The following is a 124,578-nucleotide window of genomic DNA, read 5'->3' as shown; positions in this document are numbered from 1 at the left end:
AGAACTAATTGGGTTCATGAAAAAAAATGGGCTCCTGTCTTAAACTCTATTTTATCTTTAGGTTTCCATCCAGAAATCCCTGGTTTTCCAAAGGCCTACCCAAGAAAAGCTTTTTAAAATGTTGAAAACAATTATTTAAATAAAATAAATCAGTCAGCAGGAACTAAAATGGAGAGTCACACTCTCACCCTGGAGCAGCTTTTGGCAGGTCTCCACTGACCCCAGCGGTGAGGAAGGTCTCCTTTGTAATGCCTCCAGCAGCCTCTCACACCAACGTTTTGGGACACCTTGTTTCAGTCTGGGTGTGGTAGGAGCTTGGGGTGTCAAATCCTTCTGAGCCCCTGAAATGCATCAAATAAGTTTATTTTTCCATACATCTTCCCATTTAATCAATTTGATTCTATAAAGTTTTATTGTTTAATCGTTTTTCTCTATTTACCGGGCTTGGGACAGGCACAAGCCGGACACTAGTTTGTGCCTTGTTATTAAAGCATTCAGCTTTTTTAATGTCTGTCTATTCATCCATCTATCTGTCCATCCATCCTTACTTTTTTCTTTTATTTGTACACTGACCAAAAATATAAACGCAACACTTTTGTTATTGCTCCCATTTGTTATGGTATGAACTCAAAGATGTGAAACATTTTCCACATACACAAAATAACCAGCCATATCAAGATGCCGATTAGACGGCATGATTATTGCACAGGTGTGCCTTAGACTGGCCACTTACATAGGTATATATATATATCTATATATATATATATAGATATATATAGATATATATATATATATATATATATATATATATATATATATATATATACAAACTCCTTCAAATGACTATGGTTTGCTGTTGATCAGTAAATGTTTAACCATTGACTGTGTAGAAAACTGGACTGAGCAAGTGTGATGTCACCCATAAAAAATGGTTTACTTCAGACTCCAACAAAATAAAGTCAATTCAGTCCCAATTTTTTCGCGATATTAATGCCCCCACGTTGGAGCCAGTTGATGTCAGTGAGCAGTAGTTGATCCAAGTTGATCTGAGTCATCATTTCTATGGCAACCACTTTCGCCAATCAGGGGTATGCTTCTTGGAAGGCCACGCCCCTACCACAAAGTGGGCTTAGGAGAATCTGTCAATTAAGGCTTCGAGGCATCTGTTTGGTCAGTTTATAACTTGAATAACTTGCGCAAAAGAAAAAATATCATGAAAAAATGTGGATTAACAATAACATGTAAAAAAAAAGAATCAGAGCAGAATGTCTGAATGGTAACTCTGACAAATACTGTAGAATGACTGAGAAATCGCTGCTTATTTCTCTATGGAAGTCTATGGGATTTTGGCTTCTTGGAGCCAGTGGGTACTCCCTATTTGGAACACCAGGGGGGGAGGGGTCACTCAGTCCATTCCTCGTACAGAGTCAATGTGTTGGACACAAGCAAGTGCTAAACAAAGAATGTGCAGAGAGAAGTGAGACTTATGACAGTCTGAGCGCAGTGCAGAACAAATTAATGAAATCCATTCGGACTATTTCCTGTGGCAGCGAGAAAAAACTCTGACAGGATGTCAAAGCACAACAAGGATAGTGAAAATAAAAAGCCTTGTCTGGTGTTGAAACTTTATTCATTTATATTCAAAATTACGCCTCCTATACTCATTCTTGTCAAAAATCTTAACACCCGGGCCAATTGTGAGAGCTAGTGAACAAAGCTTGACACCACATAATGTGTCCAATGTTGTTTCCTGAGGGGGCTTTCCTGCATGAGGCCTCGGCTGGTAACACAACAACACACAAAAGACGATCATTGTGTGCTGTACAATGAAAGCCTTTAGAAATGATGGAGGTGGACTGACGGATGAGTCAGATCTTGACATTAACATTTTGCTGCACAAAAAAATCCAAAACACCCACAGATTTCTGCATTTTAGGAGCAAACAGTCTGAAAGTCTTAAAAAGGATTTATGATTGAGAAAAGATTTTTCTAGCTTTACATCCTGTTCAAGCGGTTTGGAAAGCTGACCAGTCCGCATTTGGACAACACAAAATAAAGATTTTGGACAAACATCTAAAAATGAGTATTCAAAATATAAGTAGGTCTGCATCTGTATGTGAAAAGAGCCTTGGAGCTTTGCTCACATCAGATAAAAGATTTTCAGCATCTGCTTTCCACAGTGACAGGAAATACATCTGTCAACAAGAGGGAGGAATAAAGCTGTGCACCACCTGGAGCTCATCAAAAACAATTAAAAAAAGAAATACATAAATGGAAAACCAATCAAAGCCAATTTCAATCCATTGTTTTCAACTGACTTAGAGCAAACCAGCCAAAGTCTCTGTCAGCGTTCCTCCTGCGTCTGATCGCAGTCATGCCGGTGGACATCAGGCCATGTGTCTTCTCTGACACTTTTTACTTTGTTGAGTCTGCACTTCATTTTTATTTATTTGGCTAACAGTTTATTGTAATAAGAGCTGATATTAGACCAGTGTAAATGCTGGTTTTGAAGAAATAATTATGGCCTGCAGCAGTCCTGGACGGCGAGGACCACATTGTTTTTGCGATTCTTCTTTCTTAGGGCACCTTGGAGTAAAAACTCAACATGCAAGTCTACAACCAAGTCTACAACAAAGTTTTTGAACTTTACTATGGTCCACACATTTAAACTTCTCTCAATCTTTCGCTTCTAACTCCTCGAGCATCAACAGGAAGCTCTTTCAGAAAAAAATGTTTGGAGAAATTTTGTAGATTTTGATCCACGTAAGCATGATAAGCTCGCAGAAGTGGCGTTTCCCTGCTGCTCTGTGAAATGTTGGCTCAAACTAATCAAAACAACATGACATACGATATAACATATGAGGAATGTAGGCGTGGTAAACAGAAATCCTCTGTTGCCTTAGAACTCCAAAAGTTTACTTTTGCTGATTCTTATAAAATTTACTCTGACCTGTTCAAGGAAAAAGTTTTTTTTTTCTTTCATACATTTTTCATGTGCAGCTTTGACCAGGGTGGGTAGGTCAAATGAGGGTGGCAAGGGAGCACCTGCGGGGCAATAGAATCCCGCTTTTATTATTAGTTTTCTTGAATCAAACCAAATCTTGTTGGTCTCTAACCAAATGATATCTGTCAAATTTAGTAAAATAATGCCTGTTTTTTGCATGGCCTGGCTCATTTAACAATTTAATTCAATTTGTAAAATTAAAATAAAGTATTAAATGTCTTGAAGTACTCAGGACTCTCTCTCAACTTTAGCCTGAATTAACGTCTTTATCCACTGGGTCTTATTCAGTCTCTATGCCTTTTTCATCCTCTCTTTCTTTCCTTCTCGCTCCTTCTTCAACCAAAATCAGTCAGAACAACATTTGCAGTATGTAATTCTTTAATAAAAATATATTTCACCTTCAAACACATTATTAATAAGACGATATCTTTATGGTATTCTTTCACTTGAGTCTATTCTTTTGAGAAAATTTCCAGTTCATGGTTGTTTTCAAATAGACCAACAATGATTTCGATTTCTAATACTATCTACTTTTACAGCTTCTAAGGCACATCTACGTTGTTTTTTTTGTTTGTTTTTTATTTTTGCTGCAGCTTTTTTTTCCCCGATGCAGTCAGCAATGGAAACATGACTATGTCAAAAACTAACAGGACACCCCTGGAAGTGCAGTTTGACACCCCTGATCTACAGGTCCTCAGTGCCAGTGGCCCCATTGCGCAGCAGCAGGAGAGGTGCATGCTGGGGGGCGAGGAGTGCACAGTGTGTGAACTCTGCAAGAGAAACATGCAAGTTTAGAAAGAGGGAAACATTGAGGTCAGCTTTAAATGGTTCCATATCAAGCCTTGTGTCCCAATGATCTTTGCTTCTAGAATCCTAAATTTATTTACAGCAGGAAAAATATGTTCTGGTCGTTGCTTTTTATGGTGTCCATGCCTCCGTCATGCAACAATACCTGAGTGTAGAAGTTCCATCCATCCATTATCTGAACCTGGAGGTCATGAGGCAGGGGGAGCCAACCCAGTTACTCTTGGGCAAAGGTGGGGAACACCTTGAACAGATCACCAGTCTGTTGCAGGACCACACACTCACATTCATATCTAGGGACAATTTAGAATCGTCAGTTAACCTATAAAGCATGTTTTTGGACCGTGGCAGGAAGCCGGAGTGTCCGGAGGAAACCCATGCACGCAAAGTCCGCACAAAAAAGTCCCAGCAGGGTTTCAAACCAGTTGTTCCAGATAAAACTTTCCTTTTCGATGTGCTAAACATAGATGAAAAACAGATGCATAGTCCTGTTTCACATTTGATGGATCATTTGCATTTTCTCCTTCAAATTTTGAAGCAGTGGCTCACATGCCTTTCCTGAAACAAACACAAAACGAAAGGAAATGCGAAGAAGACTGTGGCGAGAGCAGCTATGTTGTTGGTTTAGAGATGGTGGAATGTAAAGAAAAAATGTTTTGCTCAGATTTCACTTTAGTTAATTAGATTTATTAGTTTATGGATGAAATGCTCCTGTTACAAAAAGACAACTGCAGTTTTTTAAATTGACACTGCCATGACATTAAACTAAATCAAGATACTTTGTGTGATCTATTGTTCCTCCAGAATGCGAAGATGCAAAGGTTTCAAATACTAAACAAAATTTTGGTTAAAAAAACTCACCCTGAAATTATAAAGGTAAAAAAAACGCTTACAGCACATTTTCTTAAGCTGTGCCACAATTTAAAGTTGCCCAAAGGGCAAGTGGTATATGTGTACAACCTTTACGTAGCCCAGTTTCTTTCATTGGATCATGGAGTTATGTATACATTCAGGGTAACAGCAACACTAAGTAGGAAAAGGATGAAGACAAGTCACAGTTGAATACCAACTTTGACTTAAAGATCCACTCCAATGAAAACTTTTTAAAACATGTTCTTGTAGCATTTTTCTGATGATGGAGGACATAAATTAGGAAAATCAACTTGGAATTGCATTTCTGTGTTATTATTTATTTAAATTATGGTGAATCAGAGTAGTTGTAGCATACAAACTACAATTGGCAAGCCACAGACACCCTGCCCAACTCCTACAGATATAATAGTTTTAAACAGAAATATCGCGCCTGCTGATTGGTGTTGGAGATACCATCAAAAATAAACATTTATTTTGCAATCTAAATTATTTATGTTTAGTCTTTAAGGATTCAGATGACGTTATAAAATCTCCGGTTCTTTTAGAGGGAAGGAATTAGATGAAGCTGCTTTTAGGCCAAGAAAAATTTACCGCAGATCTCAGTCAACAGAAAACCATAGATCCACAAATCCACCCCAACGGCTGTTTTGTGTGGTACTTCAGCGTCAGTCAGCGTTTCAATCCGTCGCACTGCCCCACCCAACTCCAAACACCACTTGGCAGCTGTTGAATAACTTGAGGAGTGCTGGGATGAGGCCTCACTTGCAACTGGAACGATTAGGTTAGTTGTCATAAAATTCTGTCTTAGTTGAGATTTTTAAAGATTTGGGTATACCAAGGCAAATCACAAACATCTAATTAAAGTTCTTGTCTTCAAAAACTGACACCACCTAAAGCTCTTACAGTTTTAGGATCCATTGTGTCCATTTCCACTTATACACTACCATTGCAGATAAAATGTGTCTGTAAACGAAGCAGTTCTGTTTTTTCTTTTTTCCAACTCACACTAATTACCTCAAGAATCTACAAAGCAAATTGGCTTCTTCAAAGAAATCAGAGCTTTGCTTTGCTCAACACTTCAGATTGGTATTTATAGAATGTCTGTGTTCCAGTCTGCATCGTCTGTTTTGATGCTGACATAATTTGGCGTGCACGCACATCAGCAGTTTTGGTCTGTGCGGTTTGTTTCCTTGGATAGTCAGCTTTATTTGGATGTCAAAGCTTATCTAAACTGTTGTGTAGACTAAACCAACAAACCCGTGTCCTCCTGAAATGGAAAGTTGCTGTTTTGGTGCAGTTTAAACCAAAAAGAGTGTGTAACGCAAGACATATGTAAAAAAATACACATATATATATATATATATATATATATATATATATATATATATATATATATATATATATATATATATATATATATATATATATATATATATATATATATATATATATATTCAAAGCCCTTATTTTGAAAAATAAAGCCACTCACCAACATACCATAATTGCTGGACAAACAAGAAAAGGCCACGTGCCTCCAGTGGCATATGAAGGAACTGCAACAGTGATGTTTCCTGGTTTTATTTGAATTGGACAGTGAAGGGTGGGCACTTACTAGTAAACCCCTTAACACCCGCGGCTCTCTGTCTGCCTGCTAGCTCACCTCCTGGTGGCCGGCACAGCAGGCGCGCTCGCTCCAGCTCCAGTGCCCCTGTGACAGACTGTTGATCTCTCCAAGGCTTACCACACCTATGCCCAATGGTAACCAGGACAGCTGCAGTAACAACGTTGCCTCGATGGGGATGCAGCAGGTTAGGAAAATGGATGGATGGATGGATGGATGGATGGATGGATGGATGGATGGATGGATGGATGGATGGATGGATGGATGGATGGATGGATGGATGGATGGATGGATGGATGGATGGATAAATGGAAGTTCAGGACGAGAACAGTTGGATCGATCCACCATATTGGATATGTATTTGACCCCCTTGATCGAGTCACTGAAATCGTCACGGGAGTTGAGTCCCTTATTGGTTAACGTGACACGGCCACCTCAGCTGAGTTCAAATATTTAAACTCTGGACATGGCGCTTAAATATCACGCCACAGCGCTTAAATCACGCTGGAGCATGACTGCCAGACCCCCGCGTCCATCGCTCAAATCGCGCCGCAGGACCTCAGATTGCGTCTGTACCATTGACCTAACATACTGTCTTTTTGTCCTTTTATTTTTCTTTTCTGACATATAATATCACCATAAAAGCACATTGCATGACATCACAATAGTAAAAGTTTAAAAATGTATGCTTACAGGGCTGGACTTAAGGGATAAGTGAAAAGAAAAGAGCAGGCAGGCATCTGTAGCCTGTAGAAGCCCCCAACGGACAACTGTGCCCAAGAACATCCATCGTCATGACCACAGGTGCTAGTGCAGGCAGCCAGAGGCAGACCTTATTAAATAAACACAAGTAGAAACTGTAGAGCTAATTTGAAACTTGACAAATTAAACAAGACAGAACCAAATCATGTCTGAGGGGAGACAAAGAGAATGGATTTCTATACACAGATTATGTAATCAGACCAGAACAGAAACAGCTGTGGGAGATTAGTAACATAACTCCACTTTTATCTCCCCTTTTCTAAAAGGGAGAGCAGAAACAGAACCTAAATCAGCTGAACAAGATAACATGGACACAAGCAAAACTTAACATGAGAAAATGGAAAATCAGGGCTAAGAAAAACAAAATCCAGGAAGGAAATAAAATAACATTAAAAACAGAAGCCTCTGAAAAGGATTTACTTTATATATTTAATATTACCATTTAACCAAACCCAATAGAGTCCCACATTAAAAAAAATGTTCTTGTATTTTCTTATTAAGTTTAATTAGTCCATCTTAATGTAAAAAGTTTCATTAAAAGACACATTAAAAAAAAAAATCACTGATAATCAGGGTTTTTATTGAAATCTCCTGAACTAGTTTTACTTTTTTTCCCCTTTTGCAATGGAACTGCTCTCACCATTGTGATACAAGCACAAATACAAGTAAGAATGCTTAACAGTCAGTGTTTAACCAAACGTTTCCCATCTTTCTAATGTCAGAATTCTACATTTTATCCTGGGAACCCCTGGGAATTCCATGGGAACCCTTTCATCCAGAGCTCAGTTTCTCCTCTTGATCTCTTTACATTTAAATGCTCTTGAAGTCTGTAGCCCCACGGGTGTTTCTTGACACAGGATGCTCCCTTTTATTTGCAGTGACCAGCACACTTGCTGCATTTAAAGACCTAATGCAATGGAAATTGTGTATTTGGTGTTTTATTTTGTTCTTTTGGCATTTTTCTGATAGTGGAGGACATATATAAAGACCATTAATATTTAAAATGCATGTCTGAGTATTTCTTTATTCAAATTACCAGGAATCATTGTTTTGGTTATGTGGAAAAGTATGGGCTCCCTGCTCCGCTCCATTCTGATGCATCCACTTGCAGACAAATAGATAAGTGTACATCTTTTCTTTCCTTGTCTGAGCTGGAATCTGGATAAAAACTGTACATCTGGAAAAGCTCCAATATTGCTCGCCATTTTTGTTGCTCTACTAATGTTAGGTTGGTGTCATGGTGCCTCTGTCAGTCTCCTCCCCCCTCCCTCCTCTGCTCCTTCCGGACATGACCAGCCGACTCCACTCATCTCATCAGCCACTGCTTCTTATTAAGGAGATCCATCGCCAATTTTCAACGCCAGTTCGTTGTTCCTCAACGATGCATAGTCTGGTCTAGTTTATGATCTCGTTTCATGTCTCTTGCTCTCGCAAATTTTGCTACGCCTCGCCCACAGGGTTACTCGTCCTCGGGTACTCACCTGGTTTCCATGGTCAACTCTGGTTCCACGTCTAGCTGCCTGCCTACTGCCTCATCGCTCTGGAAGTCTTTCCGCCAAATCCCTCCAGCCGCGCCAAACCTTCAAGCATAGGACTCAAACTCATTCCCTCAGACTCATCCTGTCAAGTCTACAAACAATATTACCTACATACAATTAAATCTCTCATACTTACCTCTCGCCTCCTCAGTTTCTTCCGGGTTCCAGCATCTGGGTCTGTCAAGTAAGACCATATCATGACAGTTGTAGGTGTGAGGGACTCTAAGCTAGTGGAAGAGTGTAAACAGAAAGCTCTCAGTAACTGGGAGGTTAAGGGGGGGGCATGCCAACTCCATACCAACAGTCCCAGCTATAACTCAGAGGGGAATTTCTAATGAACTACGGCCGCTGTGCAGAAACTATGTTCTAGAAAACGACACCGTTTTTTCTTTTTGGCTAAAAACAGAATAGTCATAACTAAAGCACCACTGGGAATGCATTGAAAATAGATTAAAAGATAATCGGAGTGGGACTTTAAGGCAGGAAATGTAAACTTAGTGATGATCCTTACCTTTTTCGGAGAGAAATCCTCTGTTATTTTTCATTAGCAGGTATCTCTGCCCTTTCTGATTATCTAGACTATCATGGTGGTACAAGGTTGGGTGATGTCAGTATTTTAGGAATCTAGCTGTTTTTAGTTTCTCAGATTTTATGTTTAAGTTGTTTTCTAATCTCTTGCCTTTCAACCAAGTTTAAGACGACAAGGAGGCACAATCTATTGCTTTCGTGTGCCGGTTCCAAGTACAGATAAATGCAGAAGGAAAGGTGTACAAAGCTGATGTGAGACCAGCCATGTTGTTTGACCCAGAGACAGTGGCACTGAGAAAAAGACAGGAAGCAGAGGTGGCGGTAGCAGAGAGGAAGATGCTGAGGTTCTCTCTGGGAGTGACCAGGATGCATACGATCAGGGATGAGTACATCAGAGGAACAGATCATGGTAGAGGTTTTGGAGAGAAAGTCAGACTGAGATGGTTCTGACAAGTTCAGAGGAAAGACAGGGAATATCATGGTAGAAGGATGCTGAGTCTAAAGCTGCCAGACAAGATGTCTAGAGGAAGACCAAAGAGGAGGTTTATGGATGCAGTGAATGAAGACATGAAGGTAACTTGTGCTAGAGGAGAGGATGCAGAAGACAGGGTGAGATGAAGGAAGCTAAAACACCATGGCAAACTCTGAAGTGAAAAGGCAAAAGGAAAAGATGAAGAAAGATCAGGAAGGTCATTCAATGTAGAGCCAGTCAAAGTTAAATCATTCAGACAAATCAGGAACAGAACTTCTGCGGATGGCAGCAGATGATTTGGTGTGGAGCCCCTAAAAGGAGGAGGACGAAAGACAAAGAAGATTCAGTTTCTTTTAGCAAGTTCTCTTTGTTTTTTAGTTCTTGGGTTCGTATGTCATACCATGTTTAAGTTTTCTTTTCAGTTTTAGTTTAGTCAGACTTCAATTTTTAAGTGTTCTTTTTTTAAATGAAGGCCTAGAGCGTCTGCACAGTGACAGGGCTTCAGTTCAAATCCTGGCTGGCACCTTTCTGTGTGAGGTTTTCTGTTCTCCTCCTGCATGCGTGAGTTTCCTCCCACAGTCCGAAAATATGCTTTACAGGTCAGTTGGTGACTCTAAATTGCCCCGTAAGTGTGAATTTCAGTGTGTGAGATGGTCTCCCTTTGTGTAGCCCTACGATGGACTGACAAACCATCCAGGGTGGACCCCAAATTTGCCTGACATTGGCTGGAAAAACAGCAGCCCTGTGACCCTAAAAGGGATTAACTAGGTTCTTGAGAATGGATGGATGGATGGATGGACTGCTAAAAGTATTATATGTTTGGTAAAGTGAAAGCTCAGGACTAACACTTGATGGACCAAGACTTAGCTACAGTCCTTATTGTGCATTAGAATATACACTGTGCATGCTGTAAGAAAAAAAATGAAAAGAGAGAACAATTAAAGAACCAGAGATCTATGCGACTTGGAAAGACTAAAAAAAAAAAAGAAGCTCCTTAGGTAAAGAAAATTCCACCTAAACAGCCCACAATGGCTCGACAGACAGAGAACAGCTTTGTGAAGGAACAGGACTGAATACATAGTTTAGGAACACAAAAAATAAAGTGACTGAGTTTATAAAGCCTACCAGGAAATTTGCCAAGAAACTAAAGTTCGAAAGAATTCTCACGTAACAGATGACAAGAAATGTTTGTGGTATTTTTCTTAATTTTCTAATGTTACTTGGTGTTGTTAGTTTAAATTATTACAATTTGTAAATCACATATTACTTAACATAGAATGAGTAAAACATCTCTCAGATTCAACAGTTGAGTATTACCCAAACTGTCCACTGGTCTGAGTGCGGTGCATCTCCATTGCGTTGCGTGGGGAGTCTGTCCCACGACTGTCAGTCAGTTAACATTACATTGGCTCCCGGAGGAGTAGTTTGAGTAGTTTGTCCTGTTCTCCTTGCTCATCCTAAACCTAAGCAATCGGGCCGCATGCCCTCTTCTTCCTCACTGAATCCTTGTAAAATACATGTTTTATATCATAAACCATGTAATGATTTTGTACTTCCAGAAGTAAACTGTCGTCATCTTTGGGGAAAACGCGGTATTAAAAAATGTGTCATTGCATGGAACGCGGCCACTTTCGGTAGTGGAGCCACCATCATTGTGTGGATGGGTGAACGGTACTGTGACTGTTAGGAAGGTAGTAAAGCAAAATATAAGTACACGCCATTTAGCTGTCTTGCTGCAAAAGCACTGAATTCTGGGAAACTGACCACAAAGATGTTTCCCTCATAGTGTGAAAAAGACAATCTCATCTGCATTTGGGAGTCTCTAAGTCTTCTCCATTGCTGTCACCTTGTATGAAATCTACTCCATTGCATGAAGAATTGGTAATTTAATCGCCAAAGACAAGGAGACAGCAGGTACTTGACGCCTGGTGCAAAAGCCCTTTCACTCTTTTGGCAAACACACCAGAGAGAGGGAGCCACATGCGTTTTACCATGACAGGGATCATGTGGCAGAACATGTTATGCTGAATGGAAATCAGGCAAAGATGAAAGGCAATTTACTGCCACATGTCTTCAGAACAAGCCGGATTTTACTTGCAAAGTAGAAAAGGAAAATAAAAGTGTTTTAACGTTTGACAAATTCCAGAACACGCTGTCTCAGGAATGTCTGAGCTGTGATGAGTCACACAACTGGGGTCCCTGCACAGAGGACTCATAAAATGGACTTCTATGTCTGTCATTGACAAGTGTTTCACAAAAGAGGATCATTTTGGCTCCTCCGTCTATAGTAAACTGGGCTGACAAGTGTGATGTGCTTTTCTTCATGTTCCTCAGTCTAACATTCTCATTGAGTTGAAAAAAAATCACTAAAAGTTGAGACTGTTCTGCATTTTTTATGCAGATATTTTCAAATCTTTTGCTGTGTGTCTTGTGTTGAATTTTCTTTGTGTACGTCTACAAGAACGTGTCAAAAACACCACTTTCATTGGAGTTGATCTGGGGCGAAAGCCTTTTTACTTTTGTTTTTCATTTAATGTCTGCTCTGGCAATTTTACAGACCACCAGGTCAAAACTATGAGTAATCTTTTCCTGCATTGTGGAATATTTCTGCTCCATTTCTCTACTTTGTTGTTACAGACACACTCCACTGCTTTTGTGTTGTGCACTACATGGATTTGTATTTGGGGTTTGATTTATTAGAGTGAAGTGTTCCATATCTCATCCTCCTAATTCTGTGCTAATGACCCAACATGTGAGTCAAGAGGAAGACCAGGTTTGACTTAAATTGCCTGTTTTACTGAAATTGTCCAGCGCACAGCTGCACAAACAGCTTCATCAGAGGACTCCTACATTCATGTGGATTTTCTGTCACGGTGCAAAAAGTTATCTATCATTCATGCAATTAGCCCTACTATTCAGTCGGTGTTTGGCTGGAGCAGTCAGATTATTGTGTCATCTCGATGACAGTCAGGTCGGACCACTTCAGCTGGACACGATCTACAAAGTGAGTGTTTCTGAAGCTGAACAAAGCTGCCTGCTGCAGGCCTCATGAGAGTTAGACTCAGCTAATGAGAAGTGGCTGAGAGCCCGAAATCCAAAACCATGAGTTAAAACAAGCTGTTAAGGGCGGGGTGAACATTTGCTCAGCTGGTATTTACCTTTCATTGCAAATACTGAGTTTTCAGTATTTGTTCCCCCTTGAAATATTGATAGCAGCAATCTGTGATGGTGTAGTTTCACATAAATATACATTCTGCTGCGGTGAAGATGACTTGCTGTGTTTTGGCTTCTTGTCAGATATCATGACCCTAACTCTCCCTGCAGAACTGGCCTCACAGTGAGAGAAAAGGCTGAAAATATTTTTAGACGATGTGAAAAGTTTTCTTCTCAGAGACTGAAAAACTTGTGCGTGTGTTGCTTCCTGTTGAACAGCACCTCATTAAAGCATGTTTTAGATTAATCTGGCAACATATACCTCACATCAGCATTGATTTACTTTAGCAAACGCCTTTGCACAGAAACACTTTTATTCACGTGGACTTTTCAACCATTGGTAACAAAGAGTGGTCATCTCATCACTATGAAAGAAACGTATAAACATGTCCAAAATAACAGAGCAGAGTTGTAGGGAGCACTTCAAATGAAAGGTGCACACTCCCTGCCCAATACCTTTGTGCAGCCTGACTGTTGGAAAATGAGAAAATGAGACAATCACAGTGGCGTGGTAATCCTACTGCCACTTACATATCACCTGCACACACATGAATGCAGCATTTGCATGCGGTTAGTAAGGGGCCAGTGCGCCGCCCTCACTAACAACGAGAGTGATGCATAAAGGCGACCATATGGCAGAATCTGTTTGTAAAAGAGCTTCTTTAGAGACGACTTTGATACGTACACATTTTCCTGAACACACCTGTCTGCTCAGCTCTGCACAATCACAAATGTCTGCATGCACGCAGACATGTCTGATACGTAAAATACAAATGTGTGAGGTTGTGCACAAAAATACAGCACTTCTGTAAATAGTGACTTAAAACTTTTTTTTTAATCTTATATCCTTTCTATCCACTTTTTTCTCCCATTCTTCCAACAAATGCTTCTTAACTTCTCTCCACATTTGATCTTCTGTACATCCGGCCCATAATCTAAAACCCAGAAAAAATAATAGAAAATTTGATAACATTTGAATTAAAAATAAGTAAAAACATACTGTATGGTTTGTCCCTGTGCTCTTTGTACAAAAAATCTTTTCAAGAATCCTCAGGCAAGAGTCTTATTTTTTATGTTCAAAACATGTTTTAGTTAAAAATCAAATATGAAAATCTCAACTTTATAACTGTACATTTTTACTACCTTGGTGACTTTTATGTGCAAATGACTGTATCTGTGAGCATGTTTTCTTTGTCACTCCTTCTTTGACGTGTTCATAAATGCCACATTCACTTTGACAGCCTCCTTACGTTTTTTCTGAAAAAGAGCCTTTCAGTTCATTTGTTTTGGTTTCGTCCAATCTGACAACAGTGTGTTCCCAAACCTGCAGGGGTTAAAAGGGCGTAACAACAAATTTCTTCCAGCTGAAATCACCCAAGTTCACAGGAGGGGTAATGAAACACCTCACCAGTGTTGTGGGGATAGTGGAGGGATGGGTGGATGTGCTGACCCATTTAATCTTTTCTGACTCCACCCATTGAGAAAATGCAGATTCTTAGAAAAGAGAGGGAATCCCCCAAACCTACCGCTCTGCACAATGTGTGCGTGCGCTTTTGGGGTCGGGGGAGTCCTATGAAAAGAGGGGAAGTTTGGGTAAAAAAACAAAACAAGATCATTATTGTGATCCAAAGTATCAAGTGGTCGGCTGTGGCTCAGTGGAGAACAAATGGAATAGTTATGTAAGAATGTGGTTCACTCATAGTGACAACCAATGGTTCCCTCAATGTAAACTTAATGTAATGTGTAAAACACGACACGATTCATGTGATGTTTTACAGATGTGAACAAAGAAAAAATTCCACTGTTCAGGACTTCTCATTTTGGAGTCTTTGTTTAGACGAGGAACTTGTACTGGAAGTTTACTGACAACCTGACAAAAACTTTCATAAAGAAGTATCAAAGCTCCACTTCAGTCAATTTTTGATCTATTGTAAAGTGTTCCCAGTAGTCCGTCAATTATGGTTAAGCCGATTTTAGCAATTTAAAGTAAAAAATTGTGTCCTTTTCCAGGGCGTAGTTTCTGTAGAGAGGCAGGAGATTATTAGAAGTGTATCTCTAAGTTGTTTGACTCTTGGCGCGAAGTACGCCTGCCCTCATTTCCCATCACCCCTTTGTTTACACTCTCTCCCACTAGCTTACAGCCCCTCGTACCCCCAACCTAACATTGCCAGTCCAACAAAAAATGCTTAGCAATATTGAAGCTATTCAGACGTACAGCTTTGAGCCAGATTCCCCCTCAGACGAGGAAAACAAAGACGTGCATGGATATATCTGTCTGCGGGTGAATGCATCAGAATGGAGCAGAGCAGGGAGCTGGCATATTTTCCATGCAACAAAGACCATTTTTCTTTAAGCTGTATTTTTCCCAGCTGCTCCTGATTTACAACAATCTTAACACAGAAATATAATTTTACGCTTAATTTTCTGTATCTTTTTCTAATCCAAAGGAAAAATAAAAAAAAAGATGCCAGGTCACCAAATCTCACAAACATTGATAAGAAAAGCAACAGAGATAATCCTAAAAGAAGCATCTTGATGATAGCAATCATCCAAACGCAGAGCACAACTGTGAGCATTTTTTAATGGCATAAAATAGGCCATTAGTCTACAATGAAACTCATGCCAAATCTAAAAAAAATAAAAGTCTCCAAAGACCTTAACTTCAACATGCACACTGATGTAATGCTGGTCAGCTTCCCAACAAAACACTGTTGAAGGATTCACTACACTGGTACTTAATTGCATTTGAAGGTTTGCGGGCTCGACAGGACAAATCCCAGCAAACAATGTAAAACACAGTTATTGCACGAATTACCTTTAAGCTGAACAACCAGATTTAATGAGCTGACTGTCTCCTGGAAGGTGGCACAGTGAGCAGATGTTTTCTTTTCGTTTAGAGGGGGAAAGTCATTAATCAAAATGAAAACATACGACTGTCGCCGCTCATCTCACCAAATGCTTTGTTGACCTCTGTTATACAGAAACATTGAAGGAATTCCGCAGTGCACTGCCTGAAAGAGAAAAAAATACAAAATGAGGTAAGACAAAAGCTATTTCTGAGTTTAAAAAAAAAGCTTCTTCAAATAGAAGCAGTGGTAGATATTTTCTGCTAACATCTGTGAGAAGTATGCACATGCTCTCTTATAATAGCTTAATCATATTTTCCTGCATATCATGCATCGACTGTGTAAGTACTATTTGTACCTTCGTGATCCAAACAGGAAGTAACCAGTGGTCCAAACAGACTGGGGTCTTGTCATCGAGATGCCACACTAACCTGACTGGTCCAGCCAAACACAGACTGATTCATTGTCTACCTATACCCTGTCAGTCAGCCTGTGTGCTAAGTCAGGGAGTAAAGATTGATCGACTTTATTGATGAATCGATTTATATTTCAACAATCCAACCAGATCAATCTGTCTGAGGCAAGTTGTTCATCAAATCGACCTATATCCTTTAAAATGGAATAAATCAATAGGAAAATACCATTTAGATTGAGGCTCAGTAGGTTTATTTTACTATAACATAAAAATGACCAACTGCAGGTTGGTAGGTCAGTGAATCAGATCATTCAAAATAAACCAAGAAGGGCTTCAAATCGCATCACCAACCACAGATCATATGAATAGAATCGTTGAAATGAGTCATTACACCCCCAGTGATATTTTTCACTGTACCCCCTCCCGGTGCCTGCTCAGTACACACCAAGTTTTTATCTTATGTTCCATTTTTAATGCAAACCAAGAAGTTTCAAGAGAGTTTGCCCAAAGAGCTGTTCCTTTTTTTGTTGTTATTTTTTGTTAAAGACCCATCACGCGTCTAATGAGCTGTTATGACATCACCACGCATAAATCAATAGGCTAAAAAAACAAACTAATTTTGATCAAACCTGAGAAAACTTCAGTTAAACATTGTAGAGTAGAGATTACAGCTTGAAAACAGAAACACACTGTTTTTTAGTTAAAAATATATATTTGTCTTGAAATACATTAAACTGACCATTGGGCATTCAATTCAAGTTAGACTCTGACAGAACAGACTCAACAGAAGCGAAAGCATCAAACATTAAAGATCTTCATTAATCTGTGGAACAGTATGTAACATCAATAATAAAGACTAAAGTCTATAAATGCAAATATTCTAGTAGTATGTTTATCCCAACCCAGGTGACAGACTGGCGACCTGTTAAGGATGTCCCCTGCCTTTGAGGCTCCGGCCCCGTGACCCCGAAAGGGAACAAACGGAAGAAGATGAATGTTTATAGCATGATGAACAACACTATCAGCAGCTCAACAAAGTAATGGGATGTGAAGAAAAAAAAGACAAATAATTTGTTTGATTGCATTTAGCAATCAAACTGTTATTCTTTTTCTCTTTATCGTTAATATTACAATTTCCTTTTTATGTTTTCAAACCTTTTTTCTTCCATTTATGTTCTTCAGGATTCTCCGGTCAAATTCAGCCATTGAAATTTTTGCTATCCTAGGCACCTTACCATTGGGAGTGGGGTCGTCTAGACCCACTAGACAGTGCGCTGAACCTTTTTTCTTCAATGATTCTTGATCTTCACTGGTGTCCATGGATTACATGAAATCTTTCCACCTTTATCCACCTTTGTCATGGTAGGGAGAACACGTCAAAGTGAGGGTGGGGTCATCTAAGATAGCTCAAGGGTTAAACCATAAGAACCCAGACCCGTTTTTTTTTTAAGAATAAAATTATGTGTATTTTACCACAAACCAAGTGGAACCACATAATCAATTTCTGATGCTTGACTGTCACACTGATGTCACCATGGGTTCTAATGGGTTGAGAACATTCCTTCTTGTTCCGTGAATTCTACTTTTTCAGTAATTCAAGAAAAATGAATGAAAATGAAAACACATTTAAATTATGTGGAAGGATCTTTAACAACTATAATGCAAACATGCTTATGTTTGGCTATGTGTGTGTGAAATTTTCCATTATCTTTAAAAAATTCTGCAACTCTATAATTTTGAAAAGAAACTCAGTGAAAGCCAAGATTATAATGCAAGTCAATCGAGAAACTTTCTTGACTAATACTAGGCCTATTCTCTCCCACACTATCCTTGCAATAGGCACAATTTACATTTTTAAAAGTTGTCTAGACATAGGACTATTTTGTACCACTTTTTATTATTATTCACTGCAGTTTTTTAAACAGCAGCCGTTGGGAAAAAAGGCAACTTCCCCTCTGCATTTACACGAGAAGTCAAAGGCAAACTTTTACTTTTTCTCAGACACACTTTTTTCAGCAAAATGAAGGTGTTTTTTTGTAATCAGCTTTCATAATCCAAGTCTCAAAACTGTGGCACAAATAGTTTGTTCTGTAAAGCTCCAAATCTCAGACAAACTTTGTCTGTATTCCCTGTACTGTGACACTAATCAATGACTTTTCTTTTTTTCAATTGTTAGTTTTAAACCAACTCATGGTTATAGAAACATAACTAAGACATAAAACCAGCAACCATTGATGACACAAAGCATTGTTTATTCTTACAGGTGTTAAATTAATGACTCAAGCTAAAATAGTTTTAATTAAATGTTTTTTTTAAAAAGGTATAAAAAACACTGTTAAGCCATTGCTTTGAATAATAACAATTTCACAGAACATTGGCTTGATCATCTCCCTTCTGATGTATTTAAATAATGTATTTTTTATCTTGGGACCAATAAAAACTGGATTCCTTGTGTGCCAGCATTACAAAAGTGAAAGAAACAACATGATCGGACCAGTGGTTTAGAAACAACGCCCAGTGTGTGACGTAATTCTAAAAGTTCAGTTGAACTTAAGTTTATATTTTTGTATTCTTAGTCATTTAGTGTGTTAAGCTTCACCTAGTTTGACTTTTATTGAGCTTCATAGGCTTTTTTTAATAGTTATTTAAAGCAAATTTAAGGCTTTACCTTTAAATGTAAAACAAATATATCTAAAGTATTGCATATAGGTACAAGAAAATTGTCAATCTCCCTTTTTCTTCCTTGCAATTTTTTCAGCATTTTCAGTTTTTTCAGCTTTCGGTTTAATACTTAGGCAATGGCAGCAACACCTTTAAGTAATGACTCTAGTTTTTCTTAAGGAAATGCATTATTTTACTTGCTTAATCATAACATTTAGAAAGGTTATATCTGATACTGGATGGATGAAATGTCACATGGACCAACCAGCCATGAGATGAAGCTGTTTAATGTGAATAAAAAAGTAGCACATTATATTAGCAAAAAAAGGATCTCATACAGTTTATACATTTCCAATAGATTCCTCCTAAGAATCAGTTTGAAGACAAACCCACTCTCATTGACCCCGACAGCAGCTTAGCTGCTTCATTCTTTAGAGGCTTTCACGTGGACCTCATCAAAGATGAGTTACATCCAGGAGGTATAATGGGTAAAGAAATGAAAACAGCAGCAGTCTCTTAAGGCAACAAATCTTCCTCTGCAGCGTTCAGTCCCTAGTGTGGGGAAACTGGAGACACCCACCACAGATGGTAATAATTCCCTCTGCACCTGCCCTGCTTTACAGTTAAATAAAACTGATGCACTGATAAAAAAGAAAAAGAAAAAAAAGAAATCTGCTCAGCAATGCTCCTCACACAAACCTTCAGGTTTAGTTTCCCATCTGTCAAGATGCTACTTTGCTGGATGATGGTGGCACAGCCTCAGTGTGTGCATATACTGTGAATCAATCAATTCATAAATCCACTGCAGAAACAGAAGATCCAATCTGGGAAATTTAAACACTGAGAATTGCAACCCCCAGTTATCAGTTACTATAAAGTACTCATAAGATGTTGTTTTTGTTGTGGCTGAGTTTTTTTAGATCTAATGAACCTCCATCCATTCATTTTCTGAATCTGCTTAATCCCTTTTCGTGTCACAGGGTTGCTGGAGCCCATCCTAGCCTTTGGTGGATGCCAGTCTGTTGCCTTTCAATAAACTGGGAGAATTGTTGTTTGTTCAGCTAGTAACATTGATCTATTTTGTGTCTGATGATAGGAAGCTATGACAAAGTCAGCGTGCAGAGTTGGATCAGAGCACAGTTTTGTAATGGATCTGGTTTGATCTTCAAATGTCTTAATATTAAAGGTTGTTAGACAGGAGTGGACCATGGGGGTTGTGATTCTACCAAACTGTAGCATTAATCATTTACACAACATTCTGTGTTACATACAGTACAGACCTAAAGTTTAGACACACCTTCTCATTCAAATGAATGGAAAGGTGTGTCCAAACGTTTGGTCTGTACTGTATTAATGGCTCCAAACCATTGGTATAAAACAACAATGTTCAGAACCTGCTCAATCTCTTTCAGGGTCACAGGGTCACAGGAGCCAACCCAGCTACTGTTGGGAGAAGGCGATGTACACCCTGAACAGGTCACCAGTTTTTTTTGCAGGACTTCACACTCACATCTAAGGGCGATGTAGCGACACCAATCAACCTATGAAGCATGTTTTTGGACTGGTGCAAAATCCACAGAGAAAGGTCCCAGCTAAGACTAGAATCAAGACCATCTCATTGTGAAGGTGCTAACCACTGCACCATTAGACAGCCCTAGCAGGATAGTCCATAGTGAAAAATGTTAAAGAGATGTTTAGTTCTAAAAGACTTCTGTTTTTTCTACGTCCACATGCCTTCTCCTTTTTATCTTCGTATGGATGGTAAACCAACAAAAAGAAGTGTATGAGCACCTACTGGAGTAACTGCAGTGTGAGCCACTGTCGTCCTCAGATTGTTATGGACAATGTGAGCACAGTTCAGTAAGAAGTCAAACCAAGCAGACAGTTATGGCCCAGCGTCCTTTATTATCAGGTAAGAGTCTGTAAACACACAAACTGATCCCATCAGCTGTTGATGTCAAGCTATGAAATATGCATATCACGAAGATAAAATAAACAGTTCTATTGTGACCCACACACCACTGGGACAGGCCAACACCAGCCCGCTCCTACCAGCTATAACAAACTTAAAGTCAGCTTAGCGACAGAAAACATTGGCAAGTACAAGCCTGCTGTTGAAATGGGCCTTTTGGGTGGATCTATACTTTAACCAAACAAAAAGGAGCAATGTATTCATCCTTCATTCTTTGGGATTCCTGTGAGACTCAGATTTGATATCATAGACTTTCTAATATTTTTCAGGCAGTTGAGGAAAGCAGGTCTAAGAAAACTGTAATCCTAACCACTGACATATGTTCTGTGTTAAAATGCCAATGATAACCCTGCTCGACCAAAACATTGGAGCAGAGCAGTCACATTCTTTTCAGTTTTCCTTTAAATGTGTTCTGTCATTGTCTTACTTTGTTTAGGACAGATTAGCAACATCTCACATTAGTTTACCTTGGTATGCTTCCTCTCAGGTTCAAGAACCTCACAGAATGCCATTTCTGCTGTGCAAAAAAAAGCATCAATTAAAAACTTTCACCATCTAAATAGCACCAGCACTGATAGTGCTTTCAATGTTAACGTGTTTCATAGACACCCTCACAAAATCAACATTTTAAATATTAAAAAGAAAACTGTATTGTATGTTTGTATAACACCAGCTGTGCTGTGTGATCAGACGTCAAGATGAAGTTTTCCCACAGTGATGCACACAGACAGGAAGTCAGCCTGATCAAGATAGGAGTTTAAGTGTCCTGTTATATATTTGTGTTTTAGCCCAAATCCTACCCTTGAAATTATCCAGACTTATAGCAGGCATCAGAATTGTTCAGTCATTGTGGAGCAGAAAAATAAACATCTGTGTGTCTGCAGAAATGAGCGACTATAGCCTCATTGTCTGTTACTTTGTGTCAGGTCCCCTCCCTCAAACAGGTGGAACCAACTTCTGGATGACCTTCATCTTCCTTTCTTTAAACTTTCTTCTATCCAACTTCTGGGTGACCTTTTGGACAGCCATTGAGGAGACGCAGAGGAGTCAACCTCTAATTGAAAGATGGCAGGTTCGGTTCTCACTTTGCCCCCCCCCCCAATTTGTTGGTACCCTTGGGCAACACACTGAACCCCACATTGCTCCTTTATAGGTTATAGGTTAGCATCAGTGTGTGAATACGTGTGCATGGGTAAATGGGACTGTTACTGTAAAGCACCTTGGGCGCTAAACATTAAATGATATTAAACTACACATTGAATGATAAATGTGTACTAAACAAGTAATGTGCAGTAACATCTTAATACCAACTGAAAACTGTGGTTGCCTTTTCAAGGTTCCTTTGTTGCTTATTCGTCATCTCACCTTTTTTAGCGAGATAATATAAAAGTCCATCAAAATGGTAGGTAAAATAAGCAGTCAACTGGACTTGGTTTACTTTGTAATCATTAAAAACATTACACGTTTCAAACGTTGGAGAAGAGGTGTAAGTTCAGGTGTAAATGCTCCAAAGTACAAGACATGATTCCTCATTCTATTTATTAAAAGGTCAACAGATCAACAATAAGCCTAAGGGGTTTCAGGTCCCTGAAAGTTCTCGTGACGTAGCAGATGTGAGGGTGGACAGTAGTTGGCACTCTGCAATCTTCTCTGCTCCTCTTGGTTAAACCAGTTTGTTGGGTTTCAGTAGACAGTTGTAAATTGTTGGGAGATTGTTCAATTTTTATTGAGGGAGGGTTTGTCTTTTCTAACAAAAAAAGTGTTTTCTACACCTCGCTTAAACTATCTTTTCTTTCTGGCTAAGATACAAACTTCACTGTCCTCACACTAGGGGTTTGTGTCTTTCAGGTGGAGGTGAACTGCAGAAACCAGTCCACTAGAGTTGGTATTGCGATGTTGATAAAGCCTCCTTTGCAACTGCTGTTTAGGTTCCCCAGTGTTCTGTTTGTTCCAGTCCTGAGTGTAGTGGATGGAACACACCACAGTACTGGTTGTAGCTCAGGATTTTGTCCTTGGGGTGAACCAATTTCTGTCTGAAAGGGTTGAAAGGCTTTAAACGGACCAGGTCCTATTCCTAGATCAGCAAAATATGCTGGTCAACGTCGTTCACCATTAAGTATTCTTCTGCGCATGCGGGTCACTTCTGGGTCATTTCATGTTCACACAGGAGATCACAATATTCACATTTAATTGGAAATGCAAACGGGCTTGCAAAAAAAATAGATTTTTTTCAAAAAATCTGAATTGAGCGTTAATCCCTGCAGTAAGTTACTGTGCAGATCATCAACCCTTTTGATTTATTGGAAAGTTGAGATGTACAGGATAACAATGTCTCCCCTTTTTTGGCTTATAGACTTTTTGTTGGTCTATTTATCTCATAAGCAATGGAAAGAAGGGTCACGTCTTCAGAGCCGCCTCCTCAGAATCATATAAACCAGCTCTTTGACCAGCATAGATTTGAGAAAGCCTCTTGTAGAAGAGGTGAAACCTCCTCCATAAGAAAAGATAAACCAAGTCTGGTTAACATTTTGCTTACCTTAAAATCTCTTTTTAAAGATTTTTTAATGATGAAAAAAGTGTATTTAACCCAACCTTGTGTTCTCACGGCAAGTACTTGTGACAATTTCCAGGCCAGACCATGTGGTTAACACATTGTAGTTTAACACACTCAATCAAATACAAACCCTGTTTTCACTTTGTGGATCTGGATTGGATTGTTAAGGAATGAGTCGACTTCTTTTATGTATTACAGTTTGTGCTCCACAATCTAAAAAGCACAGGAAACACCCATTAATAAGATACTTGAAGAGATTTTATAGCTAAGACCTTTGGAGGCCCTCGGAGATCATCTCCAAAAAATATGCTTCAAAGTGACCACATGATGCCCTTTCACCCCTTTTTGACTTCAACACCTGTTGTCCCATCGTTCTAGCCGCCATTTGTTTTTCTTTCATTTTACATCTTTTCAGTGTAAATTTGATTTAAAGCTCTTGTTTCACCAAGTCTTTCTTTTAGATGAAGCTTTTTTAATTAACTTTTGTAAACATTGTTTGGTAAATTAAAGACTGTACATCAAGGAGAATCAGTAATGTGGTCATTTTTTGTCAAAGTACAGTGTAGCTGTTAAAGGAAAAAAAATTTGATTCCTGAAAACAAAATGAAACGATTGAAAATTACATGTATGAAGAGCCTACAAAGGAAGTGGAGAGTGGACAGTAGGTTACTTTGTTCCCCCGGGTCTAGGAGCAGACTTTACACAACCACACAAGGTGGAGGCTCCAGCTGTAAGCCAGTGAGACAGCAAGTGAATTAATCACAGGATACACCTGGTCTTGCACGAGATACCTGCTCGAATGCAAAATCCATACCTGTTTTCTTCACTGTTCTGACTTACGGAGATTAGCTGTCCACTCCACATAATCATCCAGTGCCTGGACAAGGCAGGACACATAAGATGAAACCTAATATAAAGACATAGGGTTAGTCTTTAGTAGAACACTGGGACATTGCATACAGTGCAAGACAGGGATACCTGAAGCTGTGTGAATATTGGTCACTTGTTTGCAGTAACAAGTGCAATTATTAAAACTATGCCATTAGCTCCACCTGCTGTAGAAGCTCAAAAGGCGAGCGTGTCAACACAACAAACACCTGGATACGGGCTGAAGATGACCTGCACCCTCATGAATCGAACAATTCGCACTTCCTGAAAGACATTTTCCCACAGACTCTAATTCCCACCAGAGCTGCAAACAAACACAAACACATCAAAGCTGAAGCTGACACTGGACCAACAGTGTCTGTTATGTGTTTGGCACCATTAGGATCTCTTTCTGTCTCATGAGGGCCACAGTTTACACCCCTTTGACACGTTGTTATGAACACACACATGTACAGAGATACTACATGGTCCAATTCCTCCACATGTGTATCAACATGTTTTAGAACATTGTGGTTTTCAGCACGAAGAGTTTGTCTTTTATTGATGACCCAATGAAAGAGATTAAACTTCCTAGGCTTTACATTTTAAGGGTCATTGTGTCATGCGGTCTGCATGTATCTTCTATTGTAGCTACTGTATGTCTATTATTCTTTGGACACGTGGCCATTGTAGTTGGTGATTTGAATAAAAGTTTTTTTTAGCTATCATTTCAACATAAGCATGTAATTTAGCAGCAGGGGTGTCCAGTTTCACTCCTTATGTCTAGCAACAGCGTGTTTTTGGTGGCGTGACCATGCGGCAAAATTTGGAATATTTAGCTTGCCGCAGGAGTTAAAAAATTTGAACATCAACCAGTCAGGGACTCAGCTTCAGACCGTGATATGTTGATGACGTAATCAGAGGGGGAGTCCAGTACCAACACGGGGAGAATCTGATCATTCTACTCCAGAACTTTATGATATTTTTGATGCTTTGCATCGTGATGAGGATAAAAGGTTCCCCTGATTTTATTCCATTTTTTTCCCCTCTGACTAATGCAGGACAACAAGTTGTCAAACTGAGTCACAGAAAGACGGAAGGCTGAAAGCAGCCATCATTCAGACGGAGCTCCTGCAGTGGATGGTGAAGTTCACTGTACTGGAGCGTCTCTGAATGATCCCAGGCATGGAGACGTGATTACCAGTGCTTATGTAGAGCTCTCCAAAATAAATAAACCTGATCTCCTAACATCACCCAAGTCTTCCATGCAAGATGTACAGTCAATGTTACCAGATAGTGATGAGGTTACAAGTTTTGGACAGTGGCTCCTCCCACACACAGCAGGGGAATCAGGTTTATAAACACATTCTTGGACAAATGTCTGTTAGCAAATTTGGTGTGCAACCACACAGGGGTTGAGGACACGAATTTGCCGCACAAATGGCATTTGGTGTGAACACAGCATTAGAGGTGGAGTTCTTGCTATGGTTAGAGACAGCTGCAAAGCACCGTCATCCGTGCAGCTTGAAATATTCCCCTGGTTGTTCCCAGAAGGTAGCTTTCACAGTGATCTCAGATGGCTGGTGGAGAATCAAACACAATTTTCCCAAGAAATTAGAACAACTGCAGAGCGTAAGAAGGCATCCCCACTGGGCCACGATGGGATGTGTTTTTGAATATCCATGGAATCAGTCAGTGCAACAAAAAGGTCATGGAGGATGAAGTTTAATGATGCTCAGTCTTGAGAAACATCAGTGTTGAAACAGGGATGGAATTTAGAGAGGCGGTTCTTTATAATTCTGATGAAACAGCACAACATCCTGAACAACTATACAAAAACGTTGTCCTGTGTTTCTGGACATGCTGCCAATCTAAGCTGTTCAAATAGCTGTATTATTTTTTCAGGCTATGTGCCTGAATAAATCTGCTTTGTAGCCCTTTCAAATGTGTATTGAAAGGGCTAATGAAAAACTGCACAACACTAGCTGAATATACTATAATATATATATATATATATATTATATATTTGTCTAGAATCTAGAATGGTCAGTCACAACATAAAAAAAAGAGGTTAAACTCAATTTCTCAACCACCAAAATATAATAATAATAGCGCAGTTAAGACATTTTTTTTAAGCATAAAGGAAGAGTTTATCATTCTGGATAAAACATTAAAACCGAATAAAGCATTAAGTCTAACGGTGAACCGAGGCCCAAATCTAAACACAACTGAACTACATGCATCTCCATCCATCCATCTTCAGAACCCTCTGAATCCAGTTCTGGGTCACGGGTCTGCTGGAGCCAACCCAGCTACTGTTAAAGGAAGGCCAACAAATTTCACTTGAACTTCCACACACACACAAAAATAAAAGACACAGTCTGACTTGCCTTTCTGAGCCTGATAAAAAAAAAAGAGAAATGAGTCACACAAAGAAAACGGCGGTTCACTCTTAACGCCTTCTCAACTTCAGTTTTATAATACAGACTGAGTAAAAAAATCACAGCCAACTACACCTCATAGAAATACTTAACGATGCCAATGAGAAACGAGGGTGGTGGCTCTGGGGCGTTGAGACAAAAAAATGGAACGTTCATAAATCAGTCGGAATGTTTACATCACCTCCGTACCGCAGCACAAGATTTACCCAGGAGTTCTATTTCCAGGCTGTTGACGCATCAAAAAGCCGGGGAACCGGACACAGATATGGGTTTTAAAATAAAAACTTCTGTTGTTCTTTCAAAATAAAACTTTATAAGACTTAATTTCATATTTACGTTGACGTTCTCACGCAATAACGCACGTGGATGAACACCACCATGAATGACGAAAGTTTAACTGTGGAGGTTCGAAAACATAGCATCATATATGACACGTATTCTACAACGACTCCGTTAGGAGGAAGAGGGCATTTGGTTGGCGTTTGATTGTTTATGTATTGGATAAGCGGCAGGAGGGGGACAGTGTCAATGTAACATAACTGACGGTCGAGAGACGGACTCTTCACACAACACAACAGACACACCACAGACAGACCAGCGGATATCTGGGGTAAGGACACAAGGTAATTGAGTTTTTCAACTTCCCATCAGCTATCAATTAATCCCAATCACCTGGGTAAACACAAAGATCTACACAACAGACAGAACTCTTACTCTGTGACAACAACCACACTGAAAATTCAGGCAGTTCTGTGTGTGAAGTTAATCCTTTGTGAGTTTTTCTCTGGGATTTCCAGTTTCCTCCCACAATCCAAAAACATGGTACTCAAGGTATTTCTAAATCGCAACAGACAGGCGTGCTGTCCAGGGTGCACCCCGCCTTCGGGCAACAGCAGCTGGGACAGGACCCTTCAACCCCGAAAAGGGAATCGGCGGATTTAGAAGCTGAATAGATAAATGAATATGGTTGCTTTCAAATGAGATATTCAGTTGTTTTATACACAAATAGTCTTTAGTTCATTACAAAGTTTAAGAAGAAACCACAACAGCGCCAAACTGTCAGGTTGAGCCAGGCGGTATAAACAACTCGAACAAACAGCTTTGTTTTCCAGAGTACAAGGTAAGTAATCATGCTTATGAGGACAACAAGAACCCAGAACCCCTTTTTATGTCAGACGTTTTTGGGATGGTAGATCCAAATGCATCAGACTGAAACACTTAACATTTGTGACTTAATTATGGAGAAATAAACGTGTGACCAAGCATCAAGTAAATCCTGTGACTTAAATATACTGAAGGGCATTTAAGTGAAACAGAAACAGCTGTGGATGATTTACATTCAAACCTGCTGTGAACATGAGAAAACAGAACCACATGAACGACCCAAAGAACAAAAACCAAGAAGACTAAACGAAAAAGGCCTCAATCCTCACAGATCTCAGGGAAAAATGCACACAACATGTCATTGTTGACTCCTATTTCTTCAGATAAGCCCACATTCAAAGCCACTGATTGTCACTGAACGGAGAATTTGCCTTAGCTGTAAATAAATATGTACAAAACAGAGATTGTGGTTTTTAGAGTTTCTCTATGCACGTTTTCCAATGTTGGAAAGATGTGTGTCAGAAAACAAGGTAAAGCCACATCAGGCCAGAGGGACACATTCAAAACATAATTCTACTGGCAGCGGGATTTTTTTTGTGTGTTTGCACAGACATGGAGATAGATTTGAATCTAATTGTACACATGGACAGTGAAAATAAAGTCATTGGTTTGTAATCATATCACTCCACTTTGTTTCCCAATATGTGATTCAAATTAATGATTCCTGATGATTATAAAATATGTCATTTGTAAAAATCATTTGAGTCATCCTCTTTTTAATAGCTATTTTTTCTAATGAAAAATAATTTGCACACATTTTTGACACTTGATCGGCATACGTTATGATGATTTTTGAAATAATGTTATGTCTGTTTTGTCGTGAGACCTATTGAGAAATTTTCTAATGAGCTGAATCTATGTTGGCAAAGCATATAACTGATCAGATAATAATTTTGGTATAGAAATTAGAACATAGTAATACTTGAATTATTTACTAGTCTATGCGAATGTATGCATATTTATCAATCAATGTTTATGATTAATAGTTTGATATAGCCTTATATAGACTATAAATTTCTGTTGTTCCTTTTTGTTATTCTGTTATTTCTGCTTTGAATGCTTGAAATAATCAATTTCCAAATCCAAATAAAGACACATCTATACATTTATCTACAAATATTTTCTGCTTCCTGTCTTGCCCCTTCAAACAGCATTTACTAAACCTCAGTTCCCCTTTTTGATTTATCTTTCAAGGCGTTTACAGATGCAGCTTAATGGGAAACCATTGCAGGAGGGATTGTTTCAAGCAGCACAGGGATGTCTCAGCGGGGAGAGGGATGGCTGTATGAAAGGAGCTAGAGGATGAATAAATGATTAGGATTATGCAGCTTTGGTTAGACATGCAGCAAATCCTATCTATAGTCAGCGCAAACATTGACGAAGTATGGGTACGAAACCTCAGAGGGAACACACAACATTATCCCATTGCTACAAAACATATTTACACAACCAACTAACTAACCCACCAAGCAAACATCTCAAACAAAGCATAACTGTCACCGGCAGTCATACAGGAAGCTTGGCTCAGAATCTTCTTCCTCACAAGGCTCCACTGCTACTCGAACCTTGTGAGGCCGTGGAGTCTGCCTCAAAAGCGAGAAAACACCTGCTCCCACACCTGATCACAGTTAAGGTTGTGGTGGCTGAATGATTGTCGCGACATTAATCTACAAGGGACTTGGTGCGAAGTGTGGAAGTGGTGCAAATCTTGCACCCGGCTTTTTCTTCCTTTCTATTCCAATACATGAAATGTATTTCAAATCAGGTTTAAATTTTAACGTGTGTTTCATGGATGTGCATTTTGTACATAGGGCACAAAAAGAGTTTTGAAGGCAGAAGCCTGAAAGGCACATTTACACTCATTTTCTGAGACTTTCCGTTAGAAGTGGTTGCTTGAACATGCGTTGCCAAAGGAATGGAAACAGCTTCAGGCATGTTTAGGTCCAGTAATTTTCAAAACACGCATGATAGAGGGTTACTGGGGCTGGAGATGTTCCCATATCCTGAAACGGACCTTTTAGACCTTTTGAAGTGGTCTTGCTACGTTTCCAATAGGACTGAACTCCAGTTCGCTCTGAGATTCCTCAGTCTGAACACAACCTGTCCTCGGAGCGGAACAACTGGACCAAAATGGCCACCGTAGCCGGTGGTCACATGATGCAAACCGATTAGGAATGAAGAAACCGGTGAGCAGTGGACAAATTTAAAGCAACAATTGTCATTTTATCAAACAGAAAAAAAGGTCCAACTCCTGAACTGTTAGATTGTTTTTTTTAGCACAGCTTAAAATGCTTCCTACATGCTTTTCTGAGTCTCGTTATGCGGCACGCGCCCAACAGGTGCCGCCGTGAGTTCATCCTAAGAGCTACCTAGTAGTTCGTTTAACAGAATTCTCTTAAAAATCAATGCCGTAACACCACAAGGAGGAGACACAGGAAATCATTGAAATGTGGTCGTGTATAACAACTTTTAGCGTGATACACATTGGTTCTCTTGTTGAGCCTGACGTTGATACAGACGTTCAAAATTGGTCATTGAAGTATAAAGTTTGAATGAACTCACCGGACAAGGATTCCAAAGAGCAGGACTTCCATAACTTCCACCTTTAGTTGTTTTGCTCCGCCCTCGTAATTCCTGGCCAATGAGTGAAGAGATCTTTAGTTGCATTGTTTTGTTTACAACAGGAAAGTCCGCCTGACAGCAGTCTGAATACAGGTCAAGCACAGGTTTCAGGAATTAGTCCGGACCAAATGATTTTCCCAGTCCAAAAACACCCTTAGATAGTCCTGTCTGGCAATTTAGGACCGTTATGGTCCTAAATTGTGGACAGCAACATCAAATGGAAACTGAACACAGAAACTAAGTAAGACATTCCATTAAAATTCCCAGCAAGTAGAAATGAGAGTGACGACCAGCCTTTTTTCTGGTCTTCACTAGTTGCTCTCCCCCAAATAACTCCTGAGTGTGGGTAGTGTGTTGCCCGCTGAAATGTTGTTGGATCTGCTTAATTGATGGCTAATGAGGCTCGGATGAGATCAGCTACAGAACGTGAGGTCTTGCTGAGCTACAGGAGAGCAGACATCACAGCCAAACCCCAACTGTCATGAACCAGCAACACAAGGACAGCTGCTGAAACGAGATGGGACCACAAAGAGAGAGGCGAAACACATCACGTCACCCACAGTGACCCACCGAGCAGGTACGTGTCGGATGAGAAAGATGAGCAACGAGAAGAATAAATCAAACATCGTTTGTTTATTCCAGGTAAAATGAAAGCCGTGTCAGTTTTGGCACATGCTGACGGTGTGGTGAGGTGATGGGGAAGCATCCAAAACTTCCATGTTTCATCTCAGCCGTGCAGATGAAATCATGACATTTCAGTACACTTACATGAATTTTCTGGATACATGGAAAATGCATAAATTCATTTTACTGTAATTCCCTTTACATGTTTCTTCAGTTTCACAATAATCATGAGAGTTCAGGGACCACGATCACCAGAAGAAATCATGTGGGGTTCCGTTGTGATGTTTACATTACAGAATGTGTCCATAGATTCCCGGCTTTGTTTAGCACTTGCTTCTGCTGCCTCCTGTGGGTCAGAAACTTTGGATGTGTTATGCTCCGAAGCTCACTGATCGCAGTTTGTGCGTCGTCTTCTTGCAGGTCTTTCGCTGCACAGGTAGCAGATCATGCACCAAACACTGTGCTCCGGGGAGATCTGCATCCCACCGTTGCTCCGAGAAGCCCTGAGAGCGCTGGAGCCTGCCACACAGGGAAAGAAACACATCTGGGAAACTGGATTAACTGAAGACGGTTCAAGCTCGATGGATACATAGACAGATAATGCAATCAAAAACATTTCTAAAAAAAGTCTCAATTTCTTATTCAAATGTGTACTCTGGTGATGATTTTAGAGCAATGAAATCATTGGGAACTATTTGACATTGTTATATTTTTAATATCACAATGACGAATTCTTGTTTTTCTTTTTTTTTCTTTTTCTTTTTTTTTAAACTTGTCCTGTCCAACAGCTAGGCAGGCAGATGAGAGCTGAGGGCCTCTTGTGTTGGACATATTTTACTTTAACAAGAGGGGTTATTAATCTTCTGACAAACCAAAGGTATGTCTGAATAAACCCCTTTTGTAATTGAGGCCAAACTTTATTAATTTCAACCATGTTTGGAAATCTTTGGTGTTGGACCGGACGGAAAAGGAAAGAAGGGAAGAAGAGAGAGGGATGTTAGAGAGGGGGGGTGATAGTGAGAGGGGGGGTAAGACCATGAAGCAGCATAGAGCAGACAGGTTTACTGGTTGTTTATCATTACGGTACGGTTCAAATGTAGTACAAAAAGGGAGGGGCCTGTCCACACACACACTCAGATGTTATCAACACACCTGCTAGCAGCAAAAATGTCCACATGTCAACATGTACACAAAACAGATAGTGTTCACAAATGCATACCTATGCCTTTAAACAAACTAGTGTGAAATCTTTCATTCATTCAATCATGCAAACTATTAGTGCAAAGGTGAGCTAACACCTGTGCTCAGGTGAGTGTTTATGTTCTTCTAAAATGGATGGTGGAATGTGAAAAGAAGGAGGAGGAGCGCCCAGCCACCCCCACACCCAGACCCCCGCCGCAACAGCAGCGGCAGCCGGAATCCCCCCAACGCCACACGGGAACAGGCAGGGAACAACCGCCCCCGGGCGACCAAGACCGCCACCCAGGCCAGGGCCAGCAGGACCGCCGCGAGGCCCCCAGAGCCAGTGAGCAGGGAGGCGCGGAGGGAAAGAGAGCGCCGCCCCAGCCCAACCAGGAAAGCAGCCCCCCCCCGCGCCGGGAGAGCCCAACGCAGGGCCCCACCGGAGAAGGACGCCCACAGCCCCAGACGAGGACCCCACCACCACCCAGGAGTTCCGGGCACCCCCCCGCCCCAACCCCAGGTACGAGCCAGGACCCCCCAAGGGAAACCCGCTCCGCACTCCAGGCAGCCACCCACCCGGCCCACGGTTGGTCCAGGGAGGAGCAAGGCAGGGGCCCGCCGCCCCCCCCAGGAGGGGGGAACCCCGGGGGAAAAAGGGGGCCCACAAGGGGTGTTGTAAATATGGCCCGACCAGGCTCGGCCACTGTTGGAAGTTTGGCGGGGCCCAGCGCTCAGGGGCAAGGACCAGGACCCACCCCCCAGGGACACGAACACCCCCGGCTCAGGTGTAATGTGAACCCCCCCACCGCGCGGAGAGAGCGCCGCCGGGCCCAGGAAGCCGGCACCCAGGGGACACGGCCGCCGTCGCCAAGGGGCCCGCACCCCCCACCAGGGAAGGGGTAGGGGACAGATGGACCCAGGTCCCACCTTCCTTGCAAAATGTGTGTGCGTGTATGTGTGTTTGACAGGGTGTGTGTGTGCATGTGTGTGTGTTTATGTTGGAATGTATATATTGAAGGGGGAGGGGTGTGTGTATTAAGGGGGGTGCAGTTAAAATTGGCGAGTAGGGCACTAAGGGGACATCTCCTGATTACTCACAGTGATGTCCCCTCACCCTCCCCACCAAGGGGCCCTAAATGTCTAAGGTGCGGTTAAAATTGGCGGGTAGGGTGCTAGGAGGACATCTGCTGCTTGCTGGCAGTGATGTCCAAGCACCCCCCCTGCCAAAGACCCTTCATGTCTAAGGTGCAAATAAAACCGAAAGAGGGGGGGCCCACTCCATACGGCAACCATAGGAGGGGGGCCACTGCCAAGTAGCTCCCCCCCAAGGCGCATCGCAGGCTAGACCCCCCACCCCCTCACCCTAATATGAGGTTTTATGAGGAAGGGGGTAAGTTGGGGACAGCTGGTAGACTGTCCCCCGGTGGTCAAACAGCTGTCCCCCGCCCCCCTCCAGCAAGGGGGCCAGGCCCACCCAGCCCAGGGGCCCCACCCCCGGAGGCGCCGACACCCCAGGCCCGGCACCACCCACCCCACACAGAGAGAGAGGAGCCAGAAAGCGTCGCCCCCCCCCCGGAGCAAGCCCAGGCCCCCACCCCCAAACGCCGGCCCTAGAAGAGCTCTGGTCAGGCCTTGATGGGACCGAGGGAGCCAAACGGCAGAGGCAACCACCGATTGCCTCAGCGGAGACCCCGACCCGTCAGCCCCCCCGCCCCGTACCCATAATGGGCCCCCCCTCTCCCCCAGAACGGCCCCCCACAGGACAGGGCCTACAAGCCCCCCACCCCAGACCCCGCAGCCGAAGCGGATGACACCCAGAGCAACCGGGGGTCCCGAGAGGGTTGTCCCGTCCCGTCCCAGAGCCAGGGAAGGGCCGATCCCAGCCCCAGGCGCAGATGGGCAGCCCGTCCAGCGCCGCTGCCCCCCCCCCCCCCCCCCGAGCAGGGCCCCCCGCCAACCCCCCCCAGCACAGGCAAAGGGACCACCCCCCCAAGCCAAGCCAGACCACCACCCCACCCCCCCACCACGCACCCCCACACCCTAGCCCAGAGGACCACGCAGAGCCCCAGCCCGCCCCACCCAGGCACCGGACCCGACCCCCCGACAAACGGAGCCCCCACCGCCCCCGCCAGGCACCGGAGGCCCCGACCCCCACCCCAAACCACGGCAGAAGGGCAAGGAGCAACGACGACCAGGCCCCCCCAACCCCTAAGTCATGGAGTTAGCTATGGGAGACCAGAGAGACCGAATTCTTTCAAAGTTACTTGAACTTTGGGCTGACATTTTTTCCAAGCTGATATGATCAAACAGCAGATTTCTGTGTTGACTTATGTTTATATTTTTCTTGTATTTCCAATTTATTAAAATGGTTTTTTTGGCAATACAAAGAGTTATGAAAATGATAGATGCTAATCCTTCTTCTATATCGATGGCACTCATGTCACCAAGCACACAAAGTGACGGTGAGGCAGTGATTGAAACCTTAAGCCAGACTGATAAATCGGCACATACCTGCTGCCAGAGAGCCTGGACAGGTGTGCAGAACCACAGTGCGTGCATGTAGCTGTCGGGTAGATTACTATCACAGTGCTCGCAAATGTCTGAGTTACTGAGACCCATCTTGAACATCCTCTGTCCAGTGTAGAAAATTCTTGTTTTTCTAAACAATCCCAGAATGATTCAAGGACAAAAGAGATAACCAACTAAAGTTTGGTTAGTGTTAACTTCTGGAATGTAAAAATGTAAAGAATTAAGTAAAATAGTCAATTAAGGCATTATAAGAGTGTGATTATATAAACTCACAACCTCCCACTGCTTTACAAGCAAGTAATTTAACTGTTTTTGACAAATTTGAGATTTAATGGATTCAATGTGTTGCATGTATGAGTACATGTTTAAGGGTAGTTTAAGGAAGTTACCCTTTTTTTGTCAATTTCATATTTTCATATTTTTAGACTTTTGACCCTTGTTATAAAAAATAAAAGTGACTTGATCTCAATTTGTAATTTGTGCAGGAAAAAATGAATAAATCTGGTTATGATTAAAAATATCAATTACATGTGTGTGTGGATGTATATGTTTCTCTTTTACTTTTACACTGTTTTATTTTCCAATTAAATGATAACTAATCGTTTTAAGTTAAATATTTCTTTGTATAGATATTTTTTATGTGACTTTTGCAGTGTTTTGTGTTTAGATTGCTTAAAATAAATCCATTCCAATCCAAAAGTTACAAAGTTAAAAGTTTAGTTCCTACCCAAGGGGACACATTCTTGGGGAAGAGAAACTTAATTCCATGTTGCATCTGTTGGAATTGTGACAATGAAGTGCTGTGTGAGTTGGTGGAAATGTGCTGTTTGGTCTAAGCTGTGGATGAGTGAAAGCAGCTTTTGGTCCAAAAACGCTTCAGGCGTTCAGCTAATGGGATGTAACAAAAGCCTGCTGAGCTGTGACAATTAAGTCCTATTTTTAAATGAATAGAATCTGGAAAAAAAGCTAAAGATACAATTTAAAATGAGTCATGTAAATGCTCGACCTTCAATATTCTCTGCAAGAGAGTTTGCCAATGTCTGGATGACGCAGACTCACTATTACCATAGTTTCCATTGAAACTTTTTTTTTTACTTGTCCTATCCAACAGCTGAGCAAACGGATGAGAGCTTAAGGCCTCCTGTGCTGGACAGATTTTACTGTTACAACAGGGGGTTATGGATCTTCTGACACACAAGGTGTCTATTTGAATAAACCCCTTTGTAATTTAGGCTAAACTTTATATATATTTTTATTGATTATATTTGTTACTTGCTACATATATTGTTGGACCAGATGGAAAAGAAGAAGAGGGATGTTAGAGAAGGGTAGGGGCACAAAAGAGAGGGAGAAAAAAGGGGGGTTAAGGAAATAGGAGGATGATTTTAGAAAGGGGGGGGGGTAAATAGTAGTCTTAAAGGGGCGGGGCCTGTCTACACACACAACATACCTGTTGGCTCCAAAAATATTTGCATACAAGCATGTCAACATGTCCACAATACAACTACAGTTTTAGTAGACAGAGGAAATCCGCCCACAGGGCAATCACGTCCACCAGCCAGGCCAGGGCCAGCAGGGCCGCCTCAGGGGCCCCCAATACCAGAGAGTAGGGAAGCACAGTGGCACAGAGAGTGCAAACTCCAGCCAGACCAGAAAAATAGCCCCTCTGCCAAGCCTGGGGGCCCAGGGCGGGGCCCCACCCTGGGAAAGCACCCCCAGCCCCAGACGAGCAGCCCACCACCACACAGGGGTTTTGAATGTTTCAATGGACATTTAGGGCCCCTTGGTGGGAAAGTGCTTGGAAGATTTGAAATAATTTAAGGGAGTTACCCTTTTTTTAAGTCAATTTCATCTTTTCATATTTTTAGACTTTTGACCCTTTTTATAAAACATAAAAGTGAAAAAAATAACAAAATGTATCATCCAGAATTGAGTTTTTTAAACAGTTTCAGGTTCATTGTGGATTTATTGTGTAATGAAATGAAACATTGTGTTAATAAAGAAACTGGGATTGTACCAAATGAATAGATGGCAAGCATTGTCACAGAAAACAGTTTCAAAGATACATTATTAGATACCTGGAAAAGTTGCAGAAAAAAAATGAGTTCAAAGGAGTGCCAGATAATTATCGGTTAAAACTTTTAAAAGTTGAAATTTGGGGAAAAAATGGATTGCTCTAAAATTCACCAACGTAAATTAAGTATAAAAATGCCAGTGTCCAAAGAAAAACAACAATTTTGAAAGCAAAGCAGCTTCCTTTAATGCAAAGATGTAAAAAGAAATGGAGACTTTCTCAAGCCTCATTCTTGCAACTCCTTTCTTTTTATTTTTAACTGTGCACAGCTTGTTTGGACTAACCACGAGGACAGCTATGTAAACTAAATTAAAACCATATCTGCCCTCAGCACAAATCCAGGCCTTACCAAGGACAAAGTATGCAGCTGCGCTGAGGGAGAGGAGGATGAGGAAGATGGTGCCCAAACCCAGATCTCCGCTTCCACAGGCATTGGGACAAGCGCAGGGGCTGTCCACCCAGACGAGCAGGGGCCCCCCTGCAACCAGGCTCTCCTTTTGTACGATGGAGGAGGACCGACTAGGGTCGCAGTGATAATGCACCACCGTCGCTGCCTGCGGCCTGCGGGCTGGAGCAGGAGAGGGGACGGTTCACTTTATGAGGAAATGACCACAACTCCATTTAGATTGTGTTTACTAGCTCACCGAAGTATGTGACGGACAGCGTCTTCTGAGTGTGGTTGTAATGAAATTCATTGCCTTCGTGTGTCCCATAGTTGATGTATCTGCTGAGCCCCTGATGCCTTCCAAACCAGTACAGGGGAAGGAGTCTGATAAAAGATTCACTCTTTCCCAGATTCATTGAAAATTATCACAATAATCAAAACATTATTTAGAAAACCAATTCAGCTCAAAACTAAATTCAGGCCTTAACCCTGGAGAACCCACAGGGTCACATTTGTCTGCAGTGGTTTTTAATTTCAGGGTTGTTGTTTTTTTTATTGTAATCTTTTATATTTTTTCTTTTTTATATTTTAATTTTTGGTCCCTCATTATTTTTTGGGTTACTGTTAAGTGATGCTATCCAAAATAACAAACAATTCCAAAAATCGTCAAATTAACTCTATAAGCCCTGAGGAAAATTGTTTTTGGGTTTTCCAATGTTAATGTGATGTTGTAAAACTGAGGTACAAACCACTAAAAAAAAGGAAAACTTTGTGGCAAACAACATTGAACTGCCGGAGACACAGAGGAAGTCCGTGTGTGGAGATGCCCTCTAGCGGTAGAGTTCAAACACTGCAAGGTTTTTCAAGAAAAAAACCAGGGCAAAAATGTGTCATTATGTACAAATAACTGTTCGCATTTATATTGGTTTAGATTATAGGACAAGCTGATAAAAAAGAAAGCAAATGCAGGTACATAGGGTGATTAGTTATGGAGCAAAACAAGAGCCACTAGTTTTAAACTCAAACACCTTATCTTTAATCCCATTCAAATGTTTCTTTAGTCTTTTATTGTTTATCATATAAATCCAGCTGTTGCAATACAAATAAAACTTAATCCAAGAATAAACTCATATAACCACAATTTTTAAATCTTAACAGATTTTCATCAAACCAAAGCACTCAAAACCCTCTTATATACCGGTATTTATCACCTCATGGTGTTTAAAACAGAACACTAAATGGAGCCTTCTCCACTTGAGGAGGATCGATTTGTTTTTCTAAATTCATTTCTTTTCACCACGCCAATGACAAAAGTGAAAATAAAAGAAATTGATGAATTAAAAATAACAAACATTGTGTAAATAGCTGCCTTTTTATGAAACTACTCTTTTCTGAGCACTTTTGTAGATTAAAATGACCACAGCTGGTTGTAAACATGATGGCACATGAAGATGCTTTTACTGGGAATTAAAATTTACATTATTATGACGTTCTCATAAAGAAAGTTGCATCAGTTGGACGAATACATGTGATCATATAAAGAACAGGAAAAACTAGGCCTGGAATTATCTCATCGAAGTTCTTATTTCGCTTTGTTTGTCAGTTTATCAATACGTTTTGGGATAAGGAATAACTAGAATTCGCATAATTTATAAGTGTGTGTAAATGTGTGCGTTTTTCTTTTAACTTATTTATTTTCTGATTTCCGGTTTAATATATATATCTATGTATAGATGTTTGTCTCTCTTGTTTATGTTTCTTGTTTTGATTGATGGAAAATGTCAAATCAAACCAAATCAAATCTCATTAAGGAATAACTTTTAATTTGCTTTCACTGAGATGAATGTGAACACACAGCAAAGCCCCAAACTAGCAAACCTTCCTTCTTTCTCTGCAGAGTTCAGCAGCAGACCTGCTGATCCTAATCAAACAATAAAGAACATTTGATGGACAGAAGCAGACTCTCTGCCCTTTGACTCCTGTTGAAGCTCTAAAACGGTTTCCTCTGCAGGTTTTTCTACTTTCATCTATGGTTCATGTTTAAAGCCACACAAACATCACTCCATCTCTTTTGATATGGAACGGATAAAAGATGGAGTTTTAGAAAAAACCATGTCAAAAATCCTCAAATGCCTGCAACACAACATATAAGAATTTTATTTATTTATTTATTTTTCATTCTAGGAACGGTTTTAAAGTTTATGGAAATGTTCATCTTTTTGTTTTTTGCCTTAATTTGTCCGATTAAACCTTTTTAATTCAGTGGCTGCAGAAATTCTGCTGTTCACCTTTTTGTTTACAACTCTTCTCAAATTGGCACTTAACCAAATGTGTACACCCCAAAATAAGTCCACTAATGCAGCTCTCCCCTTAGCAAAAAGTCGTACACTTGAAGTTTATTTCATTAAGTTGAGTATAAGTATGGAAAGTCAAATATAGACCCTGTTCATGTGCACTAACTCAACTTCAGACTAAATCGGAAGATTTTAAGTCTACAACATATAGATGATATTTAAAAAGTAAACTTCAAGCAGATATACTTAAATAGACTACTTTTTGCTAAGGGTCAGCATGAGTCCCCGTGGGTTGGCATCTGTACCTGACAATGAGGCATGCCGCTACGGCGGTGCAGTCGCTGAAGGTCGTGACCTCTGGCTCCGAGAAGTGCTGGCAAGGGCTGAAAGAAAAGAAGGTCTCTGTGCCGGCCGACACGTCGTCTGCTGGCACGGGCCTCAAACGCTCCAGGAAACCGTCCGCATCTCCCACGGCTTTCAAGTTGATCACTCCGCTGCCGTCCTTCATGATGCACTTGCAGCTGTTGACTTTGAAGCAGCCCGGCTCGTCTTCGGAACTCGGGACAGGGGAGGGAGACGAGGAGGACATGGCAGAGCAGAGCCATAGCGGGAAAAACAGGGCTGCCCGGGGGCCCATAGTGGCTGCAGAGGATGGGCTGAGATGACCTGAGAGCAGCTGACAGTACAGTGACAATGGAGAAGTAATTAGAGCCAAAGTGACCGTTGTTCCAGGCGTTCCCCTGTTCAAACTCCAGAGCCTCTGAAGCTTCAGGGTATTTGCTGAACATAAGAACACACTGACCCAGTTTGTTGGTGGATCGCTCTTTCAGCTGATGCTTGTATGATGGGCTGGAGGTTAGAAGCTGTTCAGAGTTGAACAAACAATCCAAATTTGGTCAACGACAGAGTGAAAAGAGAGAAATGCTTTTTTTTTTTAAAGAATTTGTGCCTTTGATGGCACTTATGTGTGAATTGTCTTCAGGGTTTATTTTTACCGTGACAGATGTTTTATGATTTGGCGTTTGGCCAGGGTCACTGCACTGGGACAGCAGGAATATGAATTCATACTTTCAGGCCTGAAGTGCAAATCCCTTCAACAAATCACAAAAACGTTTTAAAGATTACAACAACTAAAAAATCACAAAAAAATAAACAGTAATACATTTTAATTCAATTCAATTCAATTTTATTTGTATAGCCCAAAATCACAACAACAGTCGTCTCGATGGGCTCCGAAGTAAAACATGAACTCAAAAGGATCACGAATACAAAGAGTTCAATAGAAAAATACTAAAATGAACTAACAAACTGACTAAGCTATACTGGCATCCCTGCCCTTAGACCCCCCTTCGCGGTAAGGAAAAACTCCTAAAAAACCGGATTCCGGAAAAACGAAGAAACCTCAGGGGTGCCCACATGAAGGAGGGATCCTCCCCCAGGATGGACAGGCGATTTACCAGAACTCTTAGAGAAGAATTATCTTATCTAAATCTACAACTACATATATAAAGTCCAGCAGACGAGCTTCATCCAGCTGTGGTTGGGGGGACACTCAGGGACGCGAGTCGAGCCGGAGACAGGAACCACAGCCAGGTGTAGGAGCAGGAGCAGAGACGAGGTACTCGGTCAGGTACAGAGCAGAGACGAGCCAGAGATGAGCCAGAGGCAGGATCCACAGCCAGGTGTAGGAGCAGGAGCAAAGGCGAGGTAAACGGTCAGGAACTGGAGCACGGATGAGCCAACTGGAGTCTGGAAGCACTCCCACTCCCCAGGAGGGGAGAGGAAAAGAGGGACAATACATGAATCGCACTGCACCAAACAGAGGCATGGAGAACTAAATGATAAATTATGATCAAGAATAGAGAAGAGAGGAAGGGTAGAAGTAGATGAGAAAAGAGGACAGAACCCCGGAGCACCATAGTTACCCCAGCTTCAACTTCTAGCAGCCTTTTAAAACAAATAGTTATTGTTATTAAGTTTAATTTAAACACATTAACATTAAGTTAAATAATCTCTGAATACTAACTAGTCTGACAATAAGCCTGTCCAAAGAGGAATGTTTTCAGTCTAACTTTGAATGTAGAAACTGAGTCGGCCTCTCTTACATGAGCTGGGAGTTTATTCCATAAGACAGGAGCTTGGTGGCTAAACGCTCTACCTCCAACCGTACTTTTACTAATTCTAGGAACCACAAGCAGTCCTGCATTTTGCGAGCGAAGTGTTCTCATTGGTTGGTAAGGGACTATGAGGTCCTTAATATAGGACGGGGCCATTCCATATAAGGCCTTATAGGTTAACAGGAGGATCTTGAACTTGATTCTGGAATCAACTGGGAGCCAATGGAGTGAAACTAACATAGGAGTGATGTGATCTCTTCTGCTGGTTCCAGCTAACAATCTAGCTGCTGCGTTCTGAACAGGCTGGAGACTTCTTAAGGAACTCTTAGGACACGCTGCTAACAAGGAGTTACAGTAATCCAGCCTCGACGTAACAAATGCATGGATGAGTTTTTCAGCATCACTCTTAGAAAGAATATTTCTGATCTTAGCAATATTCCGCAGGTAAAAAAAGGCAGTTCTGCACGCCTGAGATATGTGAGCCTTAAATGATAAATCCTGGTCAAGTAAAACCCCAAGGTTTCTAACTGTGGAATTGGGGGCTATACTTATGCCATCCAGGGAGACTATCTGATCAGACAGAGCATCTCTGAGGTTTTTAGGTCCAAGTATAATGACCTCAGTTTTTTCTGGGTTCAAGGGGAGGTAATTAATTGTCATCCAGGTCTTGATGTCACTGATGCAGGCGTTCAGTTTCTCTATATTGTCATTCTGGTCAGGTTTCATGGATGAATACCACTGCGCATCGTCAGCATAACAATGAAAATTAATGCTGTGTTTCCTGATTATGTTTCCTAGGGGTAGCATATACAGCGTAAACAGGATCGGTCCCAAGACTGAGCCCTGTGGGACTCCATAGTTGACTCGAGTGCACTGAGAGGAATGGCCATTTACATTAACGAACTGATACCTATCAGACAGATAGGATTTAAACCACTGGAGAGCAGATCCTCTGATCCATATGTCCTGCTCTAATCTATGGAGTAAAATACTGTGGTCGATAGTGTCAAAGGCTGCACTGAGGTCCAACAGGACCAGAATAGAAAGTAGTCCCTTTTCTGAAAACAAAACAAAATTCCAGATACCTAAACGTTAAAAAGGCTAAACAAAGCCAACATTTCAGAAAAAAAAATGAAATGTTAAAAAACGAAACACAATAAGAAACCAAAAAAGGAACTTCGCTGATTGGGCGACAAGTTTCGGTTTTTATCATTTCATTTTGTTTTCAGTAAATAGTTTTTGTTTCACACTTTTAAAACGGAAACCAGAATAGGTGGGTACTACGGAACTTCGATATCAATCAGAAAAGTAAATAATCAGTTTCTGTCAAACTTTGTCAGCTTCTGTTGGGTTTTATACCTGTGATGCAAACAAAAAGACATCCAATCACAAGCTCGCTTCTCCCAAATGGGGTCAGTAGAAATTGCTGAAGGTGAACCACAGTGACGGATGTGCGCTGCGTTCACTGAAGATATAACCCTTGTTATTCACAGCACCCCAAACAATTCCTAAACAAAACGGATCCAAATCGGCAGGTTTTAATGTTTGAAACTGACATTTTGTTTTTGACTTAACTAAAAAAAACCCATTAACAGTATTTTAACAGAACAACCTGTTGTGGGCATTAATAGTTGTAAATGACAAATTAAAAATACCTAGATTTTTTCCATGGAGGTAAGAGAATTTGACTGTCGACAGTTCATTATTTTGTTCCGATTGGTGGACAATGACAGGTTTCTAATGACGCATATCACATCAGTTTCGAGGGAAGACGCCAGAAGAAACTTTAGCTCCTGGTTGTGATGCCGCAAGTAGAAAATCCATTGACCTTGAACTGCCCACGAACCAAAAATAATGAGGTGTGCACCTGTTGGAACTGAAAGTCCAACAAGGACCAGAGAAATGGTTGGTGGCAAATGACCTTTGACCTCCCACGACTTCCAAAGACCATAATGCTGAGAAGAAAAGTTTTTGTGTTGTAATGGCTGAATTCGTTTCATGGACTTGAGGCATTTTCTGTTTTTTTCACTGTTCTGTAAAGAAATGCGAGCACGCCACTTTTCAAAACGGCCTTTATTGTCAACAGGAAGAGCCGTTAGGCTTTGACTGCAAATTTGCGCATTGAGTAGAGGAGATCTTTCCTCTGCTGCTTCTTCGTGCGCAGACCCTCCTCATGCTTGTTGAGCCGGCGGCGCAGCGCTCTGGTCTTCCTGGGTCTCAGATCCAGAGGTTTGTACTTCTTGCCCTGTGGGAAACATTCAAAAGGGCAAAATTATTCAACTGAAGCCTCGTTTTTATCAACACAACGCATTTGAATTATTCTGAGCTTTGTGGAGCAGATTAGTCAAACACTGATGATTGTCAGCAGGATGCAAGTGTGGCTTTTACACTCTTCCAGGAGGACAACAATGACCAGTGAGATGACCTGACGGATCAGTGACCTGTTCTAACTCATGAGGATGTCACAGCAGCTTTCATTCAGTTGATGCAGTTCTGGAAGTTTCTACTGAGTGCCTTCCTATCTTGCTGGACTAATCAGCTCTTTAAGGGGATAAGTGACACCTAGTTCCTGTGTTTGGACGACAGAGCAGCTGAACCTGAACCGTTAAGGGCACAGTGGGATTGGGATGTTTGGTCCACCTGAAAACCCGTCTCAGAACCGGTCGGGTCACAACAGTATTTGACCAAAACGTACGGCCCTTATGGTAGATGTGATGACACCGGCCCCTGGACTTCAGATCAACATCAGAGTGCTGTAAGCTCCAGCCATGATGGATCTTTTCAGCCAATAGGAGTTAATGTTTCCCTCCAGCTGTTTTGGTGCACAGCTGCGTTCACATCAGGTATGTGACCCGCATTCTTGGTGTTCACACCGGACAATTCTCTTTTTCTACCATTTACTTATGCATGTCAGCCATTTACAGTCGGAAGAGGCTTTGTGCGAACTATCAAAGCGGTAGAAATCTTGCTCCGGGCTTTTTCCTTCACAGCTCCCTTCCACCACATCAACGACTGGGCGTTCTATTATTCTGGCCCAACACAAACCGCAATCATTTTCTCCTCCATGCAACACTACCCAATACGATTGGTCAAAGTTGTCCCTGGTTTAATCTTTAAAGTGTGTATATGTGTGTTTACATAGACCCTCATTGAAAGCGGCTGCTTGACTGTGCGCCGCAGAGGGCGGTGGACGCGTAGCATAAGATAACCCGTCGGCTCAGCCCAGCGGGTGTGCAGTGAGTAGACCCCTCTGTTCATTTCACAGTAGGACCGCCCTGTGAATTCTGTTAGAGGGGCAGGGAATGCTAATAATTTTCACACTTTCCTTTGGTTAGTTGCACACTGCGCTCTTAGGAGAGTTCAAATGTCTGGAAAATCAGAAAAATCTGTTGGTCCAGATCAAATCCTGAACCTTTCCTTTCCTTTTCCAGACTAAAGCTTGTACACAAAACAATGTGACCAAAGATCCCTTTACTCATTGGTCAGGGAGTGCGAGGACGGGGCAAAGCAGCAAGAGGCAGAAATTAAGGAAGTCCTGTGCTTTTAGGCTCAACAGCGTCAGGCTCAACACATTTTTAGTCAGGTGGAGACGTACCGGCAAGAAGACAGCTAAGAAGGTTCGCTGATGAGTGTTCATGACAAAAAGATTGTCAGGAAACAGTGAGAAGCAATTTGTCCCGCGTTAAAAGTTGTTTCACTATATCACATTTTAATGAGCTGCCGTGTCTCCTCGTTGTGGTGTTGTTGCATTGCTGTAACCCTTGTGCTATCGTAGGCACTTTAACATTGGGAGTTGGGTCATCTAGACCCACTAAACAGTGCTCTGAACCTTTTTTCTTCAACGATTTGTGATCTTCACTGGTGTCCATGAAATCTTTCCACCTTTATCATGGTAGGGAGAACACGTCAATGTAAGGGTGGGGTCATCTTGACCCCATAGGATAGCACAAGGGTTAAGACAATTCTGTTAAGGAACTACTAGGTAGCTTTTAGGATGACGTCACAGTGGTGCCTGTAGTGTGTGTGCTGCGTAACGAGACAAAAGTAAAAAGCATTTTCAGCAGTGTTAAAACATTCTAACAAATAGACAGTTTTTTTTCTCTGTTTGATAACACGACAATCACTGTTTTATATTTGTCCGCGGCTCATCTGTTGCTTCAGCCCTACTCTGCTTTAGTCGGCTACTCTTGGTCCAGTTATTCCGCTCCGGGGGACGGATTGTATTCAGACGGAGGAATCTCAGAGAGAACTAGAGCTCAGTCCGATTGGAAACTAACCGAGGCCATGACGGAAGGTGGGTCAGAGAGCGGTTCCTGGCACCTGCTTGGGTACATCAAGACTGAAAATTTGTTTTGGATTATTGGTGGTTCACTTTAAGCGTACCAAATGTGTTCAGTCTGAAAACGGCCTCAGTCGTGCAGTACTCAAAAAGAAAAAAGAAGAGAGTCCTGCTCGCCCTTTATACAGCTTCGCACTAAGCGTTTAACCACCAAACGTTTACCTGATTTTTTAATCATTTAGATTAGTGGATAGGTTTTTCCCCCCGAACATTTCTATGCATCGCGTTGACTTCGTTGATCGCCCCCCCTCTGCCCGGTTACATTCACCACTGTAAGTTTATCATATTAGGTTTAAGGGCTGTCATCTGGACTGGAAGTTTTCTGACTCCGCCCCCACGAGCGCATATAAACCAGCTTTTTTATCGGCTATTTCAGACTTGACAAGGCCTTTTGGATAAGATGGTGAAACAGCTTCTAATTTTAAAAACCAAGTCCAGATGACAACCTTTAAACCCACTACTATGATAGAGTCAACCTGGATGAATGACTCTTCGTGGACACCGTGAATGACACAGGGCAGCAGTTTAGTTCAGGTGGTAGAGCAGGTCGTCTAACAACCAAAGGTTTGTCGGATCAATCCCCGCTCTCCCCAGCCAGCTGTCGCCCCCCGAGCGCAGATAGTCTGCAGCTCACCGCTCCCCCCAGGGGATGGGTCAAAATGCAGAGAAGAATTTCCACATTGTGACAAAGTATCAATTATAATTATTAGTTAATCAAAAGCCTCCATGCATTCAAACGCTAAAAGTTTAAACTCAAGCCAGACTCTTTTCACTTTTTCTGATCTGCACCAGAGTCCGGGTGAGCTTCCACTCTCTGAAAACAAAGACCATCAAAGACCACAGTTGGCAGCGGTTTTGGGAGGGATCTCACCTTATAGAATTTCCTCAGGTTCTCCTTCTGTGTTTGGTTGATGACAGTCAGGACTCTGGCAATGGATTTACGCACAACGCGACTTTGAAGAAAAGAAAAGGTTGAAAATGAAAAGTTACGCTTTAGAAAACATCTTAGCAAGACAGTTGAATGTGACTTTACGAAGAATTATCACTTTAAATTAGGAAGGAAAATCTTTGGGCTGAAACTATAGTCATTTAGTTTCACAACGTTTAAGATTCAATACAATGATGTTCAAACAAATTATTTGTTTTTAGCTCAATTTAAAACCTTAATAGTTTAAGAAAAAGTAATTGAAAGTAAAATATTGGCATATTTTACTTTCAAACTATAAGTTGATCAATATTAAAAATAAATATTCACAATTTTTAAAGACCCACTCTGATGAAAATGATGTTTTTGGCATTTATTTTTTAATGACGGAGAACATTTATTACAAAAATTCAAGCTTAAAATAGCATTTCTGAGTATTTCTGTATTCAAATTGTTGTGAATTGGGAGCATATGAAAAATCAAGCCATTTTAAATAAAATAAAAATAAGAAAAGATCGCATTCGTGACTGAAATAAAACGCTGTGCATCTTTGTTTCATCGTCTGAGCTGCCATCTGGATCTAAACTGTATGGCTGATAGCTCCAATAATGCTCGCTATTTTGTTGTACCGCTAATGTTAGTTTGCTGAGGGGCTGTAAGCCAAAAAAATGCACTAAACAGCTCAGTTGTTGGGAAAAGGCGGCAGCGTTGCTTCCAAACGGTCCTGCCTACAACTCACGAAAATTTCTCATAAATTACTGCTTCTCTGCAAAAAAGAGAAAAACAAGTCCGTGAAAATAAAGTTTTTTGATTTAGCCTTAAAATGGCATAATCATAATTAAAATATGTTTACAAAAGATCAAAAGACGCTCAGAGTGGGTATTTAAACAATGTGTGAGCCTATGCCACTTACTTTTTCCCCCCATAATTTTCTTTTAACAAGAAAAATCTGGGGAAATTTTTTCTTTTCTTTCATTTTGTTGACCTTATAAGTTACTACTGAGGGTTGCTGGACATTTTTGAACATTTTGAGAAGACTGGAGAAAGGCTAGATGTTAAAGAGCAAATCGTCAGACCTAAAAAAACAGATTCAGGTAAGCTTTAGTTGCCAATTATCAACTCTAATTCGTTCACTAGGAGTCCATGATTCTTGAAGTAAACTATAAAGATTTCCGGAGTGGAACCATCATTAATAAATACAACGATTCAAAACCTCGTGGTACGTGTCAAGCACAGGTGATTACATTTTGGAGAGCTTGGAAGCGGCTCCTCCGGTCACTTTGGCCACACGCAGCTGGGACAGTTCATTCTTCAGATCGTCCAGCTGTTTCAGCAGCTCTTCCTTCTTCTTGCCCCGCAGATCTCTTGCCTTAATTTTGGCCTGGACGAGGACATAGGTGGGAGCAGGTCACTGTGCATGTCCGACTTAGGATCGCTAACACATTAACGCTAGTTCACGCTAAGCTAACACAGCGCGTCAACAAACAGCAGCTTTTGTCAATTATTCAACCAATCAAGTTAGTTTTTTTCTGAAACTTCCATAGGCGTTACATTAATAAAAAGTTAACTGTGTATGTAAACGAAGCTAGACAACAGAATGGGCTACTTTGTTCTGTAAGGACTAGCTAACATCTCAGCACAGGCGTCGTTCCGCCATAGCGCTCCGTTTCTATTAGTATTTTCCAAACTCTTGTAGTGAATAATCCATCGTCGCCTATACGAACTCAAACCCAATAACCTAAAGCACCTATAGAATGCATTTTCTGTCAGTTAAATGCGTGCTGAGAGGGGAAAAATGTCGTTAAGGGCCGAGTGCTCTCTTTACCCACCATGTTCCTCGTCGCCGCTCCGTTGGAAAGGCCGGACACACCGCGTGCTCGAAAAAAGTAGCTTCCGGAGGATGCGCCGCTCTCTCTGAAATACACACAGCGCCCCTTGTGGCGGGTAAGGAGTACAACCACATCAAAACCAAATCAGTCCTTCGCTTTTGACCCCGTCATCTCATGATAAAACATGAATCTAATCACACAATTATGACCCGAGCATACAGAAGGACCATTGTTTAAACGGAACGACGCGAAGAAGCTTAAAACAAAGGAAAAAGACCCATAAGAGACAAACTCAGAGGGCCAAAACACACTCTGCATGATGTACCTGTAGTGGTTTCTGCAAAGATTATTGTTATTATTATTACTATTGCTCTCCATTTTTGATTTTTGTTACACTAGTAATGTTAGATTGGGGTGGAAGGGGCTACAAGCTAGCCGGAGAGCATGTAAACAAAAAGCTCAGTTATGGGTGATGGGAAGGGGGCCCACAACTCAAGAGGGGAATTTCTGATGAACTACTGCCAAGAAACTATGTTCTAAAAAACGACAGTTTAAAAAAAAGGGGCTAAACAAGCATAATCATAATTTAAAAAAAATAGAAAACACTGGGAACGCTTTCACATTAGATCAAAACCTGATCAGAGTGGGGACTAATAAGCACAGCATTTTTTGCTTCATTAAACTCGCTTACAAAATGAACAGAGGTACAAGATGAAAAACAAAGTGAAATTAACATCTCAACCAATTTTTGCCCAAGAATATGTGTGGATAAACTAATTCATAGTGGATAAAGCAGTTATGGGAAATAAGGCAGCCCAAAAAAAACTAGATAATGTCCATGGGAAATAATTGTTGGGAAAAAAATTAATAAATCACACAAAGCCTTGTACATCCAATGATTTATAAAGTTTTCAAAGCTTGCCGTATATACATCTTTACATAAATAAACACATGGAATGTAAATTTATTTACATTAGCAAAAGCAGCTAAAAGTGGGACAATCCCCCACCTCAATCATAACCATAGCCTTCATTATTTCATCACATACCGTATAATTGTCTGAATAGGGTTGATTTAATTAGCTATAATAGCTATAGCATCTAGAATAGTTAGCAGGTAGTTTGGCATGATAAGCATGAAATCATATCCACCCACTGGGTTGACACCTGCTGGTTTTTGGTTTGTGATCTACCCAGATCAGCTGACAGAGGGTGGGCCAATTCGTGACAGAAACAGTCAAAACAGCCTCATAGTGTGCAGACACATTCAGATACCTGCAATTCAAAAAGTAGGCTAAACAGTTTGTAGCTCATCATACAAAGACGGTTCAACAGATGTTGGAATTTTAACTGTTAAAATAATGCTACACAAAAGACTGTTTCCAGTAAAAGGATTCTTCAAACGCCTCCCTAAAAACCAACATCAGAGTTTCTTCTGTGATATTTCAAGTATTCATTAGGAAAAATGTCACGGATTCTTAGCAGAATCCAGAGCATGAGAAGTAAAATATTGCCAGCTTTAAATCTCCACGTCTTCAGACAAAGTCAGGTTCCATCCTTTTTGTAAATGATGTGACTGTTGGACAGGTCCACCCTGCTGTTATTGGGACATATTTGCATAAAAAAGCAGTCTGCTATTTTTTTTTTAAAAACGAGTAAGAGAAACAAGCCCATGGAGCCATCTGTCCAGACATCCCAGTCACGCACAATTTGAACCAAAAGGAAGATTTGATGCAACTTCATGCAGTTACAGTGAGGGAATCCTACTCTCATTTGATGATACTAACACACTTTCCTGTCAATCGGTAAAAGGAAAGAAGTTATTTGTGTCACATCTCACAGCTTAAGTTGGATATCTGCTTCAGCTAGTGAGGAAATATTCGAATGAAACGATCCTGGATAAGCCCCCATTTCCCTTTAAGATATTGTGCAGCGCAGTTTCCGTCTCCCACAGACCGTTTGTCGCGTAAAGTCATTAAAAAAAGGCTCTTCAAAGTTTTGTTGAGTGATTGCAGTCACAACTAAAAGAAGCTTTGTTTCTGCTCTTCATCTTCCCTCCTCATCAGCTCCAGGGGAACGAGCTGCCTGAGATCGACGGCCGGATGATGCCTTTCGGGGTCGGCTTGGATCCAAACCAGGACATCTGAAACACGCAAAACAAACCAGTTTGGCTTTTTTTATTTTCTTTTAAAGAAAATAACCAGATTTTTCAATTTAAAGAAAAAATGCAAACATTTAATGTGACTTGACTACAGCAAAAACAATTGACCTCTTTACATAATAACATTACATAATAACATTCATGTCAATAACTTGACATGAATTAAGATAAGATAAGATATTCCTTAATTAGTCCCACGATGGGGAAATGTCCTTATTGCGGCAGCAGTACAGGAACAGAGAGCAGTATATAAAAGAAAAAGAAAGAATTAAAGACAAATAATTAAATAAAAACCTTGACGTTTTGAAAGTGAAATTAATCCAAAGAAAGAAGCAAAAGAAATGTTTAAGGCTTCGTATGAGCACATTTTTTTTATCACCATTTCCAGATCTTAAATCTAACCCCCTATAGAGGATTTCAAACAAGATCAAAGTGAAATTATTGCTGATTCAACCTTTTTTTTCAAGTATTCATTAGGAAATGTCACAGATTCTTTGCAGAATCCAGAGCATGAGAAGTAAAACTATTCAAACAGTTAAATCTGTTTGTTGGAACAATCTTCCAATGGATCCCTGCCAGGTTTGTATGGCCATTACAACAGCATAACTAAGTTTTTACACAATTTTAAACCAAAAGTCTTTTGATACATTTACACGTAAAATGTTTTTTATGGTAAACATGGATGTGAGCACATCTCAGAGGTCACTCCGGGAGAGTTGCAGAAAAAAGGGAAAGAGTTCAGGCCCCCTCATCAATTATTTAAGGAAAAACCTATGTATTCAAATAAAGTAAAAAACTGACATCTAAAAACCTTTCAAAGACTTTAAATTCAAGACTTATTCTGGAGAAAAATGCCAAACAAAATGGAATTCCCTATCCTTGTAAAGCTACGTTCACTCTGCCCTCAGCAACGCGCGTTCATGCAACCGTATTCTATAAAGAGTCTATTTAAACGTGTGTATATGTGCATTTGGAGCTTCAACGTTCAAAACTCGGACATTCACGCATCGCTAATTTTGAACAATCATTTTTTGGTACAAAACACATGGCCTCTGAAGGTGTGTTGAGAGTCAAACCAGTTGAACTTTGATCCATCAGGCACTCGGATTTGGCAGTAACAGTTTTCATTCACGGAATGAAACCATTTGAAAATTTATCATGGAGGTGAAGTTAATAATAGCGGTTTGTGTCCAGCTGTAATTATTTGACGCCAACGATTTCATTTATCATAGGAGGAACAGTGAAAGAAAAAGCCTGGAGCAAGACTCTTCAGATTTGGACTGCTTCGACATTTTGCACAGAGTCTGTTCCAACCGTAGGTGGCAGAAATGCGCAAGCAAACGGTAGACAAAGAAAAATAAGGAGAAACCTCATCCTGCTTGTCCTGTGTGAACACCATAGGTTAAATGTAGATTCAAGAACAGGTTTTTAGTGGGTTTTACACGCGTGTCACATGGCCGGTGTGAACGTAGCTTAAGGCCTATCAGCCAATCCCATGGTGGTCCTAAGTTGTACCGTTGACCAACAGTGAAAGCAAACCAAAGTCAGTTTCACATGAGGCCATAACACGTATATATTGATTTATTTTAAGATGTTATCTGCCATCAAATGAGTCTGGAAATGAACAGCTGCTTAGTTTGACAGCCTTTCAATAATTCCAAAGAGTAAATAAAGAATTAAAGAAACAACAACCTTGTACTCCAGAGTTTGCTTCAGCATGTCCTCCTCTTCTCGGGTGAAGTGCAGCAGCACAGACACGGCTCGGATCAGCTGGTACGCCTGACGGACCACGCACACACGTTCAGTGTCGGCCGCTGACAGCTGGTCAGAGCAAAGATCCCTGAAGACTCACCTCAGCCTCTCGGGACGACATGAACTTCAGGACAACATGCTTGAGGTACTCAAAGTTGATTTCTTGTGAGTCGTTGAGGTCTGATGTGTTCGTCACTGTAATGTTGGAGGTCGGGGGGCTGGGAGCCGATGGCGGGGGTGGTAGGGGGGGCGGCTCTTGATTCAACCTATCCTGCGGTCTTTCAGCCCGGCTCTCTGGCGGTTTCTCCTTCCCTTCAGCTTCAGCTTCAGGCTTGATTTTCTAGAACACAAACAACATCAAGATAAACATTGTTGTTGTTGATTTACATTTACTAAGTGGATCAATGTCAACACCTGATTAATGACATTCAAATGAAGACAACAGTATTGTATTGTAAAATCTCTGCATGGTTAGTCTCACCAGTTCTTTTTTTTTTTTTTTTCTAACTTGTCCTGTCCAACAGCTGGGCAGACAGATGAGAGCTGAGGGCCTCTTGTGTTGGACATATTTTATTTTAACAAGAGGGGTTATTAATCTTCAGACAAACCAAAGGTATGTCTGAATAAACCCCTTTTGTAAATGAGGCCAAACTTTATTAATTTCAATCATGTCTGAAAATCTTTGGTGTTGGACCGGACGGAAAAGGAAAGAGGGGAAGAAGAGAGAGGGACGTTAGAGAGAGGGGGGGTAGGGGGTGATAATAGGAGGGGAAGGGGGGTAAGACCATGAAGCAGCATAAAGCAACAAGTTTACTGGTTGTTAATCATTATGGTAAGGTTCAAATGTAGTACAAAAAGGGCGGGGCCTGTCCACACACACACTCAAATGTTATAAACACACCTGCTAGCTGCAAAAATGTCCACCTGTCGACATGTACACAAAACAGATAGTGTTCACACGCATACTTATGCCTTAAAACCAACTAGTGTGAAATATTTCCGTCTTTCAGTCACGCAAACCGCCAGTGCAAAGGTGAGCTAACACCTGTGCTCAGGTGAGTGTTTATGTTCTTCTAAAATGGATGGTGGAACGTGAAAAGAAGGAGGGAGAGTGCCCAGCCATCCCCACCCCAAGACCCCCACCGCAGCAGCAGCGGCAGCCGGAATCCCCCCAACGCCACACGGGAACCGGCAGGGAACAACCGCCGCTCGGGCGACCAAGCCCGCCACCCAGGCCAGGGCCAGCAGGGCCGCCGCAAGGCCCCCAGAGCCAGAGGCCAGGGAGGCACGGAGGGAAAGAGAGCGCCGCCCCAGCCCAACCAGGAGAGCAGCCCCCCCGCCGCGCCGGGAGAACCCAACGAAGGGCCCCACCGGAGAAGGACGCCCACAGCCCCAAACGAGCACCCCACCACCACCCAGGAGTTCCGGGCATCCCCCCGCCCCAACCCCAGGTACGAGCCAGGACCCCCCAAGGGAGACCCGCTCCGCACTCCAGGCAGCCACCCGCCCGGCCCACGGTTGGTCCAGGGAGGAGCGAGGCAGGGGGCCCGCCGCCCCCGCCCAGGAGGGGGGAACCCCGGGGAAAAAAAGAGGGCCCACAAGGGGTGTTGTAAATATGGCCCGACCAGGCTCGGCCACAGTTGGAAATTTGGCGGGGCCCAGCGCTCAGGGGCAAGGACCAGGACCCACCCCCCAGGGACCAGACACCCCCGGCTCAGATGTAATGTGAACCCCCCCACCGCGCGGAGAGAGCACCGCCGGGCCCAGGAAGCCGGCACCCCGGGGACACGGCCGCCGTTGCAAAGGGGCCCGTACCCCCCACCAGGGAAGAGGCAGGGGACAGATGATGTTGATGTGACAGATGACAGATGTTGATTTACATTTACTAAGTGGATCAATGTCAACACCTGATTAATGACATTCAAATGAAGACAACAGTATTGTATTGTAAAATCTCTGCATGGTTAGTCTCACCAGTTCTTTCTGCAGCGTCCTCTTCAGCTCTGCCAGTCTTTGCTGCAGCTGCTTGATCGTCTGCAACGGCACCATGGTTGTTATGCGTGCGTAAAGGCACACGCATTTGCGTGCATGTCAGAAACAGCACATAGTGCACATGAAAAAGGGGCCCGACCCTGTTCTTGTCGCTGAGCTGCTGCTCCAGATCTCTGTTCACCCTGCGGATGTGGTCCAGGTCATCCACGGTCACGCTGCCATTCTGCTCGTCCTCACACACCGCAGGGCTGTGGAGCTGCTCCGTCACGGTTTCCACTTCCACTTCCAGGTAAGAAATCTGAAGAGAATACAACAAAAATATGAAAATGAAATATAATTATTTACCCCCTTTTAAATGTAATGGTCTAATCCAATAGAAGTCCATCCAATTAGTGCCAACAGTCTCACAATTAGTGAAATGAAGATCACCCGAGTGGCGTGGGTGTGTCCCAAGTGACTAAGCCAGAAAACACCAGTCTATGAAGAGTCCAGAGACTGGTGGAGTGCTACTCCTGGCTACCATTTTACCATGAAGACAGAGGAACACTTCAAGGAACTCAGAGAAATGGTTGTTGAAATGTAAAAGTCAGGGGCATTGAACACCCCCCGGAGTTAAGTGAAATCCATCATCAAGAAGTGGAAGGAATATGGCACACGTGTGAAAATCAGGCCGCCCTCATAAAACAAGTGACCATGCAAGTAGGAAACTTGAGAGAAGCCACCAAGACCCCTACGACTACTTTGAAGGAGTTACAAGCTTCAGCTGCTGAGACGGGAGAGACTGTGAATGTAGCAACTGCTGCCCGGGTTCTGCACTGGTCAAAGCTTTATGTGATGAAAGCCACTGTGGAAGAAAATACATATTAGAGCTCGACTAGAGTTCTCCAAAGGGCATGTGGAAGACTCCATGATCAAGTAGAAGAAGATTCCTTAGTCCAATGAGACCAAAATTGAGCTTTTTGGCCATCAGACAAGACGATATGTGTAGCGGCAGCCAAACGCAGCACATCATCAAAATACACTATCCCTAATGTAAAGCATGGTGGGGATTTTTTTTTTCCCAGCAAGACAACGATCCAAAGCATACTAAAGCATGCAAAAGCTACACAGGAATGGTTTGAAAAGAATCAGGTAAATGTTCTGGAGTGGCTGAGTCAAAGCCCAGACCTGGACTTAAAAAAGGGCTGTTCATGCCTGGTGGTATCCACGCAACCTGACAGAACTTGAGCAGTTTTGCAAAGACGAATGGAGCAAAACTGAAGTGTGCAGATGTACAAGACTGAGACCTATCCACACAGACTCAGTGCTGTGATTGCAGCCAAACGTGCATCTACTAAATTCTGACTTGAAGGGGGTGAATAATAATAATAATAATAATTTTCCTGACGCTCAAAGTGCTTGGAGAGTGTCCATTATTCATCCACTCCTCATTCATACTTGGTGATGGTAAGCTGCTGTTGTAGCCACAGCTGCCCTGGGGCAGACAGAGAGGCGTGGCTGCCAATTCGCGCCTACAGCCCCTCTGACCATCACCCCTAACCCTTCATACACACGCCAGTGGACCCACACTGGAGGCAGGGAGGGGGAAGTGTCTTGCCCAAAGACACAACAGGGGAAGCGGGTATCGAACCGCCGACCCTTCAATCAACCTGCTCAACCGCCTGAGCCACATTTCACATTTTTGTTTCATTGACATCACTTTGTAGAATTCTGTTTTTCACGTTGAGATCGTTTTCTAGCAATTTTTGTGTGTGAGGAAAGACACATTTTTATTGACCATGAGGGATTTATGAAAGCAACAAAAGGGACAAACATCCAAGGGGGGGAGGGGGGGTACTTTAGCAAGGCACTGTATTGCTGTCATTCTATTTGTCAGAATGACTATTCTTCCTCTGATACCATTTATTAACATGTTCTTGCTAACCCTAATTTTTTTCATGATATTTTTGCTGTAGTGCAAGTTATTCAAGTAACAAACTGACCAGACGCCCTCAATAAAAGTGGGTGGCCTCACATCGAACTTTCAAAGCGTTTGACGGATTCTCCTGAGCACGTTTTCAGTGGAAGGGGTGTGGCCTTCCAACATGCTCACTACTGATAGGAGAGAGTGGTTGCCATAGAAATGTAGACACAAACCAATCACAGCTTTCTGAGGAAGTCTGGTCCCAACATGGCGACGGACATATTGTGGAAAAAAGGCGACTGGATTGACTTCATTTGGTTGGAAGGAAGGCATTTTCTATGGGTGACATCACACGTGATCCGTTCAGGTATATATTGTGGAGTCAATGGTAGTGACACAAACCTTATCTCAGGTGTAGGATACTATTCTGTATCTTCTCAATTATAATGCAACTCAAAAGCAGCCTCCCAGGGTTTCAGGTTGGAGATAAATAAAAACTCTACAGATTGTTTTGTTTTTGGTGACAGTGAATGCAGGCGAAACGTTTGCTGACCCGCGCCTGGCAGCTGTCCAGCTGCTGCGTCTGACTCAGCAGCTCCTCCCTCAGGCTCAGCAGCTGGGAGTCTCTGTCCGCCTCCGTCTGCTGCAGCTGAGCTTGCAGCCGCTGCACCTCCTCCTGCAGCCGCTGCACCTCCTCCTGCAGCTGCAGCAGCAAGTCCTGCCGGCTCTGCAGCTCTGCAACCCAAACGCACACAGAACGCAGAGTCCAAAAAGAGTTCTGCATGTTGACGAAGTGAGCTTGTGCGTTTGTGTGCTTCACCCTTTTCAAGTGCTTTGACGTCCGCCTCTCTCAGAGTTAGCTTCTCGGCGACGTCAGCCAGCTCCTGCTGTGAACTCTGCAGAGTGATGTTCAGCTCTCCCACCTGAGAACATGCACACAGTTTGACAAGACCGGGATGGCAGTTTTTCCTTTAATTAAATAAGAACTCCTATCTGTCTGCATTAGTGCTGATGTTTGGTGCAAACAGAACCACAGGAGGGAGTCTAGCACAGATGGCGTGCTGCTAAAGAACGGCGTGTGTGTGTGCTGAAGCCACAAACCTGCGTTTGCAGATCCTCCTTCTGTCGTCTGCTTTCTTCCAGAGCTTTGGCGATTTCTGTGCTCACCATCTGCCTGCTGTTGAGCTCCGCCTGAGAGTGAAGTCGAAAAATAAACGTCCTAAATGGTAGAAGGTTTTGTGTACGTCCAACAAATCATTTTGTTCCAAGAAAATTTGCAGTTTGATGGTAACTCTGTTAAATTTTAAGGTTTAAAAAAAAAGTCTGGCATAATTAACAACTTCCAACTAAACCTGAGCTCTCAGGCCTCACAAATAGGACTTTAAACATAATATTTTACATTTCTGCTTTACATGTTTCTCCCTCTTACCTTGCACTGCTCCAGCTCTTCTGTCTGAAGTCTCAGCATGGAGTTTGCTGCAGACGCTTCCTGATCCAGATGGGCCTGTCAGACAGTGACCGAGATAAAGAAGGTTAACAGATCAGAAATAAGAGCCTTTTACTCACTAGAGGTTATAAATGTTTAACCACAGAGGCAAAATGGAAGAATAGAGTTTGGGTTTGAGATCAGGACTTGTCGGAAAGTCAATGGGACGAGCAAGAAACATAAAATGCACAACAGAAATTGATTGGAGGACAGCATGTATGCATTTGGACTCGGTTCGTTTGTGGTTGAGGACTGGTTTTCATAGCGTGGTGAAGTGATGTGCTTTCATTCAGATTTTTCAGAGATGTTGTATCCTACTGGCTCATGAATTAAACGTCTTTTGGAATAAATGGATGATTGAACAAATTAATAAAAAATGAAATAAAAACAAAAACAAAAAAAAAACCCCACTCACTCATTCAGTAAGTTATTAAACCTCAAAGATCTTCAAACAAATGGGTCATTTTACAACAAGCGTATGTCACCAGATCAAAAGATGATGAGAACTTGCCACCTATATAAATTTTTTTAACCTACCGGTAACTAAAATACATTTACATCAAAGAGTTGGTGAAAATGGCTTTATTCTGTTTAATAGAGGATGCATCTGTTGCAGCGGCTGCACCATAGAACCACTCAATTTGGTCATGTAGAAAGATTTGGAATTTTGGGCAGGCAGATACCAAATAATGCTAAATGCGACTGCTGTCGCCAACATTAACCCTTTAACTACCCAACCAGGACAATGAATTAAATGAATTAATTTTTCTGCTGCTTATTGGCTTAGAGAAATAATACACAAACAATGTTTTTTATATGTTTTCTAAATGTCCGTCTGGTTGAGCGGGTGGTTACACGGCTTCATTCAAGTCATAACATACCACCCTGTCCAGAAGCGTCTGCCTGTCTGACTGCATGGAGCCGATACTTTCTTCCAGCCTGTTGACCGTCTCCCGACTCTGCTGCTGCAGCAAACACACCTGCTGGTCCAGAAGGGCCTTTTCTGCATTCCACTCCCCTTGCTGTGCAGAAGACAAAGATTTTCAAAAGCATGGAAAACCTAAGAAGAGGAGCATGCATTTAATAGAAACAATGTTTTTACAGTTTTTTGGTCAAAAGGTACAGGGTGTAATATGGACAGTTTAGCAGGGAAATTCATTTCTAATGAAACACAGCAGAGGAACGATTGGACACCTGAGAAATAAGCCCTTTCTGGCAAATATATCTCAGCTGGAACGGCAGTGAAGGTAAAGTTAATCTGGCAAAGATCACAACTTTCACATGTTAAACTAGCATTGAGAGTTTTTCTGCATTTCTGTTTCCAGCAGGGCTTCAGACTGACCTTTTATTTTTAAGAGAACTAGCAAAACACTTGATAAAAAACAGGTGAACAGATTTATGTTTAATCTTCATATATTTTTCTTAAAATTAAAGTTGCAAACTCAACTTTTTGAGATTTTAAGTGTATTATAATGTTTATTCCTCACAAAAACCAACCCCAAAGCAGTCATTTGATCCATTCACACATTTCTGAGTATTCCTCTAAAAAACCTCTGAGCACCAGCTCCTCCCAACCCACTGAAACGTGCCGGTTCTCACATTGTGACGTATATAACTGAGAACAGCCCCTTCCAGGGAGAGTCTGCGCTGCAGCAGCGCCCCCAGGCTAACAAACACACACCTACTTTCTGCGCTGAGCTAGCGGTGATCTGCAAAACGCATTTGTAGGATTCCACAACATGCACATCTATCTTTGCAAAAGTTCAGATATTGTTTGTTTTCGTGGGCAAACCGCAGAAACGCTGCCGAGGTCGTTTCTAGGATGATATCATGAAATGGGCGGCACCCACTAGGAGCGAAAGGCGGAGCCTCAGAGATCAAGTCGACTTATTTCCTGGTAGGAAAATGAACTGCAAAAAATAACTATTACTTCCTTAAATACATATTTTTTTTAGTGTGCCAAAGGCCATATATTATCATATATTTGGATATAGTTTGCTCTGAAAGACAAGAATAACATGATATAGGCCCTTTAAAAATTACTTTTTCATTGGTACAACATTTTGGTCAGTAAAACTTACATAAAAACAACAATTTACCATTATTAAATTGCTGTCAATGATCATTTTGCTTGATGACTTCAGAAAATACAAATTTTTTAACCTAAAAAATATCACCAAGCGTAAACTGAGAGAGGCACTAAGTAAAATAGGACCCAAATCTATGGCTGATTAAAGTAAACAAAAGATAAAATCATTAGGAGTTCTGTCCCAAAGACATTAACTATAATAACACAGCTAAAAAGATAAATCTATCTCCAAAAATGAGCCCCATCAGCCTGACTTCAGTCTAAATGTATGTAATGAAACATTTAATGCAACATATTTAAGAGTTTCCACTCTTCCAGCTTCAGATAAGCGTGGGTGCAAACGTCTCTATGTCACTAAACATATAGCAAATGATTTTTTATTCAAACAGGTCCAACAACTAAAAAAATCTGTGTGTGTCCTCCCAAACAATCCCGATTTTGTACATTTTTGGATTTTATTTTTGAGGTAGTCTTCTTTAATATTTTGAAAGGGAGGAGGGGTGAAACCACATAAATCTTGGTTTGATGCTCTGGAGCTCACCGCTCTCTCGATGTTCTGCTGCTTTTCTGCGATCTGCTGCTCTGCTCTCTGCAGCTTCTCACCACTCCTCACAAGTTGCTGCTCCAAGTTTGTAATCTGGAAGAAGACAATCACGAAATGACAGATCTATTCTATGATTAACGAACGTCTCATGATTGGATGTTCCAACGTTGTGAACCCTGCAAAAAGGCTGAAGGAATGTGGAGTCGAACAGCTCACTTGTGCGTCTGTTCTCTCTTTGTAAGCTCTGGAGGAGTCTTCTTTGTGCCGCAGCAGAGTCTGCAGCTCTTTGATGGTGCTGCTGGACTTTGATACCTGTGAACAAACCGGAGATTATTAACACGCAAACATCTAGCAACCATTTCTGTCAAAATTCCACTTTGGTCGGTATTTCAGAAATGCATGTTTGAGTGAAGGTTTAAAACTGACGGTATAAAACTCGTAAGGTCACGAAAAACCCAGAAAAGTTTTGGAAACTGAAAATGCAATTTTCATTTGCTGAGGAAAACTATAAGATGAGCTGCACTTTAAAGTAAAAATGCCTCAAAGTGTCCCTGTTGTACACATGATCAGTTTTATTTATGTGCTAGTCACCATATCACTCCTTTGTTTTGTTCTTCCTACTAACTTTATCCACAAATATCACAGAGAAAAACGTTGGGTAACTACCGTATTTTCCGGACTATAAGTCGCACCGGAGTATAAATCGCACCAGCCCAAAAATGCATTATAAAGTAGAAAAAAATACAGATAAGTCGCACTGGACTATAAGTCGCATTTTAACTTTCACAACCTTATATGACACAATCATAGCAGACTGTTTATCTAATAATTTCACAGTAATTTTTTCTCAAACTTATTTATTTATTCCTTTCATGAAGCATCATTGGCTAACTAATACTCTGTTTTCATCCTGTATTTGTAGAAACAGTTGTCATTTTTATTGCATTTCTGAATCTATGAAATCATTGGAAAATAGAATATTATGTTGTTAGCCTTCAAGATCTTACTGTAAAAAAAGTTTGCTGATTCTCTGAGTCACTTAACATACTCTTAACACTTAACATCCCTCATACATCAAATTGACCCAGGAACATCATCTCTGTTCCTCACAAATGAACATAACAGGAGGGTTAACAATGTATTTATTTCAATTTATTTCTAATATAAGTCGCTGCGGAGTATAAGTCGCACCCCTTTCCAAACAATGAAAAAAAGTGCGACTTATAGTCCGGAAAATACGGTACTAAATATTGACTATAATGAACGGTTTATTCTGTTTGTGAGTCAATCCCGACAACAAGATCGGGTGGAAAGCAGCAAAGTCTGTGGATGACCCGCTGGTGTGGTCAACTTTGTCAAGTTTGCTATAAATTCTACTTTTAGGAAAGTAGAATTTAAGCAGGTCCTAACCATAGCCGTGTCTCACTAATGCTCTTTGTAAAAAGAAAAGTAATGCCACGAGATATCTAGAAGTGTGTAGTGTGTGTGTTGGACAAGATTAGGCCAGCACAATGAATCGCAAATTTATCATAATTGCGACATCGAGTTGCACAATGCAAATATCGCAAAAGACAGCTAAAATTGCGATAAATGGTTACCTTAAATGTGCTAAAACAATCTTATGGCAGCTTGAAGTATTTAAGGAATCAAAAAAATCCCTTCATGCATTTGACCAATCAGATGGAAACCTTTTTTAATGTTAGATGCTTGCCTCCTATGTAGACGAGGGTGGTTTGGAGTGTAATTTGAATTTACATTAAACTGTTTCAGTGAAATGGAAATTATGTTTTTGGTTGTTTTGCTGTTTGTTCATGTATCGCAAGTTATATCGTCATCATAACATTGATCACTAATATTGCAAATCGCATGTTTTCCTCATATCGTGCAGCCGTTGACAAGATGTATTAAATCAAAGCCACAGTAACCTGACTAGAACTTGAAAAATACCTCTAGTGGTCTGTCACTATGTACAGATACAAAAGTGAGCCATTCCTGAAAACCCGTTGTTGAAATTGAAGGGTAAAGTCGACTTTACCCTTCAATTTCAACAACGGGTTTTCATTCGAGTCTACTATATTTGTTCACCTGAGCCTCCAGAGAGCTAACAGTGTCAGCGTGGTTTGTTTTAGCAGCTAGTAGTTCTGCTCTGGTCTCTTCCAGGCTCGACTCCAAAGAGGACTTCTACAAACAAGAACATATAAAAATGAACATTGAAACATTTATTGAAAGTGTTGTGAAAATATGCAGAAGCAAAAAACAAAACAAAAAAACCACAGCCTTCTCCTCAAAAATCCAGAATACCCATGAAAGTCAAGGAAAAAAAGTGGTCCACCTCCTGGAGAAGCTCCTGCAGATGCTCATTCTGGCTCAGGTTCCCTTGCAACCGTCTCTCCAAAGAAGAAACCTTTTTCTGAAGCTCCGTTACCAGGCGGTCTTTGTCCTCTCCTGTCACGGCAGCCTGATGAGACACATCTTTACTGCTGATTTCATAGGAATAATGTGTTTTGCATATAAGATTTAAATATTTATTTAAAGACGAATTCCAATAAAATTATATTTTGGGTGTTTTTAACATGTGCTGGCAGCATTTATCTGTTAAAGCTGGACATATATTAAGAAAATTAAGCTTAAAATTGTATTTCTAAGTATTTCTTTATTCAAATCCCGGTTAATCAGGAGCAGCCGATAAAAATGCAGTTTGAAAATAGATCAAATTTGTGAGAAAGAAAGCCACAGGGACGGGGCTGCTCTGCAACTTTGCTAAAAACGGTATAATCATAATTAACAAAGCACTAGGAACGCTGTTACAAAAGACGATCAGAATGCGTCTTTGAGCTAAGCTGGTTGTTTTATGTTTAGACCTTCTGTTGCTGGAGCTTCAGGTTTTCATTCTCAGCCTGTAGATCGTTGAGAGACTTCTCTAAAGCCGACACCATCCCCTGTGACTAAAAGAGAGCACAGAAAGCACTCTAAGCACTCAAATTTAGGATTTTGTGGTCAAACGCCACTCGTGGTTAGAACTAACCCTCTGAAAATCCTCAGAAACCTGCTGGATGATTGACTGCAGGTCTTGGCATCGACCCTCCAGCTCACTGATCTTCTTGTCCGCCTCTTCTCTCAGCAGCTGGAGCTCCTCTCTACATTAAAAACATGCTTTAGATGTAAAAACCAAGATACGCGTGGTAAAAAACATAAATGCAAATGATCCCTGTATATTCCTAGCACAGTACAAAAGAAAACATGGTACCGTTCTATTTCCAGCTCTGAGCTGAGTCTGCAGCTCTCCTGGTGTTGCCGCTGCAGAGTCTGAAGTTTGCCCCGAGCTTCAGTTAGCTCTCGTTTCACTGACTGGGTTTCAGCCTCCTTCTGCTGAAGCTCTTGCTCCCGCTGGCTGAGCAACTCCTCCTTCCTCAGTAACTGATGGATGTAACAGACCAGAAAACACAATTAGAATAGAAATGGTAGACACAGAAATAGGGATGGGTAACCAAAACAAGTGGATACCGGTACCGACGTACTAACGGGTATTGAATAAAAACGCAGGTGTCTGTGTTTCATTTCGGTTCTTGGCACATTAGAATGATTTCTACTTATACCCGCCATGTTTAAATGCTTCTTTTTACGGGCATGTGTTCTTTGATTATTATTAACAGTGTCTACATCACGTTGTGATCTCATGTGGGAGGATATCTGTGTGACAGAACCAGTTGCAGCTTATTGCCCCGAATAAATCAGTTAATACGGTTTTGTTGTATTGCTGCTTCCCTTTTCCCTCCCACATCCCGGGGTCTTAACAGGCACATTCAAGCGCACCTTCACCATTACAAACACCGTTTAGGTACCTGAACCACTTTAAAAGTAGCAGTTCGTGACTGGCATCAGATACAATCCTAATGGTACCCATCCCTACACAGAAAAGATCAGAAAAACCCTAAATCGCTTTAAAAAGTTTTTAAACTCCTACACTACACTTATACAAAGGAAGTATGGCGTTTGAGCCGACTGGGTTTTTCTTTCAGCTTAAACTTTTTAACAATAGTGCAGCTGCATGTACACACCATGTGTTTAACTTTAGCCAGCTCTTGCTGCTGAAAGCCCTCCAGCTCGTCCAGGTCATCCCTTTTCTGGAAGAGCGTTAAGCTTTGTTCCATCATCTCCTCAAGCCGAGCTGACAGGGCGGCCTTTTCCTAAACAAGCACAACAGTCGGGTTACAGCACTGTTCATGCACCGCTCCCCCCAACAACTCCACAAGAAACACTTCCTGGAGTTTGGACCAGAAATAAACTTTTTAGTTCCAGATTTATTTGGGAAGCGATTCTGCATAATTTCTTTGGCAACATATTTTCAAAGAAAGTTGGACACATGTGGAAAATAATGCTCAGTTTTGCTGATTAAAAAGACCTTAGGGTGTGCCAATAAATTCTGCATCAAACGCTCAGATTTTTCTTTCTTTTTTTATACTTAAAAAAAAAAAAAAACTAGAAGGCATTCAGAACTGCTACATCAGGCTAAAAGGGTTGTCTGAGTCAGGAAGACACGGTGCAAACGGACGTCTCCAACTCTGGTGCTGGTTTTTGCAAACCAAACAACTTCTGTTGTTACTACAGAAGGAAGATACAAGTGGGGTACAGCAGCTTACTTGCCTTTTCAACAGTGGCCATCTTCTCCATCCATTCCTGCAAAACATTGAGAGTAAAAGGGTTTTAAAAAGACTAAAAACAAATTCCCCCTTGGAAAGCTGCTGGCACTGTTTTGTTTTACCTGATCCTTCTTTTCTAAAGCTAATGTCATCCCCTCTGCCATTTTGGCTCTGGAGGCTTGATGAGATTCATTCTGTTCTTGAAGCTTTTTTATGGATGCTGTGCAGCGAGAGTGAGAGACGGACAAAGAGAGGAAACCACACATCCAGATTTGTATGCAAACAGAGCAAAGAAAAAAAGAAAGAAAACCTGGCAGCACGATTAGTAGCATTGTTGGTAGTGGTGAAAAGTTTAGTTCAATCCAGCAGCAAAAAAAGGCAACGACCAGCAATGCAAGCCAGCTCACTAAACTAAAACACAATTAGGAAAACATCAAAACGCCATGTGAAAAAAAAAAAGGATCTAAAGTCCAGAATGATCATTTTTAAGTCTCAATATGTTCTCAAGTTGGTCTTTGGCGTGTAGAGCTGAATTCTGCGTTCGACAACAGAACCTAGATTTCCAAAATTATTGCTCATAATGAGTCTGGAAAAATGGATAATCCTCAGAGAAGCATGTTGACCAATCATGTCCACTGCAACCAATCACGTTGACCAATCGTGTTAACTGCAACTTCTACTGTGCAGTCAAAGCTGCTGTGGTAAAGACAGTTCATTTTAACGTAAATACATTATCTGGTCTTTCAAATCCCAGTGGAACCAGTGCCATGATCTTTTTGTCCCCTGAGATTATTTAGGATCTTTTAGAATCAATGAGTCGTTACATTCTTCTAAACATTCTGAAATTTTTGCTGCATTTCTGAAGCACATTGAAATAAGAGGAAATCTTCAGAAATAATTTTCATGGCACTAATCTTTGACTGCAAATCTAAAAGTATCAAAGGGAAAATGAAATCCTTTACGTTTGATAAATAAAACTCAGAGAGTAAACATCTTTTCTTTCGCTGATTTCCTTTACTTTATAGTCAAAACCCATAAATCACTGAAAAAAATGCACATTGTAATTCGTAAAAATTTGCATAATTGGGCTTTTCTGACATCTAAAGTACCGTAATTTAATCATGTCTCCGCACAAAAACATTCAAATATTAAAATAAACAAAGCTACAAAATGTAGGAATATTTCAAAACAAATACATTTACAAATGTTTACTTCCCAGATTAACACTCTTAGTGATATGTTAAACCAGCCAGCCTAAAGCCTAGTTGAAGAACGTAAGAGCTACACAACTTAAAGAGGAGAAAATCTACAAACACTGCACATGAAAGCACACAGACAGTCCATAGGCATGGGGACAATTCCCTGTTATTGATAGAAGCAGAAACTTTTATTTAGGCAGAAAACCATCAGATCAGACTAAAACACAGTTACTGGACATACTGAAATGTAATAAGGAGGCGTGCTTGCAAATTGCTGTACTGCAGTTCATTATATCGACTTGAATGTAAAAACTCCAAACAACACAGACTAAATTCAAAGCTTAGTGACAGTGAAAAGCCAGCCTCTGAAGCCCACATTATTAACAATGGCAGCAATCTACAGAAAGAGAGTGGTGAGAAAGGAGGGAAGCAGCTTTGGAGGAGAGGAGAGGAGAGCAGAGGTACCGGTACGTACAATCCTGATGCTTTTCTAATGCAATTTCAAGCTTGTCCTTGGTCTTCTGCAAAACTCTCAGCTGCTCAGCATAGTCTAATGTTGGGAAGTAGGGCGGTGGAATGAGATTAAACAAAACGGTGAAGGAGGGCATCCACAGTCGTACAGCACAGCACATAGAGAAGCAGACGGATGAGTTTGGAGACGGGCAGGAAGAGGGGAGAATGGAGAAAGAAGTGGGAGAAAACAAGAGGGAAAACATGATTGAGAAAAAACGGGAAATTAATTCACTAAGGATTTTCTGCCACGAGAAAATCCTGCTGCTGTAAAGACTTTGTGAAAAGGAGCTGTCTCCAGTGTTTTCGGCCACTGCAAAGTCATTAAAATCAACTGAAGAAACCAAGAGCTGCTAACGCGGGGTTAAAGGGGTTGTTCTCTTGACACAAAACTTTAGAAATGAGTATTTTGAGGTTTGCTTTAAAGAAAATTCTGCATATCTAACAGATGCTTTAATTCAAATTTGATTTGGATTTTTTGTTTTCGTTGAAAAGGCTGTGTTTATTATGCCTTTATATTTTTTCCCAGCATGCCATCTCCCTATTTGAAGGTTTTTATTTAGTGCACAAGTTAACACTAATGTGTGGGTCAAAATGAATTCAAGATTTTAGTGTTATTTTGTGCTCCTCTTTTGTTAATATTACTTAAAAAAATCAGTATTTAAAGTCCCAAAACTATGTTTTTAATGTATTTAATGGGTTTTGTAGTATTTTTCAGATGATATATAATGGAAATATCACTCAAAATTCCATTTCTAAGTATTTCTTTATAGTACTTGTTAATCTGGAGCAAACAAAAAAATGACGTTGGAAAAAGCCTTCATTTGTGACATAAAACCCACAACTGCATCCTACAAGCTCCCTGCTCTGATGCATCAACCTATAGACAACTAGAACCATCTACGTCTTTGTTTTCCTCATCTGAGCTGGCATCTGGCTTAAAACTCTACAGCTAGATGGCTCCAGTATTGCCCGCCATTAATGGGGGTGTGAGGGGCTGTAAGGTAGCAGGAGGCTGTGTAAACAAAGGGATGATGGGAAGTGGAGGACAGGCTTACTCCACGCCAACAATCCCCTTCTAGAAAACAACACAAGTTTATTTATTTGGGCCAAAAACGGCATAATCATGATTAAAAGGGCACTTGGAACACTTTTACAATAGATCACAAGTTGATCGGAGCGGGACTTCAACTGGTAAATCATGCTACATCTCATAAAAATGTTTTTTTACGCATTTTTTTTTAGACAAAATTCTTTATTCTTGCATTGAGATGGATGAACCAGAGGCTGACACTAAAGGAGACACGTTTCTACATTTGAATGAGAAGCTGACAGCTGTGAACAGCAGGCTGATAACTGAAGGTGTAAAGGTCCCTGTGGTTCAGTGAGCTCCTGGATTACTGCCACTGGCTATAAATCAAAGTGAATGTACATCCTGGTACTCTGTGCAGGTCATGTGCATGTACTCGGTGTGGAGGCTGTTTGAGCTACCAAAAATACTGTGCAGGAGCCTTTATCTACATTTCAATGGTTTCAGCAATCACATCCTGTCCAACCAGGACAGGAGACAGGCTTTCACAGGAAGTCCCCACAAAACGGTTCTGCACATCTTCCTTTACACCTGACATGTCCAGGTTAAACAATAAAGATGAAATGCAAAACCATGTTGGAATTGACCCTAAAAACAATGCCAGACTAACACGAACACAGACAAACTTAAAGCAGTAGTTTGGGGGGGGGGGGGGGGGGGGGGGGTCCCTACCTGACAGCTTGGCCTCCAGCTTCCGAATCTGATCGTTTCTTCTGAGGATCTGTGCGGGGAGGTCGTCCCTGGAGCTGCTGCCGTCAGACGCCTTCACATACAAACACAAACATTTAGAACCCCTGAATAAAGAGAATAATGATCAACAACGTTGGTTTAGTTTTGTTTATTCAAACACCTTTCAAACTTTACTTTGGTAGAAAATTCCCAGATTTGATGAGCCGTTTAAAAAAGATTCTGTAAGTGCAAAGAAACATGTGAGGAATAATTTTCTGATTGAAAACCCCTTAAAAGATTTGGTATGGAATGAATAGAAGTGTTGACAATAACTTCATTTCTTCTTATCTAACACCTCAAATGAATAAGAGGATTCATTCCTGTATTGAAAACTGAATCTTTCATAGATGGTACCGTACGGGAATAAGAGTAGTTGTGGATTTAATGATAATAAGGGCTTGGCGATTCATCGATTTAATACATTAATTGGAATTTGTTGTTGTTTTTGGGAGAAAGAGATTTTATTTTCCCAGCTCTCTGCTCTTTTGCGCTTCCGTATTTCTCTCGTAAAGCCCAGATGTGAAAACAGCAGGAAGCAAAGAGGAGCTACTTCCACAAGGCTGAGGAAGAAGAAAAGAAAACACTCTTGCATGCATCCCCCGTAACTCCTCCTCCAGTGTAGCTTCAGTTTAAGCCAGTGCTTCTCAAATAGTGGGGCGCGCCCCCAGGGGGGGGCACGAAGCGATGCCAGGGGGGGCGCGCGGTGGTGGCGGTTTTAGGCACAGGTTTGTCCGGTGCGCAAATTTAACGTGGGGGCAGCGGTGACAGCGGCTCAGTGCTTGGAAAATAATCTGGTCCACTATTCGGTTCCTATTGTCTGTTCTGTCTGTCCGCGGCTGCGCGAGTGAGAACGAAAGGGGAGGGGTGGTGTGGGCCCTGTCTGCCAGGGGAATCGGGGCACGCGGACCACTGCTACCGCTGCCTGTTGCCCAAGATCACCGCTGCCCTTAGATTCCTAAGCTCATGCTAACAATGTCATTCTTTATGAACTATTGTAGACATTTTGATGACGTGTCTTTATTTTCCATCCATGTTTTCTTTGTCTGCCTGTGGTTTAGTTAGTGTCAGACAGACATAAAGACAGCAGGTAATGCAGGAAAACAGCTGCACTTTTATGAGATCAGAAATAAACAATCCGTCATTTAGAAAAAAAAAAATCAGCACGTTTTTACCTATTTCTTCAGACTAAAAACGTTAAATATATTGGTGCTGCTGTGTTAATGTTTCAGATCAATTTAGATTTAATATTATTTATTGATTGAATTATTTTTTTCAGCATCAAATGGTTCAGTTGGTCAAAATGTTTCTAGTTTAAATAAGGAATGACAGATTTTTTTTTATTTCAGGTACTTTCAGCTTCTTTTCTGTTTTAGACTAGAACAGGGTTTCTGTGGCTAAATAAAGTTAATATTTGTTGAAAGTGGATTTATTTTGCTTTTTTCTTTTGTTAGTGTTAAAAGATACAATTTTAGGTATACAAATTTTATAGATACTGACCTGATGTATTGTCACCGCGCGAGTGTGTCTGTGTGTGTGTGTGTGTGGGGGGGGGGGGTTATGGGGGGGGGGGGGTCAGGGGGGGCGCGAAACATTTTCTTTTCCTAGGGGGGGCCTGGCAAAAAATAATTGAGAAGCACTGGTTTAAGCTGATGAAGCAGCGAAACATGTGAAGATTTATAACAGCATCCAGACAGGAATGGAACTTCAGGGGACTGACTGAAACCTCTTTTCTCATGGGGGGGGGGGATTATTAGCAAGAAAACACAAACAACAAATTTGTGATTGAAACTCAAACATGTCATAGACGGCGTCAAAACGCCTAACACAGAGAGCAAAGATTGATTAGAAATCAATACAGGAGTTCCTTAGAAAAAAAACACTGCTGTTTTATCTGATGTTTTCATCATGTTGTGACTTCTTCTCTTACTGCATTTAACGTAAAATCATTATGTATAATAAAACCTATAATTTTTCTTTGTAAAGTAATTGAATATTTTGGCTGGTAGGTTGTTGTTGTTTTTTTATCTACCAGTCAACTTGGCCGGCGAGTCAAAATTGGGTTTTTGGTCATTGTAGTTGTGACTTTAAACTAAGAGCAACTAACCACACGCGGCAAAATCCATTTCAAGGCTGTTGCTACCCAAAAATCTCTGGTGAGTTTGTTCTATTTCCCTTAAGGAGATGCTCAAGCTAGCGGTAGCTCACACAACATCTGCTGCATTGTTCTGCAAACATTTTTACAGTTTATATTTAGTTTAACTTTGTGTTAGAGCCAATTCTTTTGTTAAATATATTCCATCATTTGTAATTTTTGTAAAAACAAAGTAGAAACACGGAGAAAGAAATCAGATTAAAATCAAAAGAGTTCATGTCATCTACACAAGTTCAGAATAAATATTTGCTCCCTCACAAGGATTTTTTTTTGCGAATTTGCAAACCCGTCACTTTATTGATTCTAGCTTTAACTTATCTCAGTATCAGATTTTGTATAAACAACATAGAAGCCCATTTTCCCTGAATGATCAGCTTTATGCCTTAAATGTAAATTATGAAAATTATCAACTTAGTTTACTAGAGAAGCTCATGACCGATTTTAAGATTAAGAAAAACTTTAAACAGTTTCATAATAAGCTAAAGAACTAACAGCCACAATATAGATCAAACTATTCAGAGAATGGAAGAAGATCTGAAAAGACACTATGATACATCCTGTTGGTAAGGGTGTAAATAATCTACTCACTCATTATTTATTAGCAACAGATATAAAGAATCAGTATAAGATTTGAAATAGACCAAATAGAAGCCCATTTTTCTGAAATAGATCACCTTTATGCCCTAAATTTAAATTATAATTACGATCATTATCATTGAAAGTTCACATTTCTGTGTCACTAAAGAAATCAGATCCATACTGAAACACAAACGTACAGATCTGGATCAGTTTCTGCTCAGATCACTACCAAGTAAAAAACTAGACAAGAATAAATCTATGTTACTTAGTAAACTCCTTCTTCTAACACAAAAGTGCATTTTATTCAATTGGATTTTTAAAAAACTCAGAATGTAACTCAGTGGTGTGAATACATTTTTAAAATCCTACCAATGGAAAGAATTAGAGCCTAGTTACAGAACAAAGAGGAGATTTTTTAGGGATTTATGGCGCCGTCTGCTGGAACTTTTACCCAGTGATCCGGCTGACAGAATACAAAGGGGTTCGGGTTCATTAGAATGGCGTTCTTATCCGACTATTTTATCTGCTTGATATGACTTTCTCACATACTCAGTTAACCACACCTTCTACTTTTCACCAAATGTGTATGTATTAGGAGATTGTACACATGTGACTGGGGCTAATACTTACAATCTGTACTTATTCACAAACTACCCTGTTGTGCCCACACCGCTGCATTTTGTCTTTTTGTCATTTTTTAGTTTCATTATGGTGTTTAGTATAAATACTTAAAAATCTACATAAAATATAAATATAAATAATAACCTCAGTTCTGAGGAAGAAGCTTATCCAGTTTGTTCTAAACCTGCTTTGGGGTAGTGACCATCAACTTCAGCAGAGCTTTCATTTATGACATCATAGTCAACCAATGACCTTCTAGATCAGTGGTCCCCCACTTTTTTCAGGGCATGGACCGGTTTAATGCCATTAAAATGGCATTAAATGTGTTAACTCACAATTGTCAAAGTGTAAACTAAAAAAAAATCAGACCAATCAGTGTGACGGAAAACTGCAAATATCTATTTTTCTACACATAATCATAAATGTAAATCCACCGTTTGATCGACTTTATTAGCAGCATCCTCATTAAATTAGACAGCTGGTTGCTGCATATTCTGCATTAATATTTTGCCACAATAAATCCACATCTGGATTAAAGACTCCTGCTTTCTGTGTGTTAAATGCAGATTTTTCAAAAGCTCTTCCTCTGTTTATTCACTGAATCTGTGTTGCAAAAATAAACTTTCCAAATACGTATGTTTTATGCTAACTTTGCTATCTTGGGGGCTTTTAATTTAGCAATTGGCGCAGCCGCTTTAAAATAATAATAATACTTTTCGTGTTCTAAGACAGTCGTGCGACCGAGCAACCTGACACTCGTCAAGAATGACTTGGATGTGGTGGAGAGGATCCTGAAGTTTTCTAAAGCCAAATTTCCCTTTAGAATCAGATTATAAATAAAACGGAAAAAATGTAGGACTTGTTTATTTTTCTCTGCGGCCCGGAAGCAACTGTCCCACGGACCGGTACCAGTCCACAGCCCAGGGATTGGGGACCAATGTTTTAGATGTCATGGCTTGGTAACTCAAACATATCATTGTTATTGTAACTTTGCACATCCTGAAACTGCCAAAGCAATCAGAAAAACCCGTGCACGCTTGAACAGAACACGGTCAAAATTCTATGCATGTCAACACAGATAGTGTTACAAATACTATAGGAACAAACTGAAGCTTCGTAAATTATTTAAGTTGGTGAAAAAGAGACAAAGCCCATCGGAAGTCTTTCCTGGTGAAATATGACACCGTGCTGCTTGTTCAAATGAACAGAACCGCAGCACACAGGGTTTAAACGGCAAAACAGATTTTCTTAGAGCAAATTGATCAAATGAGTCACAGCCATAGCAGAACCACATCCAACAAGAGCTGCAGTCTGACAGAATGAAACACAACTTTTGACTATTTCAATGTATGGGGCATTAAAGAAAGAGACCAGTATTGTGTAAAGGACCTGTTCCAGTCACACCCTCTGTCTATGGTCTGAATCTACCCGACTAGACCGGTTCACATGCATTCAAGTACAGCTGCCCTGACGCTTCAACTGTCTGATTCCAAAGCCAGACACTTCCCTTTCTGGATAACAAATAAACAAAACACACCTTTATTATGATTAATTAACTGTTAGTTTGATTACTACTATTACTATTGATTACTACTACCCACCTCCACAGTGATGGATAATCAGCAAACCTGTCCAATATTTTCTTATTACCACATTCCTTTAAAGACCCACTCCAATGAAAACAGTGTTTTGGGTGTTAACATGTTCTTGTGGCATTTTTCTGATGATGGAGGACAAACAGAGAAACTTGTGCTTAAAATGGCCTGAGTATTTCTATCTTTAAATCTTTGTAAATCACGAGCAGATGAAAAAATGTCATTTGTAGGCTATACGACACTCCCAAAAGCTTTTTTTTTTTGGTCAGCAGGCCACACGCTCCCTGCTCTGCTCCATTCTGATGTAGCCACTTGTTGACAAATGGATCCATGTACGTCTTCATTGTCCTCATCCGTGCTGGCATCTGGTTTAAAGCTGTACGGCTGGAAAGTTCTGATATCGCTCGCCATTTTTGTTGCACTGGCAATGTTAGGTTAGGGGTACGAAGGGCTGTTAGCTAGCTGGAGAGCGTGTAAGCAGATAGTTCTCAGCTATGGGCGACAGGAAAGGGGGGAGGGGTTGCTCTATGAAAACGGTCCACCCAGAAACTCAGAGCAGAAACTGCTGAGATTTTTTTCTTGGCAAGTGAAGCAGTTCGCGAACAGTAGATCTATCTGACAGTTAAGGGACAAAAAACCTTCAGCATTAATCTCGATTTTTTTGTTTTGTAATAGTAGGAAGACACCCAAGAGGCTGTCACAACAAATAATTTACTAAGCAGCTATCTTAAAAGCTACACATCTTCTAGCAACAAGACTAACAAACAGTCATGAAGGACTTACAAAGTCGTCTCCCGAGTCGGCCCCCACTGAAGTGATGGATTCCTTGCTGATGGTGCGAGGTATGCGAACGCCGCTCCGTGGGGACGTGGCCGCCTCCTCTGCAATCTTTTTCTTCAATTTGGCAAACATGTCGCTGCCTTTAGTCCCTCTTACTGACAGAAATGTGCAGTTTCAGGAGAGCGAGAGGCCAACAGAGGCATAGAGTTTACAGTTCCCTGATCTGGGGGTTCTCTCCGTCCTTCATACTCTGCAGACTGCTTACGTCTTCAAAAGAAACATAGAATATCAGGAATAACAAGACGGTCAAAACTGTATGTCAACAACAATCTGGTAACAAGCTTCTTAATATTATTAGTTTTTGAACATCAAAATATGTTTGTGGCTGTCAATCACCAACAGTGATTCGGTTTAAATGACCAAATGAATTGGATAATTGTCATCAGATGACACGCAGGTCACTAACATGGCCACCTTCAATGGTTCGTCACTCCATTTTCTTTGGAAATCTAGACATGGTTAGGTTGAGTTTAAGCTAGCTTTAGCAGACTGCTCAACTACTGCATAGGAGTTTTTCTTTTAAAACGATTTCTTCTGGAGGTTTACAGACCGTTTCCACAGCAAGGCAACACTCTTTCACATTTCGATGACTACTTTGACAAACCGCTAAGAAGTTTGGAAAACGAAACAGTTTTATGACAGTCAGTGTTTTGACAGCCAGCTCGAATCAACAATAAGAATTAATGTTGACCCACTGGGAAATGTTAGCCGCCGTTACTTAGCAGACTCGTTTACTGCTGTCTTTTTTTCTTACCGTGTTGTCTTTATTGAAATATTCGTCAGTAGAGTTTAAGAGTTGACGTTTTTTTGTTTTACCATGTCGTCAGTAAACAACAGAAACCGCGAACGAACAATTTTCTTCACTGTATCGCATAAGCAGCTAGCTGGTGTTGTTAGATGGCGAGCTACACGTAATCAACACAGATGACTGATGACGCAACGGCGCTGCGCTCGCTCATTGGTCAGAAGAGCCATGGGCGTGGAAGTGTACCCAGAATGCACCGGGCGACATTCGCTTCACACAGACTGAACCATTACCCAAAGGGACTATACGATAAAGGGACATTTGAAGACATTGTGTTTGTAGGACTTCTGATTTGCAGTATCTCGCTAGTAGAAAAAACTGGAATTACATTTTTCTGTAATTTTAACTTTTTCAAGTACTTGAACTACCTTGTCATATTATACCTGTGTCTGTTCTCTTGCCTTTTATTTATTTTTTTTTTTTATTATTTTACCTGGAAGTCCCATTGAGATAAAATCTCTCTTTCAAGGCTGACCAGGGCCGAAAGGCATCATCACAAGAGACCTTATCAAATAAAGAAAGTTGGAGATACTACCATTTCTGTATTCAAACAATTCATATAAGTGATGATATATTTAAATTGACATTTTAACACTGATCTCCATTGATTGTTTATAATATAGAAAAATGAATGCATATTTGTGTCAGAATACATGATCAGACTCTGAAATCACTCTTGTCTCTGCAGAACTTCTCAATAAATGTTTAAATTTCTCTTACAAACCGATCTTTTATTTCAACACACAATGGACAAACGACTTAACACATTCCAAGCACACTGTTAGTTTCAGATCTTGTAATTTAGAAAAGTGGATTTTGCACTGATAGTTTACTAATACAAGTTTTTTAATAATGGTTTCTTGAATACTGTAATAATATCTTTTGCTCATAATCAATAAGCATTCAAGTTTGTACATGAGGTGTGATGTCCAATAAAGATTTCTGCTACTGCAGTTATGTAACAATATGTTTTGATGATAATCAATAAAATGTAATACTTATTCTTTGATAAATAATCTCCAAACAGACTGATAAAGTCTTAAAACTTTAATAAATTGTTATGATAACTAGGAAAAAGTGAGGTAAAACATAACAGGGCTGGGATTAAATAACTTTGTTTCTTCCCACTTCTAAGCCTAAACACACTGATGTATGGAAAGGTGTAGCACACCAACAAAAAGCATTCACCCCTCTTTTCATTTGTTAAATGACATTATAAACAAGTCATGTACATAATATTCTGGCTGCTCTGACCAGACAGGATTGTAAAATAAGTTTGTGAACATGCACACCAATGTAATAATAGTGTTCAATGTATAATATTTCATGTGGGATTTGTCAGTTTTCTACTAAATACTGTAACTATTTTCTCAATGGCATATGTGTCAAACTCAATGCCCGGGGGCCTAATGTGGCCCTCCATGTCCTTTTATGTGGCCAGCGAGAGCATAAACGTTTTTAATTTCTTAAAATTAAAAATTAAAATTGGTGTGTATTTATTCACATCTACGGGGAATCATACTTGAAATATTGGATTGGGAGACTATATTAGGACTTAAACACTGTCCATACAACCTAACCTGAAAGAATCAAATGTAAAAGGATTTATGTTAGAGTAACAAGCAAACATGTGTTTTCTATACAACTGGAATTGTCACTTTAAAAAGTTAGAATAAATAAATAAATGAGTTATTTAACATTGAGGAGTAGTTACATTTATTTTTCATTACATTTAGTTACATGTATAAGTTATATCTGGCCCTTTGAGGACAACCACTATGCTGATGTGGCCCTCAGTGAAAAGGAGTTTGACACCCCTGCTCTATGGGAAGGAGTCCCTGAAGAAGCAGGCACTTGCTATATTTTCTGACATGACACATAACATCTATAGAGGATTCAAATGGAAGAAAAATCGCAAATGTACATTACAATACAAACAGACCATGCAGGGAAGAGGCAGAAACAGAGCTGCTAACCCAGACAACAGCCCTGAATTCTTCTGTGAGGTGGGATGGATTGTCTTGGCAAAGGAGAAGTGCTCACTATCACAGATTTAGACAGATTTGTGAACAATATTTCAGAGAACTGGTTATTTTGTGTATGTGGAAAATGTTTCACTTCTTTGAGTTCATACCATAAAAAATGGGAGCAATAACAAAAGTGTTGCATTTATATTTTTGGTCAGTGTATATTGAAGTTGTAACACTCCAACATAAGAGTCATTAACAAGGAAGCCCGGCCCTGCGGCGATGCCAGGTGCAATGCTCCATCGCACAGACGACAATTAACAATGCCTGTTAACTCTTTATAAATAGTTTGTTAATAGATCTTACTAAGCTTATTAACAGCTTCGTAAGCTCATAATTCATGTACCAAGAAGATATCAGTGAGACTGCAGCGGTTCTGGATTTGAAAAGCTGCTACCCCCTGTCCGTACGGCCTGTGCCAGGAATGGCAGCCGCCACCGGCTAGCAGCATCTCTACGCTCTGTGGGAGAGTCCAGTGAGAAGGCTTTGCCAGATCAGACGGTGTGTGTGTTTGTGTGTTAATGTATGTGTGTTTTCAATAGGAGGGCCAGCGCAGCCTGCAAACGGGAGCATACCAGCTGCTCCTGTCTCTGAACTGGTCCACTGGAAGAATGGACGGCGACTGGAAGCTTCAGCTGCTGCTGGGTCCAAATTTTCTGACAGAACCCTCTGAGACAATTTCCAAACTTCACCTGCGTGTGGAGTGTAGTGACTCTGTGGGCTGCATGTTCTCCTTTGCTGAAGGCGCTCTATTGCCCCATTCTCAGTGAAAACCCCATGACTTTGAGTACTGGATCACAGCTTTCTCCCACTGGGACACATAGCTGATTTTATCTGGTAACACCCAACCCCTCCCATCCACCTATCCCCACCCCCCACACACATGAAAATATATGTAAATGTATGTGTGTATGGTGAGAGAACAGAAGTAAGATTTCTCTATCAGGATTTACCTGCTCAGCGTCTATAAGAAGCATTCAGATGGACCACTCCCGGCTTTTGTCAGATTTGGTGAAATCATTGACTGTATAAGAGAACTGGACTGGGCGAGTGTGACGTCACCCATTGAAAATAGCTTACTTTCCAGCTCCAACCAAATGAAGTCGGTTCAGTCACCATTTTTCAGCGATTCGGACACCGCCACTTGGAGCCATGACAACCAGCTTATTGATACTTTTTCATAAATTTCTAAAACATCCACCAATGCTAATAAATGTCTTACAAACAAATTAACATCCATCCATCCATCTTCTTCTGCTGATCAGGGACCGGGGGCGGGGGCAGCAGTCTAAGCCCCTCTTGATGTGGATGAGAGGTGGTTCTACTCCCAGTTCCTTGCGGTTGACCGAGACTTTTCATTCTATCTCTAAATGAGCGTCCAGCCACCCTACGCCGATTTCAGCCACTTGTATTCAGGACCTCGTTCTTTGGGTCATGACCCAGAACTCATGACCATAGCTGAGTATTGGAACAAAGATCGACCGGTAAATTAAGAGCTTTGCTTTCTGGCTCAGCTCTCCACCACAACGGACCATCACAGTGACTGCATAACTACGGACGCTGCTCCGATCCGCCTGTCAATCTCACGCTCCGGTCTTCCCTCACTTGTGAACAAGACCCAGTCCAGTGCTCTTATACAGCCTGCCCACACTTCCTGTCATCCATCATTTCCTGCTAGCTTACAGCCCATCAAACTCCCAAGCTAACATTAGCAAAGTAACAAATATGGTGAACGTGCTGACCACGCCTCCTGCTGGAGCCGATTGAAGCTTTTCACTCCTCCAATCCCCAGGCTGGGGGGGAGGCTTAAAGGCTTCCAGGAACCTCTGTTCCAGTGGCGGCTGAATTCCTGGGAGGAATTTGTTTCTCAGCCTGCCCCTGCTGTCTACCTGGCCTTAGCCTGTGAAAGCCTGGGGTTTCCCTCTGAATACTTCAGTACTTTCTCTGGGTTTTATGATTGCTTTCTATGATTCCTTTTTATTGTATTTATAGAGCACCTTCCACCACCATTCAAGGAGGCCCAAAGTGCTGGACACAATATTACATATATTAATTAGAATGGTCTGTAGTTATATTTTTGAGTCTAATTGGGAACTATTTCTGTTACTTGTTTTTCTGCTATAATGCCTGAGACTTTCTTTTCATTATTCCAAACATTAGGTCAGTCTTTGTTGGTTTAATGTTGTGACTCCATAATAAACGGCTGTGTGGCCAACTTAAAACCCCGTTAAGACCACAACTTAAACAGAGCGTTAAGAGAAAAGCTGCTGAAACGACTCCGTCTTTCAAACACATAGCAAGTATGCCAGCCTTAATTTGGAAATCCCTACACACTAAAAAACACAGTAAGTTGCATGTTTCTGTTGAATGAGAGTTTTGTTTTGAGCAAACATCAGCTGGAGGATCTGTGGAGTTCCTAAAGGCCTCATTGATCAGACCCCGGATCACAGTCATGTTGAGCTATAGAACCGCCATTGAATATCTGCTTAAAGATTGTAAAACATTTAAATAAAGCAGAGAGATGACTTTTCATTTTCTAACTTGTTATCCATGTCCACAGGTCTGATCATCCAGCAGAACAAAGCAGACCAGCTGGAATCTGTTTGCTTTTCCATAGGAGGAGCGTTCCTCAGGATGACGAACATCTGTTTGGAAGTGGATTGTTCCAGTTTCTCTTCACAGCATCATCCTCTACCTCCTCCATCATCATTCACACATGAAGCTGCTCAATTTTGAACTGACCCGAAGGAAATTAGCAGTAAAAACTAATTTCCAGCCATTAAAAAAACACAGATGGTAAAACACTTTTTCTATTTCAGCGTCAGATCAATGATAGAAACTGAGATTATGAGAGTAAAGCAAGTGTTGGCACAAACCATGAGTTTTTCCTCCACAGGATGCTGAGTTTGGTGGCAAATTTCAATCTGAACTTTGACCACAAACATGTCTTAGTTCCAGATGCTTCAATGCAAAGTACAGATCTTTGGTTTTCGACATTTTCTGACCAAGAAACTCTTAAAACTTTGTCTTTCTCACGAAAATTTCCTTCCAGGTCAGAAGACGCTGAGTTTCTCTCAACGGAAAAAAGTAAACCATTGCTGTCATCAGTTTGATGCGTTTCTACTTATTGCAATAATATGAAACAAATTATTTACTCTCTTTAACTCAATCTCTTGTTTGTATTTACTTTACCATAATGTAAACGATAACAGGGTCCCAAAGTGGATTTTTTTTCGTTTTGTGAAAGCACAATTATTAGGTTGAGTTTGATTTGCGCATGCGCACTAAATAAAATTCAAATTTGGCGGGCCGTATTTCTGCCATAGTCTGAACTGCTTCTCAGAGCGACAAGCAAGGTAAAACAACAACAAAAACAACAACATTAATAATCGTCTAGTAATGAGTTTAGTCGTTTTCTCATTGTACATTTAAACGAGGATTTATTTCACTGCCTGGACACAATTTTCAAACAACGTTAGTCCCCCTCTCACCCCCCGCAGCAGTAGTTTGTTCGGAAAAGAGGAACTAACCGCCGGCGGAGACCGACAGCAGCAGCTTATGGTAAGTTCTTTACTCTAATAAGACGAAAACACTCATTTTAATATACAGTCGGCATTTTTTGAAGCTTACATTCATTTGAGTTTTCCCCCAAACTTTTTAAGCAATTATTACGCGGTTATCTGCCGCGAATTCAACTTTAGCTGCTGTGCAATTAAGCTAGCGCAGCTAACCTACTGCGGTGAAGTTAGTTTAGGTTGGATATCTACAGACATTCAGCGTGGATCTATCGTGGGGTCTCTTAGACCGCGGTCAAGTGAGCCGACATCTGCGGAAGCGCGGTCACGCCAGCCGTCACTGACTTTTAGCATGCGCGTTTACATCATAGTTTACGGTACACACACCCAGCGAGCTGGAAAGACGGCATAAAGCGCTGATATCACCCATGTCACTGTTATACCCATTATAGAAATTACATGTACTGTACTCAGAAATAAATGAGAGTTATTGCATGCCCTGTATCGTTATTTGATGTACAAATGTATTCATTTGGATTGCATGTCTGTTCATTCCATAATAAACTACCAGAAATAACGTGTTTTGTCTGAAATATAATAATCAGACAGATTCTAAAAGTGAGATTCAACACTGACAAGAGTGTTTTGTGGGTTGTTGAGCATGACATGGAATGGAATCAAGCAGAAATGAAGAAACTCCAAGTAAAATCACATCTGGTCCTGTCAACTCTTTCTAAAGTTGCTTCATTTAAGGTGACACAAAACTTTCACTGGATTATTGTTGGTAATGATGTTCACTAATATCACAGCAAGTTTGATGAAAAATGACTGGAGAATATTAGAGATATTAAAGTTATAGAACATTTTGGGTCTCCTCATTCACAGACAGTGTGTAATATGTAAACCTTATAAAATGCTACTTCTTTCAAAGGTGACGCAAAACTTTCACTGGATTATTGTTGGGAATAATGTTCACTAACATCTCAGCAAGTTTGAAGAAATTTGACTGGAGAAAATTAAAGATATTAAAGTTATAAAACGTTTTGGGTCTCCTCATTCACAGGCAGTCAGTAATATGTAAACCTTACAAAATGCTACTTCTGTCAAAGGTGACGCAAAACTTTCACTGGATTATTGTTGGGAATAATGTTCACTAACATCACAGCAAGTTTGATGAAAAATGACTGGAGAATATTAGAGATATTAAAGTTATAGAACAATTTGGGTCTCCTCATTTACAGACACTGTGTAATATGTAAACCTTAAAAAATGCTACTTCTTTCAAAGGTGACGCAAAACTTTCACTGGATTATTGTTGGGAATAATGTTCAATAACATCACAGCAAGTTTGAAGAAATTTGACTGGAGAAAATTAAAGATATTGACATTATAGTACACCTAAGCATCCTGCCTTGACTGATAAAGTAAAACATGTGAACCATCCAAAATACCACTTTTTTCAAAGGTGACGCAAAAATTTCACTGGATTATGGTTGATAATGATGTTCGTGATCATCACAGCAAGTTTGAAGAAATTTGACTGTAGAAAAGTAAAGATATTAAAGTTATAAAACAATTTGGGCCTCCTCATTCTCAGGCAGTCAGTAATTTGTAAACTTTACAAAATGCTACTTCTGTCAAAGGTGACACAAAACTTCCACTGGATTATTGTTGGTAAGGATGTTCATGATCATTACAGCAAGTTTGAAGAAGAATGACTGCAGAATATTAGAGAAATTAAAGTTATAGTTCCCCTAAGCATCCTGCCTTTATAGTTAAATTAAAACATTTGAACCATCCAAAATACTCCTTCATCAAAAGGTGACACAAAATTTTCACTGGAATATTGTTGGTATTGATGTTCATGACCATCACAGCAAGTTTGAAGAAATTTGACTGTAGAAAAATACAGATATTGACATTGTATACCAATTCTGGCCTCCTCATTCATAGTCGGAGTATAACATGTTTATAAACCTCCATATTAGGTAAATACAGGGTATTATTTTGCAATAATTTTTCTTCAAACACTCCAGCCAAGGGTGAGAAAATACTTGTAAACAGTCTAATTTGGCTAAAAGACATGAAACAATTAAATATGTGTTAAGATTTCGTACAAATATCAGAGCAAAAGATTAAACAAATCTGTATTTGATAAAATATACGAGTAAAAATTCTCGATTAAACAAATATGTATGTGAAGAGAAGCCATCCTAAAATGTCTGATCTACTGAATCTGTTGAGCACCTCATTAAAGAACACCGGGTGAGGTGATCCACCTCTCTCAACTGTGACACTCTTTTATGATGTAGGAAATTTAACATGGCACTAAGTATGGGTTAAGACAGTGTTTTTCAACCTTTTTTGAGCCACGGCACACTTTAACCTTGACAAAAATCCCGCGGCAGAAATTCATGGTCTCTATTGATCGACAGCCCCCCCCCCCGCAATCTCACGTGCATTTTGTGATAATTGTGGCCAAAAAAGCAGGAAGTTGCGGCTGTTTTTTCTAAGAGATGAAATAAAAGTTAAATTAGAAAATTTAGAAACTGTTTGTCCGTTGAGGTTTCTAGACATTTCACGCGCACTCATTGTGCGCTGGGACACTGGCCCTTTAAGCCAATGCATCATGGGAGATGTAGTGTGAAAACTGCCGAAAAAGGGCAGAAAGACTCGCGTCTGTGAGCTTCATTGTTTTGTTCATGGTCTGACACCGGACTCTGTGGAAAGCTACACCGCTAAAGACGAGCTTTAGCTGGTATTTTTGTTGGAACTGAGAGAATTTATGAGCAGAATTAAGAACAAGGAAGTGAAGACTTTAACCACTTCTGATTGGTCAGACTGCTGACATGTGATTAAGCCTTCAACAATGATTGGCGGAGACAGGTAAAGGGGCGGGACTTTCCCGCAAACCGCTATAGCTGCAGGTAAATACCGTCATTCTTATCAAAATGTCTTTAATAGAATCAAATAAACACAAAGAAAAAGTAATTTTAAGATCTTTTATATTCCTCACTACTCAGTGTTTTATCAGGGCCTGTTTGGATGAACAAAGAGGTGATTTCCTGGAGATGGAAAATGTTTTTAGATCAGTTAATGATTAATGAGGGTAATTTCCCACGGCACACTTGACCATCTCCCACGGCACACTAGTGTGCCGCGGCACACTGGTTGAAAAACACTGGGTTAAGATCACAACTACATTTAGTGTGACATTTGACATTTCGGTTTTGAGCACGATTTTTCTTTGCTTTGAATACAACTCTTGCTTGACGTTAGCAAACTGTCAAAAATACGTCATGGGGTCATAGGCATATATATCGAGTCCCGAAGCACTGATAAAGAAAAGTGAGCATACACATTGAGGCATACTTTTTTAACTAAAACAAAATTAAACTTTTCAGAGTGATACGCCGGTTGTCCTAATTTGTGAATTGTTTTTATTTCTACGTCTGCAGAATGGGCTGGACAGTGATGCTCTGCAGATTGAAACCATGGCAATACTTGTCACTGGGAGAGAGGATCTTCTCCGTCCACCAACAGACATCAAGATGGGGATAGATGGAAAACAGGTTCTGTGTGAAATGCCCTCTGTTGCAACAGCTATGTTCTTTGAACTCATAGATGCACTCAACCTAAAATATCCCAAAAATCTGCAGTACACTCTGGAATTCATTCAAAAAGTCCTCATGGAGCTTGGTGGGGAAAAAAATGTCACCAAAAGTTTTCAGAATGAACAGCCAGCTTTAAGTCAGTGGTTGAATTCCACTTTATCCCTAGATGTTTACATTTGTGTTGATGCTTCTGAAAAAAGGTAAAAATTATTTTGATGTTTGTGTTTAGAGTTTAAACAGGAGCCCATGTTTGGGGGATACTAGCATTACTGTACTAAAAACCTGGAAAGTCATTGTATTTTTTGTTTAGTGTTTGTTTTGGTCAAACTCAAAAAAAGGACCTTGACAGTTACAGACACACTTTTGTGTCTGTTGAAATATTGTTTAAAATGTCAAAAATATTTTAAATGGAAAAGGAAACATGTGCAGATTTTGTTTTAGGTACACGTTCTTAATCTCAGTCCATTTTGGGAAAACTGCCGAGTTCAGCGTTAAAAAATATTACTTAAAACATTAATTTTTCTTAATTTAGTTCTCTAAAGCAGACAGACATTGTATACAGATGTGTTCATGGAACAATAAATATTGTTTACATGAAGAAATGTGTTCTGACTCTGTACATCAAAATATAATTCTATAGCTTAATTCAGTTACCGGTAATTAGATTGTGAACCTGACATTTTTATCTGAGACAACTTTCAAAAGTACATAACTCAAAGGTTAAAAAATGGATGATATCAAGTCTTTTTTTCAGGTTAGATATAGTAGAACATTTCCATTGAGTAAAAAACAGAACTTATTTAGTTTGATTTAGAAAAACTCAAGTTAATGGCTTTTCTTCACCTCACAGAATCAGTTTAACTGAAATAAAAAAAAAAGAGGTTAGGCTAAATTATTTATTTACATTGAGACATGCATATATATTAGCTGTGACAGATTACTTCAATTTTTTGAAGTTAAACCACTGTTATATTTTCTTTCAGTGTGGTTTGCTGTGATCTTAGCAGCTCCAGACCTTCCACAGCCTACTGGGGCCTGTTTCAGAAAGGAGGTTCGACCAACTCTGAGGTTGAACTTGAACTCTGAGTTGGTCAATCGGGAGATTAACAACTCTGAGTTTTCTGTTTCAGAGAAGCTGATCAGAGTTAGATCAATCAACTCTGAGTGGACTGATTCGGAGGTGAGCGTGAGCACCGCGACTATAAGAAGCCATTATCAATGGAGCGCAGATATCACGAGTCACCATGGCAACCGTGAAAAAAAGAGGTCTGCGTATTTTTCGCCAGCTGAACTTGACGTGCTGCTGCAGAGTTACAGTCAATATGAGCACATATTCCGGAAGAAAAGCAACACCGCTGCATCTGCAAAACAGAGACAGTTAGCGTGGAAAAACATAGCTGCTCAAGTTAATGCCTAAGTTTGTATTTAAATCATTGTTATAAAATATTGGCTGTAATAACTTTTTAAATAGCGTAAGGAGTGAAATAAAAAATGGCGATATTAAGGTGTACTTTTGAAGTGTTATTCCTGGTGTAAATGCATGAAATGCTGCATAGTGTACAGAACCAATCTGGCGGAAAATGCATTTAACGTCGGTAATGTTTGGAGGACTTTCTTGTTAACCTTCCCCTCTTGCAAACGTTGGTCAGTTTAATATTAATACATGCAACTGTGTTTTTAAAAGTGAACTTTTGTCTACTGTTGAACCTTTCGCTGCGCGAAGGCTTCTCCTTTCTTTTCTCTCTTCTTTCCGGCAGTGGTCAGAAGCGCAGGGGAGATTTCCTTCAGGGCCGAAGGGAAATCTCCTTCGGGGTTCACTTCCCGTTGGAAACCCTCAACCTCCAGAGCGGATTAAGAATGACTCCAAAACAGTTATTCTGGGAATGACACCTCTTTATTTAACTAAGTGCTCCGTCCTCCGAACACACAATATATTCCACGCACACACCTCTGCTCCGTGCTCACCCCCCCCCCCCCCCCCCATCTGCACCTGCAATCGCCCCTCCCCTTGTCTCTCGTGGATCGCACCCCGCTCAGCACACACACGCTGCAACACTACCCTTGTATTGATCAAGTGGTATAGGTTTATACGGGATTAAGAAAGTAAGCAGTGCTAGAAAATTGTGTTTCCAAGAAGTAATTGTTACATTAATTTAATTCAATGTCCCTGATTTCATTTTCATGTAGATGCAATCCTGCAGGAATTAAAAGAACATGGCAGCAGCTGAAAGTGAAAAAAAAAATCGAGTCTTCTCAAAATCCTCGTAAATATAATTCTCTATGAATTAATGCAGCCTCCTCGTCTATTGGGTCCTCCAAAAAAGAACAAGCCATTCTTGTCACTTAGACCGTCTCTGTGTGACGGACATGTGGGCAATGAAGGTTAAAGCGAAAAATACCGCTTCGTCTTTAAAAAGGGGAGGGGACCGGCAGAAACTTTGAGTTTGGAGAATAAAACCTGCTCCCGACCAGGTTAGGTTCACAGCATAAGTAACCATGGATACTGACTCCGAGTATAAGTTACCTCTCTTTCAGAAACGGTTTTGACTTACAACAAACTTTTGACTTTAACAAACCTCCCATTCTGAAACGGAAAACCCAGGGTTTCCCTGATTTCAGGGTTAATGCACTCAGAGTTTACACTTAACCTCCTTTCTGAAACAGGCCCCTGGTCTGGCCCCACATGCCCAAAAACAACAAACACAACAACAGCAGCACAAACCAAAAAAAAACAGAAATCCTGACATTTAAACGTCATTTTATCTGTTTTATTTGAATTTGGTCATTAGGTGGGTGGGACATTTGTAATCTGTTTGTAGTCTGTTGCCTGTTTTTAAATCAAAAGAAAAGCAATGTTGTAACTGTACACCCTATTAAAATAATTTTATGTACACAGTTGGTGTACACAAAATTATTGATCAGGCCCAGCACAGAACAAGAACACAATCTGAATTTCTGTTTAGGTTTTGTTTGTTTCATCGCATTTCTTTTTTTCCGCTCCTCCACAGTTCCGTTGACGGAATATACTTCCCTACACAACACGTACAAAATTACTGGTTCAGCAGCTGTGGGACAATCACAGAGACTGGGATGATCCAACTTCCACAAGATCTTCTGACAGCTTGGTACAGGTGGGAGGCAGAGGCACGGTTCATGCATGTTATTTCATTGCTCCTTCAAAAGTAGCAACTGTCCATGCCTCGGTCGGAGCTGTGTAGAGCAGTGATAAGTGCACACTTAGCAAGACCTCCGAAAAACGAGATCCCTCTTGACATTCGTTATGTTGTGCTGTGGAGCGATTCAACCACTGGCTTCACCTGGCTCTAGGGCTGCACGATATGAGGAAAACTTGCGATATGCGATATAAGTGATCAATATTGCGATAACAATATAATTTTCGGTAAATAAACAAATAGCAAAACAACCAAAAGCATCATTGCCATTTCACTGCAACAGTTTAAAATGTATACTCCAAATGACCCTCGGCGAGGTAGGATGCAAACATCTAACATAAAAGGGTCCATCCAATTGGTCAAATGCATAAATGGATTTATTTGATTCGTTAAATGCTTCAAGCTGCCATAAGATTGTTTTAGCATATTTAAGGTAACCATTTATTGCGATTTGTGATGACTTTTGCGATATGCATATTGCACAGCTTGATATCGCGATAAAGATAAATTTGCAGTATATTGTGCAGGCCTACCTGGCTCCATTCAGAACCGTGTCGGTTTAAAGATTTTGCAGGGTGGCAGAAATACAGGAACTCACTGACCTGAAAGCTTGGCGCTACATCGACCTTCAACATAATCCAGCTGACGATCTTGTGCATAAATAGTTATGCACACCTGTGTGTCTCAGTTTTGGACCTTATTTGAATGGATGTGGACAGATTCAAATCAATCTGCATTCAACTGTGGAAACTGCATTCAGGCTTCAGTGTGTTCTTACCGAAGACACCCCAGAAAGACACCAACTCGCCTGAACTTGTCCTCTACCTTGTATTTCCTCTTTTTTATATTCATTTGCTAGAATATGATCCATCCATCCATGCTTTTCGGGGTCACTGGGCCGTCTGTGTAAATCACGTACTGTTGGGCGAAGGCGGAGTACACCTGGACAGGTCGCCAGTCTGTCGCAAGGCCGATTGATAAATGAATGAATAAAAAACATCAACTTTTTAAAAATATAGATTTGAGCTATCCTAATGAAGTGATAAATCCAAAGTTTGGAAAATTACCATAATGTTCATTATTATATCATAATACCATTCATCACATTTATTCACATTTTCCAATCATTTATCTCTGCTGTCATGAGGTCGATCAATAATTTTGTAAAAAAATTGTAAACGCATTAATTTTATTAATGCACTTTTTCTGCTGCTGGCATGTCCGTGTAAATCCACGCACTGACATTCTGGGTTTTTTTTCTTTAGTTTTTTTTTTCTTCTGTAATCTTTGCCTAAAAATGACAAAGTTTAGAGAAAGTTCACTCAGCATCAATGTGAAGAATTTGACACATTTTGAAAATCAACAGTTTTTGCCCAAAACATTCTAAGATGCGTTGATTTGAATGTCAACACAGAGAGGAGACATGTAGTGATGTCACATAGGTTGCTTGGCAACGAGAACAGTTCATATAAAAAAACTGCAGTTGGAGATTCAGAATCACTTGCAACTTTGTGCGATTGAGTCGGGTTGTACGATTTAGAAGTTGTAAAGAAAGGTTTTTATCATCGAACTACTGAAGAAAATGGAGAAAGAAATGAATAAGAAGCATGACCCTGAGGCGGATATGAAACATTATCCTGGTTAGCGACAGTTTTGTAGAATGTTTTGCTGCAATATGTGGCGGCACTTTAAGAACTGAATCATTTTTTTATTTGTTTTCAGAGATGATTTCTTTAATCTGCAATTGTTCTATTATATTATCGATTCCAAAGATGTTTGACAGAGTTGTTACAAAAACATTTACCAGTTATTAAATTTTCCATACCAAGTTTTAATTTACTTAAATTTGATCTATTAAAAATATTCCTATATTTTATATTAAAACAAAAAGGTTAAATTCAATTTCTTTCTAAAATATTCCTTGAGAAAATGTGATTTCCGTTGTATTTAAATGTACTTTACTAACGTGAACAAAGTTCTGCAGAAACATGAGTTTGATGTGTGTAGGTTAGGGCTTGATGGAGTGGAGCTTTGTTAACAGATTATTACTGTATAGAAGAGGAGGATTTTTCCTTTTTAACAGCTTAAAGTTTAAAGAAAGTTTACTGAGCATTAATATGAAGAAGTGACATATTGTTAAAAACCAGCAGTTTTTATACGTCAGTTATTGATGTCACATTGGTTGTTTAGCAACGCATATAAAAAACTTCAGTTGGAGATTAAAAGTCACTTGCAACTTTGTGCTCATTGAGTCAAGTTGTACGATTCAGAAGTTGTAAATAAAGGTTTTTATCATCGAACTACTGAAGATGTCGAAGATTCATGAACTAAAATGTTAGAAAATATATGAATTCCAAATGATTTTTCCCTTTAACTGTGATTTTTGTTTGACTGTTTTTTGTTTCTTGAAGATGAGGAAAAAACAAGCAGCAGCCGGTCTAAAAGAGTCCCGTCTAAAGAGGGTGGCAGGACCAAAGCGCTGAAAAGAAAGGCCTGCTCTGATGATGATGATGGAGAAACCAAAAAGAGGAAGGTTGAACCATCTGAGCCTGCAGAGCCCATGAAGCCCACCAGATTAAAGACGATGAAGAATAAGAAAGACTTTCTGAAGAAACTGAAGAAGATCATCGAAAAGAGAACTTCTCTCAGTCGAACCAACACCTCCTCGGTCAAGACCAGCGAAGGTCGGTTCTTTATTTTTACTAAATAGTAGTTTATTAGTAAAATTTGATTTTAGTTTTTAGAAAAAAGTTCCTTCCATCACACCTGAACTAACATTTCTGTCTTCAGATGACTTTGAAGCTAAATACGAGCAGATGGAGCAGTTGGGTGAAGGCGGCTTTGGATGTGTTTTTGGCGGCTTCCGCAGATCAGACAACCTGCAGGTCAGTGTTTGTCATGCAGCTGCAGTGAACGAGCTTCAGGCTTTCATTGGAAAACACATTGAAAACATGGATGGTTTTGCTTCATCTGGTCCGTGTTAGTTGAAGGTTTAATCTGAAATGTCTGAGTTTGTCGGATGTTTCACCTTCAGATTTTCTGACCACATGTGTTTGTGTCTTGCAGGTGGCCATCAAACGCATCGGAAAAGGCTTCGATCTAAATACAGAGGTGGTGAGTGGGAGTCATGCAGCGCTGCAGAAGTCATGATGAAGATCTCTGCTCTGAATGTGTTCCTTTGCAGTTCTCCTCTTCATCCTCTCTTTGTGGTGATTCCGCAGGATGAACACGGACAGTTCATTTGCGCGGAGGTGGCCGTCATGCAGAAGCTGAAAGACCCACAGCTACAGTCTCCAGATAAAGCCTCCCCCGTGGTTCTGCTGGACTGGTACGATCTGAAGGAGGAGATCGTCCTTGTAATGGAGAGACCGATCCCAGCCACAGACGTGAAAGTGTACCTGAAGAACAGAGGAGGCATAGCAGAGGAAGATGAAGTTAAGGTAGGCTTGTGTTCACATTCTCTATTTGTTCCAGATGTTCTCCTTCTACTCCTGAAGAAACTTCCTGAAGTTCTGATCTTTGACTGAAATCTGGCTGAACATGTTAGTTCACTGTTTGATGCAAACAGGCTGAGAAGTTTGCAAAGATTAGAACTAAGAGAAAAACAGACCCTGTCCTCCTGAGAAGCAGCTCTAGAAGTTGTCCCTCCTTTTCCTCATTGGGTTTTTGTAATGTCTTCCAGATCATCATGAAACAGCTGATCCACACAGCTGTGGATCTTGAGGAGAGGCACATCTTCCATCGGGACATCAAAATTCAAAATGTCCTGATTGAGACGAGCTCCAGTGTCCCGCGTGCTCGCCTCATCGACTTTGGACTGAGCTGTTTCACCAAGGAGACCTCCGTGTTCACAGACTTTGCAGGTAACAGATCAGCATCTGCCATAAAGGAAACCACTGAGGAGCATCAACTGACCTGAAGCTGCTGTTTTTCAGGCACATTGAGTATTGCTGCCCCAGAGTCTATGTTTGGCTCCGGCTACAGAGCAGAACCAACCACAGTGTGGCAGCTTGGAGTGGTTGGGAATGAGGCTTTACATGGAGTGGGCTTCAACACCAGAAAGTTTGCAATGAATAAGCTGAAGATAAGGGAAGACCTGTCCCCGGGTAAGAAAACTCTGTCCAGAAGTTCTTTCAGCTCTTGGATTACTGTAGCTCTCACCTTCACCAGTATTCATCCTCTTTTTTTCAGACTGCCAGTGTTTTTTGAAATCGTGTCTGAGGTCTTACCCTTCATTCAGGCCCAAGCTGAAGGAGCTGCTGCAGCATCCATGGCTGATATAATCTCACACACACACACATGCACACACACACGCACGCACACACACACACACACACACACACACACACACACATGCATCCACAACATAACAGTAACATCTTAACAGAGCTGGACGATGTGAACAAAATATCAACTCTCTGTGTTTTTGTCATTTATTCCAGCAGCTCTGCCAGCAAACCTAAAGAAACATCTTCATCAGGAAACCAAACAAGAGAACTTCAAAAGAAGGCGGGGTCACATTTAGATGAGGTAAGAAATCCTCAGCACTACAAACCATCACTTCCTTAACTCTCTGCTGTCTTTGATATTAATATTCTGGATCAATGAACTGTGTTGTTGTCATCTGTAGATTCCACTAGTGCTGCCACAAAACCACAAGAAGAAGAAAACGAATAAAAAAACAAAAACAAACCGCAAGACACATCTTCAGCTGGGGACCAAACCAAAAAGCATCATGAGAGGGCGGGGTCACATTTGGATGAGGTAAGAAATCTACGACACAACAAAACCCAAAATGGTCCAAAGACCAAAACGGTTGGAGCATTTGGACAAAATTCCCTCCTTATTTATTAGTAAAATCTGATTTTATTTTTTAGATCAAGTAACAGAATATTTCTGTGTTTCTATGTCCAGATGAGTCTGAGGTACTTAAATGTAGTTACTTAAGTTACTTCTCTTCTTTAAGTTTTTATAATCATTTCTCTTTTATTTGTGTTTGTTTATGTGTATTTAATTATTTAATTATTTTATTACATGTGTGGGGATTGGTGTTTTGTGTTCATGTTTGTGTTCATGTACAGCACCTTGAGCTGTTTTTACATGGAAGGTGCTATAGAAATGAAATCAACTTAAATTTATGCAAAGACACAGAGACAAATCACTCCATCTTACATTTTACTCCAAAATACTTGATCCTGTAGCCTGATCTCTATCAGCATGCATACAGGCAGTTTGTGCTGCATCGATGGCCTCCTCAGTGGATGTAGATTCATTTCATCCATTACAACTTTCAGTCCATCATGCAGATGAAGTCTTAGGCTACGTTCACACTGCAGGCTGAAACGACCCAATTCCGAATTTTTTGCCCCTAAGTGGCCCAATTCCGATCTTTTCATGACAGTCTGAATGACACAGATCCGATCTTTTCAATTGCGACCCAGGCCCCGTGGGTTTGCCGTCCTGAATCCGAATTGTAGCCGTTCTTTTCAATTGCGACCGCCGTCTGACCGGCCAGGCGACTTGATTCCGAACTGTACGTCATCGACACGCAACAAACGTCATCATTTTGCGTTGAAGTAGGCGGGAACGAGAACGTAAACATCAACCATGGTGGACGATGCTGCTGAGATCAGTCAGTGGAAGGGAAGCGAGATCCCCGATTGGATTAATATTTGGGCTGATCGCTCTTTTCAGGCCAAACTCCAGGGCTCTTATTGCAACTGGGCGGTTTTTGAAAAATTTTCCAGATAAATGGCAGAGCGTGGTGATGAACCTTTACAGCTATAACTTTTTTTTCTTTCTCCCCTTCCGACCGTCACCGTGCTCAGAAGCGCAGGGGACCCGGGCGATCCTCCTCCTCCTCCCTGTTCTGATCCTTAGATTCTCCAGAACGGGTTGATAAAGAGTCCATAGCATTTACTTTGGGGGAAACCTTCTTTTATTACCGTCCTCCGTAACACACAACATGAATGCGCGCCCACACTGCCCCCCCCCCCCTATTCTCTATCGCGGCACGCGCTTGCACACACACACGGGGCGCGCGGGCCCAACACATACACATTTCCATTCCACAACAGTGACGATCCCGACTCCATTGCCTTCTTAAAATGAGAAAATTTGTAATTGTGCTGCTCCTTCGTGAAAATAAATTTAATATTATAAAAGAGCTCCGCATTTGACAAAACTGTTGTTGACATCTGCTCCGCAAACAAGTGACGTCGTTCACCGTTGAGTATTCTTCTGGCTTCTGCGCATGCGGGTCTCGTTTGGGTCGTGTCACGGTCACACTGGAGATCACAAAAGTTCGATTTACTTGGAAATGTGAACGGTCTAGCAAACAATTCGGATTTTTTCAAAAAATCCGAATTGAGCATTAAGCCCTGCAGTGTGAACGTAGCCTTACTCCAACAAAGCAAAAATGAACGCACAACTCATGGATGTCAGCATCTTGTGGGACTTGTAAAGCCTAAAGTAGCCACTAACTTACAAAAACCTGATGAAGGAAAAACATTAGCAGACTTTATCGTAAGGATAATAAACCAGAAGGAGGTGTCCAGTGCAAATTGACTGCAATCTGACTCTTTATCTCCACAGGAAACCACATCAGTGAAACCAGGCGACTGGGTGTTCATCAAAGAGGAAGAACTGGGCCAGCCCATGGTGGGAAGGACCATACCAAGTCCTTCTAACCACACCCACAGCTAAAGACGGACATGTCGCCATGGTGACCCCTAAAGGAATCAGCCTCAAGACAAAGAAGAGTTTATGTCATCAATACAGAGTAAGCAAAAGAACTCCCATCCCAGATTTCAAGAACTTCTTGCAGTCGTTGAACAAAATGTTTTCTGTCTTCCAGGTCCCCAGATGCTGGGGGGATTCCTTCTGCAGCTCCTTCAACCCCTCAGCCATCGGTGGAAGGGCCATCTCTCTTTGAATTGCCTTTCCAGAGGGTTCTTCCTGAATTGGCCTCACAGGGAGTTTTACCTCGTCTTCATTGAGAGCTTGGGTTGGGGGGCGGAGCGTGCACAACCACACTGGGGTTCTAATTACAATTGGGCAGCAGAAGTAAAGAGTACCCATCACATGTATTAATAGATCAATTTAGACTCCTTAAATTAGAAAATTAACTTTATTTTATCTAATATATTTTACTTAATTAACAGATTATAAACAGTGGCTAATTCTAGTTTTCTAATGCTAGTTTCTGCACATATATTGCTAATTTGTGGGCAGAAATTGCTCATTTGTAATCACAAAAGTCCAATTTGTGCACACAAAATGCTAATTAATATTCACAAAATCCTACCTTTGTGCAGAAAAGACTGATTTGTGTACACAAAATTGTAAATTTTCCTAACAAAATACTAAATTGCATTTACAAATGCTCATTTATAAGGAGAAAATCTAATTTATGTGCATAAAATACTAATTTGTGTAACAGAATTTTAATTTGTCTCAACAAAATACTAAACTGTGTTTACAAAATTCTCATTTATGAGGACAAAATCTAATTTATAAGCATTAAATACCAATTTGTGTTATTAAAAACACTAACTTGTTGCCAACTAAACAACCTAAAGTGTCTCTGATTAAAACTAAATGACGAGAACCAAACCAAATTGCCGTAAAATTGTACATCTTTGCTTCTGTTTTTTTAACCATCAGGAATTTCTGTAGTAAATAAAAATGGGACTTTTTACTTCTTACTTGTGAGTCTGTCTCTTTCTGTCAGGTTTAATATTGTCATTTTGATCAAGAATAAAATACTTCTGCTCAGTAACAAATGATGGAACTGGCTGTGTATCTGTGATAGAAAAACATGAGTTTCAGCATTTTGAAAAGATGTCAAAGGTTTTGGTTCCATCAGCACAGATGGTTGGATTGTAGCTTTTATAGCTCCAACAAGCTGCATTTGTTACATTTAAAGCTAATTTTAGATAGAAAGACAGATATTGATGTTGTTTTTATTTGTTAATAAATGGAAAAATCCATTCTAGATTCAGAGGGAGCTGATGTTAAATATGATCAATGTGTCCTAGATCAGGTAAATGAACATTTCTATGCTGCTGCTTTTCATGGAGCTGCAGTCAAACATACACTAGTTTAGAACCATCACACCTCTGGAACAAGTAGGACTGACTTCACTTTAGTGGAATTCAGATAAAGTTGAGTATTTTTGGTTTGAATCTTCAACAAAAATGATGTAAACTCAACACTTGAAATAATTTCAAACAAAATAAAGAGAAACTTAAAAGAAGTAGACAACAAAAAGACCTCTGACAAAGAAAAGTGGAACCCTAACTCCTAAAAGTTGTCCATCTACTCATCTGGGGAGTGGAACCAGCGACTACATGTAAACCATAGGTTATGAAAAAAATTGAGTTAAAGAAATTATAAATATATATATTATTATATAAAAATATACATGATTAAATAAATATCTTTTTCAAAAAAAGCTAAAAGAAAGGGAATTTAATAGTAAAAAAGAAGAAAATAACAGGTTGCTCATATAATGAAAAAAAAGTAAGATTTATGGGCAAAAAAATGAGAAAAAGCAAAATAGTTCACTTTAAAATGAAGTAAGAAATCTACAGACTGAAAAATAACAAAAAAAGAGGAAAGGAAACCCTGTCAGGTCCTCAGCTCACTGGAGCACAGACTTGACAGCTGATGGTGCCAAATGAAAGCCCAGCAGGGTGGATCAGAGATGGACTGCAGGCAGTGGTGAGGACTCCAACATCAGCTGATCCAGAGCGCAGCAGCTGGAACCTGGAGAGGAAGAGCCATGAGTGGATTCATGGAGTCACAAAACATCAATTCAGCTAAAACCGGATAGATTGCAAGGTGACAACAGCTGATCGTGTAAACAATGCAGCCCCAGATCATTTCAGACGCAGAAATGGTGGAAAAGTGTCCAGAAAAAGAGCAGCAGGTATGCCTCTAGTCCAGTGTTTTTCAACCTTTTTTGAGCCACGGCACACTTTAACCTTGACAAAAATCCCGCGGCACACCAGCATCCAAAAAAATAAAAAAAATAAGCAGAAATTCATGGTCTCTATTGATCGACAGCCCCCCCCCCCCCCCCCCGCAATCTCACGTGCATTTTGTGATAATTGTGGCCAAAAAAGCAGGAAGTTGCGGCTGTTTTTTCTAAGAGATGAAATAAAAGTTAAATTAGAAAATTTAGAAACTGTTTGTTTGTCCGTTGAGGTTTCTAGACATTTCACGCGCACTCATTGTGCGCTGGGACACTGGCCCTTTAAGCCAATGCATCATGGGAGATGTAGTGTGAAAACTGCCGAAAAAGGGCAGAAAGACTCGCGTCTGTGAGCTTCATTGTTTTGTTCATGGTCTGACACCGGACTCTGTGGAAAGCTACACCGCTAAAGACGAGCTTTAGCTGGTATTTTTGTTGGAACAGAGAATTTATGAGCAGAATTAAGAACAAGGAAGTGAAGACTTTAACCACTTCTGATTGGTCAGACTGCTGACATGTGATTAAGCCTTCAACAATGATTGGCGGAGACAGGTAAAGGGGCGGGACTTTCCCGCAAACCGCTATAGCTGCAGGTAAATACCGTCATTCTTATCAAAATGTCTTTAATAGAATCAAATAAACACAAAGAAAAAGTAATTTTAAGATCTTTTATATTCCTCACTACTCAGTGTTTTATCAGGGCCTGTTTGGATGAACAAAGAGGTGATTTCCTGGAGATGGAAAATGTTTTTAGATCAGTGAATGATTAATGAGGGTAATTTCCCACGGCACACTTGACCATCTCCCACGGCACACTAGTGTGCCGCGGCACACTGGTTGAAAAACACTGCTCTAGTCGACTACATATCCCATATTGCAGCGCTTCAGCTACCCAGCAAAATAATTCACTACATATCCCATAATGCAGCGCTTAAGCTCCCTGACGACATGTAAAAGTGTCATCATTTCACTACATATCCCATAATGCAGCGCGTCGGTTGCCTTGGTAAATACGTAGCTGTGTCCACGCAGGACATTTGGATTGCTGCTGAGTTTCTTTTGCTATCTCGCAGGACAGCTGCGGTGACACTTCTAGAGACTGGAGATGTATTAACTGATGCAAGGTCGGGACAAAATGCAACCTGGGAAAAGTGTGCTGCATCACAGGAAGGGAGGGAAATTCTGGAGCCATGTGGTGTAGGAGGAGGTCACTGGACTTCTTGGGTGGACAGTGATAGGACATGGGGGATCCACGAGGGACAGAACCAAAAATGGATGGCGACAGCTCCATCTCAGAAACCCCATCCAATACAACAGCCATGAGAGATTGGGGCTGCACCTGGCTTAATTTGCTTCCAGATGCCATCATATCTGGATCTGGCAGTGGTCCTACACGAGAGAAACACAAGATTATTGGTCACACAAAAGAAAAGAGATGAGTGCATAACTACAATTAAATTGTATTCATTATACCTGCAGTAACCATAAATTGATTAGTCATTACATAAAAAAAAACTTAACTTGCTCTCACAAAGCAACAAAAAGTTAAATTATTCACCTGTATATGCCTTGTACAGTGTGGACCTCAGACCGTCCCTGCCAACGGTTTTGGGCTTTTGCACCACCAGCTCACTTACAGGTTCAGGATGGATTCCCTTACAAGTAAAAGGCAAAAAGCAATTAGTCTGTAGTCACTACTGGGGGTGTTTTTATAATAATTTACAGTTGTTATGGATACACATCAGTTCTTGAATCATAATGATAATTTGATCACAAACCCACCTGTGTTCTTGGTCTGTGCCATCTTTGCAAGCCACTTGTGCAGGCCAGGGGGGGTGGAACTGCCTGCAGACCCAGCTGTGAATAATGTGCGGTCTGGTACAAAATGGCAACTAGATGATTGCAGAATCCTTTACCAGCCGCACAACTGCAGGAGAAAGCCTTCAGGTTGGCACTTTCTGCATCCAGTGATATCTAGACCCAATAAAATTAAATAGGTTAAAATTAAATAGGTTACAATTAAATAGGTTACAATTAAGTAGTCCTTATGTTGCTATGTCAATGTTCATTATAACATGAAACTATAACTTTCAGTAGGGTGACCAGATTTGAGTTTGTGAGAGATTTCATCGAGAGTAATTGGTGTGCAGAGCTGCATACATGAAGCAAATATGATCACATTTCATCTATGTTCAATGTTATTTTATTATATAGGGATCAAAAAAGAGGACATGTCCAGGAAAAAGAGGACTTCTGGTCACCTTACTTTCAGTAAAATAATAGTAAGTGAAGAAAGTGCCGCAACCGCAGCAAGAACAAGAACAAACACGCCAGAACGGGCAACTTTTGCCAACCGGCATACTGTCTTTTATAGTCAAATCTCCAGTTTGTGAGGCTCCTCACTCTTTCTCATTGACCTGAAGCATCTACCTCTCACTACCACCTGTCCCTGGAGTATATTTGATACTACAACAAAACATTATGTGTTATCTCACATAGAAAAAATACACAATTTTACAATACAATGTCAGTAATATTTCATATTAACATAGTAAGTACAGCTTCACCAAATTACTGGTTGTTATGTTAATCTCATGCATTTGCACTTATACACACAAAATATTCACTGCCATGTGTTACCTTATATTACAAATTCACAACACCTAAGAGATTTACAGTTGACGTACAGATTTTACCGGTGATGATGCGGCTATGGCTAAGCTAGCTAAAGCTTACCTTGGTAATTGTGGATAAACTCTTCATGGAAGAATTTATACCCCTTGTCCAATTTGCTCCCTTTAGTGGACGAATGCATCTCCACACTCTTCACCACATCGGCGCTGGTGAACTTCGGAAGACAACTCAGGCTCGTCGAAAACACTAGTCTAGCTGCCATTTCTCCGCCAACAAAGCACAAACCGGAACTGGTTTTACACGTTGATGACGTATTTCCGGTTTTTGCGAAAAAGGTCTATGCCCAAGAGAAAATGTTGATTCTGAAAATAGCCTTTAATCCTTGTGCTATCCTAGGCACTTTACTTTACCATTGGGAGTTGGGTCATCTAGACCCACTAGACAGTGTGTTGAACCTTTTTTCATCAATGATTTTTGAACCTCACTGGTGTCCACTTGCACTTAGGCCATGATGAAGCTGGTCAGTGCCGCCCCAACAGAGACTGGATGTGATGCGAAGTGCATTAACGTGTTCTCATGGTAGGGAGAACACGTTAATGTAAGGGTGGGGTCATCTAAGATAGCACAAGGGCTAACCCAGAAGAAGCCATGGTGACATCAGTGTGACAGAAAAATATCAGAAATGGATTCTGTAGTTCACTTTGTGGTAAAATACAATAGTTGAACAACCAAAATACCGCTTTGGGGTTGTTTTTGTCTGGAAATATTATAATACACTTAAAAGCCCCAAAAGCTGATTTTTGATTATATAAATCTATACATATTCAAAACAATATTTTACTTACAAATTTGAAGATGAGTGTATAAAATGAAATATTATCTGTAATAATTCAAATAATTGCTATATAAATTCACTATAAAATCTAACATTTGCTGTTTGAAAGCAGTATTTATTATTGAAGTCATCAACTTGCCTTTTATCTTTCATGTTATTGGAACACATAGGAGGAAGGCTACAGCAAAAACAGGACCAGAAGTTGGTTCAGCTGGTATATGTACGTAAAAAAACTGAAAAGACCACAAAATAATTTTAGATTTAAGGGCTTATAATCAAAAATACTTACAAAACAATGTAATGGACATCCACTTTAAACCTAATGACATCAAATCTTAATTCCAGTTTATCCATGAGTTTGGATTAAACAGATTTAATTTCAACCTGGTTATCTTTTCAAATAGTTCCTTCAGTCTCTAGTTTGAGTCTGAGTTCTAGTTTTTTTATGTCATAGTTTAATTCTAATTGGTCTAAGTTCAAGTTTAGTTACTGAAGTAACTCAGTTATATCAGAAATTTAAGTTTAGTTCTCTTTTATCACATTCTATTTAACTTTAAGTTAAGTTTCTCTGAACTTTAAACTCTTTCTTAGTCATTGTTTCCCAACAAACAAGTCAGTGTCACCAAGAAAAGAAAAAGAAAAATACAATCAAAGGTCAAACTCAAAATGATTTAGCAATAATAACCTGTTAATTACAAGGTTCAACCTTTTCTTTTGGCTTACAGTTGAATGGAAAAAATGTAAATGGTAATGGCCACAAGGAAGCTCTGCAGTCAGGCGGTTGTTCAACAGTTTTTCATGAGGCTTCTGCGTCGGAATGAGTACAGTACAAGTGTAATGGAGTAAAAAATTCACATAAAAAGACAGATGCAGGTCAACCTCGCCCTCTCCATCCCACCAGTCACCACTGATTGGTCCAGCAACTGACAGAAGGGGGACGCCTGCAATTCTGATTCTGACTTAATGTGTCAAATCCGCATGGAAAGAGATCCGAGATCCAATACAACAGAACAAAAAACCTTTTTTTTTGACCAAGAACTTTATTTACAATTGAGTTACATTACACAGAACAACTGGATTTTAGAAAAACTTGAAAAGCTTTAAAGGCTGGCCAACCCCTAAGGCATTTTATTCATGTTTTTGTCTGATAAATAACTTTACTTATGCTTCAGCATAGCTTACCAGCATGAAATCAAAAAAGTTTAATGAAAAAACATGGTTTGATGACAAAAAACCAATTTATTTTTAACAATGTGTTTTTTTTAGCAGTTATGAAGTTTGGAATTTAGCCTGTAAGATCACAAAGACGGTAATATTAAATCATTAGCTGATACAATAGAATATTGTTAGCAGTTAAATCAAAATTGCTGAAAACACGTAATGAAGTATTGATATCAAACAAACGATGACAAGTTTTATTTAAAACCTGTTTTCAAAAATCAATTTGCCTTAAACTGACATGAGGGTTTGAGTGCGACAATTCGTGGTTGGATAATGTGACACGACACTCAAGCCAGGAAAGTCGTAATATCTAAAGAACAACTGTCAGTGAAAACTTAACCAAACACTTGCTGTTGTCTCATTTTCATCAGGAGAGGTTTTTACGGATGTTTTTCAAAGCCTGTATTTCTCCTCTCCAGTACGCGTTCCATTGGTCTTCTTGGTTCAGTCGTCTTCTTTTGTCATCGTCTATGTTCGACAACTCCTGCTTCAACAGCTCTTCAAACCGCTGACACACACAAGCACAAGCACACACAAATTGTTACAATGCATTTTATTGTTAGTGTGTTTCCGTTTGTGTGCACGTACCTTCAAAGCAGCATCTCTGTGCTCGATGACCCCCTCCTGTGTCTTGGTGTGTGCGTCTGCAGTGGAGGATGATGGCCTTATAGTGAGCAGAAACAGAAGTACGATCACACACCAAAGCCTGACACTGAAGCAGAGATTCCATTGACTGTGAAATTACGCTAATTGAATTTGCGATTCAAGTGGAAACACGTCAACTTAAAAGGAAACTCGCATTTATCAGAAAAAGGTTTTTGCGATGGAGGAGGTGATTTTTGAGGCATATCAAAATCAACATATTTCGCAAAACTGCAATGGAAAAGACTGACCACATGTAGCAATGCGCTCCTTAAGAACTGGCTGCCTTGGGCGCTGCACAGTGGGCACCACAAGAGGTCACAGAGCGTCACACAGCTCATCAAAAGTTGAGCGCGTCATGCAAAATTGTTGGATCGAGAGCTTCTCTGTAAGATCACCAACCACCATTTCTCAAAATGGCTCTATCCGTAGCCACTCCCACGTGTAAGGAGCTCCATGGCCTGAAGAAGACGCAGACATCTTCTTTGATTTGACAGATGATGATGAGCGCTAGTGCCGTGGCAGAAATTTGAATGGATCTGCTGTAATTCAAAGTATTGGTCACATCCGTCACCGTGTTTTTGAATGACTTATTGTGTGAGTTGGTTTCGGTTTATTCGCGTAATTAAGATTGAATGGAAGCAGTGTCGCAATTTTTGTTGTTGACTTTTCTAGAATTTGAACACATTGGAATTATAAATAGTCTTTGTAAAAATGGTATTTGGGCAATCGGTGTCATCATACTTGCCGTCAAAAAAATAAAAAGTAGTGAGGACGGTGTCTGAATTGCTTTTAAAATCCAGGGCACTAGATCTGAACTGTATCTATTATCTCTAGTTATCTATTAGTTAGGTAGTGGGGAGGGAATTCAGACACGGCCAGAGTTTGAGATGTCACGGAGGATCCAAAATGGCTGCCAAATTGGAACAACTGCCATGTAAGTAATGAGAAAACAGCATCCTTGAATGGATGTAGGTGGATGGTGCAGAAATTCAACACATTGTGGTAAAATCACAAAATAAACAGAAAATAAAGCTGCAGGGAATGTAAAGTTATGAAAACATGTATTAGACAGAAGAATCAGCTGTCAGTGATTGGATGGCAGATCTTACCGGATTGCCTCTCTTGTTTTCGCTCCTGCTTCCTTGGTAAGAGCTGTGTCATCACTGTGCTGGTCGGTTAATGATGCATTCAATGCTGTTATAATTGCACAAACAAATGTCAAGATTGCCTGGTGTGCTATGAAGAACACACTTTCATTTTCCATCACTATCAAAGCATGGAAGTACCGGTACTGCATTAAAGCAAGTGTAGAAAAATGTGAATGAAAAATATCAACAGATGACCCGGAGTTCGATCCCTCATTTTCTGTGTGATCGATCCAGTTTAGCTCCTTTAGCTGACATTTCTGAACTGGTCCTTTGGAAAACTCATTTGTTTCTATATTTTTTTTAAGTTTTGCAACTGGTCTTTTTACAGTAAGGAATTCCTTTCTACCTTCAAGAACCTTCAGAGGTTGTGAAGGTATTCTGTTTGCAGTCAGGCTTTTGTTTAGAGACACATAGTGTGTTATAGTCAAGGAATTTTATCTACTTTGCACACTGTTAACGGTGCACTTAAAAGCCTGCCAAACAAACAATAGTGTGCCTTATGATCCGGATTCATTCTGGTTGTGTTTATAGATGTCAAAGAGATTTAGAGAAGTTTCTCTGTTTTATTAATGAGTTGCAAACAAGGTCAGGTGTTATTGTGAATATGCTAACACAGCTAACATACAGCAGTGTCAGGCGGGGTTTTTTTTACGTGTTAGGTTGGGAGTTACCGTAGTCACAGTAAGTTTAGTGCTATCAGTCTGTTTTTTGACCTTAGCGGCTGAATAGCTAAGTTGTTTGCATGCAGGACTGGGTTCGTTTCCATGAGTTCAATCCAGCGTATTGCCTAACTAGGTGGCCACAAAGGGGGCCCAAGACTGGGTCTCCCTTGTGCCAACAACATCTGTTTTTTATTATGCTGCCAACAAGGTTGGGAATTTCCAGTTTTGTTAATCTAACATAACATGTAGCGTCTTGCAAACAAGTTGTAGACACGGGGCTTACCTGACACTGAGAACAGGTCATCGGTCTGTTGAAGCAGTGTCTCTGACAGAGATGTCAGTGATGCCACAAACTCCTGCCGTCTGGACTGCAAGCACTCCTGTATTCATACAATTACACAGTCAAGATGGCTTGTATGACAAGCGTCACTTTTGTTTAAAGTGGACCTACTTGCAGCTGTAGGTGGGCACCACAGATTGTGCTATGCAGTGTTTGCTGCCTGAGCTCCTCCCTGCTGATAACCATGTCCAACATGTTCTTACTCATGGACACTCGCAGCTCCCTGAAGTTGGAGATCTGACAACCAAAGACATGTTTCACAGTCAGGATCAGGACCCTTAGTGTGTCACATTGATCGGCATCTGAGCATTTCACCTTCTCCTTCTCGCTAGCTGCCAGCGTTTCCTCCAGCTTCTTCATGATTCCAGCCAGCTGTTCTTTAAGCCACACTGTGTGCTGCTGCTCATGCTTGTTCATTAGAACTGCAGGTAATGAACTGAGCAGCTCCTTCAGCACAAACAGTTGCTTCACCAGTTCTAACAGGCATACAGACAGAAATGTGGACAGCTTGGTTTATTTTTGAACCCTAAGCTCAGCTTCAGGAGTAAAGGCATTTTGTCTGTGGGAGTTTTCAGTATGTACCTTCTCTGCTCTTGCTTAAAAAACTGTTGGCTTGTTTCTGGTATTCCAGCAGCAACTGCATCATGTTTTCAGCCCCCTTGTCCAAAGAGTCAGGAAGAAGAAGGACACTGCTGCCAGACTTACTGCTGTAGAAGTCCTGATGGACGAGACAGAGGATATAATCTTAGTTTCTGGCATCAACCTCAGAAAACAATTCTTATATCATGTACAGTCTTAAACTATTGAAATATTTAGCTGTGATGCAAAGAGTGGAGCTGTGATTCTGCCCCCATTGTTACCGCTGCACCCTGTATGAGAAGCTCATTTGTTTTCCACAGCACAGCCTGCAGCACAGATGGGAAGGATCTGAAACAAAAACATCATGTTTTACAGCTGAAAGGAGCTCACCAAGGCTCTTTTACACAGTGAGCTTTTTCTAAGGGCCCTAACAAAGAACACAAAACTGTGTACAAATACTTAGATTACCAGTGCCTTTTGTTTGAGGTTTCCTAGCACTCTACTAGGAAAGATAGTCCGGTAATTAACAGGTGCAAACAGCAGGTTTCAAATCGGATTGTAGAATAGACAGCCAGTGGAGGGACTGAGATGCTTCTGGAAAAAAATCCTACCAACGATGGCTTGATGATGGTCCGTTACATACGGGGGACGTACTGTTTCTGTGACATGAATCCTGAGTCAGGAGGCTCCGAAGGCCTTTGTACTGCACACTTGGCAGCTGTTCAGTCCTATTGATGGCCATTAATGCCTTTGCAAGAGGAATCAAAGATGGAATTCATAAATCATGACTCACGATATGCTTTGCTCCTCTTCCAGCTTGGATCCAAAAATCTGGAATCTTTTAATATTCCTGATTGATCTGGAGCTTTTACTGAAACACATCCAAACAAAAAACACTTGAGACTGAAAAAAACAAGGAGTTCAGCTTAGTGTAGAAGCCTTAATTTGAAAAGAAAAAGATCTACATTAAAATTGACATCTAATTATGTACATAGACCCTACTTATTAATACTTGTTTTCCACCATAATTTACAAATAAATTCTGTAGAAATCAGACATGTGGTTTTCCAGATTTTTTTTCTCATTTTGTCTCTCACAGTTGAGGTGTACCTATGATCAAAACTACAGACCTCTCCCATCTTTTTAAGTGGGAGATCTTGCACAATTGGTGGCTGACTAAATAGCTTTTTTCTCCACTGTAGACTCAGACAGGTTTACTTTTAATGATATGGAGACCTATGAACTCTTTCTGTGCCTTTAATTCTTTGTTAAACCTCTTTGGTTTACCTTAAACTATGGTGTCCATCCATCCATCCATCCATCCATCCATCCATCTTCTACCTTTGCTTATGCTTATCCGGGGCCGGAACGGAGCAGAAGTCTAATGAGAGACTCACATCCCTTCTTAGCAAAAAAGTCCTCCAGTTTTGCCAGGGGCACCCCGAGACACTTCCAAAACACTTGGAGGGACTGTACACACTATGGAGTCTCATTTTATTCACATTTTTGGATTTTGCAGTGTACCTTGGCTCAAAAAAGGTTAAAGAAAACTGCTTTACACCATCTCAAAGGAAGTGCCCAGCTAGGGAAGGAAGCATGTTCAATCTCTTCTACTCAGGATCGTATTCTTTCTCTCATGACCCAAAGCTCGTGGCCACAGGTTAATGTAGGTACAAACACTGGCCATTTTATTAGAAACACATGTCCAAATGCTAGTAAATACACATGGTAGATGCATGTGCTGCTGCCCCCACAGAAGCCAGATGGATGGATGGATGAATGGATGGAATTGCAGAGCATTGACTGCAGTTCTGTTTGCATTCAATGGGGTGAAATGTGGATGTAGACGTCAGACTACGAATTCAAAATTCAAGACAGTCATTCATGCTTTTCTGAAAGCTTCAATCAAATTTGTGTGTATTTACCTGACTGGTCTGACATTCACTGCTGTTAGTTTTTGATGATGAATGGGATTTTGACCTTTGGAAACAAAAGGCAGTCAGTCACTAAAACAGATGCTGCACATGCTCTCTAGCTTGTTGCTGTTTAAACTCAGTCAATGGCAATGGCTAAATGTTTGATCTTTTCCTGTTTTGACTACAATCACATTTACAAACATTCAGCAGACACTAAAATCAAAACTGCCTACAAGTGATTTAAAAAGAAAAAAGAAAAGCCTGGTTAACCTATTAAGCCTATTTATTATTTTTTCCCCCCTTTACCAGCTGCTGCTCCTCTTCCTCGCAGCTGGTCTTCACCTGCAGAATCCTGTCGACTCAAACTGCTGCAATGGTTGAACAAAAGAAACGAAGCATCACCTCATCTTCAACAACAAAACGTATCAAGTGAAAAACACAGGTCTACCATTTTGAGGCCTTAAGATGGAGCAGAAAATGTGTCACAGCAAGAAGGCCCTGGTTCAAATCCTAGCTGGGTTCTTCTGTGTGTATGTTCTCCACGGCACTCAGTCCACCACAGTCCAAAAACATGCTTCATTGGTTAAGTGGGATCTCCAAATCGTCCCTAGATGTGAATGTGTGGCCTGCAACACACTGGTGGTGACCTGTTCAAGGTGTACCCCTCCTTCACCAAACTGTAGATAGGTTGGCTTCAGCGACCCCGTGACCTTAAAATGCTTTTCTAGGGTTCAGCAGATGGAAAACTGAATAAAATGCAGACCAGATGACTTCGCAGCAGGAATCCGGTGTTGACAACAACTTAAAACTTTATAATTTCAGTAATTGCTTTTCTTGTGGCCTCATTAATTTCATTTTTCTTTTTAAATGCACTTAGTTTGTTGCCAATCACAGACAATCATTTACTTGTCTTTAGGCCTTTCTCTGGTGTTTTAATCAGTTTGAGGTTTTGCTTTAAGTACCACTCCAATCATCTTTTGATCTGGTTTTAATTAAAGTATTAATTTTGGTCTTTTAATTATGATATTATGACCTTTTCACCCAACATTTAAAAAATCTGTAATGTTTTCCTGGACATAGTTTCTTCATTAAGTTTCTTCAATGATCTGAATAGAGAAAAAATTTAGAAATGCAATCTTATTTTTTTTATATATGTCCACAATCCTGAGAAAACTGCCACAAGAACACGTTAAAAACACCAAAAACACAATTGTCATTGGAGTGGGTCTTTAAGCAAAAGGGATCTTGTTCCAATGTTGAGGCAGACACTCTTACAGAAAGTGTGTACAGACAATTTTACACAACTTTTTCATAAACTAACAAGTTGACCACTGGTGACTATGCATTCTACATTGCTGTTAATATGTTGATTGCGGGTTTGGTTGCTGTTCTGGCTGCCCGTGTGTAAAACTGAAACACACCATTTATCATTGGTTGCTCCTTTAATCTAGATGTTTATCAAACCTCATTATAAAAAACTGGTATTAGGTCCTTTTCATTTTATTTTATGTTATCCAACCATCCTTCCATTTTCAGAACCAACAGAATCCCCTTCTTGGTGACAGGGCTGTTGGAGCCAACTCAGCTCCTGTTGGGCGAAGGCTGAACAGGTCGCTAGTCTGTTGCAGGGCTACACACACGCACACGCACGCACACACACACAAAATTAGGCAATTTAGAGATGCCAATTAACCTCTGAGGCCTGTGTTTGGACTGTGGGAGGAAGCTGGAGTGCCTGGAAAAAGGCAGGCAGAGCATACAAACTCTACACAGAGACAACCCAGGCAGGATTTGAACCAGGACCTTCTCACTGTAAAGCAAGAGCGCTAACTAAAAGATCTTTACTGACACACAGGACTAAAGAGGATTTACTTTATGCTGAATCCCACCGTTGACTAAAACACAGACCTGTTCAGGAACTTGATGATTCCAAATACGGGGTCTTGGAGACGCTCCCCACTTGGGCTGTTCAGATGTTGAAAAGATAAGATGGGCTGAACCGGCTTTAAGGATTTTGGACGACCCATCAGGTCCAGCATTCCCTGCGGCACATTTTTAGATCCAGGGCTCTGTATTTTCTCATATGAAAAAGCATTTCTTGACCGTAAGAAATAGATCCAGTGGAGGTGCACGACCAGAACACACTAGAATGGAACTTTAACTGTAAATTCTGTTTCAGGTTTTCAACCGAAGGAGCTTTTAAAGAAAAAGGATGGTAGAAAATGAATGAAAATAAAAGAGTTCATTGAAAAAATTCAAAAGGTAAAAATAAAAAACTAGACATAAATTACTAGACTTTCCCAACCTCACACTAGACGAAGCATGCAAACAAGTTTCCTCTATCATTACAGTTTACACATAAGCTTTCTAAAGACTTTTCTATCATGAAGGCCTTGTGGTGGTAAGGTTAAAAGAATGTAGGGAGATGGTATAGCACACCAAATTTCGGATGTGTCTTTCACAGCAGAGGGGCCTAAAAACTATGTTTTTCCCATTTGAAGATACACTTCCATTATCTTTTTTTTCAAACAGGCAATAACAAACAATCTTGCGAGGTACTGCGAGGAACATTACTAATTAATATGGTTTGTATTTTATTAAATGCAGTTAAATCGGCCTCTAGAGTAACTTTTTCCCGTTTGCATACCAATGTAAATCTCAAATGTTGTTTTTCTTACCAGCTGGGTGTCCAAACATTACTATCACCCTTAAACACAAACTAAAACAGTCGAATAAAGGATCAGCTCACATTTGGAATAAACGACAAGCTAATGCTGAAAGCTGAGAAGCTAATCTTCACACACACACACACATTTAAAATGACCTAAAACAAGACGGAAATCCCAAAATCTAACCAAAGGAATCAGACTTGCTTCTATTTTTGTGCTTTTGTAGATGTTTAAAAATTGTTTTGTACAGTGTAATGGGGCATTTTGTGTGTACATGTGTGCCTGTGATTTGTAAATGCAGAGTGATGTGCGATGCTATTTTTTTGTGTGTGAAATAAGACTATTAATCAATGTCTTATGTGTGGTAAATAAAGGTCTAGGTTGACTGAATCTTACTAAGCTAAAACAGGAAAGGTCCAGATTGCATAAACGTAGCGTACCACGTTGAAATCCAGATACAGACAGCGCTTCTTGACTTCGTCTTCGACTGATGACAGCAAAGAACAAACGTCCTCTGGAGACTCCTGCAGACAAATGGATGAACTGAATGAGGCCATTTCACTGTTTTGAGCTATAAAAACACTTGGTAATCATTGAAGCACTTTCAGTGCAAGATTTTACTGCAAGGAGGAGGTCTCAACACACACAGGAAGGTAGACAACCATGTGAGCTTTTTTGGCACTAACAAGTGTTTCTACCAAACTTTTTATCAGTTGTTGTAATGGTTAATATGAATTTTGCAGGCGTCGTAAATGTTCCCTCTTTTAATTTGATGCTTGTGTGGAAATGTAAGGGAAAAACAAAGACATTGGTTGACATGAGTCAGTCTCAAATAAGAATTAACTTTTGATTTTTTTTTATTTTGACAAATGATTGACTTTTGTGCCTTCACTGTTACCTATTTGACAAAAACATCTAAAAAACAAAACAACTCATGGGCAGGACTTTAAAAAAAAGAGAGATTTCAAAGGATGGTAGGGAGTCAGGTGTGCGGTTATAACCAGTATGCAAAAATCCACAAACACTGAGATTTTGCCTGTTTGTAGCTCTGGAGCATTTTTGTACATAAGAGGACACAGTACATCCAGATGGGCCTTGAGCTGTTTAACTACAGAAAGATGCCTGCCTCACTCATGTTGGTGATTTAACCTCTAAAAGGTCAACCAGTGTGTGAGTGTTAAAAGCAAATAATTAAAAACCTTTAAAACATACATAAGACATAGCTTTAAAAGAAAATCCATTAATGGATTTGATGAATCGATATTGCTTTTTAAAGACGGGTTTTATTAGCTTTTTAAGTTCTGCACAACCGTGGCAGACGAGGGATATTAACTCTGGCTACTCTGGCTTTACCTTTGGGCTCTTTTCCAATGATCTAAGCTTTTCCAAGCTGCTGTTGATTGAAGTCTGCTGCAGGTTGCTGCCAGCTGCCTGTAGGATGCAAGAGCAAAAACAACAATACATTAGCAAGGTACCTTTTACAAGAAAAAACAAGGACAACAGTGCAAAATTCATCTAATATAAAAACATTCAAATCAGCCAAAAGATTCATGCAAAACGTAGTCTACTTAGGCTAACTTTTCTCTAACAAGTCCAACATTTGCAAAAACACTTCATTAAGTTTTTATCTGGAAACTTTCAGTTACTAACGAAAAGTTTTGCTTTGATAAATCCCTCTAGAGTACCAACTTCAGATATTCATATTTTAGAGCTCTTGAAACAGAGGATGCAGAAAATATTAAATAAGCACTTTAAGTCTTTACGTTGGTCCCTTTCGTCTGCTGTGGTTGACTCTTGATTTTTGGGATTTTAATTTGTTTCTGTGCAGAACAGCTGCGGTTCTGACTCCAGTGGGTTTCCATGGAGCTGTCACAGCTGTCTGAACTCTTGAAGGAGACATCTCTGGATGCTCAGTGTCAGTTCATTTTGTGTGTATTCTTTTATGCTGCTTCCATTCATGTCACTGAGGACCTTTATGTTCTGGTATTTTGTTCTACATCTGCAGATATTTAATCTGGTTGTTTGGATCCACTTTTCTGTCTCCTGGTTTTCTCTGAGTTTCCTTCTTCTGCTTTCAGTAACATTGTGTACTTATGTTATATTATGTTATCATGTTTAAAGATTTGCTTTCTGTTTTTGTGCATTGCCGTCATCACACCAGACCTTTTAACCGCTGAACTTTCTGTTTCAGTTTCTTATCCCTCAGACAGTCTAACTTTTATGATTCTTTTCTGTTGTGGCTTGTCATGTCTTAGTTTTGTTCAGTTTACATTTGTTGTTCCTTCGTCAAGTTAAATGTGTTTCTATTTTCATTTATCACAACTAAAAGGTTATTTAAATATGTTTATTTTAATAAATTACTGATTTAAAAATGTAAACTAAACTAAACTTCAATCTAAAAAGGAATATGCTAAACAGGTTTGATGGGATTCCCAACTGAGGTATTTTCCATGTGCTGCTGCAAAAAAAGCAACTTAATATTCATTTTTACACGTTAACCTTTTCTTAACAATTATTAGGATTTTTTCCCCAAAATGAATGAAAAGATGTACATGAATCTAGGTGTCTACAAGTTCATGCATCAGAATAGATGCATCAGCTCGCCCATCATATTCTCTTTGTCACAAATGAACTTTTATCGAAATAGCATTTTCTTCATCTGCTTCAGATTCACAACAATTTCACTAAAGAAATACTCAGAAATGCAATTATGAGCTTAATTTTCTTGTCCTCCATCATGAGAAAAATTCCACAAGACGATGTTCTAAACAGTGATGAGTCAAAAAAGCAAGATATGTGTTTAAGAAAAAGCATCTGGGTGGAGAAACAAGTTACCTCTGTTTGGATCTGAAGTTGAGCGCTGCTGAGAATTTTCCTGACCCTTTCTGCAAATTTCACTTCAGACGTCAAGGAGGAGAGTTTCTCTTGCAAGGGAGTTGACAATTCCTTTATCTGCAATAAGATCTCAGCTGATTACAGACAGGAAACTGCAAAGCAATACTCGGTTATTTGAGTCATTTATACCAAAAGGCAAGTTTATTTGTAAAGCACAATTTGCACATTAAGTAATTCAAAGAGCTTCAGAAAACAGGAAAATTCATTCAAATCACAATACATAACAGTGCAAAGATTAAAAACATAAATAATCATTATAAAATTTGCTTTAAACCTAAAAAAAGAGAAATAAAATGAAATCTAAGCGCTCTTTTTTTTTTTTTTTTTTAAACTTGTCCTGTCCAACAGCTGGGCAGACAGATGAGAGCTGAGGGCCTCTTGTGTTGGATATATTTTACTTTAACAAGAGGGGTTATTAATCTTCATACAAACCAAAGGTATGTCTGAATAAACCCCTTTTGTAAATGAGGCCAAACTTTATTAATTTCAACCATGTTTGAAAATCTTGGGTGTTGGACCGGACGGAAAAGGAAAGAAGGGAAGAAAAGGGAGGGATGTTAGAGAGAGAGGGGGGTAGGAGGGTGATAATAGGAGGGGAGGGGGGATAAGACCATGAAGCAGCATAAAGCAACAAGTTTACTGGTTGTTTATCGTTACGGTAAGGTTCAAATGTAGTACAAAAAGGGCGGGGCCTGTCCACACACACACTCAAATGTTATCAACACACCTGTTAGCTGCAAAAATGTCCACATGTCGACATGTACACAAAACAGATAGTGTTCACACACGCATACCTATGCCTTTAAACCAACTAGTGTGAAATATTTCAGTCATTAAACCATGCAAACTGTTAGTGCAAAGGTGAGCTAACACCTGTGCTCAGGTGAGTGTTTATGTTCTTCTAAAATGGAAGGTTGGAACGTGAAAAGAAGGAGGGAGAGTGCCCAGCCATCACCACCCCAAGACCCCCGCCGCAGCAGCAGCGGCAGCCGGATTCCCCCCAACACCACACGGGAACAGGCAGGGAACAACCGCCCCCCGGGCGACCAAGACCGCCACCCAGGCCAGGGCCAGCAGGACCGCCACGAGGCCCCCAGAGCCAGAGAGCAGGGAGGCACAGAGGGAAAGAGAGCACCGCCCCAGCCCAACCAGGAGAGCAGCCCCCCCGCCGCGCCGGGAGAGCACCCCATCACCACCCAGGAGTTCCGGGTATCCCCCCGCCCCAACCCCAGGTACGAGCCAGGACCCCCCAAGGGAGACCCGCTCCGCACTCCAGGCAGCCACCCACCCGGCCCACGGTTGGTCCAGGGAGGGGCAAGGCAGGGGCCCACCGCCCCCGCCCAGGAGGGGGGGAACCCCGGGGGAAAAAGGGGGCCCACAAGGGGTGTTGTAGATATGGCCCGACCAGGCTCGGCCACAGTTGGAAATTTGGCGGGGCCCAGCGCCCAGGGGCAAGGACCAGGACCAACCCCCCAGGGACACGAACACCCCCGGCTCAGGTGTAATGTGAACCCCCCCACCGTGCGGAGAGAGCACCGCCGGGCCCAGGAAGCCGGCACCCAGGGGGCACGGCCGCCGTTGCCAAGGGGCCCGCACCCCCCACCAGGGAAGGGGTAGGGGACAGATGGTCCTAGGTCCCACCTTCCTTGCAAAATGTGCGTGCGTGTATGTGTGTTTGAGAGGGTGTGTGTGTGCATGTGTGTGTGTTTATGTTGGTATGTATATATTGAGGGGGGAGGGGTGTGTGTACTAAGGGGGGTGCATCTAAGCGCTCTTTTTGCCTGCTTTCGTGGGTCTGTGTTTTTTCAGGTTAGCCTCAGCGTTTTGGTGTTTAAATTAAATTGGAATGCTCCGCTTTTTCCTATCCTTTCTGTGGGGTGCTTTTGTATTATTATGTATTGTGTATATCTTTTTTTATGACCCTTTTTTCCCCCAATCTGTAGCATTTGGGCTTTATTTCCTGAACAACTGTCCCAGTTCAACAGGTTCAAGTTCCAAAAGATGACACAGTACCATACCAGTTGCAAAGCAGATGGATTATTCAGCTGCTGTGTGAAAACGTGAAGTGGGTACCAGAGTTGGTATACCTGAAAAGTGCCAACTCTGTGCTGTGGACCCAAAACCAAATAAAACAAACCTGCTGGAAATTCCTGGACTCAAAAGATTCCAGCTCTGTGAGAATGGACTTCTCAGTCAGCCTGATCATCTTGGTTTCCTTCTTCATTCTCATCTGAATCGTCTTCAGCTCCTCAGGAGCAAAATCTCCTCCTTCACTGAACACCCTGTACGAGGGAAAATCTTCCGTTAGCAGCCGTTGTCCTGACGTTGTTGCTCCACCTACAGCATGTGATGTTACCTCATGGAGTTCAGAAGTTTAGACGCTTTACTTCTGGACTTTTCCAGTCTCATAGAAAGTGTTTGCCTGAAGACAGTCTGATGGTGTTTCCTTTCTTCAGTATGTCGATGCAAACTGTCTTGGAAGTCTAAAACTATGGCCTCCAGACTGCACAAACACACACACACACACACACACACACAGGCACACACTTTTCATCTTAACATTTATAATCTAATTCCTAACATCCGCCTATTCAGTTGATTCACATGTTGGTTCTACATCCAACCATCAGTCTACAGACCGTCAAACGCCTCATCAATTCATAAAAAGTAAATCCTATCTACCTACTCCTGAAAGTTGAAAGTTGTAAATTCTAAAAAAGGTCAGTACAAATGGAGAAAACTAGAGGTCCACTCGGCAAAAACTGAATCTCAAAGAAAGTATCAAGAAAAATTGTCTGACTTTCAATCTTTTGGGTTTTTTTGGTAAGACCACTTTCCTCGACCCATCAACAGAATGTTTTTGCTTTTTTAAAGAAAATCTGCCAGTGGGATTCGAATTTTTGACTTATCTCTAAGTAGTTTCCTTTTGCTGTGCACCCTCATACTCTTTGATGAGTTTTACCTTCGGCTGCTGCAGACCATCTGGATACTGGATTCGGTATTGGACAGGGTAGCCGTGAACTCTTCATTCTTCTTGCTGATAGTGCTCTGTAGCTTTTGCAGCTCCATCCTGCAGGAGGCAAACACTTTCAACATTTCCTCACAGAAGTTGTCCACAATCTCCCGGTGGAGCTGCAGTTCAGCTGCCAACACAGACACACCACAAGAACAGACATGACATTAACGATGGCTGGAAGGCCGAATTCACACTGTTATAGCAACACATGTGTGTGTCTGTGTGTGCTACCCAGGCGAGGCTGGCATATGTGGGTCTGGATGTGCTCTGGGTTCAGCTGCAGCAGCTGGAGCTCCAGCTCAAGGCGGACGGCGTCCTTCCTCTCTGATACCATCGCAACAGCTGAACTTAATACTTCACTGAAATGTAGCTCCAGGTGGTCCAGAAACAGAGTTCGGAACCTGCTCATCAAACACACACACACACAAGTCTCAGCAAAGGAGTCTCCTCACAGAAAGAAAGGATCTGTGGGTACCTGGTCAGCGTGTCTGTGAGTAGCTCCGCAGGTAGAGCTCTCAGGTGAGTGTCCTGATGCAGATTGTTGGGCAGGTTGGGGGCAAAACATCTGAATGTAGGACCAGCATAGGTCACACCTCTTGTTGACGTAAAGCTGGCGTAGAGATGAATATCACAGATTTCCAGCAGAGAAGACTCCATCTGGAAAACAGAAAACCTCATATTCAAGCATAACAGTTACATACCCTGACACTCTGAGAAACATGAAGCCCTAAAAGAGGCGCTTTGACTGCTGAAGGTTCCACCCAGAGGGACAGAGGGCCCTGTAAAGCTGAAATCAGTCTGTTTTGGGCCCTGTTCTTTTTAAAAACATACATGTTACAGCAATTCCTAACCAGATGAACTGATGCATTACATCAGGAAATGCAAAAAAAAGCCATAATCTAAAAAAGAAGGAAATCATTGATGGAATGTTAAGAATGAAAAAATCTCAACTAATAGCTTGATTAGTTCAAATTTTTGAAATAAACAAGAAAAAACAGTATTTTTCCTGTTTATTAGTCACCTCGGTCAAACAGTTGAGAGAGTTGTGAGTTGTGTCTGCATTGCTCTGAAGTTGTGTCTTTGTTAAGCCATCCAGTTGGGTCTTTGACTGGCAGACAGGCGAACCTGACATCAGCCTGGCACTGCTAGAGGATGACAGGTGGAGCTTCTGCAATTCTTCCAAATCCTGAAAAGGAAAGAATAACATTGGATTCAGTTGAGAACAGAAACAAAATGGTTATAAAGACTATGTAAGATTTACTAATATGCAATATTTGTTGCATTGTGTGAAAGGCTGCTGCTGGGTACACTAGGTGTGTCAGGTTGTGGTTGTCATGGTTACCGGTTGGTATGCTTGGGTGAGATGGAAGAGGGAGCTGAGGCTTTTACTGTAGGAGGTCAGTTCCTCCATGAGGAGAGCAGGAAGACGACTGATAACCTCCCACTGTTCAGAGACACACTCTGTGCAGCTGCACAGTAACACACACAGACACACAAACATGGTGCTTGGGAAACTGAAGACAGTTCTTGTAGAGCTGCACTCAAACAACAGTTTGAATCGGCCCAACATGTTCAATGCAGTAGTTTTTTTTATGTTGCAACATAACAGTCTTTGCTCTAAACGTTTCTGCTCATGCTGAACTTCAAGTGTTGTGTGCACATCGATGAAATAGAGTGTAAAGTGGGGTTTTCAACATTTTCCTACATCTTTGGTACCAAGAATACGTCTTTCTAACATGATGAAATTTCAAAAGTAAAAAAAGAAACATAATTTTTCCTTTTAAAAAAAGTCAGTTTTCAGTGTTATTTATTATTTATATGCTGTTTTTAATAGACCTATGATAAAAAGTTAATTTTCTCTCCGTGGGATCAACAAGGTTTTATTCTATTCTATTCATTTCACACTGCACCTGTGCTCGATATCTTGCAGGAACTTTTCACTTTTCTCAAGAAGGGATTTCATATCGTCCTCGCTGCTTGCCTGCCGAAGTCTCTGGAGCAGGTTGTCCAAGTTTTCCTTCTTTGTCTGGAAAATGCAGTGAAGAGGAGTACAGACAAACAAGCTGCTGTTTGAACCAAAAACAAGCACCACATAAAAAATAAAAACTGTTTCAAAAAGCAAAACAAATGCTACATAATATAACAAAGTGGTACGATGTATGTTTTTTACACATTTTAGAAAATGTCTTGCCATACAGTCTATCATGAAGCTATTCCCTGAAACGCAAAACAGGAAATTAAAGCAGATCACCTTGTTCTCACAACTTTATGGGTGCAAGATAAGAAAAATAAAAAGTGTCAATATTAAAATGAACACTAAATGGAGTTGCTTAAATTCAACTCTCAGGATTAACACCAACTCCTAAGGAGGACTCGCTCCCTGACACGTAAAGGGTCAATATCCTGCTTTCAGCGTAAACTGTATCCATATAGATGATAATATATTACCTTTGGCACACTATAGAACGAACGATTTCTTTAATGAAAAATGAGTTATTTTTCTACCTGGGAGTAAACTAACTGGATCTCTTTGGCTCCGCCTTTCTCTCCCTTTGGGTGTCGCCCATTTCATGACATCATCCTAGAGCCAGCCTCAGCAGAGTGTCCGCGTTTCTCCCACGAAAACAAACACTTTGTTGTTCACTTTGTGAACGCGTTTTTGCAACTAGCTCTACTGAGAAAGTGGGTGTGTGTGTTAGCCTGGGGGTGGAGCTGGCAGTGCAGACTCTTCCTGGAAGGGGCTGTTCCCCACTTCTCTACGTCACAATATGAGAACCCACTTGTTTTTGTGGATCGGGAGCTCAGAGAGCTCAGAGGGCAGGTTTTAAGAGGAATACTCAGAAAATGCGTAAAGGACACCGTACAACAGTCTCACCTGTACATCATAAGTGGTAGTAACTTACAATATCCTTATAAATACTTCACAATATTCGCACCACACGCACAATACCGACTGGTTTCCTTTTCATGACTTTCCTCAAGGTGGCTGGACAAGCAGGGAACTGCAAGAAACATGGAAGCCATTCCTCTCTATGACCTTCCACGGGCCCGGACAACCCAAAAACCTGCAGCACCCGCACGGACCAACCCCCATACGGGTCAACGCGACTAAGGCATTAAGAATGACAGCAGCTAAAAACATCAAACCACACACCTCTTAATCGCGTCTTTATGTCTGTATGTAGGGTTGATTTGAATTATCAGTGCTCTCGAGTATTGGCTAAAGTGTGACTCACCTCTGTGCGCTGTTGCAGAGAACATTTGAGGTCATCCAGGTGTTGCTCCAGCTTCTCTTTTATCCTCTCTGATCTGATAACATGTTCCTCCCAATGTAAGACCGCAGCTTTCACAACAGCCAACGCATACCCGCTTAGTCTGAGCGCATGCTGGGCCACGGCGTCATAGCACGCCTGCACAAAGACCAGCGAGTTTATGTTTCAGTTCATATGAAAGAATCTAGGGCAGGTTGGGACTCACTTCTAGAGCAGACAGTCGCTCTTCATCCTGACTCTGGCGCTGTCTGATCAGAGGGAGCAGCTGAGAAGTCACAATGTCATTCACTTGCTCCTCTGATAACTGCAGGGCTGAGAACACCTCCTGGAGGTTAAGACAGAAACATGTTGGCGCCTAAATACAGTTTCAGTGATGGTTCTCCTCCTAACATAGAGAGCAAAGACCCATATTTGTATTTTTGGTGTTTTTAACATGCTATTGTAGCATTTTTCTGATGATGGAGGAACTATATTAACTACATTAGGATTAAAATTGCATTTATGAGTATTTCCTTATTCAAACTGTTATGAATCAGGTGAAGATGAGAAAATACAGTTTGCAAAAGATCGGGTTTATGATGTAGAAAATATCCTGGGCGGACCACAAGCTCCCCGCTCTGCTCCATTCTGATGCATCCATTTGTAGACGACTGGATCCATGTGCATCTACGGTATTTCCTAGAAAAGCACTTTTTGCTTTTAGCTACAAATGGCATAATCATAATTAAAGGACTACTGGGAACGCTTTTACAATGGATCAGAGGGTGATGGGAGTGGGTCTAGAAGCAGATGTACATGCACAGTAAACAATGGTTTTGTCATCTGTTGAGGAATGTCAGGCATTTCCCATCAACATCTCAAATCACCTGAGCAGATCTCCAGTCGGTTCTTTACCTTGCAGCGCTCCACTTCTGCCAGCAGATTGTCCCATAACTGTTCTTTAGAACAACGATAGTGATTCAGGAAGTCTGAGTGAAGATGATCTGAGGATGCAGACACAGACAATGTCTCCTGGCTCATGAATGTAGCTCCAAACGTGGACCGTGACAGTTACCTAACTGTGAATTCAAAGATGTCAGTTGCTTGAACCAATCTGAAACCAAAGCTGAGGAGCAGGTAGGGGGGACCAAAGAGCTGAAACAACGAGACGATGTGTCACTACACAAAAAGCGGTATGTTTCTGTTAGGACTGTTTTTTGCTGTTTCTGTTACCGGATCTTGCAGATGATGGCACAGCGTTGTTCTGTTAAAGCTCGTTGGGTTTGTTTCATCTGCTGATCTGGGACCAGCGGTTGGCTCTCATCTCGACGGCAAAAATTCCTGCAACACAAACCCTTGATGATCCTGCAGCAGCGCAAGGAAACAGAACTGATCCCTAAAAACCGCAGACAGCAAAAACTAAAGCTGTCAATTAAAACCCTTTATTAATTCCAGAAGGGCAAAAACGGCATTTGCCCTGCTGAACTCACCTGAATTGGTCTACAATTTCTTTCTCCTTGCTTCTCTTCCAGGAGGTCAGAGTGGCCTCCCACTGCTGATGGAGTAGAGATTCTTGCTGCAGAGTCTGCTTCTTTAGGTCAAGTTCAACACGAGCAGCACAGCGACGGTTAGCTATCAAGGCGATGTTTAATTCCTGAAGCGCGGGGAGGGAAAGAGTGAGCATTAGTGTGCCGAGGGGAAACGCACCAAAGGTGTGGAGCTGTTACCGTGGCTTCAGCATGAAACAGTCTGTGCACAGCGGGAGGCGTCAGGAAGCCGATCCTCTCTACCATGTGGCAGTGAAGTCTGAGAATAGCTTGGATCTAGGAGAATAAACAAAAAATACCTAGAGTAGTTGGAGAAAACAGCACTTCTCACTTCCCATTTTAGAGTTCTATAAAATAGACATGTTTTATTTTGAACTGCCACCATTCTGCGAATGACTAAACATAGTTGACAGTAATAAAAAGGATTTTCCTCATTTAAAAGGTTGCAATCTAAAACATCCATCCATTTTCAAAAAAATCTATTTTGATGATGCTGGAGCCTATCTGAGCCATAAACTAGAAAGGAATTGATAATAATAGTTCATTTATTAAAAAGGCCTTTCAAGAGACCCAAGGACACTTTACAAAATAAAAGTAGAACAACCAAAGTAAAAACTGAACCTGCACTTTTTTTTTTAGATTTGAATCTCTGCATTACCAGATTCATCTGAGACGGTGGCTTCATCATCATCATCATCATCATCATCAACAGTTTGGACTTTGTCAGTTACAAATCAAAGCTCAGGTCCTGGTTGAATAAATCTGCTTGTGTTTCTGGTTGTACTAATATTCTGGAGCTGTGAGTCGGTCTGACCTCTTTGCTGCGTCGTTTTTCAACCTCTCTCAGTCTGAGGTTCAGCTCTGAGATCATGGTCTTCTTTATCGTCACCTCTTCTTCTACTTTGTCCCAGAGAGCGTTAACCTCCTGATGCACACACACACATTTGAAATGTACATAAATCAATGTTAATTGCAGTCTTCAAAAGTAGACATTTTCACCAAACACATCTCCTATTAATTCATGTTTATCTTCATCTACTTGTTTCCTTCACAAAATGAACTAAATGAGCTTCTACAGTTTTGATGTCTGCACAATCAATGCATAGATTTTGTCCTGTTGTGTCAGGCTTTCTTTCTATTTAAACAAATGCATGAGCGTTTGCTCCTGATAAATCTGTTGTGGGTTCCTGTGTCCATGTGAACCTTCAAACTGAGGTCTTTCAGCTTTTCCATTCTGTCCTTTAGGATGTCCAGTCTGAGGTCCACCCCCTCCAAAGAGGACAACGTTTGCTTACAGACGTTTGTCACCTGGATTTCACACTCCTGAAACATCATAAGGGGGGGGGGGGGGGGATCAGTAACCATACCATTAAGATCAGTATACAACCGTGTGTCATTATTTATTTTGAAATAAATAAAACAATTCTGAAAAAATGTCTACTTTTTATGGTTTGATTTTCAGTAAATGTATATGTATTTTCATGACCATTGTCATGGAAACAAAGTGGTACTAATTATTTCACCCATGTATATTTATCCAGGGAATCCAGGGTTCGATTCCCTGGATTCCTGCAGCCTTCTACCTTACCAACCGAGCTACCCAGCCACCCTATAGACTGTATGAGACATGTAATGTTAAGACTAGAGCTTCCATTATTGTCTAAAGTACGCAGTAAGCAGAGTGTGGTATCTTGTATGCTGTTTGTGTCACATTCTAAAAAGGGTTTTTGTGCACCTGGGAGAGCTGGCTCAGCTGCGTCTCCATCTGTTCCAACGCCGCTTCGTGTTTTCCAGAGTTTTTCTTCCTATTTCGATCAACGATGTTAGAAGATGGACACTGAACCACTGAGAAGAGGAGGAAAGAAGAGACACGGCTGTTACCGTCTAAGTGAGAGATCACTAAGCCAAAAAGTAAAAACTATCTAGACCCTCAAGGATTAATACGAACCCACAGAGTCAGGAAGTCTGGTGACTTCATCAATATCTTCCTCAGGTTTATAATGCAACGGATGCACCCTGCTAAAGGTGAGACAAGACCTGAGACAAGAAAGAAAGAGACCAGGATGAGAACGTCTGCTACTTCTTTTTACTTTAAAGTCCCACTCCAATCACCTTTTGATCTACTTTCAAAGCGTTCCCAGTGCTCTTTTGATCATGATTTTGCAGTTTTTAGCCAAATTTAAAAACCCTGCATTGTTTTTTTACGACATAGTGTCAGCAGAACGGCAGTAGTACATCAGAAATTTGCCTTCAACTTGTGGGCAGGACTGTTGGCACAGAACAATTTCCCATCTGTTTGGCTCCCTGTGCATTTCAGGATTGATTTTAAAATTCTTTCAATAATTTATAAATGTTTTATGGTCTTGGGCTTTCTTATTTAAATGATATTCTTTTAAAGTATGAGCCCTCGCGGACCCTGAGGTCCTCCGGTGCTGGCCTCTTAGTTGTTCCTAAGGTGAGGACCAAAACCTATGGTGAGGCTTCGTTCTGCCATTACGGTCCTCGTCTGTGGAACGGTCTGCCGGAGAACCTCAGGGCCGCAGAGACTGTAGAGGTTTTTAAGAAAAGGCTCAAGACCCACCTGTTTAATTTAGCTTTTACTTGATTTTAACTGCTAATTTATCCTATTAGTTTTAGTATAGGCTATTATGTATTTATTTTCATTGTATGCATCTTATTCTGAATTTTATGTTTTTATATAAATCTTACGTCTTTAATTTTAGTATCTTATCATGATTTTAGCCCCAGTGTTTCTTGTTGGGATCTTTTCCTCCACGGCTTGCCAGCCTGGTCAGTGGTTGTTGCTGCAGTTGTCGCACTTCCTGGGGCAGCTGGGGTCTAACTTTGCAGCTTCACGGCTGTGAAGTGGACCCCAGTGTTGTCCCAGTTTGGGTGGGCGCTGTGGCGATGCTCCCGTGGCCGGGCTGGCTCCTGGTATGAAAGGATTCCCAAATACTGTTTCCTCACAGGAGAGCCAAGCCTTATTTTTTTGTTTGTTTCCTTATTTATTTTTTAATTTTTTTATTTATTTATTTAAAGTTACATAGTCTTTATTCTTGGTCCGTGGGGGCCATGGGTCATATGTTTTAACGGAGGGGAGTGGGAAGGGTGAAGGGTGGGTTGGGTTTTTACTGTAATATTGTGTGTTTCCTGTTTTTAATGTTAAAGCACTTCGAACTGCATGAAATGCATGAGAAGCGCTATTTTATAAATAAAGTTTGATTTAGTTAACGTTTAGCGGTGCAACAAAAACGTTGACCAATATTGGAGCTACCCAGCTGTACAGTTTTAGCTTTCCAAATGCATTTATTCGTCTGCTTCTGATTTGCAACTATTTGAATAAAGAAATTTTAGGAAATACAATTATGAGCTTAATTTACTTTACATATGTCCTCCATCCTCAGAAAAATGCTGCAAATACATGTTAAAACAGCATTTTCAGTGGAGTGGGTCTTCACTGTGAGAGTCCACCTGTTATTGCTGCTGCATGCGGTGTCCTCCTCAACACACAGATGTTGTGTCCTTGTGTTTCTGCATGTAGACGGCTGATCCTGAAACACATTTGGTTTTATCTCCATGCAAAAACAAGTTGAGATGCCACATAATAATCACTGTTTGCTGACGCAATACTGTAGAAAACACAAATGACTTTTCCCTTCCTGCATGTTCTTTTGCAAAAATAGGAAGATCCTGCATTGATACCCAGCGAGTTGGAATATAGCAATGTACTTTAAATGGAACTAAATGAATAATGACGTAGCCCTGTGTTAACCTCCTGACGTTTTTAAAAGTTCATTGATAGCAGCTGTGATACACTGGAGAAGGCAGCCCACCAACAGAACAATTCTAAGTTTTTGTTGCTTCCTGGATCCTCGAGACCCCGTTGGACGCACCTCCGGCCCGCCGTCAAACATCTTCTCGAACAGGCTGGGTCCGGCGGATTGGACTTTCTTCGCGTTGCAAAGCGGTTCCTCGCCCTCCGTTCCTTCCTGCTGCATTTGCTTGGTGTCACCTGCGGCGTTTCGGTTACCGTGACAACGTGTCACGAAGCTTGACAGGCGGCTCCGGTGAGGCGTTCGCTGTCCTTCCAATAAAATCGTTCACATTCCTCAAAAGCTAGTTGTTGTTGTTGTTGTTTTGTGTTGTCCCAATTCAGAATTGCACCTGTGAACAGAAATCACGTGGAGTCCAATTCTTCCCCGTAAGTGCTAAAAGTATAGTAAACTTTTTTAGTTTGTTTTAAATCTTACTAGGAAGGAATTGAATTTTTTAAAAAGCAAGTGCTTCATGTTACATTCAGAATTTCATGTGGTGTTTGTGGTGTTCATCATAGAAAAAATGGCTTTGAGTGTGAGCCTTTGCACAGCAGATTTTCTGTTTTCTTTGTCTGAGTTTCAATACTTGGGTAATAATATTTTTGGACCTGACAGCTTGTGAGCAATCCTGAAAGTGAAAACCAAATGAAATTAAGTCTTCATTGTTAATACTTTGGAGCTTTTATTTTTTTTTCACGTGTGCATGTAGATCATTTTAGAGTTTGGTCTTATATGTGTGTTTGATATTAGCAAATGTT

General features: G+C 40.8%; 6 protein-coding genes and 1 long non-coding RNA gene across 24 annotated transcripts; 2 read left to right on the top strand and 5 right to left on the bottom strand.

The window, feature by feature from the left end:
* Positions 1 to 29,475: 29,475 nt before the first annotated feature.
* Positions 29,476 to 43,190, bottom strand: LOC101166637 (uncharacterized). Of its 2 annotated transcripts, none has more exons than XM_078952531.1 (4): positions 39,751 to 43,190; positions 37,411 to 37,535; positions 37,116 to 37,334; positions 29,476 to 31,500 (listed from the first exon to the last, which is right to left on the bottom strand). In XM_078952531.1, exons 1-4 carry the CDS (start codon positions 40,080 to 40,082, stop codon positions 31,367 to 31,369), a joined length of 810 nt encoding a protein of 269 aa, XP_078808657.1. In that variant the 5' UTR covers positions 40,083 to 43,190; the 3' UTR covers positions 29,476 to 31,366. The 2 variants fall into 2 exon arrangements, with proteins under 2 accessions (XP_078808657.1, XP_004072836.1); XM_004072788.5 differs by having other exon boundaries at positions 37,411 to 37,508; positions 39,751 to 42,138.
* A 430-nt stretch (positions 43,191 to 43,620) lies between these two features.
* On the bottom strand, positions 43,621 to 48,805 carry rpl35 (ribosomal protein L35). The gene is made up of 4 exons (XM_004072789.5): positions 48,656 to 48,805; positions 48,071 to 48,207; positions 46,773 to 46,854; positions 43,621 to 43,807 (listed from the first exon to the last, which is right to left on the bottom strand). Exons 1-4 carry the CDS (start codon positions 48,656 to 48,658, stop codon positions 43,658 to 43,660), a joined length of 372 nt encoding a protein of 123 aa, XP_004072837.1. The 5' UTR covers positions 48,659 to 48,805; the 3' UTR covers positions 43,621 to 43,657.
* Positions 48,806 to 49,539: 734 nt separating this feature from the next.
* On the bottom strand, positions 49,540 to 75,485 carry golga1 (golgin A1). Of its 8 annotated transcripts, XM_078952521.1 has the most exons (25): positions 75,291 to 75,484; positions 74,480 to 74,743; positions 68,693 to 68,783; positions 66,896 to 66,970; positions 65,344 to 65,441; positions 65,226 to 65,258; positions 64,640 to 64,768; positions 63,829 to 63,998; positions 63,607 to 63,718; positions 63,443 to 63,526; positions 62,914 to 63,039; positions 62,667 to 62,762; positions 60,798 to 60,893; positions 60,579 to 60,674; positions 58,830 to 58,970; positions 57,892 to 57,966; positions 57,564 to 57,653; positions 57,283 to 57,385; positions 57,016 to 57,197; positions 55,314 to 55,403; positions 54,699 to 54,857; positions 54,542 to 54,601; positions 52,668 to 52,907; positions 52,508 to 52,594; positions 49,540 to 50,797 (listed from the first exon to the last, which is right to left on the bottom strand). In XM_078952521.1, exons 2-25 carry the CDS (start codon positions 74,606 to 74,608, stop codon positions 50,717 to 50,719), a joined length of 2,643 nt encoding a protein of 880 aa, XP_078808647.1. In that variant the 5' UTR covers positions 74,609 to 74,743; positions 75,291 to 75,484; the 3' UTR covers positions 49,540 to 50,716. The 8 variants fall into 8 exon arrangements, with proteins under 8 accessions (XP_078808647.1, XP_078808649.1, XP_078808648.1 ...); XM_078952523.1 differs by lacking the exon at positions 64,640 to 64,768 and having other exon boundaries at positions 75,291 to 75,485; XM_078952522.1 differs by lacking the exon at positions 66,896 to 66,970.
* Positions 50,723 to 52,086, top strand: LOC144994512 (uncharacterized). Its single transcript, XR_013658074.1, has 2 exons — positions 50,723 to 50,819; positions 51,305 to 52,086. It is a non-coding gene; the product is annotated as an uncharacterized LOC144994512 (long non-coding RNA).
* Positions 75,486 to 80,628: 5,143 nt separating the features above from the next.
* LOC101162965 (serine/threonine-protein kinase pim-1) lies at positions 80,629 to 95,376 on the top strand. Of its 8 annotated transcripts, XM_078952528.1 has the most exons (17): positions 80,629 to 80,724; positions 80,869 to 80,929; positions 84,342 to 84,455; positions 85,481 to 85,548; positions 85,628 to 85,677; positions 86,255 to 87,286; positions 87,506 to 87,628; positions 90,082 to 90,354; positions 90,461 to 90,555; positions 90,737 to 90,784; positions 90,892 to 91,110; positions 91,353 to 91,533; positions 91,606 to 91,776; positions 91,862 to 92,200; positions 92,301 to 92,434; positions 94,265 to 94,451; positions 94,527 to 95,376. In XM_078952528.1, the coding sequence occupies exons 8-14, from the start codon at positions 90,231 to 90,233 to the stop codon at positions 91,951 to 91,953; spliced, it is 930 nt and encodes a 309-aa protein (XP_078808654.1). In that variant the 5' UTR covers positions 80,629 to 80,724; positions 80,869 to 80,929; positions 84,342 to 84,455; positions 85,481 to 85,548; positions 85,628 to 85,677; positions 86,255 to 87,286; positions 87,506 to 87,628; positions 90,082 to 90,230; the 3' UTR covers positions 91,954 to 92,200; positions 92,301 to 92,434; positions 94,265 to 94,451; positions 94,527 to 95,376. The 8 variants fall into 8 exon arrangements, with proteins under 8 accessions (XP_078808654.1, XP_078808656.1, XP_078808655.1 ...); XM_078952530.1 differs by lacking the exon at positions 86,255 to 87,286; XM_078952529.1 differs by having other exon boundaries at positions 85,481 to 85,677.
* An 802-nt stretch (positions 95,377 to 96,178) lies between these two features.
* On the bottom strand, positions 96,179 to 99,790 carry LOC110015650 (uncharacterized). Of its 2 annotated transcripts, none has more exons than XM_078952532.1 (5): positions 99,384 to 99,790; positions 98,430 to 98,621; positions 98,206 to 98,302; positions 97,790 to 98,036; positions 96,179 to 96,439 (listed from the first exon to the last, which is right to left on the bottom strand). In XM_078952532.1, exons 1-5 carry the CDS (start codon positions 99,408 to 99,410, stop codon positions 96,310 to 96,312), a joined length of 693 nt encoding a protein of 230 aa, XP_078808658.1. In that variant the 5' UTR covers positions 99,411 to 99,790; the 3' UTR covers positions 96,179 to 96,309. The 2 variants fall into 2 exon arrangements, with proteins under 2 accessions (XP_078808658.1, XP_078808660.1); XM_078952534.1 differs by having other exon boundaries at positions 97,987 to 98,036; positions 99,384 to 99,786.
* A 1,346-nt stretch (positions 99,791 to 101,136) lies between these two features.
* On the bottom strand, positions 101,137 to 124,066 carry ccdc180 (coiled-coil domain containing 180). 2 transcript variants are annotated; one of them, XM_011479606.4, is made up of 36 exons: positions 123,899 to 124,066; positions 123,477 to 123,556; positions 121,954 to 122,042; positions 121,741 to 121,850; positions 121,209 to 121,328; positions 120,820 to 120,930; positions 120,186 to 120,281; positions 119,949 to 120,112; positions 119,692 to 119,799; positions 119,534 to 119,613; positions 119,374 to 119,462; positions 118,685 to 118,804; positions 118,444 to 118,617; positions 117,118 to 117,233; positions 116,550 to 116,676; positions 116,229 to 116,393; positions 115,683 to 115,864; positions 115,439 to 115,608; positions 115,154 to 115,334; positions 114,548 to 114,694; positions 114,329 to 114,473; positions 112,132 to 112,248; positions 110,650 to 110,727; positions 109,737 to 109,820; positions 108,536 to 108,669; positions 106,934 to 106,995; positions 106,637 to 106,691; positions 105,505 to 105,582; positions 104,993 to 105,059; positions 104,715 to 104,850; positions 104,448 to 104,608; positions 104,244 to 104,369; positions 104,076 to 104,172; positions 103,092 to 103,176; positions 101,926 to 102,001; positions 101,137 to 101,845 (listed from the first exon to the last, which is right to left on the bottom strand). In XM_011479606.4, the coding sequence occupies exons 1-36, from the start codon at positions 124,001 to 124,003 to the stop codon at positions 101,705 to 101,707; spliced, it is 4,176 nt and encodes a 1,391-aa protein (XP_011477908.2). In that variant the 5' UTR covers positions 124,004 to 124,066; the 3' UTR covers positions 101,137 to 101,704. The 2 variants fall into 2 exon arrangements, with proteins under 2 accessions (XP_011477908.2, XP_078808296.1); XM_078952170.1 differs by having other exon boundaries at positions 101,520 to 101,845; positions 104,715 to 104,790.
* Between the last annotated feature and the right edge of the window lie 512 nt (positions 124,067 to 124,578).

This window comes from Oryzias latipes, chromosome 9 (assembly GCF_053564925.1).
Source record: "Oryzias latipes strain Hd-rR chromosome 9, Olatipes_Hd-rR_3.1".
NCBI lineage: Eukaryota > Metazoa > Chordata > Actinopteri > Beloniformes > Adrianichthyidae > Oryzias > Oryzias latipes.
Note: the sequence above shows the minus strand (reverse complement) of the source record. Positions and strands in the feature narration are given on the sequence as shown.

Bases quoted from the DNA above. Each gene is read 5' to 3' on its own strand.
- LOC101166637 (XM_078952531.1), bottom strand. From the start codon at position 40,082: ATGGGCCCCCGGGCAGCCCTGTTTTTCCCGCTATGGCTCTGCTCTGCC. The intron at 37,335-37,410 runs GTGAGCTAGTAA...CTCCTGCTCCAG, and splicing joins GCTGTCCGTCACATACTTCG to CCCGCAGGCCGCAGGCAGCG. The intron at 31,501-37,115 runs GTAAGGCCTGGA...CCTGTGTGGCAG, and splicing joins AGCTGCATACTTTGTCCTTG to GCTCCAGCGCTCTCAGGGCT.
- rpl35 (XM_004072789.5), bottom strand. The intron at 46,855-48,070 runs GTAATCACCTGT...TTTTCTTCAAAG, and splicing joins GCTTCCAAGCTCTCCAAAAT to TCGCGTTGTGCGTAAATCCA. The intron at 43,808-46,772 runs GTGAGATCCCTC...TGTTTCCCACAG, and splicing joins ACCTGAGGAAATTCTATAAG to GGCAAGAAGTACAAACCTCT.
- golga1 (XM_078952521.1), bottom strand. From the start codon at position 74,608: ATGTTTGCCAAATTGAAGAAAAAGATTGCAGAGGAGGCGGCCACGTCC. The intron at 63,527-63,606 runs GTTAGTTCTAAC...GCTCTCTTTTAG, and splicing joins TTTCTGAGGATTTTCAGAGG to TCACAGGGGATGGTGTCGGC. The intron at 57,654-57,891 runs GTAAGAGGGAGA...CTTCACTCTCAG, and splicing joins AAGAGCTGGAGCAGTGCAAG to GCGGAGCTCAACAGCAGGCA.
- LOC101162965 (XM_023958757.2), top strand. From the start codon at position 89,253: ATGGAGAAAGAAATGAATAAGAAGCATGACCCTGAGGCGGATATGAAA. The intron at 90,355-90,460 runs GTCGGTTCTTTA...TTCTGTCTTCAG, and splicing joins CTCGGTCAAGACCAGCGAAG to ATGACTTTGAAGCTAAATAC. The intron at 91,111-91,352 runs GTAGGCTTGTGT...AATGTCTTCCAG, and splicing joins CAGAGGAAGATGAAGTTAAG to ATCATCATGAAACAGCTGAT.
- LOC110015650 (XM_078952532.1), bottom strand. From the start codon at position 99,410: ATGAAGAGTTTATCCACAATTACCAAG. The intron at 98,037-98,205 runs GTGAATAATTTA...TCTCTCGTGTAG, and splicing joins ACTGTACAAGGCATATACAG to GACCACTGCCAGATCCAGAT. The intron at 96,440-97,789 runs GTTGCATTTTGT...CTTCCTCTCCAG, and splicing joins ATGCAGCACACTTTTCCCAG to GTTCCAGCTGCTGCGCTCTG.
- ccdc180 (XM_011479606.4), bottom strand. From the start codon at position 124,003: ATGCAGCAGGAAGGAACGGAGGGCGAGGAACCGCTTTGCAACGCGAAG. The intron at 104,609-104,714 runs GTACATACTGAA...TATGCCTGTTAG, and splicing joins TTTAAGCAAGAGCAGAGAAG to AACTGGTGAAGCAACTGTTT. The intron at 101,846-101,925 runs GTACGTGCACAC...TGTGTGTGTCAG, and splicing joins ACAGAGATGCTGCTTTGAAG to CGGTTTGAAGAGCTGTTGAA.